General features: G+C 46.4%; 1 protein-coding gene across 3 annotated transcripts; it reads left to right on the top strand.

The window, feature by feature from the left end:
* Positions 1–8,640: 8,640 nt before the first annotated feature.
* On the top strand, positions 8,641–118,398 carry PTPN3 (protein tyrosine phosphatase non-receptor type 3). Of its 3 annotated transcripts, none has more exons than XM_060014356.1 (28): positions 8,641–8,752; positions 9,227–9,248; positions 43,436–43,590; positions 48,668–48,775; positions 48,862–48,904; positions 50,557–50,635; positions 55,210–55,254; positions 58,326–58,378; positions 63,727–63,847; positions 65,014–65,101; positions 67,960–68,048; positions 69,204–69,267; positions 70,631–70,803; positions 73,840–73,974; positions 76,605–76,781; positions 82,434–82,529; positions 85,076–85,262; positions 85,429–85,503; positions 86,761–86,817; positions 88,083–88,239; positions 90,870–91,030; positions 102,259–102,349; positions 102,631–102,692; positions 104,773–104,919; positions 111,016–111,144; positions 112,042–112,187; positions 112,663–112,798; positions 114,454–118,398. In XM_060014356.1, the coding sequence occupies exons 1-28, from the start codon at positions 8,744–8,746 to the stop codon at positions 114,529–114,531; spliced, it is 2,883 nt and encodes a 960-aa protein (XP_059870339.1). In that variant the 5' UTR covers positions 8,641–8,743; the 3' UTR covers positions 114,532–118,398. The 3 variants fall into 3 exon arrangements, with proteins under 3 accessions (XP_059870339.1, XP_059870341.1, XP_059870340.1); XM_060014358.1 differs by lacking the exon at positions 9,227–9,248 and adding an exon at positions 16,493–16,706; XM_060014357.1 differs by lacking the exon at positions 9,227–9,248 and having other exon boundaries at positions 8,642–8,752.
* The last annotated feature ends 25,368 nt before the right edge of the window (positions 118,399–143,766 follow it).

Raw genomic sequence — 143,766 nt, forward strand, 5'->3', positions numbered from 1 at the left:
AGGCATCGCTGGATAGTCTGTTTGGACTGTGATGCAGTGACTATGTGTACCATGGAAAAAATGAGAAAGACATCCTAGCAGGACGCCAGGGCGCAGTTGAGGAAATCCTGTGATGTGTCATCCATGCAACGCTAGAAGGTCACCAGAGCACGGGGCAGGCTGAACAGCGTCCCCCGTTCTTGAAATGTCACCAGGGGGTGGGAGCACGGTTTTCTGCCGGGCCCAGGTCAGGTTTCCAGCGTCTCAGGGATGAAATGGTCAGCCAAGCTAGGAGAGGTTTCAGATGACCGCCTTTTCCTGAATGCAACTCAGTCGAGGCCTGGGTTGTTGCAGTTCCCCATCTTCTTTCTCTGGCCGTTTTGTGACCAGCTGTGTCAGGAAAGCATGACTCTTGATCTGAAGGTCACTGAAAGGACTTTCACTTCTCGTTCATCCTCACCCAAAGCTCTTCTTTTCTCTTCCATTCCTCAGCCACATGCGTTTCCAAAACAGGAGTGAGAGTTCTTGACTTACAGCTGTTTCTTTGGAGCAAGCTATACATTGTCAGGCCCTGGTCATACTTACAGCCGTGACTTGTCAAGTAACCTATGCTCTGTGCTTCGTTAGCAAAATTGAGAGGGAATCAAAAATGTAAAACAATTTTTAAAATATATTGTACACACATCATTTTTTTTCCAGAGAGAACTGGTTTACTTTGAAATAAGTTATATGTCCCACAGTAGATAATTCAGAAGGTACACAAATGTTTCTAGCAAAAAGTAAACACCCGTCCCTCTCTTGCCCCACTTGTCCAATTCCTCTTCGGGAGGTAACGACCTTCCTTGTTTCAGTTTTGTGTGTACTCTACATACTTCAATGTGTTTGTTTTAAGGTCCACTCCTCTAAGCAAACATGACCACCACTATGACTGCCACCGTTACTGCCTCCTTCCAGTCCCATGGTTAGCTTGTTCTTAGCCCCAGGAGAGCATGGTTAGATGCATGCAGTCAGAGATCCAAGGTCAAGAGCAGAGAGCCTGAGAGCTCTCTATTAGGGGGTCCATATTTGCCTGAAGGGAATGCTCTCTCTCCACATCTCTTTCCCTCCCCTCTGCTCCTCTAGATACGCACCTCCTTTAAGAAGCTGCTCTTGTCCGTAGTCCCATTCATCAAAGCATCAGTGATACCTACAAGATCATCTCTTAGTAAAATTTCCCATCCTTTTCGTTTATTACTCAGACTATGTTCTTGGTGTGCACACATTGGAGGCTGTAGGATAGAAGCTATAAAACTTCAGTGTACATAAGATTCTTATAGTTAATTACAAAATGCAGGTCCCTGGATTCCACAATCAGAGATTCAGGTCTGGCCTGAAGCCAGGAGTCTGCTTTTTCACAAGGACCCCTTCTCCCAAGATGAACTTGATATATGGTTCCTGGATCAAACTTTTAAAATGCTGCCTTCATTATTGTTCCTGACTCCTTTCCCTTGAATCATCTGTGAAGGAAACCCTGAGTGTTTCCTTTATCATTGCCGATTTTTTTTAAAGCCATGACCTGTGTGTGGCCTCTTCTACATTGCCTGGGTGTTTTTCTCTTTCTCCTTTTGTTCTCGGGCACTTGAACCTTCAAGGTGTGGTTGGGAGACTTGACAAACCCATTCTCCCTGGGTTTTGTAAGATGACACCACTCCTTTCAAGGAAGGCCACTGCTTAAATACTATCAGCCACAGCTCAGGATGCCAACTTTCACTCTCTGCATTTCTCTTCACTTCAGAGTCAGATCTCAAAAGTCCCTAGACTAACATTTCCATTTTACATGCGGCAGCAAATCTATGTGGTGGTCCATGGGCTATTATGGTCCTTTTGGTCTTCTGGCATATCTATACCACGTGCACAAGAAGAGTGTTTTTAAAACTCAGGTCTGGGTATCCCTGAGGGTTCGCTCATGTATTCTTGAAGGTCTGAAAACCCTCTGAGATAATTGTTGAATGTTACCTTTCCATTTTGATGATAATATTAAAAATATATGCATAATCTGGATTCTGTGGCTGACCCCCTTACAATGGGGGGCTGCTGCATGAATTCAGTTCCCATATTCAAAGGGACAGTTTAAAGGGACAGCATTTAACTTTTGGTATGTGGACAAGTGCGGCGAGCCGTTTCTGACCGGCAGAATAACGAGCCGCCACACGCAAGATTCTTCTCGTATCACACTTTATTGGAGCACAGCTTGGTTGAAGAAAGATGGAAGGAAGACCCCGCAATCCTAGAGCAGTCTGCTTATATAGGGATTAAGAACATGTGTCGCTCTGTGATTGGCTTTCGCCGGTGGTGCGACTTGTGAGCCAGCATCGGATAGGTCGCTGCTTTAAAATACTTAGCGCAAGCGCAGTGGCCACAGGAAGGATGACTCAGCTTATTTCAGCTTCCTGCCGCGTAGCAGTTAGCTGACCGCGCCCTACATCTCCCCCTTTTTTATTTACTAGAACACCAAGCAGAATGTAGCCCGTACAAGTGTTCACCTCATGATGTGCTCACTGTTCGAGGGCAGTTTTCCGCTGGCATGTTTGAGACACCTTCCTGCATGCAATGCCAACAAGGGCTGCAGGGTGCAAAGGCTGACTCAGAATAATGGCTGATTCCCTATAGAGGTGCAATGGCAACAAGGCCTCTCTGTGCAAGGGCAATCAGGACAATGAATGACTCCCTATAGAGGTGCAATGGCAACAAGGCCTCTCTGTGCAAGGGCAATCAGGACAATGGATGACTCCCTATAGAGGTGCAATGGCAACAAGGCCTCTCTGTGTAAGGGCAATCATTTCGAATTATTCAGGGCGGAGAGCCAGGCTGCGGGAGAATCTCCTTCCTTAATAGCCAGAAGTGCCTGAGTGAGCAGGACCCTATCTCGATGTGCCCTGATGCGCACACGACAGACCAACCAGAGACACAGCATAATCCCAAATACACAGCAGACTCCAAAGATTCCTACCCCCACCCACTCCCCAAAGGAGGAAAAGGCAGAAGAGAGCCAAGAGGCAAAATCTCCAAAGGCAACGGGCTCCAGCCCGGCAGCACTCAGTTGCACAATCTGAATAATCCTTTGTGGAATTCCAACTAATACAAAGACTTCGATTAAGAATCATCAGGAACATCCAGCTCAGCATCTTCTCTGAAGTTTTCTTCAACAATTCTCGTCAGTCTTGATGGCACCCAGATCGGATCTTGATCCTGACTGGACTACTCACCGACGGTTACCACTCCGTGTGTCGAGTTCTGAATCGGTCCTCCATGCAGGGCGCGAAGTTCCCGGGTTTCGGCACCACTTGCGGCGAGCCGTTTCTGACCGGCAGAATAACGAGCCGCCACACGCAAGATTCTTCTCGTATCACACTTTATTGGAGCACAGCTTGGTTGAAGAAAGATGGAAGGAAGACCCCGCAATCCTAGAGCAGTCTGCTTATATAGGGATTAAGAACATGTGTCGCTCTGTGATTGGCTTTCGCCGGTGGTGCGACTTGTGAGCCAGCATCGGATAGGTCGCTGCTTTAAAATACTTAGCGCAAGCGCAGTGGCCACAGGAAGGATGACTCAGCTTATTTCAGCTTCCTGCCGCGTAGCAGTTAGCTGACCGCGCCCTACAGACAAGCACATTTGGCTTCCGTCTGGCTCAGACTGAAAGACTGAGTCCTTCCTGGGGGTGACAAGGGGAGGGCCCTCGGGTCCTGGCCCCTGGTGCCTCTTTGGCTTCATCTCTTGCAGCCTGCCCCTTGCCCCACCAGCCTCCTTACTACAGACGTGCTCCCTTAAGGGCATTTCTACTGTTATTCTCTCTGCCCAGAAGGTTCTTCCCCCAGATATCTGCATGAATAATTCCCTCATCTCCTTCAGGTCCTTGCTTGAGTGATTCACTTGCTCAGTCCTATTTCAAATTGCAACTCCCCACTCACCCCACCTCCATCCCTGTGCCTATCACCCTTGCCCCTGGTCTCTTCACATACAACAACATTCACTTATTCATAATGTGTGTTGTTCATTGTCTGGCTTGCCCTGTTAGCATGCATGCCCACAAGAGCAGAAATGGTTGTTTTGTTCACTGATGTCTCCCAGGCACCTAGAGCAGTGCCTGACACACAGTAGGTGTTTAATAAATATTTGATGAAGGAATGAATGAATTAACAACAGTCACCTCATCTCTGTTCTTGTATTTATGTTCAATTTGTTCATCGGTTTTCCAGACAAAACTCCTCTTTTGGCAGTGATGATTTGCAATGGAAAGACATTTTTTAATGGCTAAAACTTTACACTTAAAAATTCGTGTTTCTCAAAGTGAGATCTATGTGGTCCAAGATTCCAAGAATGCAAGCTGAGGGGATGAGGGGTCCCAAGTCAGACTAACACGTCTCTACAGGCTCCTGACTTGACCACTTCCTCTCCCTCCCTCCTGGGCCAGGGACAGACAGCCTGTCGCGATCTGCCACCTCCGGACAAGCACAGACAGGTCTCTGTGAAAGGAACCTCTCACGTTTTCGCCCAGTTTGAGTGTCATTTTCCCTCTCTCTGCCTCGCTTTCTTTGGCTTGCCAACTTTCAAGTTTGTTTCATTTTTCCTGATAATAAAAGAAACACACTTACCGTAAAACAAGAGTTAGGGACCTCTAAAAACGTACAGAGAAATAGATGCCCAAAGACTTGAAACTCCCCTGATTTGTAAAAGATACCTTCTGTACTTTGTTTCTCTGCTTATAAACGCAATACTCAGACACAGCCGCCCCCATTAATATTTTGGTGCATTTCTTCCTAGCCCTTTTTCTATGTGTATGTATTAAGAGGAAATATCAGAAGTTGCCAATATTCAACCATTGTTGACCTAGGAAATGGCGATTTTATATGGTATATCCTAGTCATTCACACGGTTGAAGCCATACTATGCGTATAATTTTACATCCTATTCTTTTCACTTGTCATTATAACAGCACCACTTGCCCATGTATCCGTGAGCTTGCGTTAACAGCACAAATAATTGATGAGCATTAGCATCTCAGCTGGGAGCCCAGCCTCATAAATCATTGAAAACAGTCCACGTGGTGCCCAGGCTTCCTGAGTCTTGATATGAATGACAATCGCAGTGATTCTTCCAGGAAACTCGTCCTAGAAATGCCCTCAGCCAATTGCCTGGGTGCAGTACCTGGCACCAGATTTTCTGCCCAAATGGCAGCTTCTGGGAATGCTGCTAGTAACTGTGTCCGGTCGTTAATCTTGTCCCTCTTAAATGAATTTGTGCCTTACCAGTGATGCATATTGGGTTTGTGGTATGTCTTCCTCTCCAATGAAATGACTCTCTTTGGCTTTTTGTGTTTACTGTGGTTTGTTTAGTGGTTTCTGGGCCAGGTACAGTCTACCAGCATGATTGAAAGAGAGACCTGACTTTTTTTAGCTTACCAGCAGTAGGAGGGCTGCTTTTAGGGCCCTGGCTTTCTCTCTGCAAACATCATCACACTATCAAGTCTGTACTTTTTCATCACAGCAGAGTCCTGAGGAGTCCATGGACCATGTGGTGCCTTTATGTTGTGATTCTGCCTCCAAAATGATTGCCCAGGGACAGTAATCTAGGTGGGTCCTCGTTATCTGAGACTTGGGACAGCCCTGTTCCTCATTGGGTCTCTATTTGCTCTAGATCTGGCTGGCTTCAACCACATAGACTAAGAAGATTATATGTCCATCCAAAAGTCTCATTTGCATAAGGTTTGGGAGCTTATAAAATCAACTGACATTGCTGATAATAACATCGTGTACTCCAGGTGCAACAGTTTAAAAGGATGAACTTTAACATTTTGACCCCAAGAATAAAACAGTAGCAGGAGACCAGAACATTTAAAGGTAATCTACAGCGTATAAACATATCAAAAGGGTAGAGAAAATAAGGCAAAAAGACACAAAAAATGAAATATGCGGTCTCTCTTATGATCGATACATGGCAAGCAGAGAGGCAATATTATAAATATTGACCCTGGCTTTGAGGTCAGTCCAACTTGCATTCAAATCCTGACCCTGTCCCTTACTAGTTGTGAAAGGCTCCTAGACCGCTTCCTTTTCTGTAAAACTGACCTAAAAACACCCACTCTGCAGAATGACTGTGTGCAGTAAAGACAGAATATGTGTAAAATACTGATCACACGTGAGCTTGATAATAGTAGTTATTACTGTTATTTATAGACACACAAAACTTGAAGAATTTTTGATTTGATCTTTTAAATGTTTATCATTGCAAACACAACACTGGGACAGTAACAGATAAACTTAAAAAGAAAAACCAACCTCACTACCCACCAAAATCAGACTATTTACATTTTCCCATATTTCCATTACACAGGGTATTTGTATTTTCAGCCTTTTTTCACCTAACATTGTGCTGTAAGTTTCCTCCTGTTGCAACACGGTTTAGTTTAGTGTAAAATAGTTATTATTTCAACAAATATAGCATAATCGAATTAATCATTCCTCTGTTTGTGAACATTTATTTGCTTGGGGAATATTCTTTCCTTTTGTTCCTGTTTCTGCTATGGTGAGTTGAAATGCACGGTTTAAAAAATATTTAGGTCTTTTTCCGTAGGTGTATAGATATTTTTTAGCTCGAATTTGAGCACTGTATAAGCTACTGACTGTTTACTGTGGATAAAGAAGAGGTAGCTTCAGCCTAGTTTCTAGCGTAAGGCAAATTGGGACAACGCCAAGAATCCTCATGCTTATTAACCTCAGTTTCCTCATCTCAGCACTTGACAAACTGGTATGAGGATGACCGATAATTGAGGTAGGCACCCAAAAAATGGACCTTTAAAGTGGACTAAACCTGCTCACGTTCTTGATTTCATTCATTCCCCACACAGGGCCCAGACCGAAACGGTAGGTATTCATATTATTTGAAGCACAGGGTTAGGTATTCATATCATTTGGGGTAAGGTTCTTACCCCAGGTCACACAGCGGCTGGGAGAGGACGAAGAACGTCTTTCGCGGATTATGAATTCCCAGCTTTCCCACTGGGCTTTGAAAACAAAAAATGCCCCCAGACCCCACCCTAACTGAGGGCGGGAACTGAGGGGCTGAGGGGCCAGCTGAGCTCCGCGGGAGGTGTCGCGCGCCCCGCCAGGAGGCTCCGCCTCCCGGGCTCTCGGGCCCCGCCCGGCTCCGAGCATGCCCAGTGCACTCCCCGCCGTCCCAACGGTGCCGGGAGAGCGCTGCAACTCCAGGTTTTGCTGGCGACCGGAGGTCCGGGGGCGGGTCCGGGCGGGTCCTGTTCCGGGGACTCCTTGGCTCGGTTGAAATTCCACGGACAAGACGCTCGGGCGGCGCCCTGTGCAGGGGCGCAACTCGGGGGCAGGGACCGAACTGAAGCACCAGGTGCTGCCAGCTGCCGCCGAATGGTCCTAGGCCCACAGGGCCCTTGGACCCTCAGGCATCTGGTCCGGACAGGATGATTACAGCCGTCACTCCATCCTTTCATTCACATATTCATTCAACAAACTGTTTTTGAGCACCTACTGTGCCTGGTGCTGTCGTAGGGGCTGGGACAATGTCGTGAAGACGGGCAGGGCTACAGCCCCAGAGCTAAAATTCCAGAGGTGAATACACAATAAGTAAGCAAATCAGGGGAAAAGCAGTTACCGACTTCATCTCCTGCTACTTTGCCCTGCTTGCTATTTCCTAAGCAGTCCTGCGCCTTAGTGTCTGCACTGGCTGATCCCTCTGCCAGAAATGCTCTCCCCAATTTATCTGCGTGGCTGAAATGTCTGACCACGTCATTGAAAACTGCACTCCCTCCACCCCAAGTTTCTTTTCCCCTCGTAAAGCGTATCACCTTCTACTACGCAGTTTGCTTTTTTGCATGTTTATTGTGTATCGCCTGCCTCTCTTCCGCCAAACTCCGGCAAGGGACAAGATTTCTGTCTATTCACCACACGTGAAGAATCAGAGTAAGTGATCAATAATTATTTGTTGAATGAATTAATAGATAGTGATAAATGTGAAGAAAATAAAGTGAGGACATGGAACAGAGGGCTATCTTAGTAAGGTGGTCAGGGAAGGCCTCGGAGAAGGAGGACCTACGTACAATGAGAAGGTTCCAGCCACGGCAATAGCTGGGCAAAGACGTCCCACACAGAGGAGGAAAGGCATGTGTAAATGTCCTGAGGCTAGACAAGTTCTGAGTGTTTGATGGACAGAAAGGTGCTCACGGGGCTGCAGGAATGCAGGAGCCAGATCAGGTAAAGGGCCCATAAGTCTTGGGAAGAAAGTTCAAGCCAGGAAGTTTCTAGTGGAACGGGATGGGCACTGCACTGGGAGTCAGCAGGACCCCAGCTGGGCAAGACTTCTCCTTAAGTCAAAAATTTGTTTATCGCCGGCTGCTCGACATTCCTAGTAAAATCACTTAGGGCTGGGCACACAGTAGGTGCCCAATAAATGGTAATGGAACGAATGCCTGCGTGCATGCGCGAGGGGACACCGGGCTGCACGGAACTCGGCAAGAGAGCCCTGGTGGCCCTGGGAGACGCGTCCGAGCACACCGGCCTCGGGTGGGGGCGGGGGCGTCCCGCAGGGCGTTCCGGGAGCCCGCCCCCCGCCCGGCGCGCGGGCCCGTCGCGGCCAGCCGGGCCGGCGGGAGCCGCCCGCGGGCGGCACTGGGCATGCTCAGACGGCGGCCAGGTCGCGCCGCGAGCGAGCTTCTGCGCCGCCCGCACGCGCGACCTACCTGGGCGCCCCGCGCCCCCAGATGCTGCAGGTACGGGCCGACGCGACCCCAGCGGGCTGGGGGCAGGGCATGGGGCCACCGGGGGCCGGGGTCGCGCTGGGCGCCGCCCCGCCCCCACCCTTCCCCAGGCGCGCGGCGAACGCGCGGGCGGGCTGGCGGACGCGGCGGCCCCGGGTTCCCGGCGCCTCGTCGGGGCGGGGAGGGGCGCCCTGGCCGCGCTCACCTGGTGGGGCGCGGGTAGGAGGGAGCAGGCCGGGCCGGGTGGGGCTGGGTCCCGGCGATCCGGGAGGGCCCAGCGGCCGGCGATCCGGGAGGGCCCAGCGCCGCCGCGACCGCGGCCCCTGCCCCGGCCGCCGAGGGGTCGCACAGCCCGCGTGGAGCCAGCCAAGCGCGGCGGCCAAACCTTCTCGGCTCCCAGGGCGAATTCGCCTCTCGGCTTTCAAAGATGGCATTTCCTGGGCCTGGCACGAACTCCAGCGCCAATAAATCCTCCCCATTCCACAGATGATATGGAATAATTTATCAGGTACCTGCGATGAGACAGCTGCAGTGGGGGAGTGTATGTGAGAGCGCCCAGTCCCCCGGAAATTCCCGTTTTCAGCAACCTGAACTTACTGAGAAGTTGAGGTTGCCTTAAAAATTCATGGGAAGTTGAGAAGACTTGACACCTGGGTTTTCCGAGGTGGTGGAAAGAGCTTGTGACTTGGAAACTGGAGACCTCCATTCAGGTTGGGCTCCCTCTTGGCCAGCTGGTGACCTTGGGACGAGTTGTCTAACCTCTCTGATCTTCATTTTCCTCCCCTGCAAACAGCCGGTAATAATGCCCACCTCACTGGGTTGTTGGGTGGATTAAGTGGGATAAATTATGTGGAGGTGTTTGGCACCGTGCCTGGCCAAAGCAAACAAGCAGTTGGCATGATGGGAATTTAACTCGTTTAGAGACCCTCGTGGCTCCCATTTCACCAGGAAATTGGAATTACGAAAGCATCTTCAGGGCCTAGTGCCAGATTGACAGACCCTGTCTTTGTGCCCTGGAGAACCTCTACTGAAATCTTTGGAAAAACAATTTAGCTGAATTGTAATCGGAGAGCACCTTCTTTAAAAGCAGTTTTATACATTCAGAAACTCCAGAAGTTGGCAGTTCAGCTTGACTTACAAAAGAGCTGTTTTGCAAGATGATCCATCTTGCAAGTGTTTAAGCAGATGATGCTTTGAAAGTAAAGCCTAGTTAGGAAGATTTCTGTTCTAAAAAGCTCCCAAACCCAGCTTTCAGTGATTATTGAAATTAGGGTTTCTTTCACAATGTTAACATTTGGGGTTCAGTAATTCTTTGTTGTGGGGCCTTTTCTATGCGTTGTAGGATGTTTAGCAGCGTCTTTGGTCTCCACCCAGTAGATTCCGGTAGCAATCCCTTTCCCTCAGTTGTGCCAACCAAAAGTGCTTCCCGACGTCCCTCCCTGTGCGGGGGCAGGGTGCAAATTTTCCCTTTCTCCCCGCTTTAGAACCACCATGCTTTCTGTCATCAGCCTATCTGAGTTGTTTGAGAAGTTCATCTTATGTTTTTGCTCTAATAACCAACCTTTGTATAGACTTGTAGAACTGCACAGAGTACATCCATGTGCATCAACTGATTTAACTTTTACAACTCCCCTGTGAGGCTGGTGTTATTCCCATTTTACAGGTGAGGAAACTGAGGCTTTGAGCAGTCAATTACACAGTACGTGGTGTAGCTGGGATATAACTCATGTCATCTGGTTCCGCGGACAGGTCTTTTCCTTCTGCATCAGGCTGCTCTTTATTGTATTGAGACTTTCAAATAGGTGGCATTTCTGATGATTAAATCAAGATGTAAAGTAGATTGGAAGCTGGAAACCTTTCTGGCTAGTTGAAAATTAACAACAGTAAGCTATTGTCTGACAGAGAGTAGGTCATTCTAGTTAAATATTCTAGTTTATAGTAAGCTCCCATAAATCCTGCATACAGTTGATGGAATACCAATGTGCAGAGAATTAGAGTAGAATAAAACGTGCCTAATACTCTGTATTGATCCTGCCTTGTCCCTGGTGATTTGCTGTCTCCTAAAACCAACTCGTATATGCAAATTAGACATTAGCTGGAATGTAAAAGGTCAGGTTACTGAAGGCATCTCAGAGTGGCTGGAGTGGCTGAGGCATTCCGTTCAGCAAGTATTTATTGAGCTGCTTCTACATGGCAGATGCAGTGCTGGGTGGGGATGCAGAGTGGGCCAGTGGACTCCAGTGAACCCGGGGTGCCTGGAGAACTTCTCAAGGAGAGGGCAGGTCTTGGCCAGGCCAGACACACAGGAGGCCAAGGTCAGGGACAGCTTGGGGTGGGAGAAAGAACCTAAGTTAACACAGAGTCCAATTTAGGATCCCACACTGCTTCACCATCCTTTTTTGAGCCCTCCATTTCCACATTTTATCATAGAGAAGGTATTCTGGTGGCTTTTAACATTCCCATTCAAGTGTCAGGAACCTGGTCAGAGATGAATCTTATCTCTGAAAGAAGTTTGGCTTCCAAGCTGGTAATTGGTCTCAGGGGATTGAGACCAGCTCCTTGATTGTTGACTGTGATCTGGGAGGTTCTGCATGCATTGTTTAATTTCAATGTGCTCCCTCTCTCCTCTTACAGTTGAGGAAACTCAGCTAGCAAAGGTAGTGTGGGACCAGGAGCTAGAGGGACGAACTGGGACCTTCTGAACTTCGGGTCCAGGCACACGAGGAATTCCATTTTCTAGGATGGACATAATCTACCAGAGGACTTTGGGGACTGGAGGGAACAGGAAGACAAGGCACCCTACCCACCCCCCACCAACCTCGGGGTTTGTGGCATGTTGGGGGATGGGGGGAACCTGCGATTTGTGGTCCTTCCCTCTCTCCGTTGGTAAGTGCCTGTTGACCGTAGTCCCAGGACTCACCTTCCTTCCTTCAGACAACGGTCCTGGGAAGCAGGGCCACCCTCTTCATCTCTTCGCAGGGGCTGGAATGCCGAGGGCAATCCCCTGGCGTTGACAGGCTGGGAGTGTGGGGCAGCCAGCTGGTGTAGCTTCCCAAGCCTGGGCTCTTCTGACCAACTCTGATAGAGACAAGATCGGACCAGGTCAGTGTCCACTCTGCCCAGGTCTGGGTCCTGGCAACTGCAGACTGTGATCTCACAGGCATCTCCTTTCATCCGCCTGAGGGGGAACTAAAAGGGAGTGCTTGGTGGGTCCCTGGCTGAAATCTGATCTGGTCATGGGTTCCGAGACCCAGAGATCTTGCATCTCCATAGCTTCTGGTCATGCATGATGCACCTGTAATAGCCTTCCGCCTCCAGGGGAAGATCAGCTGTGAGCACGGATGTAACAGCAGATTCAGACCTTTACTGAGCCTATACTATGTGTCAGGCCCTAGGGTTACAGAGATGAAAGCTGAACCCGTCTTGGAAGGATTCATGGTGGAGTTGGGAAGACAGTGACATGGTGACATTTCTGTGTGAGTGTGTACACGCATGTGGGCATGCATGTGCTGTCTATCTGTGTGTCTGACAACTGCTTTAAAAGAGGATAAAGCTAGATGCAGGAGACCCCAATGGAGAGAGCCATTCATTCTGACGGGCATCAGGGTAGTTGGAGTAGTTGGCATTTGAATTCAGCCTTGAGGGCAGAAAAAGATGGTATTCAGGGGGCAGACAGAATGGCAGATGCAAAGACTCAGAGGCATGAAGAGACCTCGCGTATTTCGGGAATGGTGACTCTTCCCAGGCCCAGCCTCCTGATCTTGGCTAATGCAGGACCCACCTCCTATAGTGAGGGTACCCCCCCATCTCTGTACAGGGGCCTGGCCTCAGTCATCCCGGGGTATGTGTCCATTCCCCTTGTTTGTCCTGCATAGGAGTGATGCCTCTGTGCTGTCTCCGAGGCATGAGCACCTTCTGCCAGGGATGCCTCTGGTTTTAGTTATTACACACTGATATGACACTTACTAGCTTCCAGGCAATGTTCTGAGTGCTTTCCAAATATTAATCTTTTCATCTTTGTAGCAACCCTCTGGCCGTGCTGCTTCCCTGAGTACTGGCCACTGGGTGGGTAGGTAGGTGGGGGCAGAGCTCACGTCCCCGGTCTGTGTCCCTCTGTGGACGATGCTCTCATCATGATACAGCTTCTCCTGGCTGCGGTTTACATCGATGTGCCAGGAAGCAGCCAAGTCTGAGAGTCCTGATGGAGTGCTGACTGCCTCGGATTTTTCTCCCTGACCCCGTTTCCTTCAGGGGGCCAGCAGGGCTCCACTGGCTACATTTTCTGAACCAAAGACTGGGCTCTGTAGTCTGAGAAAGAATGTTTGTGCTGCGTCTTTGTGCAAGAGGAGGCCTGGGAGGTGTTGTTTGGATACTGAGAGTGGAATTTTTGAGACATTTCGATGGTTTATGTGGAAAGTTAGAACAGAACATTTGAAATTGGGATAGTCCTGGAAAATTCAGGTCCCGTGATTTACTGTCAGGATACACAAGCTTTTAGTAAATAGTTAAGCGATGTGTAGTTTGAATTTTCTGTACTGAGCCTCTTGGAGCCTCAAAATGGAATAAATAGTACCTTCTAGCCCCAGAATCTTGCTAATACTTACCAGCCCCAGTTTACAGATGGGATGAGAAAACTGAGGCTCAGAGAGATGAAATGACTCCTGGAAGGGCACACTGCTCTACGAGGACAGCCAAGGTTTGAACTCAAGTCTGTCCCCAGGCGAATACTTGACTGTAAAATGAGGATAATAATAGAACCTGTTTCCGTTAAAGGAGCTAATGACCGAAAACCCACTCAGGTAGAACTTGGCACAGAAAAGGGTCCCCTCCCTTTGTGTTTGCGCCGCTGACCCGCCGACAAGCGCCTTGTTTAGCCTTCGATGCTGAGAGTGGCTGTCGCGAGTGATGGCCTGCTCCCAGGGCAGGGCTGAGGGCCCGGCTCACAGGGCTAGAGGGACGTTCCAAGGGGCAGGGTCCAGGACCAGAAAGGGGCTGTGGCCAGCTGGGTGCTGTGTTGACGAAAGGCACTGGTCTGACTTAGAGAGAGGAGTGTGAAGACCTGGTCCCTGCACGCTACTTCCCTCAGGTGAGTCAGCCTCGATCTAGACATGAGGGTCTTGGTGGGAGAGGCAGCAACCAGCTCTGTCAACCATCCATTGACCCAAACCACTGGTGGGCCTAGAGTGGAGATAATGACAGCGTGAGCTCAGGTCTTGCTCGCTTTGCTCCCCCCACCATTCCCTCCCCAGGTCTGGTTATCAAATTCATACATGGTTGCTGTAGAAAATTAAGGTGTCAAGGAGCAATGGAAAAATCCTGCATGGTGTTCTTCCTGGAAGCAGCTCTCCCCACCGCCATCACCACCATGGAGGACTCCACATGCCAGCCTGTTCTCTGCTGTAGCCAAGGGGGTCTTTCAAAGCTGCTTCCTTTTGCTTTTAGAATAAAAGACAAAACTAATGTTGGCATCTCCTGCAGGCCCTGGTGTACATGCTTTGGTCCCCATGCTGTCTCTGCTCACAGGGCCAGTGAGAACCTGGAACCTTCCTCCCCTCCTCCCCAGTTAACTCATTCTTTGGGCCTTGGCTGCGTGATTGTAGATGCCTCCCTTCGCCTTCCTGCTGTGGGTAAAACTGCCTGCTGTAAACGCTCACATTCTGGCCCCCAGGTCTCTCTCCTTTCACAGCACTTTTCACAGTTGCAATTTTGTGCTTAATTAGTGTAATTATTTGTATTAGTACCCGTCTCCTCAGCTACACTGCGAGCTCTGTGAAATCAGGGTCTCTCTTCCTTTGAACACACATGCACACACCACACACACACTTTCTTTGAGACTTCTTTTTTTTCTTTTAACTTTTTATTTTGACCTAATTCAGACTTACAGAGAAGTTCCAAGAATAGAACAGAGAACTCCCATATACCCTTCACCCAGATTTGTCAAATGTTACCGTTTTATCACATTTATTTTATTCTTCTCTCTGGGTATACATTTTTTTCCTAAACCATTTGAGGACCATTTATAGAGTCTTCCTTTCCCCCTAAATACTTCAGTGTATTTCCTAAAACCAATGACATTCTCCTATATAACCATGGTACACTTTTTAAACAAGAAATCAGTATTGATACAGTACTGTTATCTAATCTACAGACCTACAGGCTTTGCCAGTTGTCTTGGTAGTGTCCTTTGTAGCAAAGAAAACCCCAGATCGTGCGTTGCATGTGCTTATGTCTCTTCAGTCTCCTTTAAATTAGAGCAGTTCCTCAGGCTTTCTTTGTCTTTTGTGACCTTGACATTTTTGGAGAATACAGGCCAGTTATTTGGTAGAATTCTCCTCAGTTTGAGTCTGTTTTAACCCACCATGTGTCTTCAATGCCACTGAAACATCAAATGCACTCAGTTAACATTTGCTGAATGAAAAAAGTCAGCAGGTTGTCTAGTCTCCCCCACTCCCACTCCTTTCAGCAGAAGGATGTTTTGGGTTTTTTTGTTTTTTTTAATTTATTTTTGGCTGCGTTGGGTCTTTGTTGCTGCGCGCGGGCTTTCTCTAGTTGCGGCGAGTGGGGGCTACTCTTCGTTGCCGTGCGCGGGCTTCTCATTGCAGTGGCTTCTCTTGTTGGGGAGCACGGGCTCTAGGCACGCGGGCTTCAGTAGTTGTGGCACGCGGGCTCAGTAGTTGTGGCTCACAGGCTTAGTTGCTCCACAGCACGTGGGATCTTCCTGGTCCAGGCCTCGAACCTGTGTCCCCTTGCATTGGCAGGCGGATTTTTAACCCCTGTGCCACCAGGGAAGCCCAGAATGTTGTTATTTAGTTGCCATCTTGCTGTATATAGATTTGAATCTTGCTACTTTAACTTTTATGCATTTATTTTTTTACTGGAAGTGTAGTTGACATACAATATTATGTCAGTTTCAGGTGAACAACATAGTGATTTGACATTTGCCTACATTATGAAATGATCACCACGATAAGTCTAGTAACCATCTGTCCCCATACAAAGTTATTACATAGTGTGGTCTACATTCCTTAAGCTGTATATTACATCCCTGTGGCTTATGTATTTTATAACTGGAAGTTTGTACTTCTTAATCCCTTCACCTAGTTTGCCCAACCTGTCCCCCCACCCCCTGCAACCATCTGTTTGTCCTCTGTATCTATGAGTCTATTTCTGTTTTGTTTCATTTGTTCTTCTGTTTTTCAGATTTCACATGTAAGTGAAGTCATACAGTATTTGTCTTTGTCTGGCTTACCTCACTTAGCATAATACCCTCTAGTTCAGTGGTCCCCAACCTTTTTGGCACCAGGGACGGGTTTCATGGAAGACAGTTTTTCCATGGATGGCAGTGGGAATGGTTCAGGCGGTAATGCGAGGAATGAGGAGGGATGGGGAGCAATGCGGAGGGGTGGGGAGCGAAGGGGAGCAGTGGGGAGCGATGGGGAGGGATGGGGAGCGATGGGGAGTGAAGGGGAGCGATGGGGAGGGATGGGGAGCGAAGGGGAGCAGTGGGGAGCGGCAGATGAAGCTTTCCTCGCTCACCCACTGCTCACCTCCTTCTGTGCTGCCTGGTTCCTAACAGGCCGCGGCCCAGTATCGGTCTGCAACCCGGGGGTTGCGGACCCCTCCTCTAGATCCGTGTTCCCACAAATGGCAAGGTTTTATTCTTTTTTATGGCTGAGTAATGTTCCATTGTATATATACACCACATCTTCTTTGTTCGTTCATCTACCCTGACATTCTTTTTTAATAACACAGCTTTCCCCACAAAAGAGAGGCTTCCTCCAGGGATAGTGAGCTGCTGTCTCTGCAGGAATACAAGCGGACGCCGGGCCATGGCTTGGCAGGGACGCTAGAGTGGAGAACAGAACATTTGGTGAGGGGCAAGACTCAGCCTGCACGTTCCTCCTGACACTGAGTGCCTTCTCCAAATGCAACTCTGACTTCCCAGGCCGAGGGGCCCAAGAATAAGGTAACTAGAATTTCTAATCCAAACCAGAACGTTTTGAGAATAAATGAGGAGCTGTTAATAATTGCATCTAGTCAAGTAACTTCAACTTGGGCTATCCTGGATAAATCAGGATATGTGGTCACTCTACCCAAAGGTGACTTTGAAGTTGGAGATCAGTGCCTGGGGATCAGCCTAGAAAACCCTCTAGCAGTAGGAATTTTCTGCCTGGACAAAGCGAAACTCATCTCCCTGGCATTGCCTGCCAGGCCCATATTAGTGGCTTTGGTCCTCTCTGTGGTTGCACCTCCCTTGGTGTGCCCCTCCCAGCCTTTCTCCTGCTACATCCACTTTGTTTCAGCCCTCCCCTCACCTGTTCCTTCCTGCCACAGGGACTGAGAGAGCCTGGAACATCACTTCCAAACCCAGGCTGGATGGAGGAGGGGGGATGGGGTTTGTGATACATGCACAGGGGGGAAAACAGGCCAGCTGTGCTTCCTACTGACCCAATTTTAATGGAATTTAAGAGCCAGGGTGTGTAAGTGAGGTATGGCTGGAGACCAGAGTTTCCCTAGACCTAATCTTTCCCACCCGGCCCCCGCCACGCTCACACTTCACCTGTCTTTCGTGCGCAGACACCCAGGTTCCTCTTCCAGCCCTAGTTCTGAGATCAGAACCGAGTTGCTGGTCTTTGGCAGAGGCACGGAAGCAGCTGGCATTGGGGACCCAGGCACAAGAGGATGGGCATTGAATGACTAGAAGGTGCAGAGAAGGACTTGGATGCAGAGAGACCAGGCAGGAAACCAGCATCTAGGGAGTCTGGTAACAAGGCCAATACAGGGTCATTTATCAGGAAGCCTAGAGTTGCAGTATTGAATGCCTGACACTTGGTCACAGGGGCAGGCACTGGTGTCTGATTAGTCCAGTTCCTTAACTCATTTTCTGCCTAGCAAAAAACACGAACTCTGCCTTCCTGGATTAAAAAGTGTAGGCATACCTCATTGTATTGGGCTTCGCAGATACTGTGTTTTTTACATTGAAGGTTTATGGCAACCCTGCATCAGTCAGGTCTCTCGGTGCCATTTTTCCAACAGCATTTGCTCACTTCGGGTCTCTGTGTCACCTTTTGGTAATTCTCGCAATATTTCAAACACTCTACTGGCAAAAGGTAATGAGTCACTGAAGGCTCAAATGATGGTTAGCATTTTTTTTAGCAATAAAATATGTTTAATTAAGGTATGTATATTGTTTTTTAGACATAATGCTGTTATACACTTAATAAACTACAGTATAGTGCAAACATAATTTTTATATGCACTGGGAAACCAAAAAAATGTGCGTGACTCTTTTTATTGCGGTATTTGCTTTATTGCGGTGTTCTGGAACGGAACCCACAGTATCTCTGAGGTATGCCTGTTTTATAGGGTGAAAATGTGAAGGTATAGAGATTTTCTGGGGCATCCTAGTCCTGTGGACTTCAAGAACATGGTCCAGTGCAGTATAGTGTTTTTATAACTCCAGGCATTGGTGGCTTTAAGGGAAAAGCCAGTTAGAGTTTCTAGTTATTAGAATGCAAGATACTAGCACTTACTGAACTTTGGAAATTTCTCTGGTTAACTGTGATACTATGTTTACTGGTTAAAAATGTTCTCCCCCACCCCACCCAGGCATAGCTATGTAAAAGCATTGAGTTTGAGGTCACCTTTTACAGGACAGAGAGGGTCACACAGTGTCTGAACTGGAAAGGACCTCAGAAGAATCTTTTCCAGCTCCCTCTCTTTACAGGTGGGGAAACTGAGGCATGCTCAGGGCACACAGTCACAGAGCAGGGACTGGTACCTGAATCATATAGTTTCCAGCCCCCAGACCTTGGGTGTGTTTTCTAGATATCATCTAAGGAAGTTTATTAAATAGACTGTATATTTCTATCATTTTGTTAACATCTTTTGGCATTTGTCTAACTGTAGAAATAAGCTGTATTGGCATCAAAGTATTAATAGTTGTGCATTTCTTGCTCTTTTATGTAGAAGTTGCTAGGCTGATTTTTTTTTTGATTAATTTATTTTTGGCTGCATTGAGTGTTCGTTGCTGTGCTCGGGCTTCTCATTGCGGTGGCTTCTCTTGTTGTGGATCTCGGGCTCTAGGCATGCGGACTTCAGTAGTTGTGGCATGCGGGCTCAGTAGCTGTGGCTCGTGGGCTCTAGAGCACAGGCTCAGTAGTTGTGGTGCACAGGCTTAGTTGTTCCGCGGCATGTGGGATCTTCCTGGACCAGGGCTCAAACCCATGTCCCATGCACTGGCAGGTGGATTCTTAACCACTGCACCACCAGGGAAGCCCTGCTAGGCTGATTGTTTTTTTTTCGTTTTTATGTAAGAAGATGATATATACCTTCCATTGAGTTTCTGTATTCTGTACTACTGTTTCTCAAACTTTAGCACATCAGAATCGCCTTTTAACACACAAGCTGCTATGCCCCACCCGCAGAGTTTCTGAGTAGGTGGGTCTGAATCAGACTCAGGTGAGGCCTCAGAATTTGCATTTCTTTTTTTTTTAGCACTTTTTTTAAACTTTTTGGCCAGGCCACACGGCCTGCGGGATTTTAGCTCCCCGACCAGGGATCAAACCTGTGGCCCCTGCAGTGGAAGCCCGGAGTCTTAACCACTGGACTGCCAGGGAAGTCCCATAATTTGCATTTCTAACAAGCTCCTCAGTGATGCTGCTGGTCCAGAGACCGGGGACCATCCTTTGAGGATCGCTGCCCCAGGCTTCGTGATAGTTCCAGATGGTGTGCTCTGTGCTTTACAGCCAGCTGGGCCCTCCTTGCTGCCCAACCAGCCCTCTGTCCTCCCTGTTGCTCCCATGCCAGCCAGCCTAGCTTCTCCACTCTCTCTGGGTCTCCTACCTGTTGCCCTCCCCTCTCCAGATGACCCCACCACCTGTGGCCCTGGGATGCTCAGGGCCGTCTGGAGGGAGCTTCCTCACCTTTCCTCCTCCCTCCTTCATTTTCTCTTTCTTCCTTTCTTCCAGTTTGAGAAATGAGTGTCTCTGGCTCTGGCTTACCTCTCCACTTCCAGTTGAAAACTGTCCTCCCATCACCAAAAAAAAAAAAAAAGCCTTCTCCCAGCCCGGCCTTACCATTAGGTCACCGCCCCATCACTCCCTTCCTTTCACTGCCAAGCCTGCTGGCAGAATAGTTTACAGTCGCAGAAAAAGATTGGCTCTCACCTCTCTTGACATAGACATGCTATTCAATTCCAGAAGTTCAGGTTTTCTATACCTATGCTGAAAGAAAGACAGTTTTTTTAAGGGTTTTTTTTGTTTGTTTTTTTTTGGCTGCATTGGGTCTTTGCTACCGGGCGCGGGCTTTCTCTAGTTGCGGCAAGCGGGGGCTACTCTTCATTGCAGTGGGCAAGCTTCTCATGTGGTGGCTTCTCTTGTTGTGGAGCACGGGCTCTAGGCGTGCAGGCTTCAGTAGTTGTGGCATGTGTGCTCAGTAGTTGTGGCACGCAGGCTCAGTAGTTGTGGCACGCAGGCTCTAGGGCATGTGGGCTTCAGTAGTTGTGGCTCAAGGGCTTAGTTGCTCTGCAGCATGTGGGATCTTCCCGAACCAGGGCTCGAACCCATGTCCCCTGCATTGGCAGGTGGATTCTTAACCACTGCGCCACCAGGGAAGTCCCAGAGAGACATATTTTTTTTATTTGTGGTAAAATACACATAACATAAAACTTACCATTTTAACCATTTTTAAGTGTATATACAGTTCCGTGGCATTAAGCACAGTCACACTTGTGTGCTACCATCACCACCATGCATCCACAGAACTCTCTTCATCTTACAAAACTGAAACTCTACCCACTGAATACTAACTCCCCATTCCCTCCCCGACCCCCCACCCCATCCCTGGCAGCCACCCTCTACTTTCTGTCTCTATAATTTTGTCTACTCTAGGTACGTCATATAACTGGAATCATGCAGTACTTGCCGTTTTGTGATTGGCTTATTTCACTTAGCATAATGTCCTCCAGGTTCATCCATGTTGTCACATGTGTCAGAATTTTCTTCCTTTTTAAGGCTGAGTAATGCTCCATTGAACGTACATACAACATTTTGTTATTCAGTCATCTGTCAATGGATGCCTAGGTTGCTTCCACCTTTTGGCTATTGCAAGTAGTGCTTCTATGAACATGCGTGTACCGAAGGACACAATTCTGATTAAAGGGGGCTTGCAACCTCAGGTGAGATGTTTAGGCATTTATTTATCTAGCAGTCTCAGCTTTATCTATCACCTGCATCCCCCAGCCCATTGTCCCCAGGCTTCCCCACCTGCCCCTTGAGCAACACTGCCCTTGCTGTGATGGCCAGGAACCGCTCACTTGTCAAGGTCAGTGGCATTTCATCACTCAGACCATTTGCTCTTTGTGCCGATGCCCCCCTGCTGGGGCTTCTGTGATGCAGCTCCCCTCCTGCCTCCCCACCCACCCTGGCTCATCCTCTGCTCTCTGGCTCCTTTTCCCTCTGTTCTGTCGTCTTGCAGGCCTTCCTGGGTGAGCACACCTTATCCCATCATCAGGGGCTCACAGGTCTGCTCCAGCCTGGTCATGTCTGTGTGTGTATCACATCTGAACATCTCCCCCTGAGTGTCCCCACGTCCCTCTTCTGCATGTGCATGTCCAAAGCAGAGCTCTGCACCTTCCTCCTTAAAAATGTTCTCTCTGTAAGTGACGTGTTTTCCAGCATAGAAACCCCAGGGTCTCCCTTCACTCCTACAGCTGCACCGGACAAAGCCCTCTCATCACACCTCAGCCCCTCCTCCAACCTGCCCCTCCTTCCCCCCACTAAAACTGGGTGGGTTCACACACTTCTCCCATTTGCCTCTCTCCCCAGTGGGTCCCTAACATTTATACGTGCTTCATGTTGTTGCCAGAAAGTGTTCCCTGCAGAAGCACTAAGGTCACCTCTTCTCTGCGGGTCCCATGTCGCCTGGCTCCCTCCGGCGTTGCTTTCCCCCGTCTCTCCCCCTAACCCTGCTGGTGATATGCTCTAAGCTAGGGCTTCCCAAGCGTTAGTGCTAACATGCAGATTCTGATTCGAGGGGCCTGGGGGGTGGGCCCTGCCTTCTGCATCCCTACCAGGCCCCCCAGGTGGTGTTGAGACTGTGGCCAGAGACCACATGTTGAGTAGCTGGACTCCAGAATAGATCTGTGTATGACAAAGTGTGTATCACAAATAAAGTGTTTTTGGTCTATAAATAATGCAGGAATTTAAAATTTTTGTGTTGTAATTTTAACGTTTTCTGTTTTATACAAAGTTAATCTTAAATTTTTTCGATCATAAGGCAGATTCCCTTGTTGCAGTGACTATTTGCTACTAAAAGACATTTTCAAAGACTAAGAAAGGCTTTAGTTTCTTAAGAGTTACCATATAGGTCCAGGTGAATGAATATATGGGGGGTTGAGAACGTTTCCCCATTAAAGGGGTACATGTTCGGGGTCGGGCCCCCCCTTGTGAGCATCCCCAGGGCAGAGACCTTCTCTTCCTCAGCTCCATCCCCAGGGCCCTGCTGGGCCTCCTCAGGATGTGGGCTGAAGGGTAAGGAGGCAAGTCGCAGCCTCCTCTTGGAGATGACGGTGGAAACTGGTGATTTGATGTGGGAAGACTGGGCTTGGAAGGGAGCCCCGTCAAAGGAGGGGAGGGAAAGGGTTCTTGGCAGCTGGCCTTGTTGAGGCCTGTTTTGTGACTTTTAATAGGGTTTTGCTGTGGAGGAGCCGCTTGGGAGAAAACTGCTGGTGGAGGTGTCCCCTGGTGCTGGGCTTCCTCCTGGAGAGGGCAGGGGAAGGGAGGGGAGGGGAAGGGAGGGGAGGGGAGGGGAAAGGAGTGGGGGGGAGGGGAGGGGAGGAGAAGGGAGGGGGAGGGGAGAGGAGGGGAGGGGAGGAGAAGGGAGGGGGAGGGGAGAGGAGGGGAGGGGAGGAGAAGGGAGGGGGAGGGGAGAGGAGGGGAAGGGGAGGGGAGGGGAGGGGGAGGGGACAGGGAGGGAGGGGAGTGGGAGGGGAGTGGAGGGGAGGGGAGGGCAGGCAATGGAGCCGAGCAAACTTGGGGGGCTCTGACTGCATTGGCTGGTTCAGGAGGGTCGGAGAAGCATGTCTCAAGTGGTGAAGGATCAGGTTCATGAGTGAGGGGAGGGGGTGGATGTCAGGGAAGGGGGTAGGCGTTGGGGGCCAGCCTGCCCCAAAAGCTTCACTGCTCCTGCTGTCCCATTAGTCTCAGCAATTTAGTCCATCGTTGAAGGGCTTCCTGATCTGGCCCCTGCTTGCCTCTCCCACTGTTCTGTGACTTTCCCCCTCGTTTCTAGGTCTGGCCAAAGGACTGTTCCCCGTTAAAATAGGTGTACCACCTCCTCCTGAGCCCTGTGGTGTGCACTGTTATCTCTTGGTGCAGGTTGTAAGCTGGGGCTGTCTCCGGACCCCCTCTCACTAACTCCGTGACCCCAGCGAGCCTCCTGGCGTTTTGATGTCCTCGTTTCCACAGTGGGGCTGACAGGCGTCCCCGCCTCACGAGGCTGGGTGAGATTCCAGGATGACAGGGGCTTCTCCCAGTGGCACGTGGTGATTACTCAGGAAGTACTGGTGGTGCGTCACTGCCTGCCATCTGTCCCTCTCAGCTTGTCAGAAGGACCGTAGCGTGGCACTTGTCCCCAGGTGGAGCCCCGGTCTCAGATGGAGAGGGCTGTGACCCATGCATGCTGCCCTGGGCAGGGTGGGGCCAGAGTGATGCCGTTGTGGGGTGGACCCCCTGGGGGTGGTGTGTCAGCTCACTGCGTGGATGTTGAAGACACCAAGAGTTGGCAGCTGGCAACAGGGTGAAAGGAGGAAAGCTGAAGGCCTGGGGGAGTTGAAATGGGTCGGCGAGCAGGACCTCTCAGACTTCAATGTGCAGGCGAACAGGATACCGTAGGCCTGGGGCCGGGCGTAAGATTGCGCATTCCTAACGGGCACCTGGGTTGATAACAGTGCTGCCAGTCTGGACACCGCCGTGAGTGGCATTGGTCAGGAATATGACACATGGTGGCGAGGCTCGTAGAGAAGAGCATATGGAGGAAGTGAAGTAAGCTCAGCTGCATGGCCGTCTCCCCAGCCCCGTGGAGCACATGCACCCAGGCGTCTGGGGTGTGGAGGGTTAGACGGGAATCAGACTGTGGGTGATGGACAAGGGGCAGCAGGAGCCCCTGCAGGTTTGGGGATAAACGTTGGGTGATTTGATTTTGCCGTTTGATACTCCATCCTTCAAGGTGTAGTTTTGCCATTAGAATCCCCTTAAAAGCTGTTTGCATGGGCTCGAGGATGAGCTGTGGTCACACCCTAGACAAAGCCCCAGCAGCCAGTGGCACACACCTGACTTAACAGAAGCACTCCCCACACTGGAAGGTGATGATTTGATTATTCCTGCATCTCTCTCTGAGACAGCCTCTTCCTCACCGCTGAACCCCAGCACCTGCCGTGGAGCCTGGCCACAGCTGGGGCTCATTAAATGTCCGTGGCGTCATAGGGGGTGAGCTCAGAGTGTTCACGCAGGAAGAACACATAAAGCCCTGTGGCTGAAAGAGCGGGGGAACCAAGCACTGAGTCAGGTGCCTGGGAGAGTGGTGGTGTGGATGGGAGAAGGTGGTGTAAGCCGTCAGCAGCACCTCAACTAAACATGCCAGGACCATCTTCGGAAGATGGAACAGGGACTCGGAAAGGATGAGTGCTGGGGATCTGGATTGGGGCGTCCGTTGTGAGAGATGGGCTGTGGGTTTTCTGGAGTGGTGGAGGCTTCAACGGGAGGATGGGAATTTCAGCCAAGAAACCACTGGTTTGATCCAGGAACCCGGAGCAAACCTGATTTTCCGCTTCCTTCAGGAGAGGGCAGGTGTCCAGATTTATGCAAATGGAGGATTAAGAAATCTCTCCCTGTGCATCGGCGTGCCATAAGCAGCGCTTCCCAAGGCTGGGTGGAGCCAGCAGGTTGAGGCCCATCGTGTGGCAGGGGCTGGAGACACAGCTGTTGGCATGTTGAACCTCAGCCATGGAAGGAAGGGCCCCCTGAGGCGGGGGTCTAACTCCCTGAACCTCAGACCCCTGTGAGTTGGGGTCAACCTTATTTTGCTGAGAAGGAAATGGAGTCTCAGAGAGGTTCAGCAACTTGCCCACAGTCACACAGCTGGGAGGCAGAGGAGTCAGGCTACAACGTGGGTCCGTGGGCCAGGGGAGTGTCAGGTGGGGCAGCCCAGCCTGGGAGCGGGGTTTCTGGGGGAGGAGTGACAGGTATGGCAGCGGGGCCAGGGCTGGGGCAGGGTGGGGAGGGCTGCGGGTACCAGGCGCTGGGGGCAAGCGGGAGGAAGAGGAAGAAGCAGGGTCAGGTGAAGGCAGAAAGGGGCGAGGAGGTGACCAGGTGTCACGGGAGGGAGGTTTAAGCAGTTACACACCCTCGGCTCGAATGAGGTATCAGGTGACAGCATTTTAAGTTCTATCAGTTTGATTTTTGAACTCTTTCTTGCTCATGGAAAACTTAGGCACTACAGAAAATTTGAAAGAAGAGACGGACTAACAGTTTTCACGGTCTTGTGAGTTCCTTCATACTTTATACAATGACTTATAGTTGTGGCCACACTGTAGGTACACTTTTGTAACCAGCCTTTTTTACTTAATATTCTAACGTTTTCCATGTCATTATGAAGTCTTCATGGATATTCGTGGCTGTTTTATGATTTACTTAACTGGCCTTCTAAGCTTGGAAATTGGCTTTTTCGGTGTAATTTTCAATGTTATGTCTCTGGGAGGAAGATCTTTGCAAATAAAACTTTCATGTATGGATGTATCCTGACAGTAGGTTCCTAGAAATGGAATTACTGGTCAAACCACCTCCCAGCATTGTTGGAATGATATGCTGTTAGGAGTGCTGACACGGGCCTTCTAGGAGTGCAGGTGTCAGCCTTGTGCACACTAGCTGTTCACGCAGTGCATGTGTGTGTATCTCACAAGCATTTATTAAGTGCCTGTGAGGAGAGACTCCATTTTCTGTGGCCAGGCCAGCACCGTAGCGGCTGCCGGCATCTTGGGCTTGGCTGGGACGTGTGGGAAGTTTGATGGCACGTGATGTCCCAGCTCTGCCTGCCCAGGAGCCCGGGACAGGCAACACTCTGTGGCCGCGGGGTTCAGGCAGTGCTCACGCGCGGGTCTGGAGCTGCCTGCCTTCCCCACTGTCACGCTTAGGGACATGGAATTACTGAGTGTGATGCTCCCATTTTGTCCTTTTATCCATGTCATTCGCAGATACTCAGGCTTGCTAGGCACTGCTCCGGGTGCTAGGGGCACAGCAGTTAACAACAAAGTCCCTGCCTTTAAGGAACTTCCATTCTAGTGGGAGGTAGGAACGTGGGAATTGGGAGGAAACAGTCAGTGAACATACTTGATATGTCTAGCGGTGATAAACGCTAAGGAGAAGGGTGCAGTGAGAGGTCTGGATGGCCTCACTGATAAGACACCTGGCTCGCTCTAAGACACTTAGAGCGAGCCAGGTGGAGGATGTCTGAGAGAAGGGAGTCCCAAGCAGAGGGAACAGCAACTGCGAACACCGGAGGTGGGAACGAGCTTGTAACAACTGGGTACAGGGCAGGGGCAATGTGGCTGGAGCAGAGAGTGAGCAGGTGACGTGCTACGGGAGGCAGACAGTGAGGGGGCCCTCGTGTAGCAGAATGAGATCCAGGACCCGGAGTTCATTTTTCCATTGGCAGGTTTTGGAGCCAGAGGACCATCTGGAACAGTTGAGGCTAACCTGGTGCCTTTCTTGGATTTCCAGTGGGTGACCACGCAGGCCTGTGTTTGGTGGGAAAGCTCTGGGAGTGGAAGCCCAGGCTTTGGGAAGTCACTGGCTCCGTCAGCCCTTTGGTTTCCTCCTCTGTGCGATGAAGGACTTGAACTAGGAAACTGGTAAGGGTGTATTGAGCTTTTCAGGGCTGAGACCCTCTGTCCTGTTCTCAGTTAAGTGCTGGTTAGATCTTGGATTGTTTTAGTTGAACTAATAAGAGTATGTAAGTGCAATTGTTGATACATATTTACTTCTTAGTATGGTTGGCCGATCAGGTTTACTTTGTTACAGATAAGTCTTTCAGCCAGCTGTGGGTGGTCTTATAGTAGTGACGAGAAGCAGGTGGGGGATGGAGGGTACTCCCCCCCCACCAAGTGGTTTATCCACTCAACTGTCCATTTATCCCACAGTTAATTATCGAGCACCTGCTGGGTACCAGGCACCGGGACGTGGTCTTTAAAAGACCCAGACCCTGCCTTCATGAAGTTCACAGTCTAGTGCAGCAATGCCAGCTCTGCCAGAGGTTCATGGTGGGGAGGGACCCTGGTCAGAAAGACCAGGGTTCCTCCTACCTCTTGCCATAAACAAAAATTAAGTCAAAATGGATCAGTGCCCTAAATATAAGAGCTAAAGCCATGGAACTCTTGAGAAAAAACAGGGATAAATCTTCATGACCTTGGAGTTAGCAGTAGATTCTTGGATATGACACCAAAGCACAAGCAACAAAAGAAAAATAGATAAATTGGACTTCATCAAAATTAAAAACCTTTGTATCTCTAAAGACATCAAAAAAGTGACAAGACAGCCTACAGAATGGGAGAAAATATTTGCAAATCCTATCTGATAAAGGTTTAACATTAAGAATATATAATGAACTCCTATAACTAATCCAAATTAAGATAAACAACCCAATTTCCAAATGGGCAGAAGACTTGCATAGACATTTCTCTGAAGATCTACAAATGGCCAATAAGCACATGAAAAGTTGCTTAACATCAGTAGTCATTAGGAAAATGCAGATTAAAACCACAGTGAGATATCACTTGACATCTATTAGGATGGCTATTATCAAAAGTATAGGTAAGGATGTGGAGAAATTGGAACCCTCTTATATGGCTAGTAGGAATGTAAAATGGTGCAGCCTCTGTAGAAAGCAGTTTGGTGGCCCTTCAAAAGGCCAAACATAGAATTCCTGTATGACCCGGCAATTCCACTCCTAGGTATATACCCAAAAGTAGATGTTTGGACAGAAATGTCATTGCAGCACTATTTACAACAGCCAAATGGTGGAACCAGCTCAAGTGTCCACAGATGAATGGATAAACAAAATGTGGTCTCTCCATACAATGGAATATTATTCAGCCTTGAACAGGAATGCAGTTCTTATACATGCTACAGCATGGATGAACCTTAAACATTATGCTAAGCCCACTTATGAAATACCTAGAATAGGCAAATTCATAGAAAGTAGATTAGAGGTTGCCAGAGGTTGGGGGAGGGAGTAGGGAATTATTGCTTCATGGGTGCAGAGTTCCTGTTTGGAGTAATGGAAGAGTTCGGGGAATAGATCGTGGTGTTGGTTGCACAACATCGTGAATGTCATTAATGCCACTGAACTGTACACTTAAAAATGGTTGAAGCGGCAAATTTTATGTTCTGTTTAAACCACAGTTTAAAAAAAAGACCAGAGCAGGTAGTGCTGTGTCTGGGGGGAGTACAACTTTGTCAGGAGCCACTGGGTCTGGGTTCCGCTCTGTGCCGGGTCACCTCGGGCATGGTCCTTGCTGTCTTTAGCCTGAATCCCTCTTCTGATGTGGGAGCTGGACGAGATGACACGTGTAGTCTCTGGTGGGTCATGGGTGGTCAGGAGATGCCTTCCCATCCCCTTTCATTCCATCCTTCCCAGTGTAAAAGGATTGTTCTACCTGGTAGAAAAGACAACAGTAAATCTGTTGGTTTTGCCCAAATTATCATTAATTATCTGCTCATCTGTTCTGCCTTTTTTTGTCAGGTTGGTGGTCTAGCCACTTCCTGTCACCCTGTGGCCATGCATCTTTGGTGGCTGGGGTTTTTTTCCTCCCTAAAGCAGGGCTCATCTGGGCCCAACTTCCTGACATTCGTGCCTGCCCTTGATCACTTGCTCCTTCTTCCCTACTCTCGTTTACTGTGGGTCCTTTTTGGAAGTCTGAGCCCTCCTAATTAGAAGTCATCTGAGCACCTAGCCATGGTTATGGTTCCACTTGTTGGAATACTATAAAACTGTAACAAAAAATGCCAGTGAAGTGTTTGAAATACCTGGACAAATGTTTCATTGCGCAATGATGGGAAAGAGTAGGCTGTATGATTATATAGACATGAGGAGTACAGCGTAAAAAGCAAACTAAAACCCTCCCGAAACAAGACAGCGCTGTTGGTGTTATGTGACATGAGTGTGTCGTAGCAGCTGGTCTGCTGAGCCGCCCGCTTCTCCTTCCCTCCAGGGTTAGCTGCCTTCCGGTGCTCAGAGCCAACTTGTTTTTTTCACAGCCATGGAGGTAGGTAGGTAGGTTCTGCGCTGCCCAAGCACCTCCCTTCGCCGTATGAAAGAACTTCAAGGTTTGGATGTTGTGAGGTGGTCCTGGATCCTCCTGGAGACCCACTCTCCTGCCACACTCAGGATCTAGCTGCCCCCCCACCCCCATTTATCACTTCCCCCCACCGCGTGGCTGCCCCCATGAGATCTGTTGCTTGGAGCCAACATGTGTGCCCCAAAAGTGAGCGGGCAAGGATCTGGTTGAGCTCAAGTTCATTGAGAAACCCAGTCTCCTGGGGGCTGCAGTGCGCCTGGGCCTGCATCAGGAGTCTTCCAAGTTCTGAGATCCTTGGAGGCAGGTGCCGTGGAAGGGGGCTGGCCGGCCACTCTCGGGATCTCCCTGGAAGGAGAGCTGTTAGTCACGGGGTAGGAGAGGCCCAGGCCAAACCCAGGGCCTGGCCTCAGGAAATGAGGTGGCCCACCCTGCTCTCCCGCGGTTAATAATTAACTCAGGGTGGCTGCCTGTCGAGCTGGAAGGGCCTTTAGACGTTCCGTGCACTCACTCCAGCCTACGCCTTTTGTAGAAGTGAGAGGAAGTCACTTACTATGTTTCCACAATTCTGAAAGATTCGTGTTCCATGTTTTAACTTCTCTGAAATCACGATCTTCACAGTCAAAGGGTACTTTGGATGTACAGTTCCTTTAAAATAACTCTTCTGAAACACCTGTTGTCATTTTAGAACAGAGGGAAGATGGTAATAAATACCCGGTCATTACTCAGGTTTCTGATGTTGCAGAGTTAAAGGCAAAAAGGGTTTTTCTGGACCATTTCCTCCCTAAGAGGAAATTTACCAAAATGTGAGCTGTGGGGAGGGTTGAAGAAGATTATCTCAAAGGGTAAGAACATACCTGGAGTCAGTAAATTGCAGAAACAATAGTGATTAAGTGGAGCCTTTTCCCTCCAGTGAATCACCTGTAGTTCACCTTCCTCCGGTCATGCAGGACGGGGAGCTCAGTGGGGAGGTGTGTGATGCCCTGAACTGAGCTTGGGACCCTCACCCCGTTTGGCGGCTGACTGTGTGACTTGGGCAGGGTTCTCTGAGTCTCATCTACCTTCTGTGAAATGCGGACAGCTGTAGGAACCTTGGTTGCACCCCAGGATAGGAAGCCTGGGAATGGGAACGGCCCAGGGACTAAGACGGAGGGGGGTGGGAGGGGCCGTCATGCAGGGGCAGTCCTCAGAGTAGCTGGTATTACGTGTCTGCCGTGGGCCAGGGCCTCCACGGGGTTAGAGACGAGATTGCCGCTCCTCAGAATTACTTACAGATGATGAAACAGACTTTGAAAGTTAATTTGTCCAGGGTCCTATCAGCTTGGGAGAGGCAGAGCAGAGACTGGAACCCAAGTCTGGTTTATTCCTTCAGACCTCCAGTCGGCCCTGGCCTGCTGAGACCCCTGGCCACCCAGGGCCCCCAGGCAGTGGTGTCCCTGGTCAAGTGGCTTGAGGACTTCTTGAGATTAAAGAATGGGTTGTATGTCTGTATTCCCAGCTCCCAGCATGTGGAAGGTCTCAGTACAAATAAATAAAGGCAGCAATAAGATATATTATTTTCATTTCATTATTCCTAAATACTATTCTGATTAGCATTTTGGCACGCCTTTATAAGTCTTTTCTTTCTTTCTTTTTTTTTGGAGTTAATGTGGTTTCTTTTAATTAATTTTCTGACCCCATTCCCACCCCCGCCCACCTCCAAGTCAAAGCCCTGGAAATCAGACTAGGCTACGTAAAAATACGTTTTTATCTTGGTCTCTAGACCTGCCGGCAACCAGTAGGGTCACTGTACCTAATATAACCTGAGATGGCCCCTCGGATTAAAACTTTACAGGCAGAGGATTTTAAAGCTGGAAGGCGACTTAGAGGGCTCTAAGCTGGGAAACCGAGCTAAAAAGAAATGGAGTAGTAACTTCCCAGGTCACTTCGCTGATTACAGGCAAATAGGGCGGTGCTGGCGCGGGGGTGGGGGGGGAGTATTTTTCTGTGCTTCCTTGAGATAAAATTATGGTGAGGGCTGCTGGTGGTGAGGATTGGGTTTCTCTGGCCAGGCTGCTGCTGGCTTCAGACTCCTTGGCAAGAGCAGAGCTGGCAGGAAGGTCCAGTTGTGAGATTCCAGCTTCTTGGCTGGGATGTGCTGCGATTAGCACATCTCAAACCTTTCAAAGTGACTTTGGCTGTTTTCTTTTCTGAAGGCTTCTGCTGCTTTTGGCTGTAAAGGGGTGGGGGCTGGAGCCTAAGATAGAAATATTATGGACTGACACCCAAATGGGTGTGTCTGTGCCCCAAAGGCAAATATTAGCACAGTATTTTTGTAAAGTTGATGCAACTGGATTCATGTCCCTGTAAGAGTAAATTTATTCTATCCTGTTTTCCAGTCTGTTTGGGGCCCAGTGGAACTATTCAAAGGGAGAATGAGAAGAGACGGGTTGCTTAATTTTAGGTAGAAACTGCTCAATATTTTAGCTTTACATACTGCTTTTTGTCTTCATATTGTTTTACCCTCTACTTCATAGTTTGATGGGCCATTTTAGTTTTTTTCCCAAGATGGAGGTATCCATTTAGAATTATTTCCCATGAGAAATCCATTTAAGAAATCCAGTTTTGGACAGTGCCACTTTGAGTGGGTTTTGGCACTGTCGAAACAGAAGTCATAATAGAATCTTGGTCCTGGAAGCTGGAAGCTCATCTCTCCTACCCCTTCCAGTGCCAGCCTGCCCTCTGCAACTTACTCACCAAGGGCCATATCCACCTCCTCTGCTTGATCACCTCTAGTGACGGGGAGCTCCCTCTCTCCCAAGGCAGTCCCTTTCGTATTTGTGCAGCCCTGAGTGTTCAAAAGGTCTTCCTTCTGGTTTTTTTGTTTTGTTTTGTTTTTTCCTTCCATCTTCCACCTATTGAACCCTTGGGGTCTGAAACAGTCAGTCTAATCTTGGTGGTAGTAATAAGTACCGTTGATCGGGCCCTGCTAGTGCCAGTTAGTATGCACATATGTTACCTTCAGTGCTTAAAACAACCTTGGAAAACAGAATTTCCACCTTTCTATAGATAAGGACACTGAGTCTCGGGGAGGGTGAGTGATCTCTGTTAAGTTCACACAGCTGGTAAGTGTAAGCTGGGGTTCCAGTCCACATTTCTGCTTGATTCCACTGAGGCTGACCTTCCCACAGCCTCACACCATATCCTAATTCCCCTTCTGTGTGACATCCTGGATATTTGAAGAACCTAGTCTCCTCCCTCAGATTTCTCTAGGATTTCAGTTATTCCTCAGACACTCTGACTAATAAATCTGTTTCTGTGGGGTTCCTAAAACGTGCGTGTATTTCCCCTCCTGGCCTTTGCACATGTAGTGTGCAGTTTCTGGACTGCCACTGCTTCTACCCGGCTAGTTTCCCTTTATCCTGCAGGCTTCCCCATGGAGCCTTTGTGTGCTGGTCCCGCCACCCACCCCAGCCTGCCTGGCTTGGGTCGGGAGCCTTCCTGCTGTTCCCCTGGCACCCTGGGCTTTCATCCCCCTTAGAACTCGAAACTCCAGGCATCTGTGCCTTCCCTCACCCTACTCCCTCGGCCTGGCCCAGAGCAGGTGCCCAGTAAGTAAATACTGAGTGAGTAAAAGGTACGGAACTCCTGCCAAAGTAATAACAAAAGCTGGAAGGAATCATAAACAAGATGGATGGGTCTGTGAAACTGTGGTCCTAGTCCCATGCAGGGATTTGGCTTGGAGGCTGTTGACAGCTTGTCTGGTGGTAGGTCCCACAAGTCTTCTCCCCCAGCGTGGTTTGGTTCAGCCCCTCAACAGCTGGCAGATGTCCCCTCTCTTCTTCCAGCAAGAGGCGGGCTTGCTGGCCTCTGAAGTTTCTGGGTTCACTGATGTGGTACGTAACGGGGGAGTTGACCAGTCACTGTTCAGACATGCTCGGGGTGGGGAGACTGGGACACAGCCCTTCTCATTTCTCCCCAGTGAAGCGTCCACGTGCGTGGAGAGGCGGCTGCAGAAGGCTTGGGTCCTGTGAGATACGTGGTTTAACACTACACTATGGTAACCTTTCCCTAAACATTTTCTTTAAACTTCTAAAAATCTCATTTAAAAAATCTCATGAAAATGGTGTTAACATTTGGGAGACTGGTCCCCGGGAGGGGCATCATGTTTGGAAGGGGTGTGAGGCAGCTGCTCCAGCCTTCTTGAGAGCAGCACTCTCACACTTGGGATTTGTGCATTTTTCCTCGGTGGTACTTCAAGAAAGAGGAAAGGAAAGAATGTGATGACGTCATTTAACGTCCTCACAGGTCGAACGTATTCTCTGGTCGCCTAGGAGCAAACCCTGTGTTTTGAGGTGCTAGGCGGCTTCTCATCACAGCCCTGGACACTCAGCTCGCGGGTCGTCGTCAGAGGTTCGTTTCTCTTTATAGCAACATCACCTCTGTCCCGAAATGCCTGCAGCTCCCACAGCATTCTTAGTCTTGCCCTTCAGGGAGCTTAAAACTACTTCTTGTTATCCTCCCGGTATCAAGTATAACTTTTCTTTGGTTAGTTTTGCAAGTGTCATGGTGTCGAGCCTATAAATAAACCCAACTCCATAATAAGAAAACTATTTGACATTTTGAAGTTGTACGAGAACAAGGGCGCTAATTACAGGTCTCATTGGAACACAACTGATCCTACAGATTACCCCACCCTGCTTCTCAGGGGCTACCGGTTGGAGGTCCACTCCCTGGGCAAGTTACCGGCTCTATGGAGTAAAGGATTTGATCCCAACATGGTACTTCTGGAGTATTAGGATTAATAATTGCAGGGGTGGGGGAGGGCTAAATTAGGAGGTTGGGATTAACATATATACACTGCTATATATAAAATAAACAACAAGGACCTACTGTATATATAGCACAGGTAACTCTACTCAATTTTTGTAATAACCTATATGAGAAAAGAACCTGAAAAAGAATGTGTGTGTGTGTGTGTGTGTGTGTATGTGTGTGTGTGTGTGTATATATATATGTATTACTGAATCACTGTGCTGTACACCTGAAACTAGCACAACATTGTAAATCAACTATACTTCAATTAAAAAATAAAACTGAACTAGAAAAAGAAGGATTAATAATTGCAGGATAATTTGGGTATTAAGCTGTGGGGTTAAGGAGACTTGTGTGAGCATTTTCTCCCATGCGGTGAATAATGTGAAGTCAGAGTTAAAAACTCATGAATGCATTCATGGAAGCATTTTTTCTAAATAAAAGGCATTAAATACTTTTATATATGCATACCCAAATTAAAAATAAGTCTTGTGCACCAGTACTTCCATTGTCAGATGTGATTATTGTATTAATTAGCAGGCTTAAAGCTTTAAAGATGTTATTTAAAATTTCTTCGGTGTATAGGCCCAGGACAAATTAGTTTATTGGCTTTACCATTGAATTAGCAACATGAAAATGCCTCCCTTAATGAATAGATTTTTCTAATTTAGTAAGTATTCAGTAGTGATTATGTTTACATTCTAAACTAGTTTTTAAAATAAGTTAGTATATTTATCTTTGTATTATTATGCAGTGTTGTACTTTGGAAATTAAAGCCAAGTAAGCGAGGAAAAAAATGGCAGAAGGTAGTGTTGATAAATTTACAAAAATTATAGTCATGGTGAATATTAAATTCCATGTACCAGTTGTATGGTAATATGATTATCAACTGCACATAATGTAAAATTAATAAAGTGAAATCGTTTTTTTAAGATATGGGCATGTCACAGATGAACTAAAATCACCGGTTTTTAATTAGTTGGAGTGAGTTTTATTAACATTTGCAAAGCTAATCATACAAAATGCATGTATACCTTTTTCTCTTCTTCCTTAAGACAGTGGTAGTTGACTGTCACCCACTTATGAGAGTGTGCATAACAGAAGGCAGTCTGGTCTTTTTTTATAACTTGGATATTATGAATTGTTAAGAATTGCTGTCTGTGAGAGACGTGAACTAATTTGAACAAAGGGAGACGTCTGGTTAGAAAATATCACATGATAGAATCCTTTCTGAACTGAATTTATTTTCATGTTGCTTTCTTCCTCTGTTATGACCACAGCACTAATTCCAGCACCAGCATATAGACTGGAGTCTGTTATTTCAACATTGCCTTAAGGAAGTGCTTCCCCAGACTGAGTGATGGGGCAGCTAAGCTATAGACAACCCTCTTTGGCTCTGGGAAGCGACTTGTAATATAGACGGGAAAACTGACATGGGGTGCTGACCTAACCAAGCCCCTGACTCTAAGCACAGATGGTCAAAACTGAAAGGAAGTATCTGATTAAGAGTTTTCCACTGCCTTGGTGCTCAGACACCCTGCATCAGTGTCCCCTTGGGATGCTTATTACAGATGCAGTTTCTACCTGACAACTAAAGCAAGGCAAGGTCCTGGTTGGGATCTTGGATCAAGAGGAAAGAAATAAAGGGACATCATCAGAACAATTTTCAAAATTTTAGCATGGACTATAAGTGCTTTATTGATGTTAAATTTCCTCAATTTGATAATTGTACTGTGGTTATAAAATGTCCTTGTTCCTGGGAGATACCTGCTAAAATATTTAGAGGTAAAGGGGCATGATATCTACAACTTTCAAGTGTTCATTAGAAAGCTTTGGGGGTGTGGTGTGTGTATGTGCAGGGGAGAGAGAGAAAGCATATGTGACAAAATGTTAAGTTGAATCCAGGCCAGTGGGGATGTACAGGAGTTTCATTTTTCTTGCAGCTTTTCTCTAAGCTCAAAAAATTTTGCAAGTTTTAAAATGCAGTCTCCTGGGTTCTTACTAAACCAGAATCTCTGTGGGTGGTACCCAAGAATCTGTATTTTTTTTTTTTTTTTTTTTGCGGTACGACGGCCTCTCACTGTTGTGGCCTCTCCTGTTGCGGAGCACAGGCTCCAGACGCGCAGGCTCAGCAGCCATGGCTCATGGGCCCAACCGCCCCGCGGCATGTCGGATCTTCCCGGACCGGGGCACGAACTCAGGTTCCCTGCATTGGCAGGCGGATTCTCAACCACTGCGCCACCAGGGAAGCCCAAGAATCTGTATTTTAACAAGCTCCCCAGATGATTCTTAAGTACACTAAAGTTTAATTTAAGTCTCTGGTTAAAAAGAGTCTCCTTTTAATCACTGTTTCTGTTTCAGCAACTTAAATATTAAGTATACATTCTTGCAGTTTGATCTAATCTTGATCTAGTGCTTGATAAATGATAAATCCCCATCCAGGTGTTTGTAAGTTTTATCTTTAGGAGGGAATACGCCCTAATTACTTACTTCAGCAGGGTGTAAGGAACACTTAGGCCCAGGTTAAGAACAGATTGGAACTTAGAAGCTGGCCTCGTGGGAGGTGCGGCCAAGCACCGGAAAGTGGTGGTTTTCCTGTCGGTATGCGGCGTGGTCGGGAGTGATGCGAGTGATTATTAAGGCCCCTGCTGGCCCCACCCCAGCCCAGACTCGGTTAGCCCGTGATGCAGCCCAGCTGCTGTGTTTACAGCGAAAAGGAGGAGGAAGCAATATTGGTATTAGCAGCTAAACAAATAAAACATTTATCTTAAATACGTTACATACTGGTATTTGAGAAGCTCATAATCTGAGTCCGCCGCCTAGCATGGCTGATGGTATATGAATGTTTATTACTTTTCCATCTAGAGATCCGTCTTCTGCTGATCAGACATCCGTTGGGGCTCATAAATAGCCAGAAAAGGGGAAGCACGCTCTCCTGAGTTCACTACGGAAAGGGAGGGAATTGGGAGACAGAGAAGGCCTTATATATTCTGGGAGACTTTTAAAATGAGCTGACACGCGGATGATAAACGAGAAAGCATAACTATCCGTGTTTCCCTTGAGGAAGAGGGAGGAAAGCAGAAAGTCATGCTAGGAGGTGAAGTGTGTTCCTCTGGTGGTCACTAGGTGGTAGCATTGGCCTAGGTCAGCTTGAGGATGGTTCAGGTTGATTCCCGTAGGGAGCCAGCTGTGGCTCATTTGTGTGGTCTGCTCACACATCAGGTGTTTTAAAATCAGGACTGCTTTCTTCTTTTTGTTGTCTTTTCTTTTTTTCCTAACTGAAACTTTTGCACTCTTGAGTTAGAGATCTAGCTCTTATTCTTAAAAACAAGGGTATGAAATAACGTTAACACTTCTTTTTGAAATGATCAAAATGGAGTTGGGTTGCTTTCTGACTTTCTTCTCTAGTGGAGAAGACTACTACTCTCCCTTCTTCCTGCCTGTGGTTCATTGGCTTGTGAAAAAAACAAAGGTCCCCGGGTCAGCCTGTAGACCCTCAGGATACAAAGCATCACTTCCTCCCTGTCTTGGGCTCCAGGGCAAGTGATAGAAGCCTTGTGAGCCAACCCTGACCAGGAGGGCACCCATGCCCCGGGCAATGGGCTCCTGCTTCAGGGTCCATTGAGTTGGTAAAGTAGCTGACAGGTGTAGCACATCTACAACAACTGCGGGAAACACTAGTACAGTATATCTGTAAGTATTTGAAATCAGGATTGCGCTACAAAATCCAGAATCTACAGTCAGCACCTGATGGCACTGGAAGCTTAGCATTGTTTTTGTTTGTTTGTTAGTTTGGGCAAATTATGCTCAGAGACTGAGGCTGTCTTTATGGATAATTTATTTATCATGTGTTCACTGTGGGAATTATAATTTTTAATAGGTCACAAGCCAATAGCATACAGGATGTTGACTGAAAAAAATATGCACAACCTAAAAGTTGAGCATTATGTTTTATTTGGCAGACTTTCTGAGGACTTCGAGCCCAGCAGGCAGCCTCTCAGATAGCCCTGAGGGACTGTTCTGAAGAGGTAAGGGAGGAGCAGGATATATAGGGAGTTTTTTCAGCAGTGACCAAGTATTCGGAACTTCAAACTGTTCATTAAAGAAAACCAGATATCTCAAATTAAGGAATTTAGCGCTTTTCTATGTATGGGAAGATGCAACAGTCTGGGCTCATTGAAATCATTCCTTTGATGTGCACCTTAGCTCTTTAGGGCCAGTATCCAGTTCTTTCCCATCCAGAGTTCCCTAACCTTTGGGTGCACCGTTGAGGGTGGCTGCTGTGGCTGAGGGCCTGGCAGTGGGCAGCCCCGTTTGTCTCCATCCTGAGTTCCCTCAGGGCTCACCTTCAGGGGCAGCTGTAGTGGCTTGATGGCTGCAACATCCTTTGTTCACTGATAGGGCAGGCAACGTTTTTTCATTCATACGGATGATGTCTCTTAATAAGCCAAGAAAGAAAGAACATACTGCAAACCAACGGCACAGTGATTACACTGTTGTTCCAGGCAATGGGGAGATGAAAGAAAAATCCCAAGTTTAGTTGAGATGTCCCTTTCTAGGAGGTGGTTCTCGTAGAGTTCATCCTTCCAACCAAAAGCTGCTGGTTTAGGTCCCTCACCTCTGGGGCATGTAGCTTATGGGCGATTGCACCAGTGTTGCCAGGCAGGGTGGACTGGTCCGAAGGTTATTATTCCAGGAACCGTTACGTGGCTGGCACCACTGCCTATGAGGAGTAGCCTCGCCAAGGCAGGAACAGATGTCCCTTTTCTTCCTGAGACTGCTGCACTGTTTAACATCGCTGTTGACCAAAAGTAGCCTGGGCCTGGCAGGAGCAGGTGTCTCAAGACCTTTGGAGAGCTATTTAGATCAGCGAAGAGTAGCTTTGCCCAGGCCGAACACTCTTGAGTTGCTGGTCAACCTCTTCGTGTTTAGTCCACCATGTGATGGCCACCAAGCTGTTACTGTAGTGTCAGTGACATGATGGTCCTGTCCACTACAGGTCCGAGAGTTGGATAAGAAAGTCCTAATAGCCAACTTCAAAGCCAATTCATCAAAACAGGCTATTCCAAACAAGTTCAAACCACACTTTGTCTGAAACAAGCTTTCACAGCATGGATTTGAAATCATAAGTCAGTACGCAGCAGATTGTTTAAAAATGCTTTCTGTTGAGTGGTATGTGTCACATTGTGTAGGTATTTACACATGGTGATCCTGTGGCTCGTGGCATGTAGTGGTCTCCCACCATCCCATTGCACTGAGATATTGCCTAGGTCTGTAATGTTTTGCAAGTATAATCTTTGTTAAAAACTACAGTCACAGTAGAGCCTCTATTGTTATTGTGCACAACAGATTCTAAAGCTGTAACTGCCGTGTTTGTTTGTTTGTTTGTTTGTTTGTTTCTTAACGCAAAGAACCAGCTGGGCTTCCACGTTGTAAAGTGCATCAGCTGCAGATGAAATCATCTGTGGTTGGAGAGGCCAGTGTGTTCCTGGTTGGGTTGTAGCTTTGTTTAGAATTAAGAGGCTTATAAAGGAAGCCATAGAAACCTCAAGTTCCCTAATTGCCACGGTACAGGAAACAGGGCTTGTTAGTCATCATCCATTGTCCTGACAGGATTGTTTAAGATAAAATTTCAAGACAATCGGAAAACACCACATGACTCAATTATGTGGTTATGCAGCGTCAGGCTCGCTCTCATTCAGGTTTGCTTTGGGAATAATTGTGGGGAGAACGTTTCTGCAACTTTCATGAAATAACCAAATTATGATGTGAAATAACCAAATTATGATGTTGTTGGGTCCCAAGCCCTTTATGTAACAAGCAGAGATCATGTGAGGAGGAAAAAGTAGGTCTCTTCTGGGTTGCTGGTCTACTTGAGTTTGTCAGCAGATGGCTACAGGATCTCACTGGGAACACCATTAACCCTGGTTAAGTTAGTAAGTTCCCACGGGTACACATGCTGGCACTGGACACAGAGCTGCTCAGGTGAGAGCAGTGTGAAAATCAGCCCTGCCTTGGCCGTGTCAGCCCACGTGACTTTCATTTGGAGGCTCCTGTTTGAAATCACCCTTGGTTTTTTTTCTGTCCAGGTTGTGATGTGATTTGCTCTCAGTTTTAGCTGCTCTGAGCAACTGCCCAAGTCTTGCACGTATACCCTCTGAATGGCTCAGATTTTGCGGAACCTATACAGTTGTCCCTCAGTTATCTGAAGGGGCTTGGTTCCAGGCCCCGCCCCCCTGCCAACCTTGGACACGAAAACCTAAGGATGCTTAAGTCCCTTATATATAGTGGCATAGTATTTGCATATAACCTATGCACATACTTTAAATCATCTCTAGATTAATTATAATGCAGTGTAAATGCTAAGTAAATAGTTGTAAGTATGACATAAATGCTATGTAAGTAGTTGTAGGCTCATGGCAAATTCAAGTTTTGCTTTTTCCAACTTTCTGGGATTTTTTTTTCCTTAATAGTTTTGATCCGTGGTTGGTTGAGTCCAAGGACGTGGACCCCTTGGATATGGAGGGTTGACTGTGTTCTAAGTCCCACCAGCTGAAACACCACCCTGAGGTTCCCTGAAAACCCGCTCCACTTCTCTGGCCCTTCCTTAGAGGGCTTCCCAAAAGGAGTGTCATTCTACACCACACCCCAGAATGCTGAATCACCATCTGTGGGTGGGGCAGGGACAGGCATATTTTCTGAAAGCTCTCCAGGTAATTCTGATGTGCACCTCCCACTAAGAACCACACTTGAAATTGTCCTATTATATCTTTTAAAAAAATTTTATAACCCACCCGAAATTCTTTAGACAAGGACTAAAGAATAAATGTGACATTTCAAATTCAGTGTAGTTAAAGCATTATGAACACATTTGTTGTCTTTGGATAACTTTTGGTCTTACTCAGAAAATGCATCCCTATTCTGATGACATTTTCCTTGGAAAGGGCAAGGTGGGGGTGGTGGCGTGGGTGGAATTTTGTAAGTGACAACAAGTTCCCTTCCACTGCCAGTCCCAGGAATCTTTTTTATTAATGTTTGAGGTTTCCTCTCCCCATCTGCAGAAGCAGGGAGGTTTTCTTGGAGCTTCTGAAATAGGGTTAGGGACCAAGGGTGCTCTTCTGTCCTGGGTGTACCTTCTACATAGCTTTCATCCCCTCTGTGTTTTCACTGCCTGCAGCTAAGCTGTGCTTCTGTGGTTCCCTGAGGCTCGTCTCTCCTCGGACCTCTAGGCAGCTTTGTCCTCATCCCTTCCTTGCTTCTGATTTCTGGATCTTGATCTCTGGCCCTGCCCTGACGTATTGGTGCTGCTTTTCTGGCTGTGTGTGACTGCCCTTCACAGTGTGGACCCTGGGTCAGCAGCTTCGGCATCACCCAGGGGTCTGAGAAATGCAGGTTCTCAGGCCCCACCCAGACCTGCTTGCGTTCAAGGTTGCATCTTAACAAGATCCCCAAGTGATCTGTGTGCACGTTACAGTGTGAGGGGCATTGGTCTATGGGACACCACCACTCTGTGTTCTAATTGAAGCCTCCACTCTCATCCCATCCTTTTGTCCTGCCTGTTCCCACCAACCCAAGTTTGTCTATCAGGTTGTACTATTTTTTTCCAGACTATCAGTCTTGGCTTCATATTTCATCTTATTCATTGACTCATTCAGATATTTATTGACTGCCTACCAGAGCTAGGTATCGGAGATGCAGTGAGCAAACCCAGACCCAGTTCCTGCCCTCGTGAAGCTCAGCTTCCAGCGGCAGAAGCAGATATTAAATACATCATCAGTTATAAATGTGAAATTATGATGAGCACTGTAGAGAGCCTGTAACAAATGTATGAGTCGTTAGGGACACCAGGGAAGGCTTCTCTGAGGAGGTGATCCTTGTGCCAAGCACTGAGGCCTGAGTAGGAGTTCTCTGGTGAAGAAAAGCAGAAAGAGCTTCCCAGGCAGAAGGAACAGCATGTGCAAAGGCCCGGCTCATCATAGAAGGTTGACAGAGAATTAATGTTTAAAAGAACATTAAATTGCTCTTAAGTCCTTCATCTTTATCTGCTCGTCCACCCAATCTTGTCAGACTGACACCTCCATTCCTAAGCTGAGGAGCTGGCCTGGACCCTTGTCCCTCCCGCCGGCACGAAGTGACCATGTGCTCGGTTGCATACCGCTTTAGTCTGTTAGTCTAACACTTCACAATTGCGTTCATTGATAAAACCGCTTTCATTACTGTTCCCTAATATACCACGCTCAGATTTTTAAACTGCTCTCTAATTCCCTCTCCGTTCATGTATTTTTAAAGTAAACTTTGTTGAAATATACATACAAAAGAAGAGCACAAATCATAAGGGTAGAGCTTGGTGGATTTTCACAAAGTGAGTACACCAGTGTTATTAGCACCCCAATTAAGAGATGGAATTATAAGCATCCCAGAAGACCCCTGGACACCCCCCAGTCACTACATGCGGAGGTAACTGCTGTCCTGTCTTCTGTTGATTAGTCTTGCCTATTCTGAACTTTATGTAGATGGAATCACACTATACAGGTCATCTGTTGAGTCTTGGACTCTTTTGCTCAACACAACGCTAGAGGGATTCGTGTTGTGTGTCACAGTAGTTCATTTATATCCTTTGCTGTGTAGTCATGCATGGTGGGACTCCAACACAGTTTATTCGTTCTGTTGGGTCTTTTACAATTTGGAGCTGTTATGAAAATTCTTATGCATGTCTTCTAATGGATAAATGTATACTTTTCTGTTGGGAATATGCCTAAGAGTGGAATTATTTCACAGAATGTGCATATGTTCAGCTCTCGTAGATACTGCCAAACAGTTTTCCAAAGTAGCTGCACTAATTTACATCCTCACTAGCAGTGCCTGAGAGTTCCAGTTACTCCACACCATGGCCAACCCTCGGTTTTGTTGGATTTCATCACAGCCATTCTGGTGGGGGTGTGGTTCTGTTGCTTTGAGGTTTCAGTTTGCATTCCTTTGACAGCTAATGTTACCGTTTTCTACCTAGTTGTTTGTTTTTTCTCTTTTTGATTTGTAGTAGCTCTTTATATATTCTTTGTAGTTATAGATTACAAACATCTCTGTGGGTCTTTTTTTTTTTTTAAATAGTCTTTTAATGAATAGATGTTCTTAATGTAGTCTAATTGATCAATAAATATCTTCATATTTTAAATCATTTTTGCATCACATTTAGTTCTGTAAAACCTTAGAGGTGTAATACACAAATATATAAAGTTGTAAAACATTAACAAATTTAAAACCTGGGAAATATAAATTTAGAAGATTTAGACCAGGGAGATAATCAGACAAAAATAAGCCATATAATTCTCTGAACGTGTTATAATTGAGCAATAAATATTGTTTAAAGCTGCTTAGAAGTCGAAACTCAGATGGAAACATGGTCCGTCATCTGGCTCTCATTTATCTGAGCTCTTCAGACAGTTTTGTGAGGGTCAAGGCAGACAGGTGAGAGATGGATGGAATGGGAGGTATGTTCACATGGAACTGGTAATTTGCACATCAGAGCTAACCAGGTGTGTCTTCTGTTACAGGTTATTCAACGATAGTTATGACCTCCCGGTTACGTGCGTTCGGTGGAAGAATTAATAACATACGCACCTCAGAATTACCCAAAGAGAAAACTCGAGCCGAAGTCATCTGCAGCGTCTGCTTTCTAGATGGCTTGGTACAGACCTTTAAAGTTAATGTGAGTTCTCCAAATTTAATTTTTTCTGAATTAATGCCCCTAAGAAATACTTTTCATCTGTTGGTTTATAAAATGAAGAGAAAGAATTTTAAATTAAAAGCTTGAGGTCTCAGATCTTGTCTGTTGAGATTGAACTAGAAATATCCTTAAAAACTTTGTCCATATTCTTACCTCTACCAGGCGTGTCTTCCCCCCTCTTCTTTGTGAACTGTGTGAGTCTTAGATGTTACTGCTTCTGTGACGTCTTTGACTTCCTGGGCTGATTCTCCAATAATGGTGCCCTGTGTGTGCTTTATTAGGGCCCCTGTCACATTGCATGAATAGTAGTTGTAATTATCAGGTTATATGTCACTCTTTAAACCGTGAGCTCCTGGAGAATGGCAATAGTGTCGTTTCCCCTGTACCTGCCTCACAGCAGGTACTCATTCAATGTGCAAATGGTAAATGGTGGGTCCTTTCTGGAGGGTAGTGAGATGGTTAGCCTCCCAGATGGCAGGGCTCAGGGAGGGCCTGGCTTGTCCCACCTCAAGCAGAGGCAGGGCTAGAAACGGGGTCTCCGGTCCTACGTCAGCAGTAAGATGCCTAACCAGTAGCCGTCCCTGCTGCCTCGCCCCTCCCCAATCACCACTGGGCGTTCGTGACCTTTGCCTGTCTCTCCCATCCTCTGACCGGTTCTAAGGGGGTCACCTCCGACCCCAGATTGGCTGCCAGCATCTGCCCCAGCCTGGAAAATTCAGTGTGCAATGGAAGGCGTCAGAAAGAGAAGAGAGGGTACCGGAGAACAACTCGGGGATGTTAGAAGGCCACAAGAATTTGAAGGGTGACAAAAAGTGGTCCCTGCTGGGGTCTTCCCCCACCCATGAGTTTGCCTCCTGCTGACCCCAGGTCACTGTGGACGTTGATGGCTGAGCAGGCAAGAGAAGAGGGCATGTGCATGAAGTCGCTGCACAGGGGCTGCTCGGTAGGGGCCCCGAAGGTCTCTTCCAGTTGCTGTAAACTGACAGCTTAGTTCAGACATGGCTCCTTTGTTAAAATTTATGTTGTCTGTCTTGGAGCTATTCCTCAGTCATATATCTTCTTCCTGACAAGAACATGAATGTTTATTCAGCACATGTTTACTGAGCACCTACTACATGCCAGGCTTTGTTCTGGGTACAGAGAATACAGCAGTGAACAAAACAGAGCAAAATCCCTGCCCTTTTAAAGCTTACATCCTAGAGGGAGGAAACAGACCATAAACAAATGTGTACTATGTCAGGCGGTATCATGTACTTAGAAGAAAAATCGGGATAAGGAAGGTGGAAAGTTAAGGACAGGGCAAGGGGTGGGGTTGTCATTTGTCATTTTATAGAAGCAATTCAGGAGGACCTCACTCATACAGTGACATATCAGAGGTGACCTAAAGGAAGTAAGGGGAGGAACTGTGTGGTTCTCAGGAGGAAGCACGTTCCAGGTAGAAGAAACAGCAGAGCAAAGGCCCTGAGGTGGGGTCCCCTTCCCTTAGTGTGGTTGCAGAACAGGCTAGAAGCCAGTGCATCTGGAGTGTAATGAGGAAGGAGGAGGGGAGGAGGCGATGAGGTCAGAGAGTTAACAGGTGATGGGTTGTTTTGTTTTGTTTTCCTAACAGCCGTTTCAAGAGATTTTCTTTAATATTGTAAAATATTGTGAAGGACAAGTGAGCTAGCAGACACACATGCACCAATGTGCCTTTCGACAAGATTATCCCCTACTCCCACATCAAGGTGGACGTGAGTTTGGAGAAATGAACACAGCAGATGGTACAGACAGAAAAAACACCGATAAAAAGGATGGAATATAACACTGTACCTGGTCATTTTCCTATGTCACAGCAGAACAGTTTGGTGCAACTAGTTAATTTTTTCCTCTTTTCCACTTAAGTCTGGAGAAAAAACCCAACTTTTTTGGTAATAAAATAGGTGTTTTTTTTGTTCGTTTGTTTGTTTGTTTTTTGCGGTACGCGGGCCTCTCACTGCTGTGGCCTCTCCCGTTGCGGAGCACAGGCTCCGGACGCGCAGGCCCAGCGGCCATGGCTCACGGGCCCAGCCGCTCCGCGGCACGTGGGATCTTCCCGGACCGGGGCATGAACCCGCGTCCCCACCTGCATCGGCGGCAGGCGGACTCTCAACCACTGCGCCACCAGGGAAGCCCTGTTTTGTTACTTTTTTACCGTACCTTTCTCCTCTTGAGGGGGATAGGGGGATTGTGTAGAGCCTTGCAGGTCATTCTGAGCACTGGCTCTGTTCTGCATTGGTGAGTTTAGGCAGAGACCTGACGTGATCTGACTCAAGTATCACTCTGGATGCTCAGTCGACATTAAACTGGGGGAGGGGGTGGGGCAAGGGCTGAGACTGTTAGTCTGGGGGAGAGACCATGACGATTGGACAGGGCAGTTAATGCGGCTAAGAGCAAACCAAGTCTGGAAATACTTTAAAGGTGGAACCAGTGGGATTTGGGATGTGAAAGAGGCCTCAAGGTGACTCCCAAGGTTTTTGGCCTGAGCAGTGGGCAAGATGGAGCTGCAATTTATAGAAATGGGAAAGCCTGCAAGACAAGCAGGTTTGGGGGCAGAAATAACTGGTTCTGTTTCGGACGTGGTGAGTTTGAGGTGCCTGTTACTCGTCTGCGTAGAAATGGCACTAGGTATACAAAAGAGGAGTTTAAGGGAAGGGTTTAGGCTGGGATACATATGTGGGTCTTACCAGGGTAGATGTGGTACTTCCGGATCACTTGAGAGGTGAATAGAGAGAAGATACGCATGAGGTTCGGTGTTCAGCGGTTGGGGGGATGAGGAGCAAGCAGGACTGTCCAGGGCGATAAGGGGAGGCCAAGAGGGAATGAGAATCCCAGGTAAGAATGTATTCTAAAGAGGAGGAGCGATGAGCCCTGTAGAGGAGAATGCGGACGGCATCCGCCCAGAGTGATAATCACGTGCCTGGCGTTCAGTGGGCACCCAGTCATCTTCAGTTACGAATGCCGTTGTTATTGTCACTGCTGCCTGTGCTGCCCCCCAAGCTTCCAGCAGCCTGGTCAAGGCTGACTCACACTGAACTTCAATTTGAGGGCCTGGTTGCAACTTCGAATCTCCGTCACTTTATATGTTTCTGCTCCTGGGGGTCATTTGCGCTGTCGCATTCAGATCCTTCAGCCCAGGTCGTCTTATGACCAGGAGCGGCCATCCTCGGGGAAGCTGACCTGGACGTTGGCTGTTCTTGGCTCCGCCCAGAGCGAGGCTGTCACGGACAGTGACCTGATGTAGCCGAGATGACCTCTTGTGGGGCAGGCGCCAGGCCGGGAGGGCTGTTCTTATCAAAAATGTATCTTGTTTCAATTCCTTTTGAGAACTCGGTGAGTTGTGCAGATACTGGAATGGGTGAATTATGCACTCCAGAGGGGAGAGTGGCAGTGTGCTGGTGACGTGCAGACTCTGGCGTCAGACCCTCCTGAGTCAGGCAGTCAGACCATCCGTCGGCTGACAGCACAGGGCACGGAGCCTCTGAGGCCTCTGTTTGCTCATCAGCAGAGGGGACGGTGTTGACAGCTATGTGACATGGTTGCGAAGACTGAAGATTATATATAAAAAGTGCAGAATACCGTGGCAGGCTCCTTGTAGATGCCCAATAGATTCAAGTTATTAATAATATATATTAAACATAATATAAAATCATACAAATAATCATTTCAACAAGGGGAGCAGATAGCTCTTTGCATCAAGAGTATCTCGTAATTCGGAGGGAGAATATCTCATGATTTAGAGTATGTGGACCAGGTCATCTTTTCCACACTGTCCTGATTCCCCTGGGATGGGAGGTGACCTGGGAAGTGGAGGAAGCAGCGGGAACCAGGGCCCTGGGGCAGGAAGGGGGATGTGTTCAGGATACAGGCGGTGCCTTGTGTTCCCACACTGTGGGCCAGATAAGTGAGACTGTCCCAGAGAAGCGGCTGCAGGAGGGAGTGACAGTTATCTAATTCTCCTCATCCTGGTCATGGTGACCTGTTTTCAGGTACATCATCTGCTATCAGGTGCTCAAAAAAGCTGCCTTTGCTGGTTCTATACATGGTCTCTTTCTGACTCACATTGCCCTTAAGTTAAATGGTTTGGTTCAAAGGATTCCCAAGAAGTCTGCCTGTTAGAGGAGAATTCGCGATTCCCCACCCCTGTGCCTCTGTGCTGCGCCGGCCGCTTTGATGCCTTTTCTTAGCTCCTGCGCCTGGAGGGAGGGCGTGGCACTCAGCCCCGTCAGCCTCCCAGAACCAGGTCAGGGACTGCTTTCCCTTGTCCCCAGGTTGAGTCACCCATTTGTGTTGTCCTGTGTGTGTTCACTGTGCCCCGAGTGTTCTTTGGCACTTGACACACCGGGTTATGGTCGCTGCTTGCACGGCTGGCCTCTCCAGGAGGGCAGGAAAGGGACACGTGTTATGGCTCTGTCCCCACGCCCAGCACTGTGCCCGGTCTGAAAACACTGAGTGGCGAAGGTGTCCGAGTCCTGCTCTGGACGTGAAGTGTGGTTGAAAGTCTCCGCTGGCTTCTCACCTCGGATGCCGGGGAGTAGGGAAGCAGATAATCCTGCAGTGTCCCTTGCCAGGTCACTTGGAGGGTATTTCCAATGGCATTTGCGTATTCTTAGCTGTCTTCCTTCATGCTGTTATAGAGTTTTCCTCCCTATGTATACTTGCATGGCGCCTGAGGATTAACATTTTGCTGTGGATAATCCGTGGGTAGGTCACGGAGAGTTTACTGTCATTGGGATACCTGAGTTTTCCAATTTAGACATGTTCACTTGGGAATCTCAGCTAAGAGGAAGGAAGAAATCTTAGAAAATTAAATTTATCTCATTCTCTTAAATCATATTTATCTTAGCCCTACTTTCCATATGTTCCGTGGGGCTTCTTAATTTGGAATTTATTAAATTCTTATTAATATTTCTTATTGTAGGGTACCTGTGTGCATGAAATCTCTCTGCGTGTTTTAACACCTTCTGGCCTGCAATAAAGACTTTTAAACACCAGTTCTTAATTTGTTTTAAAATTTTGCCCACTGGACATTTTTTCCCCCTAGAAACAAGATACTGGTCAGGTCCTCCTGGACATGGCTTACAACTACTTGGGCGTGACGGAAAAGGAGTATTTTGGTTTGCAGCACGGTGATGACTCAGTGGACCCTCCTGTGAGTACCCTCCCTTGAAGATGTGCTGCCCGCCCCCCGCCACCGGCTGCGTTTGGTTTTATATCTTATGTTTTCTTACCCAACAGAGATGGCTTGAAGCAAGCAAACCCATCAGGAAGCAGTTAAAAGGTGGGTGTGACCTTCCCATGTCAGTTGAACACTAGGTATTAGTGTATCGTGGCCCATTTCTCTCCTCCAATCCTCAGCGTACCTGTAACATCTGGTACCTGGATTCCAGGTGGTCCAAGAGACGTGAGTAAGCTGACTTCTCCCTGTCTGACTTCTGAGTTAGCAGAGATGCTTCCAGGTCAGCCCCCAAGGGTCCTCACCAAATATGGGCAAGAAAGGGAAAGGTGAAAGAAGACAGCTAAGAGCAAAGGAATTCCACATTTCATTTTATAGGAAAGAAAGGGGAAGAAGGATGGCCTTTTTCAGCCCAGTGTGAGAGCCAGGATGGGAAAGACACACACACACACAACACACACACACACACACACAGAGTCCTTTTCAACAGCACAGTTCCATTCACAGGAAACAAAGGCATGGGTAAATAGTGTCACAGACATAACACGTGAGTGTATCCCAGTGCTGTAGGTTAATTCCCAGTTAGGTGGGTTTTTGAACCACACCTCACTGCACCCTTCACCTGGTTTTCCAACATCACGCTCTCTGTTCCCCTTTATGCACCTTATGCCCCAAACCTGGCCGACATGCAGGGCCTCACATGCACCCAGAGTTACAGAACCACCCACAGGTACCCAGGTACCGGTACACAGGTACGTTCATAGGTGCACACACGCCATTAGAGTCTTTGATACAATCCAGAGATAAAGACAGAGGGTACTACTGAGAAGGGAGGGTGGAGCCCATAATGAACTAATGTAGAGGAGATCAGTGAGGGAGGCAGGGTGGGAAAAGCTTGAGTTTCACAGAGCCAGAAAGTGCTGGAAAGGGCCCGTGAATATATACTGAGTGATGGAGAGGCGAGAAATTGATGTGAAGAAGAGCATGGGATCTTAGCAACACAATCCGATCTTCTCCTGTTGCCACATCCCGCAAAAGAAATGGGCTAATTTTATCCTTGCAAGCAAATGGACTCTTGGCGTTGTTGCAGAAAGCCATATTTGAGGGTATTAGCTGTGTAATATTTGCTACTGTATTAATCATTTTTAGAATTCACTTTGCATTAAAAGCATGAAATATTTTGCAGTATAAAAATGATTTTAAAATGCAGAATCAAAAGACTCAGTGCTATAAGTCTGGTGTTATCATTGGCTGTGTGACCCAAGGCAGGTCACATCTCCAAGCCTGGTGGCTAACCTGTTACACAGTGCAGTCGACAGCAGCCTAGCTTACTTATAGTCATGGCGGTATTCAAATTCAAGAGTGTACGTGAAAACATTTGAAAAGTATGAAATCATTATATATGTGGGAGATAACTTCTTTGTGAGTTTTGTATAATCTGTTGATTTAAGGATTTTTAAAGTTCCTTATACAGATAATGGAGTGCATTGTTTGAACACATCCCTAAGTTAAACATGTAATAGGAATTAGATGATTCCTCATTTTATGATAATGTTGCAAAAATATTTTACTTCTTGTAGACTGGGAGATTTCTGAACACTTAACTAACGTATGCACTCCTTTTTTGAAATTAGTCCTTTTATTGATGGAAAAAGCTGTGGTCTAGTGAAAAATGCATCACTTATGGGAGAGTAGCCGCTTACATGCATTGACTTTTTTAAAGGGAAAATTTAATTTGTTTTTGAAAAATGTTGTAGGAGGTATCCCCTGTACCCTGCATTTTCGAGTAAGATTTTTTATACCTGATCCCAACACACTGCAGCAAGAACAAACCAGGTAATAACATTTTTTTTTAAGTTTTCTATTTAGTATATAAAAATGAGTAACGACTGAAAATGTGCTCTTTAATTTATCACTGTGGCCAGATACTTCACTTGGGTATAACTGCACCAACAGTTACGATCCCAGTAAAAATTGGGGGGTACATGTATTGAAATTTTAATCGGCGAATTCATTTTCATCTTGAGCCTCCTGATTTGGTGCCGTTCCCAGCACGCTCCCATCCACCACCTCCTACCTTCCCCTTCCGTCCAGCTGCCCCTGCATGTTGAGCACCTGTGTTCAGAGAACGCAGTTATTTTCTGCTACTGCGACCAGGAAGTTTGTAGAACAGTCATCTACCTGTCAAACAGCGCAGTGTCTCTGAGGGGCTAGGATTGAGCTCTTTAGGAGAACGAGAGGTCTCTGAACTGAGAACTTTCTATCAGATCCCCTGTTGGTAGGAGCTGCAAAGGAGAGGAGGCCGGGTCAGTGTCTTTCCTCCGCCTCCGTGAATCTGTGGCTCAGGCAATCCGTGAAACAGATAAGGGCCAGAGGGCTGTGAGCCTTGTTTACCCCTCCAGGCTTGGCGCAGGTCCTGGCCCTGGTGCTGAGCTGGCACGTGGGCTTTCTGGATGGGGACCTGTGTTTGCAATGGAGGGGCAGGCACAGGAAAGTTGTTGCTGTTTGAACATGGACTCTGCAAGCTCCCCTGGGCCTCTCCTTCCCCTCCCCCCAGGGCAACAGCCAGCCCTTCTATTATTGAAACGTTTGTTTTTCTTAGGGAGGGAAACTCTTCCACCAGAAAAAAAAGCAATGAATGTTCAGGATTATTGAATCCTATCCTGTGCCCATTGTGGCCATGAGACCGTCACCAAGGAGGAGACATTAACTTGGACATAAAGTGCTCTTTCGTTTTTTCCTTTTTTTTTTAAAAAAAAATGGTAATCACATGATCACATTTTAACTTTTAATGTGTTTAAAGGCCAAATATTAGCCTATTACTATTTTGTCTTCTTTGTACACCTCTTCCCTCTACAATAGAAGACGTTGGAGATTTGACTTGTGTTTACTATTAGGTTAAATTTTAAGCGGGTATAAGATGTCCTGCATGACTCATTGGGTAACCACAGGACATACACGTGATGCCTTGAGTTTTCCTCATAACAGCTTTTCATGCTGGTGGACTAAGGGGGAGTGTAGGACACTCAAGTCAACAGGTCAACTCATAAGCCGGTGGATGCAAAGTGGTGACATGATCTATGAGAATATGTTTGAAATGATCCCATCAAGGGATGCTTTAAAAAATGTCATGATGGATTTTATGTGTGTGTGTGTGTGTGTGTGTGTGTGTGTGTGTCTCTCTCTCTCTCTCTCTATATATATATATATATAAAAATTTGTGTGTGTGTTTTTAACCAGTGGTGTTCTTTTTGTAATCATAACCCCACAATAAAAAATATATTTTGCTTTGTAGTGCATTACACAGATATATGTAAATTACTGAAGCAGACATTTCATGAAACAATAGTAACTGCAAAGCACTCTTAAATTTTCTATTTTCTTCTTTTAAAATGTCACTTGAGGCTCATTAAATTGATTTTATTACCCACTGAAGGGTTCCCACCCCAAGTGTGACCTGCACTGCCTAAACCAGTGGTCGTCCCTCATTGCCCTGTGTCCTCCCTGAGATGCTGCCGCCCTAGGGTTGCGGCTGCCAGAGTCCCTTAGTGAAGGGATCACTCACACCAGCCTAACCCGGGAGCCCTTCTCCAGGGCCCCTCTCGGTCATTGGACGCTACTTCCATACCCCACAGGAAAGCTTCTTTCTGCTGAGCCCCCCTGTCATTTGAGGGACATCTGAGGAAAGGTAGGGAGCTCAGGATGGAGAGAAGGCTCGGAGAAATGAGGGCTGCTTTCAGATCTTCCAAGGGCTGTCATGGGAAAGGGGGAATTAGATGTGCTCCGTGGTAGCATTACGGCCAGTGGATGGAGACTACAGAGAGGCAGATTTTGTCTGAAGACAAATAATAGACTAAATTTTGTTCTTACCTAAGTTCCAGATAAAATTCGGTTTGTCCGTGTCCCTCCTAAAAGTCACTAGTTCCAGACTGACACTCAACCCCACTGCTCAACCTCCCATGGTAAGATGGGTGGTCCCCGCAGTGTGGAGTAGAGTGTAGCTGTCACCTTCTGGGATGTGGGTAACAGATTTCTCTTAACACAGCAGGAGTCATGACAGCAGCCACCCCTGTGGCTCCTACAGAGCTGGGGGATAGCCAGGACCGCCAGATCTTCTTCTTAGGCTGGGCCAGGCTTCCACCATTAATTCAAAAAAGTTTTGTTTTGTTTTTACTTTAATGAAGAGTTTTGCCTATATTCCTGGCACTTAGTGTCTTTTTGTTTTTTTTGAGGTATAGTTGATGTACAGTATTATACATAGTATCTTTTTAAAGCCCCAGCTCTGTAGCCTATGCAAAAATAAGTTCCCCTTTAAAGAAATTTCGCTCTCAAGGGTCAAAGGAGGAGTATAGAGGTGGTGTTTGTTCTTTGCTGTTTGTTTACTAAGGATCTAGGCAGGGAGGCGTTTATTGCTTTTTTCTGAAGTTGAGGTCATGGATTGGGGTGCACTCCAGAAATGAGCGTTAACATTCCTGAAGTCAGGCACACAAGCATCTCTTTTAAATGACTTCCTCTATTCTAATTGCTAACCGTCTCCTTGATTATGAGCCTCCACAGTGGCTGTTTCTGATAAATTTAGACCGTTCTAAACAGACTTTCATATACGGGCAGTCTCAGAATCAGGCTCTCTCAGGATTCCTAGGAGGTCTCCTAAGTTTGGGCATCAGTCCACTATTCTGATCTCTTTGTGTATGATGTCCTGGGGTTGACTCAGAAACGTTGCTGAATATATGACAAAGTAGCATTTGATGACCAGGGGTCTCCAGGTTCCCGTTCTCCTTTACATCCCGAGGAAGACCTTCCGCTTAGCTGCGCTCGTCAGTGAAAGTCCAGATTTACCACTGGATTATCTGTAATTCTGTTCCTTCTCTTCTTTCTCTCAGTAGCATTATAGGAGGAGAGAACACTTAATTCCAGTTGAATTTCAGCTTGGATAAATATAGGAACAAACTAGAAAGGACCAATTGTGTTCTCCTAGGTGGAAAAGATAGAGATTCCAAATTGGAGTAAGAGAGAATCAGCAAATGTATGTCACACCATCTCTCGATGCTCTGGCATTCAACACGGTAGGAGTAGTTGGTGATAATTACAAAGTAATATCAGAGTTAGGAGATGGAGCCTAAGCTTTTTAGTCATTAGACGCAGAAGAAATTTGTAGCATAATCAGATTGTTTTCATAGCATGCGTGTCCAGCTTGAAATAAGACGTAACTGACCCCACATAACCCGTACGGCATCCGTATCCTCATCAGTAAAAAATGGAGGTAGCGGTACCCACCGCAGAGTTCTTACGAGGTTGAAATGAGGCGATAAGTTATGAAGTACCACACACAGCCCAGAACTGTGCAAATACAGGGTTGTAATACCATGTGACGCATTCACATCTCAAAACACTGGCACCCTTAACCTTTAAACATAGAAATTAGAAGGAATATTGAGACTGGTTTGTTTAAATTGCCGAAATTCTCTCTCCTGGCCCTGAACACTTCTGCTGCATCTGTATTGGATTTCAAGAATTTTCCCTTTTGTCATCTTGGCTAGATGCTGGGATGTCTATCTCGTGTGAATCCAGGCTTTTAACAGAGAGTGGGAGCCAGAGGTCAAGTGTCACATGTATGCCGTGTCCCTAAATATAACGGTCTCCAGGGCCCTTCCCGGCCTGCACAGCACTGCTGATGCCTTGTGATTCCTGCTCCCTGGGTGGAGGGTCCTGTGACTAGCCAAGAACTTACCAAGTTCTGCCCACAAATCAAGTCCCGGGTTTTGAAGCGACATTGCTGGCAACTCACAGACAAGTGTAGGATTCACCCGGGAGGCCTGGCAGCCTGTAGATGACTGATGTCTGTTCTTTTGCTCGGGCATCCACACTTCCTGGGACACAGGAAAAAGCCCAGCTGGGTGTTTGCAGCCCAGCCAAGGAGGTGTCTTCCTAGATGCTCCACCTCTCAGTAAGTTCACACAGAGGGAACATAGGTGTGCAGATGTTCAGAACAGCAGCCCCTCGGTGTGCGGGGGGCTGCCCGTGGGTCCTGGTGCTCTCAGCTACCCCGAGTTTGACTGGGAAGGTCCAGGCCGGGGGCGCTCATTGGCAGCAGCAGCAGCTGGTTGTTTGGGCTGCTCTCACCCCGTCCATCCTTGCTCAGCCATCCCAAGACAGCATGTGCGGGCGGGAGGCCGGCTGGAAATGCCCCCCGCCACTACCCACTGAGACTAAAGCAGCCTCACGAGCCATTGTTACAGAAGGGGCGTAGCTTTGCAGTGTACTAAACAGCGCCTGATGCTTGAGACAAAAATATGTCTGTGTGTGTTTTGTTTTTCACATGTGCAGGTCTTGTCCTTGACTCATCAGTTTTTTTTTTTTTTTTGGCTTATTTTGAGTATTGTGAATTAATGAAAACAATTATTTCATAGGCATTTGTATTTCTTACAACTGAAGATGGATATTTGTGAAGGAAGGTAATGAGACTTTCGCATTCTTCTTTTCCTGTCAGTCGCCCCAGACTACTGAAATTCCTGGGTTTAATCTAATGAGCGTACATTTCTGGTAACAAATGAAATGTAAACAAAGAATGGATGTTGAAAGCAGCATCCTGCTTGGGAGATCCGTTTCTAGCTTGGTCTGGATCGGGAGAAGTTGAGGATTGACAAACCTCATTTCATGTTGTTTCAATTTTACTACAAAAGGTACAGTTATCTTTCTGGTAAAGACCTGAGACACTTTAAAGGGAGGGAAGGAGCGATCCCAAATGTAAAATGGGCTTCATCCGGGAAAGCAGATCAAGCCCAATTTAGGTCCCGTCTGAGCCCCTTAGTACCCGGAGGTGACTCGTTTTCTCTCTGGGGAACTTGGCTGGAAGACAGGAGCACCGTCCGTGCTTCAGCACTTCTTGTGCATCAGGACCACCTCTGTGGCTGCAAAGTATCTGAGAGGCTCAGGAAGGGAGGAGAAATTCCAAGTCAGTGGTCCCTGAGCCACCTTCTCCAGATCCAGAGTCTTTTCTTGACTTACAGGAGACACTGCAGCAGGTAAACGGGTGGGAACAGCCACGTCTTACTCTCATCCCCCCCACCCCCTCTTTCCTTTTACTGAGGAGGGTCTTCAGAAGCCTCCACTGTGCTTCCATGAGGGACCTGGCAGTCTGGTTGGGGAAATGAGACAGAAGCTCGTGAAGCAATTGGGACCAATATGGGCGGTGGAGACCACAGCCATCATAGGTTTTAGGAGAAGGAGATGCCGGTGTGAGCTTTGTGAAGAGTGTGGATTGCTGTGATGAGTTGGGGTTGGTGGAGAAGTGAGGAGTTAAATCTCACTGGGCAGAGAGGACATCGCCTCCCCCCGCACAGTCCCAATTGGAGACCACATGCTGGGGGCCTACAGCAGAACAGAGAGAGAGAGGGCTCTTCCTGTCAAACAGAGACCTGCGTCTTGGATCCACCAGGCAGAGGAGCGCTGTTGAGGGTTTTAAGCAGGAGGGATTTGGCAGGAACAGAAGCTATAAAAAAGGCTAGAAGAGGATGAGGGGCTTTCCTGAGGCAGCCTTCTTATATTTCAGGGTAACTCTAGGTTGAAATTACCCACCCTTGTCCTGGGTCCAGGCTGCCTTCTGTGGTGATAGAACTAGTTGTGTCTTTCTTTTCTACACACTGACTTGTTTTCCCCACACGTATTTTGCAAATAGCACGTGTTACGAGATGGGCACTGACTGTGCTGGTCCAGTGAGGCTGGGCCCACTACCCCTACCTCGGGAGCTTCCAGTCTAGCTCTCCAAGTATTAGAAATTGGTCGTCTTCATTTGTTCTTATGCCCCTTGTTTTGTGTGAATCAGTAGAGACCTGTTGAGGGCCACGTCCTGGCTTAGATCCCTGACATCCTTGTCAGGCCTGCAGGTGGCCCTCATCTCTCTGGGGGTGGTGGGCTGTCAGGGTGGCATCCAGCCCTTAGTAGCCGTGGATCTCTTGACAGATTCAGTGGATCTAGTTAGCGCTTCTCCCGGGTTTGAAAGGTCTTGTTCATCCCCTCCTCCCTGAAGAGATAGGTGATCTTGTCTGACAGATGGAGACCCTAAAGCCTGGAGAGTAAGGAAGAAATCTGTCAAAGAACAGGGTGTTCTTTAGTTTTTTATTTACACCATTCTTTGGAAATGTTGTTCTTCCTGACTTACTCATAGGATTGTTTCTTCCATCTAGACTGAACCCCCTTAGCCACTCTCCTAAGCTTTTCCCTGAATCCCATTCACCTGCTCTTCCTGTAGCAAGGACACCAGCTTAGATTTCATTGAAGCCCATCTTGGTAGGAAAGTGAATGCTGATGTTTGCTCTTCCTTTGGGCCCTCTGGGTCTCCAGATGATCGAATATATAGCAAGCATCCCTAGACATATCTGCATTTAGAAGTTCTAGCAAGAACACATGGTTACTTGGAAGATGGGGCCCCTCAGATAGGGAAGGCTACCTTCATATTTATATGCAGCTTCAGGACCAGCACACAGCACAGCTGACCAGAAGGGAAACGCTGGTGAGCCAACCAGATTAGTCAGAGAGCTGGGGGTGACTCATATCTTGGGAACTTCATGGGCTGCCATGGAAACTGCATGTTTTCTCCACTTTCCACAAGGTTGCTGGGAAGAATGCTTTTAAAATCTGGGTCCCCCCCCCAACCCTGCAAGCCCTCACTCCTGCTTCTGTTCATGTGTTCCTCCACCTGGCAGTGATTCCTGCCCCAGATCTGCTGGCTGAGCTCCTAGGCAGACCGTGAAATCTGTAGCTGAATGGAGAGAAGGGAGCAACCAGGATGATTTGGACTATGACAGAGATGGCGTCATTGGCTGAAACAGGGTGTTTGGGAGGGCAGTGAGCTTAAGAGGAAAGAAGGAAAACAAGTCCAACCTTGGGTTCATGGATTTCTAGTGGATGGCAGGAAAACTGAGGGGTAGCAGACCATTCCCTCTAGATGGGAAGTTTCAGGAGGGTGAATAGATTTAGGAATCTTAAGTCATTGTAACTAATTAAGTAATTCAAAGCTCACAGGAGTTTTAAAATTCAGAATACTTTTCTGTTTTTCCCTTCTAAGAGGATGTCATCCTTCTAGAAAGCAGGTAATCAGGAATCAGAGTCAGCAGAACTCAGGAATTCAGTTAGCCCTACGAGAAGTCTCACGTCTTTACCAGAAAGAGACAAAGGCTGGCTGCCCATTGATCTAAGAGTACACTTTTCTCACTTTTTCTCTTAGTGATATGAGCCTGACCTTTCTTGACCAGCCAAACCCTGGCCAACATTAAACCTTTAGCCTCATGGTATTTGTATTAATATATATTATTTTAAACATGGAAAAATTCTCTTTTAATTTCAAAGACTCTTTAGTGTGTTGCTTTTATCTTTTTGAGATTGAGTATCCTAAAATTCTTTGTTATTATTCATGATTTTTTTTAATGGTTAATCCAAGAAAAAGACATGTATTACCCATAATCGATAAGTGTTTTGGGCTGTTGTGGGTTCTGGTGACTTTCCTAATATGTTTTTCTTCTGACAGGTTAACCTGCCCTCTTAACTCAGCGGTGGTTCTAGCATCCTATGCAGTACAGTGTAAGTCACAAAGGAGCATTTCGCAGATGGACAGCTTGTTCTGACTGGTATATTAAGAAACTCACTGGCCTATCCTGTTTGACCGAGTCCCTTCCCCAGGAATCCTGTTGGGCAGCATACCTCTGGCTGTCCAGATATTTCCGCTTTCAACCTGACTTAGGCTCTCCTCCAGCTCAGGGATGTTGGATTGGGGAAAGTGGGGTTTCCTCCCAGAGGAGCCCAGAAAACAGAAGATACCTATCGCACGTTACATTTTCCAAAGCCTTCACTCACAATTGGATTTGACTCTATAACAAAATCCCGGTGGGGCAGATACTTCTACCAGTCACTTCTTGTAGATGTGGAAACTAAGACCCGGACAGGTTCAGGAATTTGCTGGAGGTCACTCCTGCTACTGGCTTGGTGCTCCTCTGAAACACTGCTGGGATCCTAGAAGTTTATTTTTAGTTTCAGTAGAGCGACGGCTTATATATTGGCCTGGAGCAGCAGTGCCCAATAGAAATACAATGGGAGCTTCATGTGTAACTTTAAGCTTTCTGGTAGCCATGTTAAAGTAAAATGAAATACATTGTATTAATATATCTAAAATATTATTTTAGTATGTAAAAATTTTGATATTTTACATTTTTTTCATACTGCGTCTTTGAAAACCAGTCCAGATTTTACACTTCAGCACATCTCCACTTGGACTAGCCACATTTCAAGTGATCAGTAGCTCTGTGTGGCTAGTGGCTGCCATGTGGGATGGAAAGTCCAGATGGAATTTTCCATCAAGGCCTGTTTATGCTGAAGTAAGAATCCACTTCTTCAGTCACCAAAATATTATTAGAATATGTTCCACGTGAGGCCCTGTGGTAGGTGCCGGATGTGTCCGAGGACAGGGTGCATAGCCAGATGGAAGGTAAAATATCAATTTATAGTTAACTGGCTGTGTGAGGCCAGTGCAGTAACCAACTAGAACTCGTGCAGAGCTGCTCGAGACTTCCTGTGAGCCCCACGCCACCTGGGCTCGTTCCCCTCTTGGCCGACTGCATGGTGGGGAGTTAAGAGAGCTGGGTGGACTGGTCTTGGCAGGCACTGGCTGAACTCCTCCCTCTGCTTTGGTCTCAGAAGAGGCAAAATAGCAAGAGAATGCTGACAGGGATTCCTGATGTGGCCTTAAGCCTGCCTGTTCCCCAGGAGCAAAGAACAGACATGGGAGGGGTGAAGGGCAAGGTGGCTGCATGATACTGGGAAGTAGAAGAGAGACCTTTAGCAGTGGCCCTGCTCACTAGTAAGACAAGACCCAGTGTTCATCTCCCTGTATAACCTACATTTCCTTCTCCCCAATGGGAGACTCAGAAGAGATGGCACAGTGACGAGCTTGGGTGGATCTGAAAGTTCCCCTCTCCCTATAATACATCTGGAACAGACCCGGCCATGTCGCATCCATGTAGGAAATGGCACGGTCACCAGTCAACTGTATTCTTAGTAGCCACTAGACCCAGTGGACTCCATCTCTGCCGGGCTGATCAGCTGAGGAGAGTGAGTTTTCCTACATCTCAGAGCAAGTTTGGTGCTCACATCTAAAGCTTCAGGTTTGAAGGCCAGGAACACTAGAAAGGACATAGCTTTGGATGCAAACTCCATTTAAATCTGGCTCTCCATCTGCTTCTAACATGGTGTTACCTCTCTGAATCTCAGTTTTTTCACATGTAAGATGGAGGTGATGATGGCGATTATGACAACTTGGAATATGACTGCTTGGTTCAAGTATCACGTCTGAAGGTGATAGGTAGAAACTCTTTAGTGGACCATCGCTGTTAACTGAGTCAGTGAGAGCACAGGCTGAAGCCATAGTACCTGGGTCTTGTCTCTTCCACTTACACCTACCTGACCTTGAGCCTCTTCAGGCCTCAGCTTCATCGGTCAAGTGGAGGTGATAATAATATCTAATCATAGGTTTGAGTGAAGATGAAATATACTTAAAGCTCTTAGAATATGCCTGGCTCGTGGCAAGTGTTGTTTAACTCGTGCTATATTTTGTGCCCAGAAGAAAGCTGTCTAAAGAACGGCCTGTTGTAAACAAACTATTCAGAGTACCAAATAAAATTCCTAAGCTTCAATAGTCAGGTTTCCCTCTGCAAAGGACTGATAGAATGGGGGCTAAAGGAAGTTATGAGCACCTAAAAAGTCCAGACTAGCTGCAGTAGAAACATTAGTGTGACTATCACGCTAATAATATCATAGATTGTCAGGCGAGCAGTTTTAAGTAGAAGTTTCTTATTCCTCCACCCTCAAACATATACCTACACACACTTTTCCATACTTCTGTGCATATATTTCTATAAGATTAATTCTTGGATATGAAATAGCTGGATCAAAGATTAAGCCTAGGGACTTACCTGGCGGTCCAGTGGTTAAGACGCCGTGCTTCCAATGCAGGGGGCGGTGGTTTGATCCATGGTTAGGGAACTAAGAGCCCACATGCCACAGGGCGTGGCCAAAAGGTAAAAAAAAAAAGAAAAATAAGAGTAAGCCTAAATTTTATCTGATACGGTTTGCCACATTGTCCCAGAGGGACATCTGATATGAAGACAAGCCTACCAGTAGCCAGTGAAGCCAAAACAAAGCACATTTTCTTACCAGATAAAAAGTAAAGTGATCTGTGAGTAAAGAACCTGAAAGCGCTTGATGGTGGAAGATTGCTGGTGACCTGTCAAGGTCTATGAGGGTCAAAGAATGAAGGGTTTTTTTAAAAATAAATTTATTTATTTATTAGTTATTTTTGGCTGTGTTGAGTCTTCATTGCTGCGTGTGGGCTTTCTCTAGTTGCGGCGAGCGGGGGCTACTCTTCGTTGCGGTGTGCAGGCTTCTCATTGCGGTGGCTTCTCTTGGTTGCGGAGCACGGGCTCTAGGCACGCGGGCTTCAGTAGTTGTGGCGCGCAGGCTTAGTTGCTCCGCGGCATGTGGGATCTTCCCAGACCAGGAATCGAACCCGTGTCCCCTGCATTGGCAGGCGGATTCTTAACCACTGCGCCATCAGGGAAGTCCCAAGAGTGAAGTTGTTTTTATTTTTTTTTGGCTGCAATGGGTCTTTTGTTGCTGCACGTGGGCTTTCTCCAGTTGTGGCGAGTGGGGGCTACTCTTCGTTGAGGTGCGCGGGCTTTTTATCGAGGTGGCTTCTCTTTGTCGCGGAGCACGGGCTCTAGGCGTGTGGGCTTCAGTAGTTGTGGCGCAGGCTCAGTAGTTGTGGCGCACGGACTTAGTTGCTCCGCAGCATGTGGGATCTTCCCAGACGAGGGATCAAACCCGTGTCCCCTGCATTTGCAGGCAGATTCTTAATCACTGCGCCACCAGGGAAGTCCCCAGGAATGAAGTTTTTGAAAATACATATTTGTTCTATAATGGCCTCTGAGCGTCTGCCACGTGTGGATTCTGCAGTAGCCTCAGGTTGCACAGATAGAGCACAGCTGCTCTCTGCAAAGGGTCTGCAGCCTGGTGGGCAGGCAGATATGGACCAACTGATGCTGGCAGTGAGGATGAGCACAGAGGATGCACTTTGTTCTCCTTGGAGGGGGAAGGAGGGTGCAGGGGGAGGTAGTGTAGAAAAGCTTCCCAGTGATGACCCCTTAAGAAGAGCCTCCAAGATCACGTTGGAGTTAGATGAATAGCAAATAAGGGCTTTCCCAACAGAACAGCTTGATATGCCGTACATTTGAGTACCTGAGACATACACTCTGTCCTGCAAAATATAAAATATTAGCCAGAAGAATGTATGGGACTTAAAAGACAAGGTATTTCCCACATAAGTGTTTATTTCCTTTTCTTTCTGCTATAATTAGCTTTCTCATGTGTTGCTTCCCCACAAACAGAAAAGCGTGTTACTCTGGAGTTCAGGGCATGTTGTATGGTAAGTAGATAAAGAAGATGAACTGTGATCAGGGTCTAGGCTCCAAGTTACCAGCCTGAGGAGCAGTGGGCAGGTTCCTTCCTTGAGTCTCCATTTCCTTATCTGTTTAATGGGGATAAAAGTAAGGCCTGTCGCTAGGTTATCAAGAGCATCTAGTGGGATAATGTCATTGTTCATTGAATACAACGTGGAAACCACCCTGTGCTTTGCAGATGGTTTCCAAAGACTGTTTAACTTTGTTTCCCCCTAGTGGTTAACACAGCTCATTGCAGAGTAGCCGACTTAAGATTTCCAAGGACAACCACACTACAGGGAGGTTCACTTGGTGGTCTTGTGTTAAGTTCAGACATTTGTCAGTGACTTGACTAAAAAGAGAACCTTGCTGTTCATGTTTGCAGAAAGGCACAGGGGTTAGGACTGTTCGTTAATATGATGGATGACCAAGTCAAAATCCAAGAAGATCTCCATGAGCTGATGCAACCAACAGTGTAAAATTTAACAGGACTCTGCCTTGAGGCTCAAGAAAGTCATTTGCAGCATTTGGTTGTCGTCTGGGGACATGACCACTGTCATCCGCAAATGGCCAGCAGTAGCCCGCAGGCGTGGCAGGCAGGCTGGTAGAATGGTGGGAGCGCTAGCCAGGTTCTGGTCTTGACTGCTGAAAAATAGCTCTGTGATAGGGGTAGGTCCCTTCTCATCTCTGGACCTCACGTTCTCCTTCAACATGCAGAGTTTGGATGAGGCGATTCCAAGGCTTTCTTGGGCTTTCTTCATCGGGGACCCAGCGTCGGGGCATCTAAATTACTTCCTGTAAATTACTTCACCATGCACAGACTCACCTGTACGCCACACTTGTGCTTACCTCATACGGCCTCGACACTCCTGTTCACAGCTTAGCCACATTTGGCTGGCCTTCATGGCCTGTGGTCCACCCATGACCGAGTCTGTATGTATAGGTCACTTGGCTTTCTGCCCTTTTCCCCTTCCAAAACTGAACTTTGCAGTAGCCTCTCTGCAGGTGAGTTCCAAACACCCGAGCAGCTACTATGTGCCGTGCCTGGGCACAAGGCCCGAAAGATGAGTCTGACCCACTCCCAGCCCTCAAGGAACAGTGTAAGGAGGACACAGATCCCTTCATTACAGCGCAGATCTCAAAGAGCAGCCCTTGTGTGTTGTGGCAGTTGAGGAGGGTGAGCCCCAGGCTGAGTAGATGTAAAGAAAGATACCCTTGCATCTGACTTTTCAACTTTGGGATGAAATTCACCTAAGCAACTACCTCACTCCTCTCCTTCCCTCCTGAGACTGACTATGAAGCATGACCAAAGATTTCCCCAACCCCTGCCCTTGAGACAGAGAAGGAGTCATTTGATTGAGAAATCTTCTCTGTTGATGCTACAGGTGCTTGTAAATACAGACCACATTGAAAAGGTGCTTTCCCCTCGTTCTGTCTTGATAGCTCATTTTGGAGACCATGATTCTTCCATTCATCCTCCGGGCTATCTTTCTGATAGTCAGTTCATACCGGATCAGAATGAGGACTTTTTAGCGAAGGTGGAGGCGCTCCATGAGCAGCACAGGTGAGAGGAGGGGCGGGTGACCTACTTTGGGAGCTCAGGTTGGGCACTGTCAGACCTCGTGTCCCCTTTTGGGTTTGATGTTGTCTTCTCTTGCTTTTGCTTATGAATCCTTTCAAGATGTCGGGGGTTTGTGAACCTTTGAGCTCTTACGATGGCAAATATATCTGGCATTACTAGCATTTCTGTAAAGTGTGAAATCCTATGAGAGTTCAGGATAATTTGCTGCGTTCTTTTTCAGGATGTCATTGAAATCCGTTAGTTCCTGGAGGAAATGCCCATTTTGAATCTGACTGCCCCACAGATTGACCCTACCAGGCAAACCTTTTAACAGGTTCCCATATTTAATGACATGAGCCGTTCCTTCAGGTGGTTTTGAATAGACAGGCAGACAGACATAGGTGCTGACAGGCTGGGTGAATCCCCGTCCTCTCTGGGTTCAGTTGGGAAAACCACCTTCCTTCCAGAAGGGAGCACCTTCCTTCCAGAAGGGAGCACCACCCTTCCGCAGCTGCCTCGGGCCAAGCCTCCACTCCAGCAGATTCGCCCGATTCTGGCCTCCTCTTCCCTTGCCTCCTTTCACTTAAAGCTGCAGTGGCTCCATTCAGTCCAGGTCAAATAAGGGCCACCCTGACCGAGAAGGCCAGGTCTCAAGGGACCTTACATTCTCAGGAAGGCCATAGAAACAAAGGCCTAAGCAACCAGTGTCCCTTCAAAAAGGCACTGCCAATCCTCTCCCAGAATTGCTGTCCAGGCAGGAGCCAGCATCCTAAAATAGTACAGTGACGTTTGGAAGTTTGAGGCTGCTGCTAAAAGGATAGATAAAGGCAGAAAGACCTAAAGAGCACGTACTACTTTAGGGACCTGGAAAAGGTAGGGTGGGAATTCCAGAAGGTGACAGTCTTTATCTCTGAATATTGAGAACCTACTAAATGTGAGGTAGTTTTTAATAGAGGAACGAGAGGGCTAGATGAAGTCATATTCAGTGGACAAGAAGAAAAACGTGGTTTGCTAGCATTTGGGGTTTGATTGTTTAAGATGAATAACATAAGGCATTTAATAACCTTATAGCAATGGTATCAATATTTTTAGATTTTTACTAATTTTAAAAATCGGGGTTAAGATTCTGTGTACTGGGTGAACTCTGCATCTTCTGTCTGCCTTTGCAGTGGGCTGAAGCAGTCAGAAGCGGAATCTTGCTTTATCAACATAGCCCGGACCCTCGACTTCTATGGAGTGGAGCTGCACAGTGGTAGGGTAGGTACCCTCAGCATGGCGTAGTTCCAAAGTGATTTTTATTTTAATTTCTGAACATCTGAAAGCTTCTTTGAAAGTATCTCTTTTCCAGTATAATAAAAAGACCTTTTTTTTTTTTTTTTTTAATGATACCTGAAAGGTTTATAAAGTAATACTGAGTTTTGCTGGTTCTTTATCCACTTGGATTTTTTCGTGTTTGCTGTCCTACTTGAAGACTTTTTACTTTTGCGGGGGTCACGGGGGTTAGAAACAAGTAATTTTTGTAAGACCATCTCATGGTTAAAGAGGTGAAAAATGTATAGAGTTCTGTTTTCCAAGTGGCTCTTTAATGAGCCAGGGTTTCTACTAGTTAATCTCAGTGCTGCTCAAATTAGAGCTAATTATGTGCTCAGATATGATAGTTTTCTGTTATGATGGCATGTTTATGAAAATCAAGTATTTTGAATTGGTTGTGACTTTTTAAATAAAACTGATGAATATCTATCATCTGCTGAGCCGTTTCTAACTGCCAGACACAGTCCCTATTTATTTCCCACTGTAATGCCATGAGGTAAGTGTTGTCATTTCCTCCATTTTACAGATGGAGAAACTGATACTCAGGGACTTATCAAAGGTCAGGTAGCACATAAGTAATGGCTTCAGTGTGTGACCCCAGCACTGTCTAATTGGCATCTGACCTTTACATTTTCTACCTGTAATTGGGCCACATCATATCCAGAGGAAGCAAATATTGGTTGAACACGTAGTCCATACTAGCCATTGTTCCAGATGCTTTCATATGTGACCATAAGGTCTCATTTAAAGATTATAGCAGCCTTGGGAAATGTGTTCTAATCACCCTATTTTACAGGTGAGAAAACTGAGGCTCAGGGAAGTTGAGTAAATTACCAAAGTTTACATTTAAATAATATTTTTGCAATTCATAGAAACACTTTCATTTCTTTTCTCTTACTTCAATCCCCTAATTGTGCAGTGTACAGGATATAACATAGGTAATAAAGTAGGAAAAAGACACGGATCTTACAAAATATCAACTTTGGGACTTGACTTAATTTTTATTCCACTTGCAAATACTGTTTTGTCTGGTAGAACGTTGTGGAGCCCTTTCTTCAGTGGTGAAGTGGGTTTTACATCTGCCTGAGTTGATCTGTGCTCCCCCCACCCCCAGGGTCTCATGAAGGTCCTGACGCCAGTTGATTACCTGTCTGCCTGACACCCCCGTGGTATCAGAGGGGGTTGGGTTACCCTTGGCTGTGCTGCATCAACCAAAGCCCCCTGAAAATCAGTAACTTGATATCGCAGAGCTTATTTCTCAGTAGTTCAAAGGCTGTATGGGTCCCGGTGGCTCTCCAGGGCAGCACTCCTCCGTGCAGTGATTCAGCAGCCTAGGCTGCTTCCGTCTGGTGGCTTCACCATCTTCACATGTGGCCTCATGCTTGTCCCAAGGGAAGGGGAAGTTGGAGGGCTGCACACCAGCTCTTAAATGATTCGGCCCGGAGGGGACTCATCACTTCTGCTCATTGTTCATCAGCCAATGAACTGTTGAGCAAAGCTGTTCATCAGCTAATCATACAGTCCTGCTCCGCAAGCTGGGAGGTTTGGAGATGGGCACGGGAACTGAGCGAACAGTGACTGTCCATGCTGCCGTGGTGACCACAGAACCAGGAGATTTGAGACCCACGTCACTGGCCCACACAAAGCATTCACTTATTTCCTCATTCTGCACTTGATTTTTATTTTGTTTGCTAATTTTCTGTCCCACCTGCTTAATATTTCCCTATATTCTGATCCCAAGTATCACGTTTAATGCAACCCTGGTTTTCAACTTGCCAGTTTGGTTTTGCTTTAAGCGTGTGATTTCAGTTGGGTGCCCAACAGTGATTACTCTCTGGACTTTCCACAACAGGTAAGCAGTGTTTGCTTTGGCCAGTTTCTCCAACCCCCCGTGTTCACATCACTGTTCATAAATGATTTGTCCCACTATCTCTTGAGAGGTGAAGGGGATGAACGTTTTTTATACCTACTGCATACCAATACGTTCTTATATTCTCTTAAGTTCAGCTTGATAAAACTCTTTGAGGTGGGTTCGACAATCCTTATTGTACAAAAGGAAAAACTGAGGCCAGTAGCCCAGACCAACACAGCTAGTAAGTGGCAAACCTAAGGTTCACATCCAATGGTAACTCTGCCCCTTCTTTAAAATTACGAGTATCTGATTGGGTAAGTAGGGATATAGATGACTCAAGGGAAGGCACTGTTTATTTTAAAATTTTCATTCTCAAATGGATTTAATGGACTACGTCTTGTAGTCGCTGTATCTTCCTTTTATTACCTTCATTATCTATGGCAATGCCTAGCACATGGGCTCTTAATAAATGTTGACTATATTGGACTTATAAGCCATATTTTATTTTTCATTGGGTTTAGAATCAGCAGTTCTGCACTTCATATTAATAGCTAAAGCCTTCTCAGTGATGGGAGTTGAGATTTGTTTAAAGCTGTGCGGGGGACGAGGCTTTTCTGATTTCAATATGGTGTCTGATACTAATCGTTGAAGATGTAAAGGCAAATGTTCATTTCTGTGATTCTGTGGAATGAGTGAGCTTGCCTGGTGGTAACTTTGTAAACTGGCAGAACCCAGGTGTTGCTGTCAGGCAATGTATTTTCACCTTAGAAGAATTTGGTGCTAAGTACTTGGATCTTAAGTATCTGTTAAGAGGAGATTTTTGCCTGTTTTCTGTAATTTTCCTTTTGGAGCTCACATGTAGTGCTATTTATAAAAGCGTGGGTGCTTAAGTTACCGGAGGGCATAAGCATGACAGTAACACGCTGTGGATCTGAGATCTTCCTTTTTACAGGATCTGCACAGTTTAGATCTAATGATTGGAATTGCTTCTGTGGGCATCGCTGTGTACCGAAAATATATTTGCACAAGTTTCTATCCTTGGTAAGTGCAAACCGGTTCTAATTATTTTCTGAATCGTGCTTTAAAAATATGCTGAACAAAAGTAATGGTGCCTCTAATTTTAAACTTTTCTTTCTAAAGAAGGGACAGAGACTTTCTCCCAAGCTTTTACCTCTGACCTGTACAATTAATCCAGATTCAGTACTTGGGAAAATTAGTTTGGTTTTTATCAGCATCCCCTTCTTCCCCAGTCACCCTATGGTTTGGGATACCGTGTGAAACCTGGATAAAACAACACAAAGCAGGTTTTGGAGTTAAGGAATCCTTCCTGGGCGGCACATTAGCCAGGATTCGGAGAACTTCCTCTGGGCAGGAGCTGTATTTTCAGGGCAGTTCCTTAGTTACTAATTGAAGTTTTACCAAGTGCCCAGTTCTGGTCTAAAAACTCAGGGGATCCAGCAGACTTGAATCCTGACAAATCTGAGAAAGGCAGTGCTGTCCCCACTGTTCAGAAGGGCTCCATGGTGGAGGACTTGCGAGCACAAGCTCAGATCCTGGCTCCAAGCATTCCTGGCTTGAATGATCTTGAGCACTTACGCGCTGTCCCCCAGCCTCAGTTTCCTCATCTGAAAGCTGGGTATAATGATATGTACTTTTCAGGAGTATTGCAAGTCTTAGTAGAGGGGCTGCTTGTAAGGCTTTTAAGTATAAAGAAGGCTGTTAATGGTGACTATCATTGTGTTACTGTGCAAACAATAGAGGGGCTACTTGACACACGGCTATTAAGTGGCTGTTAAGTTTGCGAAGCAGCTGGGATGCGGACGCAGGTCTGTCTGTCCTCCTCCTGCTGCTCCACACTGCCCTCAGCTGTCTTCCCCAGGTACACACCAGCCCTAGCAGAGCTGCAGTATCACAAAAGCAGCTGACAGCAGAGAGCGCATTGCCCATGGTCCTTGTTATTTAAGAGCTACATCATAAACCAGGGGCCCTGATGTGCCGCTCAGCTTCAGTCAGCTACTTAGTGTTTGGCCGAGGTGATGGGGCCGCCATCCTTTCTGCGCTGAAGCAAAGTCTAGGGAGCCGAGAGCCCCCAGCCATCACGATCGTGGACTAGAGAACACACGCCGAGAGGCTCCAGCTGCAACCTGGCTGCTCCCTGATGTGCTTCTTTTGTGTTGTGTTTTACTTTTTTTGCAGGGTGAACATTCTAAAAATTTCTTTCAAAAGGAAGAAATTCTTTATACATCAGCGACAAAAACAGGTGAGTTGTACCTATGCTTGTTTTGGTCCTTGTGCTTTTAGCCAGTTCAGCCCTTAGTCCTTCAGCAGGTGAAGGAATTTGTCGTACGTGTAACAGGGAAGAAAGAGCATTGCAAACGGTGGAAAGAAAGTGGGCATCAGGGTCCGGTGGGCCCCGCAGTCTTCTGTGTAATTCACTCTGCTTATCTGGCTGAGGAAGTCACTTGCTTTGCAGTCAGAGACGTTGGGTTCAGGTCCTAGCTCTTCCACTCACCAGTTGGGCGGGTTACTTAACCTCCTGTAGTCTGAGTTACAGGAATGCAGCAATGCCCAGTCCTCAGGGAATCATCACATTTAGATAGAAGCACCATTGATCACAGCACCTGGCCGAGCCCACTGCAGAGTAGCAACAAAAGTCAGCAAGGTCAGTTCCTTCCCTTGATGTGTTTAAAATGCACGGCGGCCTTGCGTATATGTCTCATAGGAGGAGTCTGCAGCTCTCCAGATAACTCAGTTTGGTTTTCCACACGGAGAAGAGCAACTTAGAGGTGAGAGAACCCACAGCTAGTGAAGTGGAGGAGCTGGAATTTGAACCGGTCGTTACGCATCTGAGATGCCCGCTCTTCCCACGACACCGCACTCTGTCTTGTCAGGCTGCATATTTTTCACTTACTGTCACTACGTCATTTCCCAATTTTCCAAAGATAACATGTACCTAAAATGGCTCCACATCACAATAAACTCTTAGGACTGAGAGCACGAAAGCTCAGAGAAAACTAGGACTAGAATCTGGGTCTCCCGAGCCCCAGATGCAAAATTCAAGGTGCCGTAAAAAGGCACAGGATGGTAATTTAACATGAGAACAGAAAACCTGAACTCAGGTAGAATGGAGGTAGAGCAAATGATCAAAATGATTATTATAAGCGAGCACTAGATCTGACTCTCTTTGTGGAAAGCAAATAGAGAAACCCAAAGCATTATAAGATTCCTGTCATTTGATAGGTGAAAGATGATTTCTTCAGGGGAGAGATTTTTCCCAGAGCTAAATTTTGAAAGGAATGTATCAGACAGCCCTTATCTGGTTGCTCCAAATATATCCGACCTAGAAATGTAGGCAGGTGTGAAATGAAAGCGTTCATGAAAGACCACAGATGATGATGAAGAGTAGACTCTGGTCGTCTTTATTACCACGTTCATAAAGATGGTTAACAAATCCTGCTGCTGAATATTCTTAGAACCCTGTTTCTGTGGCCTAAGGAATTTTGAAACCAGTTTTCTGCTGTCCATTGTCTCTTACTTGATAACCACCGATGTGGGCATGAAATGCTTGAGACCCTGCTCCTACATCTGTGTACATGAAATCTCTACTGTGTTTTTCCTCCCAGACTGAATCCAGGGAACACATAGTGGCCTTCAACATGTTAAATTACCGATCTTGCAAAAACTTATGGAAATCCTGTGTCGAGCACCATACATTCTTTCAGGCAAAGAAGCTACTACCTCAGGAAAAGAATGTTCTGTCTCAGTACTGGACTCTGGGCTCTAGGAACCCCAAAAAGTGAGTATATGCTTTAGGGACAGTCTCCACGCTAGGCTGAGAAATGAACATGTCCTGGTCACCCCTGGGGAGTAAACATCCTCAGGGGGAGGGACGTCTTTGCCCAGGGGCGCCGGCCCTGAGGCCAGAGCTGCTGGTGGGTCTAGAACCATGGGTGAAAGTCTGCTGGGGCCGCAGTGTGTCTTTCCACACACGCAGGCGCTTCTCCTGTTCCTGTCACTTGCTTCTGCCTGCTCAACTCTGTAACACTCAGAGCCCCCAAGCAGCCAGCATTGGAACAGCTCCGTCATGTCACGCCAAGGGAAGCACAAGGCTGTGACTAAGGGTCATCTTGGTGCCATTAAGACAGCCTCTCCCACTGAACAGTAATTCCATAAGGCGCTCTATAATAACGAATGAGCAGAAATAAAGATTTCCAGAGTCAGGTGACTTTTTGGCATATACTACATCCAGCAATCACAAGATAGTAACAGTAATAATTACAGTTGACGACTACTGAGTGCTTACCTTGTTCCATGCACATACTTCATTATGCTTCATTCTTTTTTTTTATATGTTTAATCCTTACAGCAATTCCATGTGTGCTATTATCCGTAGGAATGATATTTAAAATACTTAATGACTAGTAAATAAATCTATACATTTTAAACTTTTAGACTACAGTGTGTTCTCATGCAGTTTATATTTTTGTATATGTTTTTATTCTAAGATGTAGGATACAAGATGTATTATAAATACTTGCCTTCTAAATATAAGATGTAGCAGAAATTCCATATCAAATTATTTTCTAAATTGGTTGGGAAAGTTATTTTTGTGATTTTTATTTTAATTGATGTGGCTGTTACTAAAAATGGTGCCCCTGTCTGAGCCATTATCTGATATGTGGGACTGTACCAGACCATTCCAGTGGTTTCCTATTGCATGGTAATCAGTTGATAGCTTTCTCAATTGAATAAGTAGTAAATGTCTGTTAGTATCAGTGATAGTATTGATATTTATGGTGCTAAATGCTCTGAGCTTCTGATGAACCAAGAGCAAATATATTTTCCAAGATTTTGTGTTCTAATACCGTCCAGTATTTTTACACATTCGGTAGCTCTATTTGTGAACGTGCCGTAAACATAACTTGCTGGAATGTAGCATTTACTTTAGTTGGACTTAATCCTCTCGGTGAGCTGAGAAGTGGCATTGAGAGCAACTAAAAGCTTGGACTATCTTACAGAAGGCTGGGTTAAAATCTGACCTACATCAGTTTTAATTTAATTTGCTTCTTCAATTTCTTCATCTGTAAAATGCAACCAACACGGAGGATTTTTTTTTTTTTGGTTCTCCGTCGTGGCAGGAAAAACTACCCCTGTTTTTGTGGCTTAAGGCAGTAACCATTATATTATATCTCAAGATCTTGTGGGTCAGGCGTTCGGGAAGGGTGTGGCCAGATGATCCTTCCTCTCCGTGCAGTATGTAGACTAGGGTTTCTCAGTGAGATGCAGCTGGTGGCCGGGCCGGGCTGAGGGTCCGGGACCACTTCTCTCCCACACCGGGTGCCTTTGATGGAATGATCAGAAGGCTGGACCCGTCTGGACCCCCACCCTCTCTGTGTGTTCTCAGGGCCTCTCACAGGGTAGTTGGATTTCTTACACAGAGGCTTGGGACTGCAAGAGCCGAAGGCAGAGGTGGCCGGTCATCTTAAAGGCTAGGCCCATACCTGGCACAGCTACTCTTGGTCAAAGCAGTCCCAGGCCAGCCTGGGTTCAAGAGTCAGAGAACTTGCAGCCGTTTTTAATCTGCCACTAGGGGTCACTTGGGACACGGTGGGTGGCTCAGTGGCCACAGGTCAGCAGTTCTTGACCACCAATACCAGCTTCAGCATACTGGCAAATCTCATCCCTCATTCTCTCCATTTCATAGATGGAGAAACTGAGGCTTAGGTTACGTGATTTGCCCAACCCCTAGAGATGCCGCTATACATTTGCATATTGGGCCCTCTGAAACTTATTCGGTATTTTCCAAGCTTATGGGACAGTGGAACACTTCTTTTTCCAAAGAGTACCTGTTAATAACCTGTGACGCATACTTTGGGGAGCTGCTACATTAAACCTTTGAATCAACCAGCTTGCTCCCCTCATTCCGATGATGTGCTCTCAATCAACGGTAATTTGGTTTCTGATGTAGATTCTCGTGGTGATGCTTCTGTGAGCATTTTGATTAGGGTGACAACCGTACTTCCCATTGAAAATTAGTACATTGATATTCTAGAGGGTGTGCTTCGTGTTACCTATGTTCTTGTGGTTTTTCTGTCCTGTGTTTTGTTGGGGTGATGGTTTAGGCTGCAAGGAATAGCGTGGAATGTTTTAATGAGACATTAAAACATTGTTTAAAATTTAGAAATGCCAGAACTGAGTTTCCCCGAAACTGGCTTCAAACTCCATCCTCTCAAATAATTCATTCTCTGAAGGGTCTAGAGAGCTGAGATTTAAATTCTCTAGGTATAAATAAAATTTGAAAGTAACCTTCAGGGTGGCACATTCAGAGAACATGGCCTGAAACTCTGCTGTCTAAGCATATTTTCTCAGGTCTGCTCTTAAAGAGTTCTGAGTGATTTACAGTGACGGTCTCCGCCAGCTAGGATGACAAAGAACACTGGGAAGCATGGTTAATGTTTGTACTCATGCCAGTGTGCGTAAAGTGAGCATTCCTTGAAGTTACTTGAACTGTATTTCAGTGTTAATCCTGAAATTCCTTCTATCTGGTAAGGCTTGGTTATATTCTGAAAGCAGTTTTGTTGCTTGAAATAGTAAGGGCAAGAAAATATTTTTTCACCCGAAGAGAAGACATCACATAAGGAAAAGCTAGGACAGAAAGGAATCCCTTCTGACCCGTGTACCTCCACTCCTGGTAACCTCTGCTGGGGTCATCAAGGTGTTAATCAGTCATCCGTCAGGGAGGGAGCGTGTGTAGACATGTTTCGCTTACGCTGTCACTTCTTTCTCGTCGAATATGTCAGTGTAGAAAGTGAACCTACATCTGGTTTTTCAGGTCTGTAAATAACCAGTATTGCAAAAAAGTGATCGGAGGGATGGTCTGGAACCCGGCCATGCAGAGATCTTTATCCGTGGAACATTTAGAAACCAAGAGTCTACCGTCTCGGTCTCCTCCTATTACTCCCAACTGGTATGTCTTCCTTTTTTGGTATTACCTACCGGTAAACACTTTACTTCTTTTAAAAACTCAATACAAATAAAAACATAACTACAGGTGGCCTATGGTCAGAGTTTACATTTGCATGTTTGTTGCAGAAGTAACTATTTTTGTGAAATGCACAAGTCTAGCTAAACATTTTCTTTAGTGTATGACGCTGGGATGTTCTTTTTTAAAATGTTATTTGGTCTAAATAAATTTGAGCACTGCAGCTTACTGAAATGCTGCTCTTGAAATTAGCATATTCAGGTTTTGAGAAGTCCTGTGATAAAGAAGCATGTTTAACTTTATTTAATCTCACATTTCCCATTAATGTCAAACAAAATAAACTTTGAGAAAACATAGTAAAGGCATGTAATACAACTGATGTAAGGACGTGTGACCCTCAGCAATAGTAGCAAATGCACATAGGAAAGTAGCCTGCCAACTTTTAAGATGATGGACTCAGCTTAAAAAGAAGGAAGTGGCAGGGCTTCCCCGGTGGTGCAGTGGTTGAGAGTCCGCCTGCCGATGCAGGAGACACGGGTTCATGCCCCGGTCCGGGAGGATCCCACATGCTGCGGAGCGGCTGGACCCGTGAGCCATGGCCACTGAGCCTGCGCATCCAGAGCCTGTGCTCCTCAACGGGAGAGGCCACAACAGTGAGAGGCCCGCGTACCGCAAAAAAAAAAAAAAAAAAAAGAAGGAAGTGGCAGTTTGGCAAAGTGGGAAGGGCACTGGGTTTGTAACTGGAAGACCCGGACTCAGATTTTGACTCTCCTGTTCGTTAACAAGTTTGTTTACCTCTCTGGTCTCAGTCTTTCCATCTGTAAAGGGATTGAATGACATAATGTACAAGTGCTTTGTAAACTATACAAAAAGGATCAGGTAGAATTATTATTGTTGTTTTTGTTATTGTTGTTATTGTTATTTTATTATAATGTTCCTCAAAGACATCAGGCCATTTTGTGAATGCCTTCAAAAGAGCCAGGCATCATCAGAAGGCGAAACCAAGCCAGGAACATTGCCCCAGCCCCACCTTGAAATAAGGGTATGGCTTTCTGTTCATTGCATGATAGGGTGCACCTGTAAATTCTCAAAGAGTGAGCTACCAGGACTAAGGGGCATTCTAACATGCAGGCCAAAAAAGGAGCTGTTGTGCCGGGCCGCTGGGTAAGGGCCCTTCACTGGGGCCTAATGCTCTGGGCAGGGATGGTGATGGTGTTTAGTGTCGGAAATCATAACATGACTGAATAGGTTGGTTCTTGGTTTCCTAGATTTAGGCACTCATCCTACAGTAGTAAATTTATGCTATAACGTGGCAGCTTAATTTGTCTGAAAGTCTCTTAGGCAGCAGTGCCAGGGCCCCAGAACAGAGGCCAGGACAGCGTCCAGGAGAGCAGCTGGAGTGGACGTTGCCACGCCAGTGGACTGTAGCTCTTACTGCTATTTATAGGTCCTCTTCTGAGGAATCACAGACCTTTCCACTCTGCTTTGGACACAGTGTTATTGATTATCGGGGCCCAAGGGGATTGCAAATAGTGGAGGCTCTGACAGTCCCAAGGAGAAATGGCTAACAAAGGAGCAGAAGATGCAAAAACAGGGAAAATGAAATTTAGAAAGCTCAGCAGCCTGGGATCACCCACTGCAGGAGCCGATGCCCAGGTGCTGCCCCAGGTGTCACCCCAGGCATCCTGGGGACATTGCTTCATTTGATTCATTTTCAGGAGCCAGGTAGGTACAACTGAGGCTCAGAGAGGTGGTGTGACTTGCCTCATGTCACACAGCTACTGCTGCTATTGGAGGGACAGGGCGGTGCTGGGGCTATGCCCATCTAATACCACATAAGATATAGATGTATATATATACATATATATATATATATATATATATACACATATATATATATATATATATATTTTTTTTTTTTTTTTTTTTGCGGTACACGGGCCCCTCACTGTTGTGGCCTCTCCCGTTCCGGAGCACAGGCTCTGGACGCGCAGGCTCAGCAGCCGTGGCTCACGGGCCCAGCCGCTCCGCGGCATGTGGGATCTTCCCAGACCGGGGCACGAACCCGTGTCCCCTGCATCGGCAGGCGGACTCTCAACCACTGCGCCACCAGGGAAGCCCCATAAGAGATACATTTTAAAAAGCAAACATTTCTTCTTGGATCAAGTGAGATTCGCATGAAGGGATGTAGTTGAAATAAGTCTGCCGAAAAACTTACTTTAGCTTCTAAACCCTTACTTATACCATACAAATGAATCAGAAAAATTGTCTGATGAGCAGTCAATAAAGCCTGTTTACACATTGCGAGCTTGAGTCCTCCTGGAAGAATAACTCCCCCTAAATCAACACTCAATAACTTCCCAGAGAGCAAAAACCAGTCTCATCTGCCCTGTTTATAAAGCTGAGGAACTGAACCGCTGGGCTAAGAATATCTGGGACCACGTGGCCCTTGGTAGATTCTAGTGTAGTAATGGGTTAACTGGCTCTTAAGTTCCAACAGCATCAGCAAAGGCATCCTTCGAAAGGTCAGAGCACAAAGTTAGGTCACTGGTGTCTGATAAAATTCCTAAGTAGAATCTGCTTTCAGCGCTTCACACTGAACCTTTCCCCACCAGGCGAAGTCCTCGACTCCGGCACGAAATCCGAAAGCCACGACACTCTTCCGCAGACAACCTTGTGAATGAAATGACGTACATCACTGAAACGGAAGACGTGTTTTACACCTACAAGGGCTCCATGTCCCCTAAAGACAGCGATTCTGAGATTTCTCAGAACCGAAGCCCACACCGAGAGTAAGAAACTTGTGTTCCTCTCTTTCTTTGTGTCTGCTTGTTTGAGCTGTTGAGGAATTTGCTCAGGCCCAATGGCCGTTTAAGAGGAGGCAAGGGCTGGAGCCTGCAGCCAGCTCCCCAGGGTGCTGTCTGCCAGGCCAAGAACATCATCACGCTCTCCCTTCCCCGGCAGGAAGACAGGCTGTGTGCCTGGGGTCAAGAGCTTGCCCTGCTTTTTGTCAACAACAGTGACATACTGTCCACACGCTTGTTAGCTCTCCTGAATAGTGTTCTCGCCAGTTCACGAGCAAAGCCCAGTTTAAGCCATTTCATGCTCCAGAGGTTGTAGACATGTTAACTATAGTAGTATTTCTCTCGATTGTCAGAGTTTGACCACTGCAGGATTCCCTGTCGCTGGAGATGTGCTTATTTTCTAGCTGTCCACAGAAAGCCTTCTCAGAACCACATTATGTCCTCGGGTTTTTGTTCTTTTTGTTTTTAATGGTCAGTATAAAGAAAAAACATTCGGAGAACATCTCTGATTTTCTTTGTTAAATTTTTGTCAAGGACAGTGTGCATCAAATTCTTTTATGTCCCCACTTTCCTTTTTTAACGCCCTTCACATTTCAAGGTCAGGAGAAAATATGTCTCTCCTAAAATACTGGCTTGAGTCCTTTTATTATTCAGTAAGATAATATCTAATTCAGTAGTTCCCTGTTTGACTTGATTACCAGGGAGCTCAGAGCTGCATGTCAGGCTCAATTGCATTAGCTTCCCATAGCTCAGCTTCCTGATCTAGTCCCTACTCTTCCTTCCTTGCTTTATTAATGGGTCTGATTTTTTCTCTTGTTTTAATGAATTCACTGTTCTACCATATCTGCACATTTTAGAGTAAGCGATCTCAAATCATTTTTTTGAAGTGGACAAGACATAGATCGTAAATTAAATGACATAAAGTATTATAGGAATGGATCATCTATTAGGAAGTCAACCATGATCCTTGAGTATCCATTCAGTTAAGTCCCATGCTGTGCCCAAAATATAGAAACATATAATGCTTCCCCTAATAGCAAAGGATTAGCAAGAAGGCACTTCAGTTAATCTGTAAATTTTTACCACTCTAGCTACTAGGATTAAAGCATTAAACGCATCCCGATTGTACTGTAGGCATCACAGGTGAATAACAGATCTCACTTCGCACTTAAGTGCGAAGTTGCTACTTCTCTGCTGTCCCTGACCACAGCAAACATAGTTTCCAGCTTTTGTGTTCTTAACACCTCTGATTAAATAATCCTCTGGTCATTATTTCCTTGTGACCTGAGCTTGGATGATGCTTTTGTTGAAACGATCACTATCTCTTGCTCCAACTTGCAGCCTCGCTGAGGTTAGAGTGGAAGGGTGTAAGTTCCTTTGCGTGACACTGGTTTTGCAGTTCTAGGTCTACAAGGGCAGGAGTGCAGGCACGCATGACTTGAGCCAGTTTGAGTCTGTCAGGGGCTGTGTTGCTTTCGTAAAAGGAGAAGGAGGGTTTAGGGAACTGACCGAGGGCTCTGGGATGCCCAGTCACACCCTTCCTGTCAGATCCTCCTGCTGTGGTTTGCAAATCCATCATGGAATTGTGGAGCTTCTGGACCTTCCCTGTCCAGTACAGTAGCCACTAGTCATGTGTGGCTATTCAGATGGAAATTATTTAAAATAAAATAAAATTTAAGTTCAGTTCCTCAGTCACACAAGCCTCATCTCAAGTGCTGAAGAACCACATAAGCAGTGGCTACCATATTGGACAGCACAGATGCAGTACATGTCCAGGTGCTGGCTGGAGGAGAGATGAATTCTGTCCAGTGGTATATGGACGTCTTAAAGGGCTACACTCATTGCCGAGTCCTGCAGCACACTTTGTACACCCTTTGCTGCTCATTGACGGAATGTGAAGGTGAATTAGACAAGCCTTTGCTTTCAGGGACCTCCAGGCCAGCTGGGCAAATAGCACATTATCAGCCTTCATCGTCACACTGTGGGGCTCTGTCACTTTGGTGAAAGGAGAACAGAGTTTGGGCAAATGCGAGTTCTGAGAAGCCTGATTACAGGTCCTAGGTCCGATCTTCCTTCTGTGGTCTATAATTCCATCTTCCTTCCCCACCATGGAATTAGAGCATCTAGAGCTTCACAGGCCAATACAGCCACACACAGATGGCTATTTAAGTTTATTAAAACTCAGCTGAGAATTCACTTCCTCAGGCCCGGTTCAATTTAAGTAATTTCTAGCCCTACTCACCCCTAGGCGTTGCACATCGGTTCTTCCTGAAACTCCTCCATGAGACATAAAAAGATGTATGATCCTGGGGCACTTTTTATTTTGCAGTGAAATGTTAAAAGTAGCAAATAATGGTGATGCAAACGCAGCCTTCCTTGCCATGTCTTTGCCAGGTGAGCCAACAGTAGATGGCTCACAGAATCGAGTTAGCGGCTGTGCTTTGCAAGTGGGGCGAACAGTTGAAAGAGTTCAGCCCCTAGCACCTCACTTAAGTAGGGGACCCCTTCCTGCTGGCAGGAAGCCACCTTCTGCTGGGTTTTCAGAGGCAGCTGGCCTCCCTGAGAGTCTGGTGGCCCTCCATTGACCAAGGCAAGAAGGGAAGGTTAGTCCGTACTTGGAGAAAAAACTGCGGTGGTGTCTTCAGTGAGTACAGTCATCCCTCGGTACCCAAGGGGGATTGGTTCTAGGACCCTCACAGATACCAGAATCCATGTAAAATGGCTAAGTGTGGTTGGCCCTTCGTATCCCCGGATTTAATTCGATCTGTGCTTGGTTGTATCCACAGATACCCAGGGTGGGCTACAGTATTTTCAAAATGTTTAAAAAACATCGCACATGCTTTATACAACACATTAGTGTGTTAAGAGGCAAAAGGAAGTATCCTGTCAGAAATCAGATGAATAACATCACAGACAGCAAGGAGAGTTCCTTTTAGAAAGAAGAATGAAGTGTAATGTTCTGTACCCATGTAAACAAGAGGAAGAAAGAGAGAAAGGAAGAAACAGAGCGGTTCGACTTTGGCTCTAAACCTTAGTGGTGCAGTTCAGACTCTGGACATCATCCTAGTGGATAAGTCACCTTGGTTTGTTCCGTATTTATAGCAGCGCAGCAGAGTTTATGGTTAGTTACGAGTCCTTGGCAGTTTGCTTTATGCCCGAGTAGGCTGTCCTCTTGTTACTCTCGCAGACATTCTATGTTCCTTTCCTTGTTTCAGAGCCAAGGCCAAGATCTGCAGAGAAGGAAGTTTCCAAAAACAAAAACAACCCACCACCCAGGAAAATGGGAGGGGGTGTTTCCCAAGGGAAAAAAATGACTTTGCAGAGCAGAAGCTGGAGGAAAACAAATTTGAGGGCGGATGAGGGTTGTGTTTGAAGAACTTCTCCTCAGTGAATGGGGCTTGGTGCCTTTGCTATTTGCCTACTTCCTTCTTTAGAGCCTGCCTTGTTCCAAGGACAGGGGACAGCTGTCGGCTTTTATTTCCAAACTTCTGTACCCACAACAATGTGAATATACTTAAATGCTACTGAACTGTAAACTTGAAAACGGTTAAGATGGTAAATTTTATATTATGTGTATTTCACCACTATTTAAAAAAATGTTTTTAAATAGCTTCTCTGCATTGGAATGAACTTTGGGAATCCCCTTCTTCAGCTGCATCACCAGTGTAGGAATTCCCTCTGCCCTGTCACCTGGTCACCCTGCCGGTGATGGGCAGCTCTCCTGCCGTGTGGCAGCCTGTTCTCTAGTTGGACAACCCAGTGGTCCAAGCTGTGTCTCCCCACAGGAGACCAGCCAGCGACAGGGTTTCATTAGGAGTTTTGTGTCCACTTGCCCTGCACCTTGCCTGCACTTCACTTGGTCTTGGGCCACTTACATGTGGACAGCTGACGAATACCTTAAACCCAGCCTGGCCTGATCTCAGCTCATCATCTTCTGTCCAGCCTGTGGCTCCTCCTGTCTTGGTGAGTGGGGCCACGTTTCAGAACCACCCAGTGGGCCCCGATGGGAACTTCAGGCATCCTCGACAACTCCTTCTCTTCCGCCTGCGTCATCTAGTTTCTCACCTGTTGATTCTCCCTCATGAACATCCCTTGACCTGGACCCCTCCGCCGTCCACCCCGCACTGCCCCTGTGTAGCCGCCATCGTCTCTCGAAGGGACAGTTGCAATAGTGCCCCAAGTGTCCTCCTGTCTCTAGTCTCTCCTCCTTCCAGAACATCCTTAACAAGGGTAACAGGCTCATTTTCCTGAAATTTATGCCCAAGCATGTCACTCCCCCGCTTAAATGCCTTTTCTGTGCTTTTTCAAAATTTCATGCCTCTGCAAATACCACTGAAGTTTTTTTATTATGAGAGTTTTGCCTAAAATGTAGGGCTGGCCAAAAAGTTTGTTCGGGCTCTTCCATAAGATCTTATGGAAAATCCCAAAGGAACTTTTTGGCCCACCCAACACTTTCTTCTTCCCTCTTGACTACCTGTTTAAACTTCTACTGGTTTATCTTTCAGACTCAAGCGCCCCCTCCTCTGTGAAGCCTCTCCTGGCCTCCCACTGTATGCTAGACATCTGAGCATCTCCATTACAGCATGATGATAATATTTGATTCCTTTTCTATCTTAAACTAGACAGCGAGCTCTTTGAGGGCAGGGATAGAGCCCTGTTCACCTCTCCTTCCCCCAGACCTGGCGTGGTGCCTGACACTTCATGATATTCCGTGACTACTCTGATGGATGGACAGGTGAATGGGGAGACGGTCACATGAAGCAGGATGTGGCCCTTGGCTAAAGTACAAACAAGCTCCCAAGTTTTTACAGTGGGTACCCCCTCTGCCACTTCCACGGCAGGCCCCCGTATCACACAGCGTCTAATCTGCACGCCAAGGACTCAGATTTCCTGTAACGAGTCTGGGTTACCTGTCTTCTGTGAGCAGGTCCCCATGGTAGGTGCTGCTGCAGGCTCTGTGTCAATGAGAAATTCTCATCAAAGAGTTCAAGCATGAATTGACGGAAATTCAACAAGTGCTTTCTTGCCCTTAAGTTATCGCAACGTCTGAGTGGGCAGCCTGGGGACAGGTGCATGACCCTTGATTCCATGCGTGATGAGACGTAGAGCTCAGACAGCGGCATCTCTGACCCACATTCCCTCAGCCACCTCCGCAGCTTCTTGAGTGAAGTTTCCATCTCGGGCCCTTGGCATGTATCGCAGAGATAAAAGAGTATCACCTGAAGAACGTCTCCATGTCGTAACACCCCTACCACGAAGACATGCTTTCTATTACTCGGTGATCCTTATGTCGGGATCCATGTGAGATATCTGGCTTTGTGTTAAGTACACCAGGAGAGGACTAGGCAGAGGACTAGGGTCTCTCCTGACCTCGAGAAGCTCATAGACTCGAGAGAGAAATGCCACGTGGAATGGCCCCTATTCTATCACCACCATAGCCAGTGCCTCCTTGCGGGCGCCCAGTGAGAGCTGTGAAACCCTCAGTGGGAGCACAGCTTTGCTTGGCTAACAGGTTTGTGCGGGGGTGGGGGGGGACGCGGGGGCCTTTGTCATTCTCTAGGGTGTAGAAAAGAATGGTATGAAAAGCATCACCCAGGAAGTCCTGCCATTTTAACTGTCTCTAACCTTGCTTCCCCTCAGAGAAATGAACTCTGTCCTGGCTTTTGTTTCCGATGACTACCGCATTTACAGTTCTGAAGCGTCGGCTTCTGAGGGCGAGCACCCGTTTGTCTGCCGGTCAGTCTGTCTGTCTGTCTGTCTCTGCCCCTTTCACCCCAGGGAGCTGGGGTGGCCAGTGTCTCCCTGGCCACTCTGGCTCTCCGACGGCAGTGACGGTCTCCCTTCCGGCCTCAGGAGCAAATCAGTTGCTTCAGCTCCCTCCTGCTACCCCTTTCTTTGCCCCTTTCACAGCTACCCACTGAAACCCCAGGGGTTCCCCTCTTCTCTCCATCCTCACCCACTGGGCTCTCCCCTCGGTTGCACCTCACGTCCTGCCCTGGTAGGGAGGAAGGCCACTTGGTGTGGCGTCTTCACTCCTGGCATCCCTGTGCTGCGTCCAGCTGCCACCTTCTTGTTGCTTCCTGTCATCACATGTCCTCCTCGCCATCTGTCTGTCCATCCTCCACACTGAGCGGAGCATTACTGCAGCCTACAGGGAACGTCTGTACATGGTTGATCAGCCAAAAAAATATTGTCATGTTTAATAAATTACCGTCTGAGAGTAAGCTCTCCACCCCTACTTAGAAAATGGGATTGGACACATAATGACATTGAATATGTTATTTTTAGTACTATGGGCTGTTTGGGATAGACCATTACATTTTCTACTGAAAAAGAAAAATACTTTAAAACCTTATAAGATGTCATCTAAATTCTATATAATGTAATTCGAAATTCAGAATTTAGAAATTAAATATAATGAATACAGAAATACAGTTTACTGAAAAGTCTGTTGTCTTCTGCTTTGTCACCTTGCTCTTCTGTTTAAATGTCATCACCCTTTCCATCGCTCTCATCTCCAGATTCTTCCAAATGTTTGAAGTATGAATGCTATTTGCGGCTTCACAGTAAAGGTTCAGGTCCACCCCTAGAGCTGGAAATGGCTTTTCCTAAACCTCTTTGGCTTTATCTTAGCAACTTCCAAGTTTCCCTTTCTGCCACTAGGAGGTGCTCTTATAAACATCAAAACTTAGAAAAGTTGCCCAACTTCGGGAGAATTTTTTTTTTTAGCTTCCTTTTAAGTAAATTAAAGTCTCATTTATTTTCAGTCTGAAAACATACCACTAGTACATAACAAAATGTCCTCTCTCTGAAATGCCTTCCCATCCAACTTGAAAACCTTAAGGCCAAACTCTTCTCTTGCAAATAGCTCTACTTCTGTACTACTCTGTCACTGAATTTTTTTATTCAAATGAATTGAGATTGTGAATCATTTTGTGTGACTATGATACAGATTTTATATTTAAAGTAAGCTAATTTGAACTTGCTAGGAAACAGAAGCACTACATTAATGAAAACTTCACGGATAAGGACCTGAAATAAAGAGGCAGCAGCAGCTGTCTTTTGTCTGTTTGTTTCACTGAATGTCTGTCTTTGCTCACCTTTCCCGTCACTAACCTGGAATGAGATTAGAATATGGAGGAGTCTGTGGAACATGAGGACAACCCCATATTCTGTTGGCTTTTAAAGGCATCTTCTGCTAGGACTGTGGCTCTGGAAGGGGTCTAGTGTGGGTGTGCATGATGCAGAGAAGTTGCGTGTCCTACACCGTGTTCATCCCTGTGGCCCTGAGAGGTTAGAGAGGAGGGTCTTAGGAGCAGACCTGGTGTGAGGAGAGGAGAGGGGAGAGGTGCTGGGGGAGTCATGTTCATCAGACTTCTGTCTGTCAGTTGAGGGGAAAGCTGTGTGACCTTGGGCAAGTCACTCAGCGCCTCTTGACCTGTTTCTTCATCTGTGAAATGGGAGTTGAACCAGATGACCACAGAGGTCTGTTCAGTTGTAATAGTCTGTAATTCTCGAAGATAACGCCATCCAGTAGAATTTCCTGCGATGATGGAAATGTCCTGTAACTGCGCTGTCTAGTGCAGGAGCCTCTAGCCATGTGTGGCTGTTGAGCATTTTTGAAATGTGACTGGTACAACTGAGGCACTTTCTAATCTTAATTTACTTAAATTTAAATAGCCACACGTGACTAGTGACTGCCATATTGGGCCGCGCAGCTCCAAGATACAAAAGGACTTATATTAGAGAAAAATAAAATGTATAATCTCAGTGGAGGCATTAATGGATGTCACAGGTGAATAATGTAAACTAGGATTCATATAAATTGTCCTGAATATGCCACGTTAGTCCCATTTCCTTTGGGTAGCGAACTGTCCTGTGAAGCAGAGCTATGAGTGGGAGTGAGACGGAAGGGAAAAGCTTTCAAAAGGGATGGAGACGCATGCATCTGGGTGAGGTTCAGTAATTAAGCACCAGAGTAGCTGGGCATATTTCCCTATCACCCTTCCAAAGCAGCTGAGTTTTCAGCAGTTCCTGGTACTACCCTGCCCTCCTTCCCCTTTTCCCCAAAACTAAAGGCGATGACCTTTAGGCCAGTTGGGGACATGGGCAGCCAGTGGACTCTGGATGTGCCTGAGCCCTGGGCTTGACCTTTGGAGCTCTTCTAAGGTTCCAAGGATTGGTGACAGCCACGAGATGCCAGGCCCCAACAGTCAGTAATGTTTGCTCTGATAAAATATTAATCCAGTTATTAAAATATCTCCTCCTTCCCCACGATGAAGGAGTATATCCGAGAACAACCCAGCACAAAGCTGCCTGACCCAGAAGTCATCCAGTTCTGTGTCTCCATCTTCAAATGCTCCAGGCTCCTGTTCCCCAGATGGCGTCGATCAGCAGTTCTTAGAGGACTTCCACAGGGTGACCAAAGGGGGCTCCACCGAGGACTCCAGCCAGTACTACTGTGACAAGGTGCGTGACCCCAGGTGCTGCGGCTGCAGTGGCAGCCGACCCAGCCAGGCCTCCCGTGCAGGGCTGCCTTACGGGCGATTAGGTGGTTACGACTCAAAGAAAATAGCATATCACCGACCACTGGAGAAAGAAGTGAGATAACTGATGATTTTCTGACGTTCTCCAGAATGATGGTGACGGCTACTTAGTCTTGATCCGCATCACACCAGATGAAGATGGAAAATTTGGATTTAATCTAAAGGTATGTTGTGTGTAATTTATAAGGACATTTGATGCTCCGAAGCAGTCTTTAGATGACTTTTTAACTTCCATTAGAAATGTGCCACGTACCCAAGGCTGCATAGGGAAATTGGCTCGGCCTTCAGAATTGGGAGCTTTTCTTTGTGGCCATAGTAGCTGCCTCACACCGAGTGCCTGCTCTGTGTACTTACTTATATCACCTTATTGGGTTCTTCTATTAAGTGGTGAAATTGGAATTTTAAACCCCCTTTTTTTTTTCTTGCGGTACGCGGGCCTCTCACTGTTGTGGCCTCTCCCGTCGCGGAGCACAGGCTCCGGACGCGCAGGCTCAGCGGCCATGGCTCACGGGCCCAGCCGCTCCGCGGCATGTGGGATCCTCCTGGACCGGGGCACGAACCTGTGTCCCCTGCATCGGCAGGCAGACTCTCAACTACTGCGCCACCAGGGAAGCCCTTAAAACCCATTTTATAGATGCACACTAAGGCTCAGAGAGATGGGAACCCCTCAGCATTGCTAAGAGAGAACAGTGGTTCAAGTGCAGGGCCATCACCCTCCTCTGCCTCCCTCTAGGCAGGCTCTGCAAGCTATGACCTGCAGGCCAAATCCCATCTGTTTTTATAAATAAAGTTTTATTGGAACGCAGACACCTCATTCATTTACAAATGGTTTGTGGCTCCTTTGGCACTACGGTGGCAGAGTGGAGAAGTTACAACAGAGCCCTCTGTCCCACAAAGCCAAGATAGGTGATATCTGGCCCTGTACAGAAAAGGTTTACTCTAGAGCAAAGTGAGGGCAGGTGGTCTTTGCTGCCCACCCCGCAGCTGCCATCACGCACTCCTTTCCAATACCCGCAGCCCTGCTGACAGCCTGTTCTCAGAGGTCAAAAGCCCTCACGACATGGGGCCTTTCTACAGCTCCTCTCCTCCACTGAAAACCCCCTGTCCATCAGCAGTTAGGGGCTGTGCTTCTTGAGTCCTTCTCCAGGGGGTGTTTGCATTTTTTGAAAGGAGGCTGCTTCCTCTAAGTGCATCTTTGGTCTGTGGAAGGTGGAGATGGCAGTGGGAGGCTTCTGAACAGCCTTCTTTCTGGTTGGCCCACTAGACCCAGGGACCCAGGAACCTTGTCGTTCCGAAAGGTGCCAACGCCTGCAATTAGAATAAGTTCAAGGGAAGTTTGAGCCCTCCCTTGTGTCAGAGATATCTGCATGTCTTTGTTGCTGTGAACGACTCAAGTGGTTTTTTAATCTACATGTTTACAGGGAGGAGTGGATCAAAAGATGCCTCTTGTGGTATCAAGGATAAACCCAGAGTCACCTGTAAGTAAACATATTCTGTTATTTCCCAAGTTTGCTTTCCCCTACATGTAACAGATTTCTGTTTCTGTGTCCTGTTTCTTTGTTACTGGCAGCAGAGAGTGTGTGTAAATGCATATGCACATAGATAGAAGGAAAGAATGGAGGCCGTTTTCCAGAGCCTTGTTGCTCGTTGTGGTCCCCAAAGCTGCAGCACCAGCATCACCTGGGAGCTCATTGGAAATGCAGACTCTTGGGCCCCACCCAGACCTCCTGGACCAGAATCTGCATTTTAACCAGATCCCCGATGACTGGTGTGCACGTTGAAATGTAGAAGCCCTGCCCGAAAGAAGGAAACTGGGGCTTAGAGTTTGCTGTTCTGCTCGCTCCGAGTGGGCTCACGGCCCCTGTGTCCCTCCCCCTCCCCACCCTCAGCCCTCTGTCTGGGGCTCTAGGCATCTAGAAGGTGATTTGCTTTTGTGTAACAGTGAGCACCAAAGGGTCCCTGTGCCTCCTAAGAAGGTGCCTGTTTGGGAGTTTTACTCTTAAGCTTGTGGTTTACCTTTTCTTACTGCTTGTGGCCTCTGTGAGTTAAGAAGCCTTTCATTCCCACACTGTTCAATGCATGGCTTCTCTCCATAATGGCTTCTGCCTTTGGGGTTATGTTTGCAAAGGCTTTCTCCATCACAAGATAGATAAATACTCGCTTTTAGCTGACGAATCATTTTCTTTTTCTTTTTCTTTTTTTTTTTTTTTTACCGGTATACGAGCCTCTCACTGCTGTGGCCTCTCCCGTTGCGGAGCACAGGCTCAGCGGCCATAGCTCACGGGCCCAGCCACTCCGCGGCATGTGGGATCTTCCCGGACCGGGGCACGAACCCGTGTCCCCTGCATCGGCAGGTGGACTCTCAACCACTGCGCCACCAGGGAAGCCCTGACGAATCATTTTCTAACCACACATCTAGACAACAAAAGATAGAGGCATTGAAGTCATTATGACATTACAGTAATAAGTGAAGCCTGGCTACCATAGAGAAATAGCCTCAGTAGTTTTCTTAGCTTTACTCCAAAATGTTTCATAACGTAGGTTCTGAGCAGGACTCCTTTAAAATCCCACTGCCAGCTACCATGTCAACATTGCAGTGGAGGCAAAAATAAAGACAGTAATGCCTGAGGGAGAAGAAGAGAACTTGGTCATGGTCTCAAGTGTCGGGGCTCAGAAAACATCAGGTTCTTCCCTTGAGGACTGTGTTATGATAACAGAAGAAACTCGCTCTTCCCCCATGCAGGCGGACACCTGCATTCCTAAGCTGAACGAAGGGGATCAAATTGTGCTAATCAACGGCCGGGACATCTCAGAACACACCCATGACCAAGTGGTGATGTTCATCAAAGCCAGCCGGGAGTCGCACACACGGGAGCTGGCCCTGGTGATCAGGAGGAAAGGTAACAGCCACCCGCGGGGGAGGAGCCTTAGCAAAGAGGGCCTTCCACAGCCTGTTCCATGGTTTTGCGATGTTGCACTTGTAGCCAACATGGGAAAATCAAGGGCTTTCCCGTGACCACCTGATGGCCGACTTCTCCCTTGAAAAATATGGAGATCTGCCTCCACAGGGCCCCATCCCTCATGGCCAGTCCTCTGCAGGTAGGCAGCACCCTCCACCCCTTTTTATACTAGGTGTGACCCTCCCCTCCCCCATTCCTCCCAGGCCCAGCTCAGCCTACTTCACACACCCCTCTTAGCTGCCTGGCCCTGTCTGCATTTGCATATTCAACCCTTCCTCAAAGGACCAGGTTATATTTTATTCATGTGCATTTGGTTTTTGTTGCAGAGGCGGTAAGCAGAGTGGGGCAGGAGCCTGGCTGCCTTGGGGCTCTTCGAACTCTGCCTCCTACTGGGTTCAGGGACCTTGAGCAAGTTTCTCACCCAATCTGTGTTTCAGTTTCCTCTAATGTAAAATGAGGATGACATAGTCGCTACCTGCAAGGGTCCCTCGGAAGAGTAAATGATACTCATACTGGAAGGCATCGAAGATGCTGCCCAGTACTTGGTGGCCATTTGAAAGGCGACCTCTGTTGAATATAGCTACTATTATCGTTGTTGTCGTTGTTGTCATAAAGCAACAAGCCGAGTCCTCGCGTCCTCCTTCCCAGCTCTCAAATACTGCAGGTGGATGAAGTACGCGACTCAAGCCCTGGCCCCGCGTCTCTGTTCTGCCCTCACAGTTGTTGGCACAGCCCACGCCCCCTCATGCCTGCCTTCTCTGTTCCCACCGAAACTCCCAGTGCCAGCTCTCATCCCACCTCCTCCGTGAGGCCCTGCCAGATCTCTCCAGACCCCTACCCACCTCCTCCCACCACCCATCCCCACCAAACCCAGCTCCGTGCTCGGCACACAGTAGGGGTCACTAGTGACAGTAGCTGATGTCTCTGCAGCACCAGCGAAGTGCCTGCACTGTGTTAATCGCTTTGCATAATTATCCTCTTCAACTCTTACAATGTTCTCGTGAGGTTGGTATTCCTACCCCCAAATGAGGAAGCACAGAGAGGTTAAGTAAGTTGCCGTGTGTCTGGTAAGGCCACGTGATAATAGAGAAGGAAGGAATCCAGCGATCGGGAGCAGGCCTCTCCACATGCAGTGCCGTGTGACGTGCTGGCCAGTACGAGGGGCTGGAACGAGAGCATTCTGGCTGGGCCGGGGGGGAGGGGGTCCTCTACCAGCCCATGGCAAAGGGCTGGCGCCTGTGTGAGGTGAGGGAAACAGATGTCTGTAGACGATTAGAGCTTAAAGAGCAGTGCCACTGATTTTCTATCACTGTAATGGTAAGTTCATTTTTCAAAGAAACATTCAAGTAAAAAATGAGTTGATTAAAAGAAAAATAGTAACATAGGGGATAGCAGATAGGACAGAAATCATGAAAATAAGCAGAAGATCTGAGCTTCTGTGGTCAGTGGAGAGAATGTGGTCTTTAGCGTCAGACATGTGGACTGAATTCCCGTGTCCCACCCTGACAGGCTGGGTCACTTTGGACAGCTCTTTTGCCCTGTGAATCAGTGTCCTCATCTGTAAAATGGGAATAAAGACCGCTGGTTCAGAGTTGTGAGGATTCAGTTCAACTATGTGGAAAACACAAGAGTGGTTCCTTTCTTTCTCCTTTCCTGTTATCTTGAAGGCAGTGGGGAGTCATTGAAGGCTCTTGGGTAAGGGAAGTGACTTCTCTTTCTGGGTAGAAAGGGAACATTCAGAGATGATCCCAAAGTTTGAAGTGACTAGACAGAAAGAGGCACATGAGGCTGGGAAGTATTGTGCATGGTTGGGGAGAGGGGGTCCTCTGTTTGTTTTTACCCGTATTGAGTCTGATGTGAAGGGAGATTTCCAAAGAGGAAGCACAGAGGAGACTAGAGATGTTTACTTGGGAGCCTCCCACCTAACAATGGCCTCGAGTTACAGACTAACTGACTGAGCTCTGCGGGGCGGTGGTGGTGTGGAGAGAGGGTCAGACCCCGCACCAGTTTCCTGCGAAAATGCCTGTTTTAAGGGAGCAAATGAAAGGGACCAGAGAAGGAAGGAAGAGCAGGGGTAGAAGAATAACCAGGTCACAGAGAGCAAAGGGAGAAAATCTGTTTTCTTTAAAAACGTCCTTTCCCTTTCTCTTATCCTTGGCAAAAGCCTCTTGCGTACTAAACACAGTCATTTAAAACTAACCAGCGGGCTTCCCTGGTGGCGCAGTGGTGGAGAGCCCGCCTGCCAATGCAGGGGACACAGGTTCGTGCCCCGGTCTGGGAAGATACCACATGCCGCGGAGCAACTGGGCCCGTGAGCCATGGCCGCTGAGCCTGCGCGTCCGGAGTCTGTGCTCCGCGACGGGAGAGACATTTTGTATAATTAGTACATATTGAATCATTCAACGAGAAGTTGTATCTTTGGTGAAAATGATTACCATGTGCTTAATCATTTAATAAGATGTTTTAAACCATCTGCATTCAGGTTTCATAAGTCTAATTTGGGGGGGAGGAATCCCATCACCCAGCACGTGGCTGCAGAAGCCAGACAAGCTCTTTCTCGTCCGCTACAGCTGTCCACTCGTTTGCTGATATCAAATCTGAAGATGAACTGAACCAGCTTTTCCCAGAGGCCATTTTCCCCGTGTGTCCGGAGGGTGGAGGCACGCTGGAGGGATCCATGGAACAGCTAAAGAAGGGCCTCGAAAGCGGGACGGTGCTGATCCAGTTTGAGGTAAGAGACCCCCAGTGCCTCGGTGGGCTGCTCAGCTGCTGCCAGGTCATCTAAGTCACCAGGCAGCTGTGCTCATGGAGGGACCACAGAAGGACTCATGACCTCAGGGAGAAAGCGGGCTGGGGACCATGGCCCATCGCTTGCCCCCCATTCTAGTAACGATCAGGAGTCATGGAGAAACGTCAGAAATCGAGGAGGTGGGACTCTGAGCATGTTTAGCTGCCAACACAAAAGCTCAGAACACTCGGCAGTCGAAGGTAGTGGAGAGGCGGCGTGGATGGGTGCAGGGGGATGACGGGGGAGCTGGGCCCCGTGAGGGCACAGGGGCTGGGCTTCCCAAGTCCCCCAGAACCGTGTGGACACGAAACCAAAGTCAGACCACGTCTTCCCTCCCCAGGAGCGACCTCTGCTCATGGGATTGAGCCTGTTGACAAAGGCACATGCAGAGACTTCACAAAACAAAGTAGGACCCAAGGAGACTTGTGTTCAAGTCAGCTTTACTGATCACTAACAGAATGAAAACACAGTATGTTTGTCTTCCACATTTTTAAAAAGTTGTAGAAAACAGAGTAGTTTGTGCAGTAAAAAGGCAACAGAAGAGCACAGAGAAGCATAAAGTAGGCCAGTGAAAGAAAACTGATCATGATTAATGACAACATACACAGTCTGGATCCCTAAATTAGGAGAGAGTCTCAGGTCAGATTCAAAAGCGGAAATCTGCACTGCAGAGTTTATTGGAAAGTTGTATAAAGGAAAAAGTCACAGAAGCGAAACTAGGAACTTTATCAAATATATGTGACTGCATATTGATTCAGGAAGGCATGAGTAATGTGAGTATCAAACAAGAAGGAAGCAAGGCAGAGAGTCGAGTGAGAGAAAGGTTTATTCTATAATGGTGTGAGGAATAGAATGTAAATAAAATACATTATTAAAGCAATGTGTATTGAACAATAGTAAGAAGTAAAACCCACAAGGGAAAGGTGAATTGGCCCCACCAAAAACAATCAATAGGGGATTTTGAACTTGACAGCCTTGACAGATAATATAGACAAAAAATAAGCTGAAATCAGGATAAGAGGGTAGGAATAATATAGTTACTTGGATAGAATTGCTAGACATATACTGAACATCTACAAAGAGAGAGAGCTCTTCTTTCCAGTTGCCTGCAGGAGGCCAGGTAGGCTTAAGATTTTAAAAGAAGAAAATGTAGAAGTTGTATTCTCTGGCTTTTCATTGCAAAAAAGCTCAAAATTGAGACATACTTCTTTAAAAATTTTATTTTATTTTATTTATTTTTGGCTGCATTGGGTCTTCATTGCTGCGCACGGGTTTTCTCTAGTTGCAGTGAGTGGGAACTACTCTTCGTTGCGGTGCGTGGGCCTCTCATTGCGGTGGCTTCTCTTGCTGCGGAGCATGGGCTCTAGGTGCAAGGGCTTCAGTAGTTGTGGCTCACGGGCTCTAGAGCGCAGGCTTAGTAGGTGTGGCACACAGGCTTAGTTGCTTCGCAGCATGTGGGATCTTCCTGGACCAAGGCTCGAACCCGTGTTCCTTGCATTGGCAAGCGGATTCTTAACCACTGCGCCACCAGGGAAGCCCCGAGACAAACATTTTAAACACTAAAACTCAATTATATTTAAACACTCTCCAAAATAATTGAAACAAGGAGCACTTCAAAGCCAGAATATATCAGTTTTATTCTTTTTGGAGGGAGTTGAAAAGGAAAGTCAGAGGGGAACGGCACTGTGGAGTCATTTGTTCTTTCATTCAACGAGTATTAGGTATTCACCACGTGCCAAATGCTACATCAGGAGCACAGTGAGGGAAGGAGAAGCTGGATTTCTGACCCCAAGGAGCTTACGGTCTAATTTTGGTATATTTGTGGGAATGTATCACGAGTCCCAGAAACAGCTAAAGACCAAAATAGGGTGAGATTTCATTCCACAGACTGTATGTTCTGTAGGGACTGGAGGTGAGAGGATTCCAGGAGGTCCTCTGGGGTGACATGTAATGTTAATAGAGGGTGGATGGGATTAAGTGTGGAGGGGAGGGTATTCCAGGAGGGTCACAGCCTCCTGGACCCTAATGCAGACTAAGCTCAGAGGGTGTCAGGTAGGAAACAGGCCTCCCGGGGGTGAGCAGCGCTCAAGGAGTCCTGGGAGATGTCGCCAGGTGATGGAAGCCCTTCACCCAAGACGAACCGGGTCTCTTTGATAAGATTGTCCACAAGGAGGCGCTGTGGGCTCTTGGTGAGGAAAAAGACGGTGCCTGGTCTTGACCGATGCTGCAGAAAATGCCCTGCACTTTCCTGTTTTACATACAAGAATCCCCTATCAGGTTTTCCTTGAACAGTGTTCATTGAAATTCATTAGGAAGATAAAAAATGCTTTAGAAAGAAGTACCCACTTGTCCCCCTGTGTTTTTAAGTAGTATTTCTCAAAGGGTGACACCCTGACCATCTGTACGGATATCACCTGAGGAGCTTGTTTAAACGGGCCCAGCCCTTAACTACTGAATCAGCCACACTGGGAGGGGGCCTGGCTATTGCTTCTTAACAAGATCACCAGGAGGTTTTAATGGACAAGCTGATCCTGCGGATGGGAGAGTCAAGATCGTACCAGAGCCATTGTCCCGCTGCTGCCCATCCTAAGTCCTGCCTTTAGAGCTTATGGTTGAACTAGAGAAGAAATAAGATATGGAGAACATAGAATTTTTAGGGTTAAATTTTAGTATGTACACATTTCCTTCATTTAGTTTAAACATTTCCTAGAAATTAAGTCGAAAAACCTTCTTTTTAAATAAGTAAATTTGAATTCCAAAATACAGAACATAACAGCAGATCTGCTCTGTGATGGAGCCGGTGGGATCCATCATCCTGCCTGTCCGTCTCCACACTGCCCCCCAAGGACCCCTAGACTGTGGAACACAATTTAACAACCACTGCTAGAGGTGGGAGAAGTTGTCTCACACAGCTGCTAGAGGAGGGGAATCCTAAAGGAAGACAAAGGGAAACCTTTAATGCGCCCTGATTGTGTGCCAAGGGCTTTACAGGCGTGTCTCACAGCATTCTCACAGCAGCCTGCTGTAGGGCTGGATCAGGGTCTCGGAGAGGTTATCTCACAGTAAACGGCACAGCCTGACTGGAAACCAGGCAGGCTTCACTCATGGAGCTTGTTCTCTTAACAGCTGTAGACCCTTTGTGTAATTATATAGGTAACAACAACGTGCTGTTTCTACGTGAGAGTTGTTAGAATAGCATGACGTCAGAGCTAGAAAAGATCTGAGATGCTGTCTAGCCACGTGGAGCCAAGCAGGCTTCAAATCCTGACTCTACCACTCATTTCCTGGGTGACCTCAGGCACATCCCTTAACCTCTGTAGCCTCTACTTCCCCATCTGTAAATTGGGTATTTTGTGAGCTGGTTGTAAGAGTTAGATGAGATAAATACTTCATGCGTTGTCTGACGCACAGTCAGGGTGCAAAAAGCAACAACTATTATCATTCATAAATAGAGGAGTGTAAAGAACCTGCCCAGTCCACACAAGAGGTGGAACCCAGCACCGTCTGACTCCCACCTATTCTGGTGCCCCACCTGCTTCTCCTCCAGTGCTGTCAGCAGGTGGGCGGCTTGGCTGTCGGAGGCTGTGCTCTGAACGGGAGCAGGAAGTGGGCGCTGGTTCCTAGCAGGTGCCCATGCCACCCACTCCACAGCACAAAGGGCCTGTCCTGGGGTAGCTGGGCAGCGGATGGAATCCCTTTTGCAATGACAAGCTGGTTTTCAGCAAAGCTTGCTTTGAAGCATTTTCTTCATTAATGGAATTCCCCTGCCCCTCCCATGGCTTTCAGAAACAATTACAAATGTGTTCCAGAAAGCGTTGGGTCCCAGCTATAATAAAATCATGCTTAATAATTAGCATTTCTATAGCACTTCGGAGTCTACCGAGTGTGTCTCACATATGTTGTCTCAGTTGACTCTCACAGCAATTCCGTGAGACAGATATGGCCAGAATTATTTGGATCACTCCTTTGTAAGTGGAGAGAACAAGGCTCAGAGGCTATGGAACTTGCCCAGTGTCACCCAGCTGGTCAGAGACAGAACTGGGATTAGAATCTATGTTGAAAAGTCCATTGTCAGAACTCACCCGGTATGACCCAGTTCTTCACTCAATCTCTGATACGAGCCCTTCCCTCCAGGAGCTACACAGTGTGAGCTACTCAAAGTGGGCAGTTTGCCAGCATTTGTGACCAGCCTCGAACTGCCTAAATACTGTGTTCAGGCAAGGTAGGGCGTCCCTCTGTCTCTCGTGTAAAGGCGCCCAGACTTGGGGTTCACAGGGCTCCAAGTCCATTACCACCGCCAGGATGCTCTCCTCCTCTAAAGAACTCGTTGCCTCAGCCCCAGGGTCCTTCCTTCCTGAGAGTAATTTGTGGCTCATTTCATGCTTTTTCCGAGTTGAGCCTTCCGTTTAGGCAAGGGAAAGGGTGTGCATTTGGTATAGACAGTGCTAGATAAAAGCTAAGTGATGATGTTAACTGTCCTTTGAGAACTGGTTTCCCAGCAAGCAAAGGCCCCTTGTGCTCAGCCTCATCCAATGGCCTTGCAAGCTCTTTGGAGACTTGTGGAATGCCGTTGATAGAAAATGAGAAACATTTATCCTCCCACCTCTCAGGACTGACGAGTTAGAGCAGTGGCTACAAGGCTCCACCAGAGGTCAAGTCAAACTCGGATACCCCGCCCCTCCCACCTCAGCATCTTCCCTCTTTGCCAAAACCAGAAGCCATCTTTTTCTCTCTTCTGACCACTGTTTCTCCCGAACCCACTCCTACATCATCCACTGTAAGAAACATCCATTCCTGTCAAAACAGGTGACTTACTGGTCGCTGTGATCATTATAAAAGTTGATTTGGAAGGACAAAGGCAGCTGAAGACTTACACACGTAGGTGTACCTTCAAGATCAGAGCTCATACTAAAAGTTTTTTTTTAATTTTTCAAATTTTTTTTTTCTTTTAAGAAAGGCAGACATTATCAAGTATAACACTTGGAATACAGGGAGCAAACTGCGGGCTTTGGAATGACCACCTGAGTGGCCTTTACATTTCAAGTGCCGGGGACCAATATAAAGGAATTGCCACCCCACCTCATTGTCAAGTATTTATCTGTGAAAGGGACGCTGCAAGAATACTTGAGTATGCCAGCACTGGGATCTGCATTTGGTACTGTGATTTAAAGTAGCACTGTTAAAAATAATAATAAAGTAGCACTATTGAAAGTCCCCAGATTGCCAGCAACAATGTCAGTTCATTTCAGCAAACCTTTACAGGAAGGTAGAGAGAAACTCTGAGTACCCCGTCAGCAGTGTCCTTGCTCCCTGACTGGGTCTGTCAGGTACAAGGGAAAGTGGAAGTCCCCAGTGTGGACGAGCTGTCCGTGAGCAGTAAGTTGTTCTTATGTCTGCAAAGTGGAGGACAACCTCTCGAGGCCTTCATGAAAAACGGGCTACCCTTAGCTTAGTTACATGCCTCCATGCCACCTCTCGTCCTGCTTTACTCAAGTGCTTTGTCCCCTTTGTCCACAGCAGCAGATCCCGTTATTCCTCGACGCTAAACATTTTATTTAGCACCTACTATGTACCAGGCACAATGCTGGCCTAGGGTTTATGGTGGTGAACAGAACAAACAAGACACCTGCCTTCATGGAGACCACAGTTTAGTGCTTGATACAGAAAGCACAGTAAATAGCTGTTTTGAAAGTCGTTGCCCTGCGCTACACTCTGGGTTATTGCCAAGGGCATGAGAGGGAGTCCGTTTCTACTATTTGCTCTCCTTACTCATTGTCCCTTCCAGTCCTTCCATTTTCTTTTTCTTTTTTTTTTTTTTTTTGTCTTTTCCTTTTTTCTTCCCCCTTCTTGGGTTCTCAGTCTTCAAGAACTCCAGTGAGAATTCCCCCTTCATCTGGTTGTGCAGTTGATGGGGTACTTGCTTCCACTGTGCCAGCCCTTGCCAGCATCCACTGGATGGAGCCAACTGGGTGTCCAAAGCCTTTATCTGAGCGATGTGAGCAGGGTTCACATCTTTGGTTGGGCCAAAAGTCTGAGGAGATCAGAGTCATCTCCTGATGCCCTCTCTCTACTTTTAGATGATTTTTTCAAAGGAGGAAAGTTTAAACTGGAAAACTGTATGTCTTTTCCATCCCCGAACTGTGCTGGTCAACTCCAGCTCCCACCGTTCAGTTTTTGTCTTTGGAGGCCAGAGCCGGTGATATCGATGCTGCAATTTAAATACAGTTGTTCCATTGCAAACCCTCTCAGCTGATCTTCTTATAATTCACCCTTACGCTCACAGCTGCTTAGAACTACACTCTGATATGATGAGAACAAAGCATATGAGGACATAAAAATTAAGATTTTAATAAAACTAAGTGATCTTATAACCCTCTGTCCCTGTGACCTTCTCCAGCCTCCGGATTGCTCTCATTCTAGGGCAGAATTTAAGGGACCTTAAAGACTAGGAGCTCTTGCCTGCGTCACATACCTTTAGCCCAAGAATGAACAAAGCAAACTGTGTCATTCCAATGAGCAGTTCTTGAAAGAGCCTCTTCTCAATTTCTGGCTAATATAATAGTCTTCATAATAGCTCATTACTTCCCATCCCTGATCCTTCCAGAAAGATATACCTGTGTTTCCAGCACATCACTGTCTACTCCGGACCACCCTTCTCTGGGCAGTGTTTTCACACCCAGCCTGCCATGCAGCTCACAAGGTCTGGAGAAGAGTCCATAAATTGAAAGAACTTGAAAACCAACTGCTAACACCTTCAGAAACTAAGTGTGTGAATAGCACTGAAGCAATTCAGTGGGAATAGGGTTCAGTGTTAGCCTTGACAAGGCAGGCATAAAAATGAGTGTGTTGTCAACCCTTCTAAAGGCAAAAAAAAAAAAATCTTAGCTTTATTCACCCAACTTTTTGTAAAAAATTTTTAATTTTATATATATATTTCTTTTGTTGTAGTTCTTTTTTTTTTTTTATTTTTGCGGTACGCGGGCCTCTTACCGTTGCGGCCTCTCCCATTGCGGAGCGCAGGCTCAGCGGCCATGGCTCACGGGCCTAGCCATTCCGCGGCATGTGGGATCTTCCCGGACCAGGGCACAAACCCGTGTCCCCTGCATTGGCAGGCGGACTCTGTAGTTCTTTTTCTCACTTCAGTCATTTGAATTTTTTATATAAATTTATTTATTTGTTTATTTATTTATTTTTGGCTGCGTTCAGTCTTCATTGCTGTTGTTGTGGTGCATGGGCTTCACATTGCGGTGGCTTCTCTTGTTGCAGAGCACAGACTCTAGGCACACGGGCTTCAGTAGTTGCAGCATGCAGGCTCGGTAGTTGTGGCACACGGGCTTAGTTGCTCTGCGGCATGTGGGATCTTCCCAGACCAGGGCTGGAACCCGTGTCCCCTGCATTGGCAGGTAGATTCTTAACCACTGTGCCACCAGGGAAGTCCCCAGTCATTTGAATTTTTAAAAATTCATGTTGTAATAATTCAAGTAATTCAGAAATAGCCAAAGTAAAATTAATTGTTTTCTGACCCCCGTCTCCTTTAGCTTCTCTCTCTGTTGTAATTTACAGATAATAATTTGGTGTGTATCCTTGCATACTTGTTCCAGTGATCTTGCAAATATATTTTATACACACACATACATAAGTGCACACACATATGTTATATACACATTGTGCGTATGCTGTTATGTGTAGAAATGGGATCACCACTGTATTATTCTGTGACTTGCATTTTTCACTTAAATAGATGAGTGGAATCTGTACTTTTAGTCTATCTTATTCTATTACTTGCACATAATTGTGTGGTATAACTATATCAGAATTTAAGTCAACACTTTTCCCTGTTGGGAAATATTCAGGCTGTTTCCAGTTTTCTGCCAAAGAAAATATTTTGCCACCAATAAATTTCTTTGATATGTATCTTTGTGCATTTCTGTCAGATAAAGCCCAGGGTGTGCATATTTAAAAATTTGAGGACAGTGCTATAGTACTTTATTTTGTATTTTATTTTTAATACTTTACAATCCTATCAACAGATCATTACTGCTGAGATACATTCATATCCTTGTTGTGATTAAAGCCTTTTGCTAGATCTATGCTCTTCCGCTAGACCATCTCAAGTTGATTACATTTACACTTTTGGTGTTTTTTTTTTTTTTTTTTTGGTGCGTTGGGTCTTTGTTGCGGTGTGCAGGCTCTCATTGCGGTGGCTTCTCTTGTTGCGGAGCTCAGGCTCTAGGCGTTCGGGCTTCAATAGTTGCAGCACATGGGCTCAGTAGTTGTGGCTCCTGGGCTCTAGAGTGCAGGCTCAGTTGTTGTGGCTCGAGGGCCTAGTTGCTCTGCGGCATGTGGGATCTTCCGAGACCAGGGCTCGAACTTGTGGCCCCTACATTGGCAGGCAGATTCTCAACTACTGCAGCACCAGGGAGGCCCTACGCTTTTGTTATTTGGAAAAGAAAAACTTTTTACCTCCAGGTTAGCTTTACTGGTTATATTCACTCAATTGAATTTCACTTCTATGCAGTTAGTCAGTTAGAACCAAATTTTCATTTAGGGAATTTGACTCAGATAGTCTCCTCCTCCCAGAATCAAACCAAAACTTCTAATAAATCATGAATTTATTTTAAGAAGGAGCCCAGAGAGTTCATTAAAGCTCCCAGACCTTTAAGAAGTTGCTTAGTGGCTACTTGATTGTTATGAACTGAAATTGTAAAGATGATTAATAGTTGAGCCTAGGGAAAGATTGGAAATTCTGAACATTTGGAAAATGCATGAGACATAACATAATTATCATTACCAAAAATGTCTATGCTAATTCTCTCCTGGTGATTTCTGTGCAATTTGTTTAATAAAAAAACTAATAAGAGAAAAAACAGACCAACAGAGGCTGGTTTATAAAGCAAGAAATACAATTTGCAAAAATATACAGGGAAAGACATTGTTCCACCTCCCTATTCAAATTGTAAACACATTTTAGTTGATGATACTGGCTGCAATTTGGTGGACTAACCATTCTCATACACCCCTGGAGGGCAACTCCATTTTGTGTGTGTGTGTGTGTGTGTGTGTGTGTGTGTGTGTGTGTGTATCAAAGTCCTCAAAAATATGCTTTAATGCAGTAATTCTGTTCCTGGGAGTTTATAGTAGCAAAAAATTGAAAACAGTCTAATCAAGAAGTAGAATAAAAGTTAAACTATGAAAACCTTATAGATTATTGAGCCAGTAAAAATCATGTGTATAGAGAATACTTCCAAGTATTTAAATGACACAGGGAACTAGACACTATATAATAAGTGGGGAAAACAGCCTTCAAAATTATAGTGGTATTTCCCAGGACATGTCTTGTGAGACGTGAGATCCTCCATGGCCAAATTAGCTTGAGAAATGCTTAGCTAATCAGAATTTAATAAGGTTATGCACTACAGGACTTGTCGTCTTAGAGATTCATAGAACATAAGGTGACTTGTAGTATTTCCCAAATTTCCTTGACCTTGAAACTTTTTCTAAGCAATACCTAGTAGCTTCTTTCAGAATACTTGGGTTCTATAGAACATAATATGGAAAGTGCTAATAAATGTCAGTCTCATTTTTTGTTTTTAAAAACATAGTGATATCTGTATATTTATGTGTTTACATATATAATTACATATGTTTGTATACATGTGTGTGTGAAAAAAAAAGCTGGAGAAGATAGATGAAGAAGGTCATCTCAGGACTTCCCTGGTGGCGCAGTGGTTAAGAATCCGCCTGCCAATGCAGGGGACACAGCTTTTAGCCCTGGTCTTGAAAGATCTGACATGCCGTGGAACAACTAAGCCCATGCACCACAACTGCTGAGCCCACGTGCCGCAACTACTGAAGCCCGTGCGCCTAGGGCCCATGCTCCGCAACAAGAGAAGCCACAGCAATAAGAAGCCCGCTCACTGCAACGAAGAGTAGCCCCCGCTCGCCGCAACTAGAGAAAGCCCGCCCGCAGCAACGAAGACCCAATGCAGTCAAAATAAATAAATAAAATTTTTTAAAAAACAGGTCATCTCAGGGTTGTGAAATTACCGGTAACTTTTTTCTTTATATTAGTCTGAATTTCTTAAATTTTCTGCAAAAAAAAAAAAATCACTTCCAACACTGAAAAAAAAGTTGTTTTTAAATTCCCATAAAGTTAACTAAAATCCACTGGTGAATAGTGTTTCACACTCTAGTTTGAAGTGGAGGGACACAGTTGTATAGAAAAGAAAACTCAAAAGGGCGAGGGGAAACCTTGAGAGGGGATGGATGTATCTTACGCCTTTATGGTGGTGATGGTTTTATGGGCGTATACTTATCCCCAAACTCATCGAGTTGTACGTTAACTATATACCACTTTTTACATGTCAGTCATACCTCAATAAAATGTCACTTCAAAGAAAAAAACTCAAGCATTGGTGTCAGATCTGGGTTCAGCCTCTGGTTTTAATCTTGAGCAAAGCATTTAATCTCTGCCTCTCACTTAAAAAATAAGAATACTATTAATACCTCTCACAGAGCTGTTGTCAGCAGCACATCAGGTACAGTACGAATGTGTCTAACACGTGCTTGTAAATATGCAAAGATGGTTTTAACTGAATTATTCACTAATGATTGCATGTATAGGGAAATACCTCTTTAAATGAATGTTTAAATGAAGTTTACTATGTATTGGAATAAATGTTTTTACTGTGGGAGTATACTTCTGAAATGAATGAAATGAAATGCTCTTGTTCTTAGCAAAGAGTATGGTTCACTCTATTAAATTGGAGGGAAGTGTTTTTAGACTAATGTAAATGATTTCCATTTAATTTTTAGTCAGAATTCTTTCTTTTTCTCTACTTGCTTTTAGCTCTTGTCAAATAATTGTCATAAAGATGAGGTTTTACTTACTGTGATCCATTATCTGTGACTCACACCCCTTCTTATGACTTTTCCTCAAAGATCATCATGTTAAAAAAAACATTATTGAAGAATTTAGTCAGTTTCTCAGGGGATTGTAGAATCTCTTATTGGGAAGATTTTTCTCTTAATATATAAAATCACTGTTAAATGTTAAGATTTTGGTGCTGTGACTGGTAAACTTTACTGATGAAGTATATTTTCACACTCTCTCCATAGCTGTTTTTTGCAATTTTTTTTTCTTTTTTTTTACTTCTCTATTTGTCATTTAGCAACTCTACAGAAAGAAGCCCGGTTTGGCCATCACATTTGCAAAGCTGCCTCAAAATTTGGACAAAAACCGATATAAAGATGTATTGCCTTGTGAGTATCCGGCGTGAATACCTCCTCCCCGCTACCACACACACACTGAGATGATGTTTCCCTTTTTAAAACAGATTGTCTGGTATTCTGGAACGATTTTCAGTGTGTCTGTAAACACCACCGTCTTTACTGCAGCCATTTCAAACTCTGAACAGTTGGGGAATAGTGTTTATGCTAATGAGGCGAGAGCTGCAGATGGGGCTGGGAACTGAACTCTTGTTTACTCGGTGCGATAAAAATAACACTAGGAATAATCAGTAAGTGTCTTGCTCTCCCCACAGATGACACCACCCGGGTATTATTGCAGAGAAACGAAGATTATATTAATGCGAGTTACGTGAACGTAAGTTAAAAATCTGGATCGTGAGAAAAAGCACATTAATCACTGCAACAAGCGTGACAGTGGTGTGTGAGGTGCTTTGCAGTTGGCGAAGTGCTCTCCCGTTCACTCCCTCATTTCATCACCACAGCAGCCGTTGAGGGAAGGCAAAATAGTCTTATTTTACAGAGGATGAAACTAAGGTTCAGAGACATTTAATAATTTGAAAAGTCACAAAGCTAACGGAAGGTGAGACCAAAACTCAGATTCTGTGTCTCTGACTCCATCATCCACATGCCTTCTGTCCTCAACTGCAGACATTTAGGTGTTCTGTTGTTTTGGCCATTGGTATGTTTGTAACTTTCTGTGTTTTTCCCCCATGTCGTTACATCCTGCCTAAAAATAAGAAAAATAAGACCACCTCTGGGCATATAACCCAAAAACAAAAGGTAAAAGATTTCACATGTTGTGGGGAAAACATTCATTTCACTCTGAAAATGCATGTTGGGCAACTTAGCCTCTCTGAACCTCAGTTTCTTTATCTAAACCAGGGGTCAGCACACTTCTTCTGTAGAGGGCCAGATAATAAATATTTTGGTCTCTGCAAGCCAAGAGACAAAATTGAGGATATTAATTAGGTACTTATATAGCCATTTAAAATGCAACCATGTGAAGGCTTCCCTGGTGACGCAGTGGTTAGGAGTCAGCCTGCTGATGCCGGGACACGGGTTCGTGCCCCGGTCCGGAAGAGGCCACAACAGTGAGAGGCCCGCGTACCGCAAAAAAAAAAAGAAAAAAATGCAACCATGTGAAAACACAAAAAAACACCTTAGGCTTGCAAAGTGGCAGTTAAATTTGGCCTTCAGCCCATAACTTACCAACCTCTGATCTAAATGAACAGATGACTTTTCAAGTTCTCAGGTTATAGCATGATATCAAGAACAACCAGCAAGAATGGATCTGATCAGTGATTCTACTTATTCAAAAGCATCTGTGGGATTCATTGACCCTCACTTCAATATTCCTGGTGTCCTGCAAGCAGAGCATCAGAAATGGTGGGGCTGCTAAGACCATGCAGTCCTGGGGTGGGGACTGGCTGAGACCAGGGCTGAGGAAGCCCTTAACCCAAGCACCAACCAAACCATGAGTTGGGCACCTCCATTTACCTTTCCCATCTAAGAATGAGTGAATCACAGTGCCGCTCCAAAGCTCAGCCAGTTCTGAGTGTTCTTTCATAGAAAAGACTTAGTTTAGAAGCAAAAGGAGAGCAGAGTGGGAGAGGGACACTGAGGACAGTTGAAAACATTTTGACATCTAGCATTAATCAACTCAGATGGTAACCTTGTGAGGTGATGTGTTCATGAACTCTACTCTAGGAATCATTTCACAGTGTATACATATATCAAACCATCATGTTGTACACCTTAAATATATACAGTTTTTATTTGTCAGTTATACCTCAGTAAAGCTGGGGCTGGGAGGGAGACTGATCGACTCAGTGGCACAAACATTGGCAGCCGTGCAGAAAGCAAAGTGGAACAGCAGTTGGTGGGATAAGCCTGTATGGCTTATGCTTCAAAGAAAATAAATATTTTGATAGAAAACCCTGCATAGGGAAAGATGTAAGCATGAGGATTGGCATGTGTTGCTGAAAATGCAGTTACCCAATATTGACTATATTTAGGATACAGCGGTGAAGGTCATTTAAACTCTTTTCCATCTCGTAGGTCCACTTCTGATTATCGCCTATTGACTATCATATAGTTTTATCTTAAATATCTAATGCTAGTATTACTGTTAAATACTAGCATTTGAAGCTTTTTTTTTTTGGCCGCATGGCTTGTGGGATCTTAGTTCCCAGACCAGGGATTGCACCTGCGCCCCCTGCAGTGGTAGCGTGAAGTCTTAACCACTGGACCGCCAGGGAAGTCCCTTTGAAGCATTTCTGAGAGTAGCTTTTTCTTTGATTATTCTTATTGGCCAAAAATTGATAGAGATGTTATTCTGGTGTGATGACAGTCACTAAGTGAAAGAATGTAAGATCCAGTTCCCTGTCCACCTTGTGGCAGTAACGGATTCTAATGCCTTAACAATCTCTTGCCAGATGGAAATTCCTGCTGCTAACCTTGTGAACAAGTACATTGCCGCTCAGGGACCCCTGCCACATACCTGTGCACAATTTTGGCAGGTAGTCTGGGATCAGAAGTTGTCACTCATCGTCATGTTGACCACTCTCACAGAGCGAGGGCGGGTAAGTGGCTTGATCTCCAATTCAGAAGTGTGCATGTCACACTGTGCTCTGCAGAACGTGAATTTCAGAGCTGGAAAAGGTCTTAATGAAATGTCACCCGGTCCAGCCCCTATGTGACCCATAAATCTCCTGTACAGAGCTACTGATGGATACCTCCAGTGACTGGAAGCTCAGCACTTTTCCTGCCCACTCCCTGGCCTTTCCAAGCTAAGGAGTGATCAGACAGCCCCTTCCATTCCTGCCTCCGATCCATTATAACAAGCAGGAAGGTTCTTCACCTTGCCTTACCTGTCCAAGAACCCCTGTTTTAGCCGTGGCCTTACCCACCCAGGACAAGTGCTGGTCCTGAGAAGAGCAGTGTGAGTGCCAGGTTCACAATGGCCATAAAAAGTAGAAGAAATGACCTCTGTCAACCTCTGCTTGTGTTGCAGCAAAACCTGATACAAAAAAGAGGTGAGAAGGGCTTAATTAGGAGAGTGATGGGCACCCTGCTGTGCTCAGCCTGACGTGCATTTTCCATAGGAACAGATCGCTGATGATATAACAGAAGTCAGTGTGCAAGGGATACTGTGCAGCATGAGTTCTCTAACTTCTGCCTGCATCTGGGTATCTTCATTATGAAATGTTTATCCAGAAACACATTCCAAAATCAAAGATAAAGCAATTTTGAACCACCTATTTTGAATGATCTTTGTGCCACTTCCTCCCAGGCCTCTCTTTGGTAAGTAGCTCAGAATTGAGCTGTGCTGAAAGTCAGAATACAGGATTGGAATGGATAGTATGTTTGAGGAGATCAGGCTACCCTCTCACCCAAAACAGCAAAATAAGTATTCCTACTAGTTCTAGAGAGACCCGTGGATTGCAGAGGGCTTTCACACAGGTTGTCCCAGGCAGATGGCTCCCCGCCTTGGCTAAAACACTTCCAGGGTCCATCCATGAGTACTCGGCTCTGATTTTTTTAAAAATCCCTCTTTACGACACACTGAAATCCACGTCACTTTGAACCACCACCCCACCTGCTTCTCTTACCTGGAAGACTCAGTAATAAGTTACCCTTCTCTTCTATGCAATGCCCTTTCAGATATGTGAAAATAACCCTCGACTTCCATTAAGGTGGCGGTCAGCAAAAATTGTCTGGTCTTTGTCTCAGTGGTGCTGTTAGCCAGTTTCCCCATTTTGTACTCAAGCATTTGACTCCGGAAACCTACATGCAGCACGCTGGTGGGGCTCTGGAGCCAGACGATCTGGGTTCAGAACACGTTCTTCTCGAGCAAGTTATTTAACCTCTCTGACCCTCAGCTTCCCTGAATATAAACTGCAGATACTAGTGCCGCCTTGGAGGGTTTGTGAAGACTAAGACGATATATGTGAAAAGCCTAGAGAGCTGCCTGTCGCAGGTGTCCAGCAGACATTAGCTACTGTGTGTCTGTGTGGCCATGATTATCATCCCTGGGAGGATGAGCCGTCAGATCTGGCCTTCCGCGTGCGCTTGGGCTCCTCGGGCTTTCCATCTGTCATTCTCTGTGTTGGCTCTCACCCTTAGCTTCTTGTCACTCACGGTCTCGATCAGAATCTCTTCTCTTCACATAAGTCACCATTTAAAAAATGTAAAGGCCCTCAAGAAGCAGTAGAAATCTCCTTCTAGAATACTGTGAGTCAGAGGCGTTGAGGGCACTCTTCGGGGAGCAGGTGCTCGTTCTCTTAGCTCTGCTTCCAGCCCTGGCCGTCTCTCCATCTTGTCTGCCTGGTTACCGTGAGAACTCTCAGAAGCTTTGCTGAAACCACCAGGCAGCAGGTCTATGGCATCACCTCATCTCCTTGTCTGGAAATCTTGTTTTTGCCTATTTTTAATTTTTGTTTCTATTCCGGTTTTGTATGCATGTGTGATTTTCTAATCTTGTTTTGGAAAGGCAGTGAAACTACTGGGACCTATTTTGAACTTAGGGAACTCCAGCTGGCTCACAGTCCTATCCTGTCCTCTCTCTTTTTCTGGAGCGCCTGCACCCATCTTGTTCCGTGGTGTCCTGGGTAAGAGGGCAGATGCTAGGGCCATGCTTCCTGAATTCGAATCCCTGCTCGGTCCCTTCCTACCTGTGTGGCTTAGGAAACCTGCAGAACCTCTACGTAAAATGGAATAATAATGACACCGATCGTCGATTTGTGGAGTAACTGAATGAGTTAATACAGGCAGCTTTCTTGGAACAGTGCTTGGCACACAGTAAATATTATACAGATGCTAGCTAGCAGTAATAGTAGTTTGAGTACACCTTAGTTGTTGCCGGGGCTGTACTATTATTGTAGTATTATTTATTATGATTCTTCAAATTGGCTCACCTTTTTTTGCTTTAAAAAATTTCCTTTGGGGCTTCCCTGGTGGCGCAGTGGTTGAGAGTCCGCCTGCCGATGCAGGGGACATGGGTTTGTGCCCTGGTCTGGGAAGATCCCACGTGCCGCGGAGCGGCTGGGCCCGTGAGCCATGGCCGCTGGGCCTGCGCGTCCGGAGCCTGTGCTCCGCAACGGGAGAGGCCACAACAGTGAGAGGCCCACGTATCACAAAAAAAAAAAAATTTCCTTTGAAATATATATCTGAAATGGAAGCCCAGTATCACTTGCCATAAAAAGAAGGTATGTGTAAAAATGCAAAAACCACAAGACAATGTTTTTAAAGTCTAAATAAATATTCTTGCCTTCCAGGCTGTGAACCCAAGGCGTGCTTGCCCACACACTCATGTGCTGTCTCCTAAAAAGAGAGTTAAAGTACTAGGAAGATAATGTTAAAGCTATCCTGGACCCCAACTGAGAAACTCTCTATGGCATACGTGGAAAAACCCACTTTCCCACCGTGTGGTTCTATGCCGTTTAGTACAGAGCCCCATCTCCTCCTAGCCTCCTACCAAATCCCACACTTTGCAGGCCTTGATCTGGGCCATTGTGGTATGTTATAGATGACAAGACATCGGCCTTGTTGTCTGCAGAATCTCCCCATATGAAACTGTGCCACGTTTGCCTGCCTGTTCTGTGACTCTGGGGAACGTGGATACTCCAGGTTTTCTCAGAAACTGCCCATGGAGGTGCTACTCTCAGAGCTCATGAGGTCTTTCAGTGGTGCTGCAACTCCTGCGAGCCAACACCTGAACCCATGGGGCAGCCAGGAGCTCTCCTCACCTGTGTTGGGCTGCTCCTTCCCCTTCAATGTTGGCTCGGCCCTTCCCAGCTGCAAGATCATTGTTCTCCTTGGAGAAAAGAGAGCGCCAGTGGGCGTGGTTAGTGACAGACACCTGCCCCGATGGCAGTCCCTTCTTCCCCTCATTCTGCCTGTTCCAGCTCAGGAGAAAAGGCCCTTTCTTCCATCCAGGAGGCCTCACTTCCACCGGCTGCCCTTGTAGGTCCTGGCCCTCCTGTTTTGTCCTGATCGGAGTCCGCTCTGAACCTGAGCTCCTCCAAGGTCTCCATGTAACCTGGTGGGTTGGTTGGTTTCCCAGCCCTTTCTTCCTAATGGAACCCCTTCCGGCTGGTTCCATCGGGTTAGAGATTCCCATCTCCCGCGAGTCAGGGCATTCCCTTCGTAAGCTCTGGCCCTGGGAACTTACCTCTGTTTATCAATGGTTGGAAACCTGTTCTCAAATCCAGGCGACGCGTTTCCTCCCTCTCCTGTTACAAACGCTCAGGTGACCTGAGCCCTTTATCCTGAGGTCCCTTATCTGGTCCTCACCACCCCCCTGAGTTCCTCCTGATTAGGAGTCAGTCACTCCAGGCCAGCAGCTCTGTCCCCTACTTCTTCCGGGAGATGAAGTTCTTGGCATGTCCCGGTTGCTTTCTCCCATATTCTGCATTTTGCGGGGTGAGCCTCCCCACAGGCGAATAGCTGGCGGGGTCCCCGTCGCCGCTCTGTGCTGCGCTCACGTCTGTAGGTGCTGGAAGCCCTGCCCAGGGGCCAGTGGTCAGTGAGGCGCTCCTGCCACAGAATAGCTTTCATTTCTCCCTCTTTTCATTCCGACCTAAAACGTTTTCCATTGTGTTCTCCCTTCAGGTCCATGGGTTTCCTCTAAGAGGAAACAGAGGTATAGAGGTATATAGTCTTTCCATTGAAAGGGTCTTCTCCTTCCCCTCCCATCAAGGATGTTTCTTCTGGGGGAAAAATTATTTTTTACATCTATATATGCTCCATTTCCTATATGTAGGGTCTGACACAAGTGGATTCACTCTCTGAGCCTCAGTTTACTCTTATGCAAAACAGAGACAATGATGGTATCTACCTCATAAGATTGTTTGGAGACCCAGATAAAATAATGTCCATAAAAAGCACCATTTAGTGCTTAGCATATACTGATCAAGATAGTAGGCATTAGGGAATCCCCTGGCAGTCCAGTGGTTAGGACTCCGAGCTTCCACCGCAGGGGGCCTGGGTTCGATCCCTGGTCGGGGAACTAAGATCCTGCCAGCCGCACAGTATGGCCAAAACTGAGGTTCAGAGAAGCGAAGTACCTTGCCCAGGATTGCAAATTAGTGGAACTTATCAACCAGGAGGGAAACTCAGGATGTGCAGAAACTTCTTGTTCTTTCCGCTACACCCCCGGTGCTTAGAGGTCCAAATAGACCTAAAATCTAAATTTGATCAAGGAGTAAAGAGAGTCCAGTTCTGGTCAGATTCACTGGGAGTCTCTGGAAATAGAGGTATTTGTGGCTCAGCCCTGCACGGGCTCGTCGCTTCAGAGCGAAGCTTGCCATCAGCTGTCCTGGGGGCAGGACCCTTGGGAGCCTGCAGCAGACAGCTACACCCCCACAGATAAGGAAGCAGATGCAGGCCTGCTGGGTGTTGGCTCTGCCTCGGGTTCTGTGGACAGCAGTCCTCCGTGTCTTGGAGAAGCTGGGAAGTGGCCACTAACCAAAATACCCAGGTGTACGGTTTACAAGTAAACTCTTAACGCCGCCTTTTCAGCAGCATGCTTTAATTTCACATATTCACTGTGACGTTTGAAAATAAGAATAGAAAAGCTCTTTTAAATTACGTGCCTCTGTTGGTTTATACCCCCTCTCAGCTGTACGTAAATGTAATTTTTACCCAAGTTGATGCAGCTGTAGGCTTGGAGAGAACATTTGTTTTGAATGCGTCAGAATTTGACTTGATGGATCTATGATGGGATAGGCAGCTTGGCCCTGAGCTTTGCTTCGAGGCCAGAGGCAGGAGTGAGGCTGCTAGGGAACACGTTTCAGGATTTGGAAGGGGGAAGAGAAAACGGGAGAGGCCGTGGGGAGCCACAGCAGCCCTGGACCTGGGGCAGCCCACTTAATCCTGCTGAGCCCGGGTTTCCCCCTCTGCTGTCTGGCACGCGTCAGCTCCGTAGGAGTCGTATACGAAAGCACTGGTGGGGCCTGCGGCAGCAGTGATGATAATGGCCACCGTCACCGCTGACCTGCCCCCACCCCGCAGTGAGCCTGGCACTGCACACCACTCTCTCCAGCCTCTGTCACCATCTGGGAAGCAGGTGCTGGCCTGTCTCTCAGGTGAAGAATGTGAAAGTCAGAGAGCTTAAGTAGTAGCAGGTTCAAGGTCACAGGGCTCACCGTGGAGGAGAAAATGATCGTAGCAGACGTCGGTCTGGCTCCCAGAGGTGTGCTCTTAGCGGCTGTGCCGTGAGGAGTGGACGCCGAAGGAGGGATGAGGTAGAAAGGGGTGTTGAGAGCAGAGAAGGGGCCGAGGGACGGGGGTGTCGGGTAGAGATCGCTCCTAAGTCGAGGCCCCACGTTGGAGGCTCTCCTGTTTCTCCAGCCGTTGGACCCTGGTGATGAAGGAGGAAAGTCTGTGTGCTCAAATTCCAGCTCCAGCTGGAGTGAGAGCTGTGGCCTGGCCCCTGGCGGGTTGACCTCCCCCCCACCCCCCAGCTGCCCAGGGGAGGAAGGGAGATTCCCCGCCCACCCTCACAAAACAGACGCAGCCCAAAAGTGGCCTCGCCTGCGTCTCTCTTCTCCCAGCAGCTCTGAGTACCTGGTGCAAGTGAGAGGGCTCTGGCCAAACATCCAACCCGTCTGCCCAGTAACCGCCACGAGGACCGCCGCACAGCCGAGCCTAACCCCTCCCCGCTGGTTCCCTTGCAGACCAAATGCCACCAGTACTGGCCCTATCCTCCCGAGGTCATGGAACACGGCAGCTTTCACATCCGCTGTCAGTCGGAGGACTGCACCATCGCTTACGTGTTCCGTGAAATGCTGGTCACGAACACCGAGGTGAGCACTGCATGGCGGCGAGTGGTCCAGGGGAGGGCACAGGTTAGAGGCAAGCGCTGAATCAGCATCCACCGTGGGCCCGGGTAGCGCTCTACTTCTAGGTCAGTCTGTGTTTTCACCTGGTGGGCATTTCAGTAGATGTACAGACGGCCTGGAAAAGAGCCAGCACCCGTGTCCACAGCAGCATAGTTCACAATAGCTGACAGGTGGAAACAGCCCAAGTGTCCACTGACAGAGAAATGGATAAACAGAATGTGGTGTATTCATACAATGGAATCCTAGGCCCCCTTTACAGAGAAGGAAGTTCTGACACATGCTACTGCATGGTTGAACCTCGAAGACATTATGCTGCGTGGAAGGAGCCAGACCCCAAAGGTCAAATACTGTGAGGTACCTGGAGTAGTCAGTTCACAGAGATGGAAAGGAGGACGGTGGTTGCCAGGGCTGCGTGGCTGGGGAATGAAGTTAGTGTTTAATGGGCACAGTGTTTCAGTTTGGGAAGATGGAAAGGCTCTGGAAGGAATTGTACATAATGTTTAACATGGTAAACTTCTTGTTATGTGTCTTTTGACCATAAAAAAAAAAAGAGCCAATGTGGGTGGCCCTAATCGTAAGTACCATAGGAGCAAACGGGAAGAGACCACTGTGGGCAGAAGTGGTGGAGGAGACATCGGGCAGGAGGTGGTCCCATCGGAACCCTCGAGAGTGGGTGTTTGGGAGCGTATGGAAGGCGGGTGGGCAGGAGTTGGCAGTGACCGTGGCAGGATGGTACCCAGTGGCTAGAAGAGTGTCCGGAGACAGGAGCTCCCTGGCTGGAGGCCGGAGTGGAGCCAGGGTCCTCCTGTCCACCTGCCCACCGTCCAGGTAACTCAGCGAAGCCACTCTGTCTCTTCGCAGACCGGAGAGGAGCACACCGTGACGCATCTCCAGTACGTGGCATGGCCAGACCACGGCGTTCCCGATGACTCCTCAGACTTTCTGGAATTTGTAAACTATGTGAGGTCCCTGAGAGTGGAAGGTGAACCCGTCCTAGTTCACTGCAGGTACTGTGGCTTGTTGGCTCTATTTTTTTAATACTCATACTCCTTGGGAAAGGCCTGGAGAAAGTTGGCAGGCATCAAGCCCACCTAAATCCCACAAGACTAGATATGCTTTTTACAAAGCTCTCTTTGCTTTCTTTCTTCACAATGTCAAAAGATCCGGACAGACTTGTGATTGCAGCGCAGAACTGGAGAACAAACTCCCTCCCTCATCTGTCCCTCTGTTCCCAGCTGACTGACCTCACAGCAGATGCGCATAAGATGGGGGGTGGAGTTTGCACGGAAGGGTGGGTTTCTTCCCGTTGATTTTTAAGCCCCCGGTCTGTTCAAGAGCACACCTTGAGCGCGTGTTTTGTGTTCTTTGAAGGTCAGAGGAGGAAAGCTCCCTCTGAGTAAGCGTGGGAACTGGCGAGGAGCTGAGCTGGGCTGTGCAGAAATGCTGTCTGAGCAAATCCCGTCTCTGCTCCTTTCCCCCCAGTGCTGGGATAGGTCGAACCGGTGTGTTGGTCACCATGGAAACATCCATGTGCCTGATCGAGAGGAACCTGCCCGTTTACCCACTGGATATTGTTCGGAAAATGCGAGACCAGCGTGCCATGATGGTGCAGACATCAGTGAGTAGAAATCCAGTAATAAAAATACTAACGATGGCCAGGCCTGCACGAAGGGCTTTTGCAGGTCGAGAGACCAAGGCCCCAAGGGACTGAGTCACTTGCCCACGGTCACAGAGCTTGTCAGGGGCTGAGCAGATCCAACACCCACCCCATCCAAGTTCTGCCTCTCGCTACCCACCACTTCTGCTGCCTCACAGTTTGTTTCCTGCCAGCCGCTTGGCCAGGGAGCAGCCCCGGTTGCCCTCTGCATTGTCAAGCCACTGACCCGTCATGTGTCTGTCCATCGGAAGTAAGCAAGGTCACCTGAGGGTTTCACCCCACCCGCCTGCTCCTGGGTGAGCCTTTTGACTCAGCAGATGTCTCACACGGCCCTACTCTCTCCTCTTCTGGGCTCTCTCCCACGTACGTCACGCCTGGGTACCTGGCACTGCAAGTGTCCACAAGAGGAAATATTGTGGCTTCCCCCCAGAGCTACAGCAGGGGCAGTGGGGTGGCACGGAAAGTTCACGATTCACACTCCCCCACATACTGGGCAACCTCTGAAGAGTGCCTTAACCTCTCTCTAAGCCTCAGTTTCCCCATCTGCAAAATAAGGACTACCCCGTATTCATTCATTCATCCGTTCAACAGATAATTGCACGAGCAGGAGAGACCTGAGCTTATATCTAGTAGAACTGGATCAGTTGACTATAGATCTCGGCAGCAGTGGGAGGAGTCCAAAGGGAGTCTAAGCTCGGGAAGAGTATCGAAAGCTGACTTCGGAAAGTCAGGGCTTTCTGGAGGAACGGCCTCCGAGGCCATACCCCCCGATGGATGAGGAGAAGTTAGCAAAGAAGGGACTGACTGGGACTTGCCCTGAGCTCTGTGTCCTCACGGACTCATGGACCAAGCTCATAAGATTTCTCTAACGATGGTGAGCTCATGTTTTAAATTCACGTGCACCCAGGAAACCTGGTTAAGAAAAAAAAAAAAAATCAGGTTCTCTGCCCTGTTTTGTGGTATGGAAGACCTCATTGCTAGTTAAAGAATGTTTAAAGTGCATCTTCTGGGCACATTTTCTAGCTGGTGCAGCTCAGTCTGAATGCTTTCTTGTCATCCAGGACACATCAGTCAAACAAGTCTCTTAGGTGTTTGTTAATATAAAGAACCTTACCCTGTAGAGTGGCTTTCAGTGGCTTTCCTTTGGAAGACAAAATCCAGACTCTCTATCTCAGTGCAAGGCCTTCTGCAGCCAGGTCCCAGCCCACCCGTGCCACCCTCCTACCAGACCCGCTACCGACAGCTGTCCTGGGCCAGGCCCGTGAGCCCTGGCTGTGTTCCTCTGAACGGGCCGCCCTTTCATTTCCACGTACACTGGTGTGTACACTGGAACAGCCACCCTGCAGCAACCTGTGTCCCTCCCTGACTCCCTGAGACTGCCGGTGCCTCCCTCTGCCGTGTTTCCATGCCACGGTTGCCCAGCCCTCATCACATAGTGAGCTCACAGGTAGGTGTGTCTTCTCCACACCGGGTCCCTGATGTAGCCCAGGGCCTGGCTCGGCCGGAGCTGGAGCTCAGGGTGTTTATGAGTGAGGTGAAAGAATACCTGTGTCTGTGGTCTGATGCAGCATTTGTGGAACTGCTGGCCAGCTTGACGGCTTTCTGTTCCTTTCCAGAGCCAGTACAAGTTTGTGTGTGAAGCGATCCTTCGTGTTTATGAAGAAGGCTTAGTCCAAATGCTGGATCCCAGTTAAGATGACTGTGAAGACGTTCATTCCTCTTTCCCAAGGGCGTCCTCCTTCTCTCTGGAAACAGCAGGAGGAATTTGTAGGCTGTGGGAAAGGAATGAGCATATTTGAACCCAAGCACTTTAAATTTCTATTAAAAGAAAAAGGTATCGTGTACATAGGAACTGTGTAGATAACGCATGCGGTTATAGCATCATTTAGGCCCGCACCTCCTCCGGAGAGGTAAGCAGAAGGGGATCTCAGTTTGGGGCCTGTCCTAATGCCTCCCTCCTTCTCCGTCTCCATATTCCTGTAAACCATCCTTGGGCAATTGAGAGGGGACGCCAGCAACCCTGTTGACCTCCCAGAAACGAGATGGTGTGGCTGTTCAGAGTTGCTTGGATGAGTTGTGTGTATATGTGTATAGGACTAAGGGCTGAGCTTTCCGTGTGTCTGGGCGGAGCTGGAACAGTCAGCATTCACCTGCCCTGATGCTAACGAGAAACCCCATGAATGTACTGAACGGCAGGGGGTGGGGTGTCAGGCCTAGGGGCAAGCGGTGCCTTTTCTGCCCTCCCTTCCTTGGTCCCATCTCCCTGCCACTTCCAATATTCACGTTTCTGAGACTCGTGTCCAAATGCCCTGCCTTCTCCCTGCATTAGCGACCCTCCTCAGGTTCACACCAGCGCCTGAACCGGGCAGTGCAGGCTTCGGGTGAGTTTTCAGTTGAGACTCTGAGAACAAGGACTCCCAGTGTTGTCCCACGTGTTCGTTTTTGGAGCAGGTGCCTGTTGCCTCTGCTTTCCTCTTGCTGTACCCTCAGCACCCAGGACTGGAACCATCCATTACTGAATCTAAGACATGGATTGCTGCTACTTCGAGCTATTACACTTGAAACGTTACAATTTTCCTGAGGGGAGATGGGATGTCACCTAAATATTCAGAATCTTTGGCCCTTCTGAGAAAAGATCTAGTCGTTGAGCCATGGGAAACCCAGCTTCTAGAGGGTTGCCTGTGGAGGTGTGTGTGTGTCTGTGTGTTGTGTGTGCTCCCACGGGTGAGTGTTTCTTGGGATTCCTAACTTGATTCAAATTACAGTTGAGTTTATATAAAGAATGAGTCTCTGTATAGAAGAACAAATGTGTGCATTCACTCTTAGTTACAATGGTCTTCGTTTCATTTCAAAGGAGAGGATCAGACTATCTGAATATAAACACAATTTGATGTTAATTTATTCTAAGTACACCATGATTTTGATTGTCCTAAAGAATTCTGCCTTTGTTAATACTATGTTAATTTTTTTTTAAATTTGTGACAGGATTGTAGCAAATTATTATTTAAGGAAAATAAATTACGTAAACATTCTAAAGTGGTATTTTGAAATAGTGGTTTTATGTATCCAGAAGAAACAGCTAAGTATCCAATTTCTTAACGGGATTTATAGAAAAAGGATGGTTTCATGTTATAGTGCACTGAAATGAGGCCGTTTTGATGTTTAGCAAACTGGGCTAGTTGAGTAGTTTCCTGGTCACAAACTGGGTAAAAGACCTTTACTGTAGGGGCCAGGTTTCTAAAGGTTGTCTCCAGACCGAGCATATTTACCGCATTCTTTACATCTTTTCCCCACCGATGTTCTACTGTTACATGGCCAGGGTGGAGGAAGATGTTGTGCCGTGTCATGAGCCATACTGTGCGACAGGAGACACCGAAGCCCCATCCTTGTCAGCATAATGCCAGGCTAGCAGAGTGTAGCAGCAGAGTCTGGAGCTAAGGGGTACGGGATTTGGTTTCTGATTCCACTCAACAGCTAGCCCTAGGCCTAGTCACTTATGCACTTTACCTCCATCTTCTCATCTGTAAAATAGGAGAAATAGATAATACTGAGGACTTTGGGTCGGATATGAGGATTGAATAAGATGATGCTATAAAAATTTTCATCAGCTGGAATCTGACACTGCTCTGGATGAATTACTTTGAAAAGTTAACTTATCAGTGACTAGCCTCCAAATCCATGAAACAGAAGTAGAAGCAGCTGGGTTTTTGTAAGAGAAAATCGCTTTTCTTCTCAAGAGCACCAAGGGCACAAAGGAGTATCATACAAGTACTTCTGGACTCAGAAAATTTGATCAGCCAGGCACCAAAAGAGAGGGAAAGCTGAAGTGAATTTAAATGCCGTCAGGATACTGAGCAAATCATGGCCATTTGATAAAAAGGCATCCTCACCCTGTGTGTAAAAGGCTTGTGAAGTCTAAATGAGTTTGGAGATTTATGTTTTATTCTTTTTTTAAGAAACAAATTTTTTCATATGGTTGAGGAAGTGCTGCCGTTCTTTTACATACATCAATTTCCAAAAAGTTTACCGAAGGTTGCAACCAGCCTTTTTCTGCCACTGTGCGGGCCAGTAGTTCAGACTCAGCAGATGTTACCAGGAACAAAGTCCATGAAATCCTGGGGAAGAACAAGACAAGAGAGTTACCGAAAGGAGTAAAATATGCAGGTTGATACTACGGATGCTACCAATTAATTTATGGAGTTCAAGATTCCTGCTTCATCACCTTACACACTTAAGCAATTATACCTGAGAAGCCCGTTTTAGCCCAAAGTGAAGAATGTCATCAAAATCAGGAAAAACATTTTGCCTGGGAAATTGGGGTATGAACGGAGAAGACATTTACATCCTGTGTTCTGGCACTCTCGGAAGATCTAATTAGACTCGTCGATGTGCAGACATAAAATGGGAAATCCCTCCTGGTGTCACTCCATAGAACCTGCACTAGGTGTTTTGATTTTCCAGAACGAGAGATCCAACTCAGTTTGGTTGGGGGAGAAGCGGGGAGGGTTGGATCACAAACTTGGGCTGGTCTTTAGTTCCTACCACAGTAACTTATACTTCAGTTTGCTTTGAGATTAGCATAGATGCTGTTGCTGCCAAGTTGCTGGTTGATGTTTCTTGTTCCTCGTAGAAGTTATCGTAGAACCGGAGGCAACGAAGAGGCAGCATCAATGGGAAAGGGTGGGCAGAGGCAGGATGTGGGTCTAGGTTAGACTTAGACAAGATGTGTCGCCCTCAGCCCTCACTTTCCTTCTAAGTAAAAGGGGGAGTTTGGGCTCGAGGGGATGAGCTCTGGTCTTTTTCAACATCTGCCGTTCTGGGAGTCTATTCCAGAGAGTCAAGGTTAATCCTAAACCAAAACCTCCAGTAAGCTACTGGAGAGAGATGTATCACGTTTCTGGAACTTGTCTCCAAGAGCTGGTCCCTCAGACCTTGGCAAAGACTCTGACCTCAGCCTGGGAAGCCAAGCAGGGAGGGAGTCCAATGGCCGGGCTGTCCGGCATCTCTATAACTCACGTTCCCTCTAGAGCAACCAAGGGATTTGTGTTGTCATGTAGTTTTGAAAAGTATCTTAATTGATTAGCAATATTTTGTCTGTAAAGTTGGAGTGTTTTTCATTCTGACCTGTTCTTTCAGTGACTCTACTGAAAAACAATTTGATCAATATAAAAACATTCAAGCTATGCAACACTGTTACTGTGTGTTGACATTTTTATTCTGATGTCTTGATTTCTGGAAATGTTTTCTCATTTTGTTTGCTTTTTTTTTTTTTTTAAGTAAGTGTTAACTCTCTTGGAGGAGAGTCCTCTCTGCCATCTCCACCTTCCCTTGGTGAAGGATGACCATGGACAGCCTTGACCTTGTGTGGCAAGTTCTAGATCAGAAATAGATTCAGCTGTCATGACAACAGTAGCTTACACAAAGTAGAAGTTTCTTTACCCTCTCCCATGCAGGGCTGCCAGGTGGCTGCATGATCCCTAGGGTCTCGGGTTCCTTCTGACTTGTTACTTGGCCATTCCCAGTATGCAGCTTGTACATTGAGGTCCGCGATGGCAGCTCCAGTCGTGTTCACATTCTAGCAGGCAGAATGGAGGAGGGAGGAGGAGAAAAGCAAGACCCTTCCCTCAGGGCGTGTCATGTAAATGTGTGCGTCTCATCAATCCGAACTTACAGGACCATACCTACCACAAGGGAACCTGGGAAAGATAGTTTTTATTCCAAGAAGCCATGTGCCTAACTAAAAGTCAGGAGTTCTGGGAATCCCCTGGTGGTCCAGTGCTTAGAACTCAACGCTTTCACTGCCGAGGGCCTGGATTTGATCCCTGGTTGGGGAACTAAGATCCCACAAGCTGCATGGTGTGGTCAAAAAAAAAAAAAAGAGCTCTAAAAAAATAAAATAAAAATTCAGGAGTTCTGTTTCTGAGAAACAAGGAAAGAATGGGTTTGAGGGACAATTAGTGGTCGCTGCCATGGCTCAACCCTTTGGTGTCACCTTTCTTGTCTCACGTTGTCCCTGAGGTAGACAGCTCAAACCCCAGCCAGGTATGGCATGGATCTAAAGCCAGAATCACATTTGAGTGACCTGTGGTCCTCTCTGTCAGCTCTGGGTGGCTTCTTGTGGTCTAATGACCTATAAACTCACTCAAGTTATTTTCTCCCAACATAGCCCATAAACAGTCGTGAAGTAGAAACAGGAAAACGGCCACTGAAAACTCATTCATAAGAGGAGAGAACAGGAAACACTGCTGCAAGGGGTTGCCCAAGCCCACTGCAGGAATAATGAAGACGCCTCTGGCCGGCCATCGAGTCCCTTGGATGGTCACCTGACAGCCCAGTCCCACTCTGGGAGGGACTCCTTGTCCACTGACCTCCCTGGCCACATCCAAGGTGGGGCTACAGAGCTTTTGTAGCCCTGCTTACTCCTAGGGCAGTTTGGGAGGTGCCCAGGGTTGTGATTTCTCTGCCAATAGAATTCCACCAAGTACCTACAGCCGGAGATCTGGTCTAGACCGGTGTTCTGTGCTCTGCCTGTGTTTCTTCTCAACTTGAAGGTAGCGACTTTGGGGCCACCTGACCAAGAAGTTTGGGTGGGAAGGCAACACCCACAGTCTGATTTTTGGAGCTACTGGTTTGCATTTTCCGGCAGAGAAGTCTTGAAAATGGCTTGCTGCCCCAGCCTGTCTCCTGCTAAGGCTGCCACTTCAAGGCCACTGCTCTTAATAGCTGCAGTTTGGAGAACAGAGGCTGTTGGCATTTTCTATGCTTCAAGATTTTAATCAATTTTGATTACAGGCTAGAGACCGTGCGTCCCTTGGTAAAGCAGGATTGCCTTCCATCTCTGCTGCAGGCTGTCTGGCTCTAGCCCCAGTTCATCTCACTTTTATATGACTTTGTGAAAAGCAACAAGGAGCAGCATTCACACTTTAATCACTCTCCCACCATTTCCTCTATTGCCGTGACCTCTGTCAGCATGTGGTCCATCCAGTTTCATCAAATGTTTAGCCATTATATAAAAGACAATATTCTTGACATCCACTGCCTACCAATTCCACTAAGCCAGTGCTACGTTTTAGATGTTACTTGCAGCATCCCATTATCAGTTATCAAATTCTGAATCCAAAAGCCAAAGTAAAGGTGGTTGGAGCAAAGTACAAGTTTTATTTCTCACATAAACACAGGAGTCCAGAGCTGGTACAGTGGCTCCATGATCATTGGGACCTACACCCCTCCAATCTTCAACGTACACCTTCACCTCATAGTCCAGAATGGCTGATCCAGCTCCAGCCATCACATCCATGTTTCAGCCAGAAGAAAAGAGGAAAAGGGACAAAAAAAAGAATGCCCCTTCCCTTTAAAGATAATTCCTGAAAGATCCATAGACTACTTGATTAACACATAGTTAACGAGAACTTGATCATAGGGGTGCATCTAGCTGCAAAGGGGTGAAGAAATGCAGTCTTTACTCTGGATGGCACTCTACCCAACCAAAATTCAGGAGTTTTGTTATTGAAGAAAGGGAAATGATTATTAGGGCACAATTAGCAGCCTCCCCTACAGATCCCTTGACTTCAGATCTACTGAAGGGCTGACATATGAGGAGTTAACACTGCTCAAGACCCAGCACACAAGAACAAGTGCAATTATGTCACTTAAGCAAAACACCCACCATCCTGAAGAACAGCACTGACAGCTCCTAACATCATCAGCGCTCATCCATTACATACACGAATCATTTGAATAAGAATAGACTGATGGGCTTCCCTGGTGGCGCAGTGGTTGAGAGTCCGCCTGCCGATGCAGGGGACGTGGGTTCGTGCCCCAGTCCGGGAGGATCCCACATGCCGCGGAGCGGCTCGGCCCGTGAGCCATGGCTGCTGAGCCTGCGCGTCCGGAGCCTGTGATCCACAACGGGAGAGGCCACAGCAGTGAGAGGCCCGCGTACAGCAAAAAAAAAAAAAAGAATACAGGTCATTCTTCTTCTATGGCCACCCTTGTATCCTTTGCTAGTTAATCCCTATGCCTCTAGATTCCTCTCGTGGTTGAGGAAGCCACCAGAATTTCTCCTTAGGCTACCCCAGAGCTTCCAACATCATTGTCCGAAACAGAGGAAGAGCCAGAAAAGAAGACTTGTTGGGACGCAGCGGCAGAGGTCCGGGGAGGAATGGTGGCAGTGAAGACAAGGTAGGTGGTCGTAGTCCAGACATATTTAAGAGGAAGGGGTATGGCTTGATAACTGGTGGGTGTACCAAGGGAGGAGCCAAGGATGGGGCCAGTTTCAAGGTTGGGCAACTGGGTGGGTGTGGGAGCTGCAAACAAGGAGAACTAGGTGTGGGGAAGATGAAGAGGTTGTTCTCTGAGTCTGAGGTCTGACATTAGGGACACATGTAAACCAGTCAGAGGAGTCTCACACAGCTATATCTGAACGTGAAAGTTTACTCTTAAAAATGGTGTAGGCATTTCTGGGTCCTGAGCACTGCAAACAGCCACAGTAGATGTCTTCTGTGCCACTCTTGTTTGAATGTTAGTCCATTCAATTGACTTCTGTAATCAAATCCAGTTATTAAAATAGCCCATCTGGGGTGAATATGCAATTGTCATAGTCTCCTCAGGCTGCAGTAACAAAATACCATCAACTGGGTGGCTTAAACAGCAGACATTTATTTCTCACAATTCTGGATCCCAGGAAGTCCAAGATCAAGGTGCCCGCAGATTCGGTTCCTGGTGAGAGTTCTCTTCTTCCTGGCTTGCAAACAGCCGCCTTCTTGCGGTGTCCTCACGTGATAGAGCAATCCCTGATGTCTCTTCTTTTTATAAGGGCACTAATCCCATCATGGGGGCCCCTCATGACCTCATCTAAACCTAAATATCTTCCAAAGGTCCCATCTCCTGATACCATCACACTGGGGGTTAGAGCTTCAACATAGGAATTTGGGGGAGGACAAAATCCAGTCCATAGCAGCGAATTCATATATTTGATCATAATTGTAACCAGAGGTCCAAATTCTGAACTTCCCCACCCCTCCTCTGCCTGCCTGAACTCTCAGAGACCTCACTCTCCCCTAGAGCCCCACAAGCAAGACAGACCAAGAGGGCAGCACACTGGGGCTAAGGAGAGATCCCCAACCTTGGTCTGGACGTCAGCCTCTGCTGGTCGGTGGTCTCAGCACAGGTGTTATGCATAATTTTCTTTAGTAGTGTTCAGCGTTACCCTGGCCCCCTCCAGCCTGAGGGAACAACACTTCTCCTTCCTGAGAGGGTGGGGTAGTGGGATGGGGCAGGAGCAAGGGAATACCCTCTTTCAGCCCCCATCAGCAGTACCCACCCCAATGCATTTCCAGAGTTATGCATCCCACCCCTCAGCCAGGTGGCTCCTGGGCAACCTCACATTTTTGGCATCTCTGTTCCTCCATTGATGACGATATGAATCAAATTGTGCCCAGCAGCAGCTGCAACCATGCTTCCTCACACTGACCAAGGGAACCATTCGGTCATCTGTCCTGCCCTGGAGCCCCAAAGAAAACCCCTCAGAGCTTGATGGGTTTCTGGCCTAGGCTGAAACACTCTACCCCACCTGGAACTCCATCCACGTCTCACTTGCACTTTGAGAAATGGGTCCATCGTTCCTGTTGTCTTTCAGAACTGCTCATTTACCACCCAGTGCCAAGCCTGAGGTTCCAATTGAACATTTTCTGAAAATAAGCCTCATGCCTCAGAGGCTTTAACTTCCATCCCATCATTTAATGCCAAGCAGACAATTGTGAATAAAGGGAGGAAAGGTCTCTCCCCTGCCCTCTTCCTGCTACGCGCGCGCGCACGCACACACACACACACACGGAATACCCCAGGCAGGAAGGGGAAGGGTGGTAAGTGGTGCTCTAAAGTCGTATGGCCAGTATCAATGTCAAGATCAGATCTCGGAACTGGTCCCTGTGGACTCCACTGCGTGAACTGCTGACACCACAACACCACTGAACCCCATCCTGCTTTGGACACTGGATGAGCTGCCCCTGCAGCTGCCACCCTCAGAGAATGAACCCACACAGTCCCTGCCGCCTGTCGTCTCTGAGTCCTGGGACAGATGCTTCTCACTGGCAGAACCTAGCATATGAGCCCAGACCTAGCTGCAAGGGAGGCTGGAATGCAAACATGTGGCCTTTTCAGGGTCTGTAATGGGAGATGCAGAAGGGGATCTCTGCCTTATGTGGTAGAAGTGTTTCCAAATTTAGAAGCTGGATGACCAAAACCAAATGTCCACTATAATCCACTCCTACTGCCTTCTAATACCCTTCCCATACTTCTAAAACGTAACAGTGTGCCTGCCTGACATGGAACGACCATCCCTTATACAACTGAAAATCTGCTCACCCTTCCCCAAGAGGGGTCAACCAGGACGCTTATCAATTACAGCAGCAGCAATTCCTTTTCTCCTAGGTCATGATCTATCTCAATTTCCTATACTATATGGACTAAATTGTATATGACAGCTATCAGCATACCCTATAAAAAGTACAGGAAAAAGAAAAGGGGAGAAGAAAAATTAGATTAAATATTTTAAAATATACACGACACAGCCAGGAAAAAATACAACAGAACTACATGATGTGTAAAGGCATTGCCCACAGAGGAGACCTGTCTGGACTCTGTCCAGAGTGTGAGGTCAGAGTGACCTTCAGGGCCCTGGCCAGGAACTTAGCTCTTAGATTTCACCTTAGACACCAGGTGCATGGTTTTGGTTGCAGTGAGAGACCTACCTGGCAAAGGCAGAGGTGTGTAAATGAGAACAGGCTTGATAGTAATCAAGGCCAGTAAGTCAAGTTTCTAAACAAAAGGTATGCATGCTATTTATAAACTAACCATAAAAACTCAGAAACCTGAAACAAAAACAACTGAGAGATGCCTAGAAAAATACATTCTAAAATAAAAAATGTTAGAGTCCTTCAGCAGTTCCTTGTTTCTCGTATTAAATCTGGGTCGTCCTCAATAACAAAGAGCTTGTAGGAATTCTAATTTTGGCTTATGTAGGCATTGTCCAAAAGCACAGGGAGAGCTGATCCCTTCCCCACAGATGCCTCCACCTCCAAACGCCTTTATTTCTATATTTTACTACTTAAATAAATTGGTGAGCCCTCCCCCACAAATTCTTCTATCATCTTCTTTCTGCCTCATCTCAGGAAAAGCTCTCCTCTCTCTTTTCTTCATAACATCGAGAACTAAATAAAGAAATTCATAACAGGATTCTTCATAAAGGATTAAAGGTGGAAACCACCCAAATGTCCATCAGCTGTTAGATGGATACACAAAATGTGGTCTAGCCATACAGTGGAACATTATTTGGCCATAAAAAGGAAAAAAGTTCTGATACATGCTACAACATGGATGAACCTTGAGAACACACTAAGTGAACAAAACCAGACCCAAAAGGTCACATATTGTATGGTTGCATTAATTTGTGTTGTTCAGAAAAGGCAAATTCATAGAGACAGAAAGTAGATCAGAAGTTGCCGGGGGCTGGGAAGAAGGGGGATGAGGAATAACCGCTAATGAGTATCGAGTTTCTTTGGGGGGATGATGAAAATGTTCTGAAATCAGAGAATGGTGTTGGTTGTACAATGTGAATAAATTAAAAACCATTAAATTGCCCACTTTGAAATGGTGACTTTTATGTTAAGTGAATTTCATCTCAATTTTTTAATTGTTAAAAAAAACAAGCTAAACTAAAAAACAGTGTCATCAGTCCCCTAAGTTGTTCTGAGAAGTAGGTGGTTGCAGATGTCAAAACGATAAAACCATTTGCAAACCCACCAACCCAGTAACTCCACTTCTGGGAACCTGACCTAAGGGAATAATTTAAAGGTTTTGCTTATGACGTCAAGACAGTTTTTAAATGTGTCCTTGCAGTGAGATGTTTCTATAATAGTGAAAACTTGGAAACAATCTCAATGCTCATCAGTCTGAGTCTGGTTCAATAAAGTTTGGTGCATTTTTGTTATGGGATACTGGGTAGCTCTGAAAGTCGATACAGATATCCACACACAGAAAGAATCTTGTGATATCTTGATAACTAAGTAACTCGGGATGCAGAATAGTATTACTGTGTGATTCTAACTATAGATAAAGTCGGTATATTGTGGTGGCCAAAAATATAGATTGGGGAGCAAAACAACCTAGATTCAAATCCCAGGTCCTCACCATTTGCCAGTTTTAAGTCCTGGGGTTAGATAGCTAAGCCTGTGTTTTCTAACCTTTCTGTGTTTCACCTGTGTTTTCTAACCTCTGTGAGCCTGTGTTTTCTAACCTTTCTGTGCTTTTCTAAGCTTCAGTTTTCTCATCTATAAACTGGGGGTAATAATATCTATGTCATAGGGTTGTTGTGAAGAGTGAGTTATTATGTGGAAAATTAGACCATTCGTGGTGCATAAAATACAGATCAAAGATAAATAGATACGTACATAGATAAATGGATACACAGATGATAGCAAAAAGTCAGAGAGGGGGTGGGGAATCCCAATATGTTAAGAGTGGCTGTCTCTAGGGATAGGGTAGTGGCTGGATTTCCTTTTCTTTTTGCTTATCGGTATAGTCTAAGTCTCTGCAATGGACATGCATTACTCTAAAAGTTACTATATAATTTTTAAAAAGCTGGAATATTGCTACTGATGCACATATACTAAAAAATGAAAAACGTTGAACTTTGCAGTGAAATTAAATGTAAGAATCAGACTTTAACTCTTCCTTGTGTCAGACAGGATTCTTCTGATTGAAAGTGACAGGAAGCCAACTCAAATTAGCTTAAACCAAAAAGGAGGACTCCTAGGCAGGACACTAGGGCAGTGTCAGAAGGGAAGGAAGACTTCAGGAAGTAGGACAGCTCAGTGGAGGGATTGGATTCTTAAATCCTTTTGTTTCTGCTTCTCTCAGTCTTCATTATCTTGATGCCTTCAAACGGCCTGGCTGATGGCTGATCCCCATAGCTCCAAAACCAGAAAGGAACGAGCGTTCTCTCCACGCCCATTCAGGGCTTCTCAGGGGAGCATTCTGATTCAGGTTAAGGGCTCTCCCCTTGGACCAATCACTGCGACCCCGGGGTTGGTTAGTGAGTCACAGCCCCATCCCCACACAACTCGACTGGACTCAAGAGTGGGAACAGCTCCCCAGAAAAAGAAAGAGTTATTCTGAGTAAAGGCGAAAGGGCCCTGACAATTAGGTCAGGCCCTGTAATGAACCTGTCACTGGCCAAAGCATTTGATATGCTGGCCTCATTGCATAAATGCCTGGAGAGTGTCCAGAGGCCTCCTCCAGAGTCCCAAAAGTTACAAATTCCTGCCTCATCTTATTCCAGTTTAAACTGTATTACGTCAAGGACACGTCTTCAAGAAAGATCTTTCAATCTCTTTCTACTTTGATTGACATCACTCTCGAACAGTATTCTACTGGTTAATGTTGCAAATATGATGTGGGTTAAATGGATAGGTCAATTTGGAATTCCAAACCTTCATCAGAAGATGACCTGTTTTTTTTTTCTTTTTTAAGGTGTTTTTTGATGTGGACCATTTTTTAAAGTCTTTTTTGAATCTGCTACAATATTGCTGCTGTTTATGTGTTTTGGTTATTTGGCCATGAGGTGTGTGGGATCTTAGCTCCCCGACTGGGGATCGAACCTGCACCTCCTGCATTGGAAGGCAAAGCCTTAACCACTGGACCACCAGGGAAGTCCCAGGTGATGACCTGTTTTAACACACCTCTTCCTTGGCGAGCTCGAGACGGCCTGTATTTGTCCACTACTCTAAGGAGGAGGGTCTGTTTGCCTAGGACCCCCAACACTGTCTTCTTGCCCCCACCCCTCACCAACCCGGCAGGAATGTGACAACTTCTACCCTTAGCAATTCCCGCAGTTAGTTCTATCTTTTCTTTTCCTCATATCCACATGCCACACGCCTTCCCAGTCGTCCAGGTCCACCTCAAATGCCCTCTCCTCCAGGAAGCCTTCCTTGCCTGCCCCTTCCTGAACTAGAGCCATGTTTCCTCCTCTGTGATGGCTTGGAATATGATGCCTCTCGAGTCACTGGTCATGCTCATCTTATCTCCCTACTGGAGAGAGAATCATGCTTGGTTCATCTCTGTGCCCCTAAGGACACACACATAGTGATAAGCAGTTACCAGTAATGCCTGTTGAATGGATGCAGGCCAATACTCTTTACATGGCTGACCTCAACTAGGATCCTGTGCTCCCTAACACTGTTCCTCTTCTATGTTACTTTACACCCTGTCACCCTTATCCCCATGGCAACAAGTTTTTAGAGGGGATAGGGGAGATGGAAGAAAAAGATTTCTAGATCTGATCACATAAAAATTCAGAATATCATAAACACAATAAAAAGGCAGTCATGAAACTGCAAGGGCTTCTCTGGTGGCACAGTGGTTAAGAACCCACCTGCCATGCAGGGGACATGGGTTGGAGCTCTGGTCTGGAAAGATCCCACATGCTGTGGAGCAACTAAGCCAGTGAGCCACAACTACTGAGCCCACATGCCACAACTACTGAAGCCCGCACGCCTAGAGCCCATGCTCCGCAACAAGAGAAGTCACCGCAATGAGAAGCCCCTGCACCACAACGAAGAGTATCCCCTGCTTGCCGCAACTAGTGAAAGCCTGCGCGCATCAACGAAGGCCCAACGCAGTCAAAAATAAAATAAATTAAAAAAAAAAGAAACTGAGAAAAATATTTGCAACAAATTCAAATAAGAGATGCCATTTTTAGCTTAAACTTGGCAAAAATAAAAGTTGTGGTTTTGAAGCATATTTAATGACAATTTTATCGAAAATATTTGAACAGAGAAAAACCTAGAAAGTCAACACCATTTTAATAGTGATTAGATCAAATTTTTGTGATTATGGGTTGTTCTAAGTTTTTCTCTTTTCCAATTGTTTATAATAATTAATAAGCATTACATATATAATCATAAGAACAAAGAAACAGATGCCACCTTTTGCTGAATTCCCTATAAGATAAAACTCCATGTTGCCAAGGAAGTGGTGAGATGAGGATGTTGGAGTATAAATGGGTACAACCAGGAGGACAGGATATATTAAGTACATACTAACAGTATATGTTAAGAACTTTAAAAATGTTGACATTCTTTAGCTTAACTTCTATATCTAACTACTGACTTAATGACTGGAATAAAACATGACTAGGAAAAACTACTTTTAGTCATTGATTCTAATGATTAGAATAGCAAGTGACCAGGAAATCAGACAGACGGAAACAATGATTTACATACAGCAATATTCATTGCAGAGCTTCCTAAAATATGAAAAAATTGGAAACAACTAAATGTCCAATATCAAGGATATGGGTTAAGTAAATTATGGTCCTATAATGGAATAGTATGCAATCATGAAATGCCAGTTGTAAAGAATATTTAAATAAGATAAAAAATAGTTATGATATAATGTTCAGTGTAAAAACTCAAAAAAAACTAGATAAATAGTGCGATCTCCAAGGTATGTACATGTGTATGTGCATACACATGAAAAGGGACTCAAGATTGTACCAACATGTTAACAGTGAATATCTCTGGATTTATGAATTATGGGTGATTTAAGTTTTCTTCATAATTACCATGTATTTTTTATAATCAGAAAAAAATAATTTTTATAAGGTCCCCATGATTTTTAACTAGTCACAGGTTTAACTAGTCACAACCTAGCTTCACAAATGCACATTACTTTGACCTAGCAACTCAAACTTTAGGAACAGATTCCTCATGTATATTCAGTTATTCACAACAGCACGGTAATGGCCAAAGATTGGAGACAACTTGAATGCCCAGCATAGAGGTCTAGTGAAGTTAATTATAATACAGAGTTACAATGGAGTCTTCTGCAGTCATAAACAAGAATGAGGAAGACTTCCCTGGTGGCGCACTGGTTAAGAATCTGCCTGCCAATGCAGGGGACACAGGTACGAGCTCTGATCCAGGAAGACCCCACCTGCCGCGGAGCAACTAAGCCCGTGTGCCACAACTACTGAGCCTGTGCTCTAGAGCCCACAAGCTGCAACTACTGAAGCCCGTGCGCTTGGAGCCCGTGCTCCGCCGCAAAGACAAGCCACCGCAGTGTGAAGCTTGCGCACCAAAACTAGAGGAAGCCCGCGTGCAGCAACGAAGGCCCAACACAGCCAAAATTAAATAAATAAATTTATTTTAAAAAAAGAATGAGGACGCCCCTTATTGCTTTGTCATTATTATTATTCTATACTTGTATATTGTTCTATAATATTAATCATGGTAAATATTCTATACTATTATTGTATTGTTATTATTATATACTAATACAGAATGCACTCCAAAATAAAGTGTTAAATGAAAACAGCAAGACAACAACAAGGTATAGAGGAAACTTCCAATTGTGTAGAAAGGGAGAAACGAATATGCATGTATACAGATAGATAGGCTTGTCTATAACTATATCTATAGACAGTTGCTCCTAAAGGCACAAAGTAAGTCTGGAAGGTACACAAGAAACTGGGAACACTGGATGCCTCTGAGGGGGGCACAGAGGTAGGAGAGAGATGTTTTACTATAGACCCTTTGGTACATTTTGAATCAGGAACTGTATTGCCTAGTCAACATTAAGTAATGCATAAAACTAGAATCGAAATGAACAACCACTGTTTCCTTAGCATCATTGTTAAGAGCTTGGATGGTGGATTCAAATTGCCTCAATTTAAATCCCAACTGCATTGCTTGATAACTGTGTAAACATTAGGGAAATTTCTTAATGGCTGTAAGCTCGTCTCCTAAACCACATAATAGAGGGTGATAATAACTCCTGCCTAGAGGGATTGCTGTGAGGATTAATGAGATTATTAAATGAGGGCTAAATGAGATAATCCATGTAAAGTGATTTATTTTATACATAACATTTTATTTTTATTCCTTGACTGCCTTGGGGATGGCCCATCCACAGGTCAATCAGAATATTCCCTGCCTCCCCAGAATGGGACCTACTGCATGAGCTTGTGCAGATCGAATGAGTTAATATAGTTGAAACCCCTGAAACAGTGCCTAGTTCATAGGGAAGTTTAACAACTGTTTTTCACAGAAACATCCTTTAAAAGGACAGTCCCATTTCCCCCTGACATCTCTGAATTCACGGGCTCCCTTTACTTCAATAATTTTATTATATCTTTCCTAGAATTTCTATGTAGACACTTTTTAAGCCCATGTATTCTTTTCTCATACTATTCTGTTCTGGCTTTAGGCTTAAAGTATCTGTTCCTTCCTTTCTTTATCTCTTCAAACATTTTAAACCCGCTTGTTTTAAACTTTCTTTCAGGTTGTTTTATTATCTTTAATTCTTGGGGTGCAAAGTCTTGTGCTAGTTGCAGCTGCTGACTGCTTGGGGCTCTCGCGTGGGTTATACATGGATCACAAGCCCATCTTCATGGGGTTTCTGTGAGCACCCCGGACTCCTAACTGTGGAAGTGTCCCTATCCTGGAACTTCATGGAACCTGAGGTCCCCTGAGTTTTACCAGTTCTGGACAAGTTTTAACTTGTTCACTTGGAATCCACTTGGAAACCTCATACCATACAAGTGATGGGAACTCAGACTCCATGTCGGCATGTTGCCCAGAGGCAGGAGGTAAGGTTTTCTCGTTCTGCTCCCATGGTGAGGCAGCCTTGGTGACTCCTCGCTTCTTTAAGTCAGGTAACTCATTTTCATCTCCCTGAGAGCACAGAGCCAGTGGCTGGACTCCCCTCACAGGCAGGTATGAAATCTCCAGCCCCGAGCCCTCAGCTTTAATATACTATTAGCGCCTGACTTGAGCTCTGCCTGATCAAGGTTGTGGCATGCTTGCTTCGTGGAGGGGAATATATCTATGAATCCATGATTTTGCCGATACCCAAAGAGAGAAGTGGGGCCTAGAAGCTTCAAGATGAGGCTGGGAGAAAGAAGCAGAAAGCTTCTGGCCTAAGTACCTTCCTGGAAAATCAATTTTCAAAAACAAAAGAGACAACCCTGTGGAAAACCTCAAACACCTCTGTATTGAAAAGGGATTGGGAGGAAACATCCCCAAATGTTACCTGACCTGGTTTTAGTGTTAGAAAAATGAATAAATTTTCTTTCTACTCTTCTATATTTTATCCCTTTTCTGTTCCCCCTTACCTTAGAGAACAGAAATCATAAGCCATTTTTTAAAATAGTTTATTTATTTTTGGCTGCATTGGGTCTTCGTTGCTGTGCGCGGGCTTTCTCTAGTTGTGGCAAGCGGGGGCTACTCTTCGTTGTGGTGCACGGGCTTCTCATGGCGGTGGCCTCTCTTGTTGCGGAGCATGGGCTCTAGGTGCACGGGCTTCAGTAGTTGTGGTACATGGGCTACGGAAGCCCATAAGCCATTTTTTAAAGTGTTTTTTCGTAGTGATCACGTTGTAATGTATAGAAATTTTGAATCACTATGGTGTCCACCTAGAACTAACATAGAATTGTAGGTTAGTTATACTTCAATTTAAAAATAAGAACATATAATCACAGTTTTCTAATAGGTTCTGCAGTGAACAATGCTTATGTTGTTCAAACTAGTGATGCAAACACTAATTATTGATATAATTAAAAGTAGGATCAGGGCTTCCCTGGTGGTGCAATGGTTAAGAATCTGCCTGGCAATGCAGGGGACACAGGTTCGAGCCCTGGTTCGGGAAGATCCCACATGCCACGGCGCAACAAAGCCCGCGAGCCACAACTACTGAGCCTGCGCTCTAGAGCCCGTGAGCTACAACTACTGAGCCCACATGCCACAACTACTGAAGCCCACGCGCCTAGAGCCCGTGCCCCACAACAAGAGAAGCCACCGCAATGAGAAGCCCGTGTACCACGACAAAGAGTAGCCCCTGCTTACTGCAACTAGAGAAAGCCTGCGCACAGCAGTGAAGACCCAACGCAGGCAAAAAATAAATAAAATAAAATAAAATAATTTTTTAAAAGTCTTTAAAAAAAAGTAGGATAAAATTTGGGGGAGGGGATGAGGAAAGAGAGGTGGAGTTATTAAATCTTCATCCCTTGTAACATTTACCGTTTAAAAATTGCTTTTTCTCTTTTCTTATTATTGTATCTATATGAAATGATAGGTGTTAACAAAACCTATTGTGGTAATCGTTGTACAACATATGTAAATCAAACCATCATGCTGTACCCCTTAAACTTATACAGTGATGAATACCAATTATTTCTCAATAAAACTGGAAAAAAATAAGGTGATTTTCCAATCAGCTATAGCAGGTTGCTAAGGTGACAGCATCGAACCACTCCTCCTGTCAGAGGTTGGTGAAAAATCAGGGAGGGGCTGAACAAGGCCTGTGCTTGGAAGTGGAAGGACTACGTTGGAGTCCCAGCTCTGTCACGTATTCTCTGGACCAACCATGAAAGTAACACCTCTTGGAGTCTTCTTCCCTCCTATGCAAGTGGAGGTCTGTTCATCAATTCATTCATTCCACAGCTGCTTATTGAACATGTGATTTGTGCTCAGCGCTGATGCAGGAGCCAGGATGACCGTAAAGAACCAGACGGATGCACACGGGAAGCTCATGTTCTAAGGCAGCACGGTCCCACAGAACTTTCTAGCATGATGGAACTGTTCTCTGTCTCCACTGTCCAGTATGGTAGCCACTAGACACACAGGGCTACTGAGCACAGACATGTGAGCAGTGTGACTGAAGGACAGAATTTTGATATCTTATTTAAGTGTAATTAAATTTAAGAAGACACAGGCCTGCTGTATTTAAAATAGATAACCAACAAAGACCTACTGTATCACACAGGGAATTCTGCTCAATATTCTGTAATAACCTAAGTGGGAAAAGAACTTGAAAAAAGAATAGATACATTTATATGGATAACTGAATCACTTTCCTGTACACCTGAAACTAACAAAACATTGTTAATCAACTATACTCCAATATAAACTAAAAATTAAAAAAAAAAGCCACAGGAGGCTAGGGGCTACCGAACTGGACAGCATCATAAAAGGCAGACAATGCCTCTTGTCCTATCTCCTACAGTTTGTGAAAGGGTCAAAGCAATGGAAAAATGTAGCTGTGGGCATCCTCAGACGTGAAGTTGTACCGTGCCTCCCTCAGATGGAGCCGGAGGAAGCTGAGGTGTGGGGACTTTTGAGACCCAGAGGCTGTTATTAAGGGCACAGGAGATGGAAGAAAACACTCAAAGTGCTGGGCACGTGGTCTGGGAGCACCTGCCCCACGGACAAGCTGAGGTGTCCCCATGGAGCACAGCATGTACTGAGGGAACAAAAGGTAACTAAATCGGTCCCAGGGACACCTGACTGCTTGCCGTCTCCCTTCTCTCTCCTGCTCTTGGCCCCAGGTCCCTGCTTTCTTCCTGTGGTCCGATGTCTGGGGTTCAACTTCCCTTGAAAACGGGCTGAGCCAACCCATGTGGCTTCATTCCACACATACCCACTCTTCCCTCTGCTTCCTTTAACCCTTCTTTCCAAATCAAGCTGGTTTTCTCCTTAGCCAAGAACACGGGGGCAGCAGCCCTGCCTCCTTGCTTGACACAGTGTTCTGATTCTTGCCTTTTCCTTTCACCTGGGTTTTCAGGGCTTCGTTTGCACTGAGACCACCCTTTATAAATATACTGGAGTCCTTACTCACAAAGCCGACCCATCCCCCCACTAGCCCTGCTGAAAGGGAGGCCCTAAAGCCACGAGCCTTCCCCACCCCCTATGCCAACAACCACAGCTGACTGAACTGGAGGTGGGTCCCTGACCCAAAGTCAGCCAATCTCAAGGTTTGTTGGCAGCCTATGAGGTGGCTTGACTTGAAAAGGTGAGCTGGGCCAATCAAACGCTCTCTTGTAGGAACTGGTACAGAAATACCCAGAGAATGAGCGAGTTAGCGGTGGAAGATGAAGTTGTAAAGATGTTTTGAGATGGCATCAGGACCGCCAGAGGTCATGGAAAGCCTGGCTTGTCAGGAAGCAGTCATACAGAGAAGATGCAGGGGAGTGAGGAAAGAGACGAGAACAGCTGTCCTGATGACTCTAGTTCCAGCCTTTGTGACCGAAGACACCTGAGAAATCTCCTGTGCGGTAACTTTTCGTGTATCATAGATTGGCTTTCCTGGAAGTGGGCTCTGAGAAGGAGGGTTGCATGCAGAGGAGTGACTGAGGGATGTTTTCAAGAGATACACCCATAAGAAAGTGAGGAGAGGGGCTTCCCTGGTGGCACAGTGGTTGAGGATCCGCCTGCCGATGCGGGGGACACGGGTTTGTGCCCCGGTCCGGGAAGATCCCACATGCCGTGGAGCGGCTGGGCCCGTGAGCCATGGCCGCTGGACCTGCGCGTCCGGAGCCTGTGCTCCGCAGCGGGAGAGGCCGCGGCAGTGAGAGGCCCGCGTACCGGAAAAAAAAAAAAAAAAAAAAGAAAGTGAGGAGAGAAGGACTGGATTGGGGAAGAAAGGTGAAATGCAGGTGTAACTGAGCCTCAGGTGATCCTCTGGGGACTTCTGGAGCCCTTCAGATTTGCCCCAAAATTGAAGCAAAGGGGCTTGGCTTTTTACCATGCATTAGCCAATCATTGGCCATGGACCACCCCTAGGAGGGAGCAGAACCTGGAGGCAGGCAATTCTCTACAGCTGAAGGCAATTCCCACTGAGGTGTGTGGCTGATAGCCGTCAGTAGCCACTCTTTCTAGCACCTGGGGTACAGGTACGAGGGTACCAAAAAGGGGATCTGGGTGGAGCAGCACAGTACCTGTGTGACACATCTCACCCCCCCCCACACACACACACACTCACACACTCACACACTCACGGTTCCTTGAGGGCAGAGATTATGTCCTGTTTTGTTTCTCACTTCTAGCCTGGCACCTGGTACAGGGTACTGTTAGATTTAGAGTCAACAGGTATACATTGAGCTTCTATACCTTGCCAGGCACTATGCTAGGCATACTATATGGATTATCTCACAGAATTCTCAAAATGGTTTGTAAAATGCAAATCTTTATAAAGTACAAATTTTTAGCAAAAGTAAAATTTGAATCCAGGATTTGATCCAGGGCTCTTGTCAAGACACCATGTATGGCCAAGAGAGCTAATTGCCTACCCAATACCCATTCTCTTCTTTTTCCTTACTGATGGAATCCTGATTTTTATTGGGGGATGACTTGTCCCCAGCTAAAAGACTACATTTCCCCACTCTCCTTGTGCTTAAAGGGTGGCCAGTGAGACATAAATAGACATCATTAGATGAGCCTTCCAGGAAATTCTTGGAGAGGAGGCATTGACTCAACTTGAAGACTCACCCTTTTCCCTTCCCACTTTTTTCCCCCTCCCTGAAAGTGGACATGATGTCTGAAGTTGCAGCAACCATCTTGGTGTGAAGATGGAAGCCACACTCTCGAGATGGCAGAGCAGAAAGATAAAGGGAGCCTGAGGCATCACAGTTTCCCCATCAGTCTTAGAAGGTCCATTTCCATCTGTTTAAGATCCTTGTTAGTTTAAAATCTATAGTTCCTTACGGATATATTAGATTAGAGTTTATTATTCTGTTATCTTGTAGATAGAACCCAACATAGCATTTGGATACCGTGGTCCATGGAATGAAAATACACTGTTGCCACAGTTGGAAATTCTAATAGACAAATAAGTAGGTTTTTAAAAAGTATTGGCATGCTTAGTTCCCATGCTAACATATGACATATTTCAGATTGAAGTAATAATAGTAACATCCTACTTTTATTTAGCTCCTGTGGAATGTGCACCATCTAATTTGGGCTTCATAATTTGGTCCCTGTGTGAAATAGGGAAAGGCTACTTTTGCAATTTATTAATTAAAGAAACAAATTCAGAGAATCTTCAAATCTTGGGCCAATAAAGGATCTTAAACAGTGTGATCATGTCAATCTCATACTCAGTGTCTTTCAGTTTTCTTCTTCCCTACAGAATAGAATCCGAACTTCTTAGATGACATTCAAGGACTTTAAAAACAGGATCCCAGCCTATTTCTTCTAGTTTATCTTCTCCCAACATGAATCTGCATCAGATAGTATTGCTCCCAGCTAAAGGAGAAGAAGGTGGGATTGACAATTGAAACTTAGCCTGAGTTCCCTCCAAAACTGGAGACTGAGACGAGGACTTGAGCGCAGATAGTTTATTTGGGAGTTGACCCCAGACGAGTGAGGTACAAGAGAAAGTGAAACAGGGAAAGAGGAAAAGCCAGTTTAAAGAATATGTTATTATGTTGGTCACCACTGGGGCCATTGGGCCTCAATCCTGCCAGGGCCGCCTGAGGAGCACACAGAACTCTTCTTGGAATTGCGTGCTCTACAGTCAACAAGAAGTATTTCTCCATTGACTCCCATCCCCCACTATTTGATGGTTGCCCCAGAAGGCCTTAACTCTCCCATCTTTCTGGTCCTCACATGTGTGAATGCCAACCGTCCCATGTGGTAGAAAAATGAAAGGCATGTATGTGGCTTGTCCCTGAGGTGAGATGCTGTCAGGCCAAAGTGAATTAAAAACCCACACAGAAGTCTTTTTCCAGTTCTAACTAAATAAGATTCTACTGGACAGATTAACCCTCAGACAACAGCTGTGAACTCTGGGCATGATAAAGGTAGCAGGTCCAGGGCTTACCTGGTGGCGCAGTGGTTGAGGGTCCGCCTGCCTATGCAGGGGACACGGGTTCGTGCCCTGGTCCAGGAAGATCCCACATGCCGCGGAGCGGCTGGGCCCGTGAGCCATGGCCACTGAGCCTGCGCGTCCGGAGCCTGTGCTCCACAACGGGAGAGGCCACAACAGTGAGAGGCCCGCGTACCGCAAAAAAAAAAAAAAGCAGCTCCCTGGAAGCACTAGAAGGGGAACAGAAACAGGTAGGTTCTGGTTCAGGGTACACTTGCAAAGGTGGGAAGTTGTACACAGTGCTTTCCTATTTTCACAACGTCCACTTTACAATGTAAAATAACTCAATGTGTGAAGGACCAGGAAAATGCAACACATTCTCAAGAGAAAAGAAAATCAACTGAAAACAGCTCCAAGATAATCAAGAAGTTAGATGAGAAGGATTTTTTAAATGGCTATTATAGAGCTATTCTCAAAGAAATAAAACAAAATATACTTTCAGTGAATTAACAGATAGAAAATCTCAATAGAGAATGAAAAATCAAAATGATTTTTTAGGTGAAATGGATATTCTAGAAATGAAAAACACAATATTTAAATTTTAAAAAGTGTAATGGATGGATTTAAGAGCCAAATGAAAATAACAGAGGAAAGAGAAGTGAACTTGACCATAGAGCAATAGAAATTATGTAATATGAAGAACACAGAGAAAAAAATGTTCTTTTAAAAAAAGAACAGAAAGTCAGTCTAACATATCAAATGGTCTACCATATACATAATTGGAGTTCCAGAAGAAGAGGAGAGAAAGAGAATGGAGTAGAAAAACATTTGAGGAACGGCTGAAATTTTCCCAAATTTGATTAAAAACATACACTTACAGATTCAAGATGCTCAGCGAACATGAAGCAGAATAAACATGAAGGCGGCCATGCTGAGCCACGTTATAGTCAACTGTTTAAAGCCAAAGATAAGGAATAAATCCTGACAGAGGTAAAAGGATAACAACAGATTGCATATAGGAAAAACTGACTTTCTTTGTAGACATCATGACTGTGTACACAGAAAATCCTAAGGAATATACAAAAAAAGAAAAAAGCTATAGAATTGTACGTGAATCCAGCAAGACTGAAGGATTTAAGGTCAATATACAAAAATCAGTTGCATTTCTATGTACTGAAATGAACAATTAGAAAGTGAAATTTAAAAATCAACTCCAGGGACTTATCTGGTGGTGCAGTGGTTAAGAATCTGCCTGCCAATGCAGGGGACATGGGTTCAAGCCCTGGTCCGGGAAGATCCCAAATGCCGCAGAGCAACTAAGCCCATGCACCACAGCTACTGAGCCTGCGCTCTAGAGCCCGCCAGCCACAACTACTGATGCCCACATGCCTGGAGCCCATGCTCCGCAATAAGAGAGGCCACCACAGTGAGAGTCCTGTGTGCCACAATGAGGAGTAGTCCCTGCTCTCCGCAACTGGAGAGAGTCTGCATGCAGCGGCAAGGACCCAACACAACCAAAAATTAATTAATTAATTAATTTTTAAGAAAATAAAAATAAAAATCAACTCCACTTACAATACACGATAATGCTACTATAATCAAGTCAGCGATGTACTCACGTAAAGGTTAATGGACACAAAAATCAATGGAACAAAAACAATCAATGGAACAAAATAGAGATTTCAGAAATAGATCCATTCTAATGTGGTCAATTGATTTTGACAAAGATGCCAAGATATTCAAAATGGGGGAGGGATGGGCTTGTCAACAATGGTACTGGAACAACTGGATATCGATAAGGATATCTCATCTATCAAACCATACAAAAAAAGTAACTCAAAAGAATTCCTAGGCCTGGGAATTCCCTGGTGATCCAGTGGTTAGGACTCAGCGCTTTCACTGCCATGGCCTGGGTTCAACCGCTGGCTGGGGAACTAAGATCCCGCAAGCCTTACGGTGCAGCCAAAAAAATTGAGGCTCTGTTAACAAGGGAGAAGAAGATGGGAGACTGTATATTGGGTAGTCAACTTACAGTGTCTGTCACTTTACCCTAAACTCTATCCATAAAGAATACTTTTATTTCCAAACACATTCCAAGCTCTGCTATACATCCAGTTCTTAGCTCTAAACATCTGCTGCCTGGAATGATCTTGTACTTTGTCTTCACCTAAGAAACTCCTTCTTCACATTCAAAACTCAGGACAATTTTACCACAATTAAATACACACACACACACACACACACACACACACACACACATATTTAAAAACTCAGGGCAGACATTATCTCCTTTGGAAAGCCCATCCTCCTTCCCTCCCTCTCTCCTTAATGTGGATTAAATATTCCTCATCGTGAATACCTGAACTGCCCGAAAAGCCCACCTAATGGATTGTCTATGAAACTTAAAAGCCAGCTACTTCCTTTTTTTCTCACAGTGGTACCAAGTCAAGAGACATGTCTCAGTGCCTTTGCATTTCCTGATTCTAATCCCTGCTGGACGCTTAGTTTTATTTCTGCCGTTTGATTATTGAAGACACCCCAAAATCCTTTAAATTCTTACGATAAATTTTCTTTTTTGTTTATGCTAACTCAAGCTGGTTTGTTACCTGAACCCAAAGAGTCATAATTAATACATGATCCCTTGTTCGCTGGTATCATAGAATTCCTGTGGGGGCAGAGAAATGTTAGTACTCACCAAGTATCTATGAGCTCCCCAGCATTACTCAGCTTCCATGAAAGTTAGCTTAGGGGTGGCCACGTGGCCAGTTCTGGCCAATGGCCTATGAGTGGAAGTGATGTGTGTTACTTATGGGCCAAGGCAGTTAAGAGCCAATGTACCTCCTCCATCTTCTTTACCCCACTGTGACAATAATGTGTCCCATACGGTGTGACTATAAGAAGGAAGAGGGCGTCCTAACCTACACTGGACTTTGCATGAACAAAAAACAAATTTTTTTTCATGATAAGCTACTGAGATATGGGTGGCAGGGGAAGGGGGGTGTTAGTTGCAGGAGCTACCATGAATTACACCATTATATCCATTCAATTATAGCTCTGTGCTACTGGAGGGGATGATCTCTTTGAGGTCAGTAGCAGGTTTTCATCTTATAACTCCAGCACCAGCCCCTACAGGGCCTGGGACCTAACATGTGCTCATTAAATGTGTGTTGAATGAATTACAAGTGAATGAATCATTCCACCTGATGTTTCAAAGCCTCAAATGAACACTTACTAGTAACCCGAGGAGTCTAGAAACTTCTAGAGCTGGAACTTGAGCCTAGAAACTTCTAACCCCAAGCCGAGAGCTTTTTGTGGATCACCGTCATCGTTGTGGATGGATGATGGGGACTGTGAATTAACTCCCAAAGTGTGGCAGCTCAGCACACAGGCTGTCTGTGTGTAGCTTTCTAGGACAATCGTTCTGGTAAGTCATTTCTGGGAAAGGGCCCAAGAATGTACACACAGCAGAGGAGAAAGACGTCTTTAAACACTGCTTCTGTTGCTCTGGTCGTGACACTCTGAAAACAACACAAGTCAGAAGCCTCCTAGGGGACAGAGGAGCATCTGTCCTTGCCAGAATGTCAACATTCCTGTTAAACAATTTCTCTGGAATTAACAAACGGGAAAGTGAGCAGGGAAATTCTTAAAATCCCACAATTAGAGTCAGTGCAAGTTCAGGGTGGGGAAACAAATTTTGTGACAGTGTGTGTCTAAGTGTCTGAACTAACCACGAACTCAGTAATAATGAAGATAAAATTTGCTTTGCTACTGCCAATGGGATGAGTCTACTGTGTGTCAAGTACTGAACTGGATTTTAGATACACGATTCTTTCTTAGTCCTTACAGTAAAGTGGCGAGGTACCTAATGCCCTTCCCATGTTAAAGGTGAAGAAAATGGGTTCAGAGTAGTTATGAGACTTGCTGAATGTCACAAAGCTAGTAAATGGTTAATATAGGATTCAAATCCAGGCTTTCTGAACTCCAAAGTCCATGCTCTAGATTCTCAGATGTGGTCACTCTGATACTTTTATTTGAAAGTCTCAGAAACCTGTTGTGAATTGGTTTAGACAAGGGGCTTCATCGGTTCACAGAATCCAAGAGGATTAAATGACACTCCACTGGAAGGACAGGGCTAGCCCTGAGCTTCCACATGCCTGAATGCAGCTAGCACCCCTCACCCTCCACCTCTCTGCTCCTCTTGGGTTCCCTTCATTTTCTCTCTTACACAACCTCTTTCTGCCACACGTGGCCCATACCTCCCATCCCTCAGCTCCTACCAGCAGAGAGGATCTGACTTGCCTCAGTTCCAGTTTGAAAAATCCCAGGGCAGGAATCTAACTGGCCACCTTAGGCCAAGGACCTCCTCTGCACCAGTCTGTTCTGACCATGGAGGTGGGTCATCTAAAGAACAGGGCAGCTCCTTGTTTGGAGGAGGATAAAGTGTCTGAAAAACCAAAATGGTCAAAGGAAATAGAAGAGCTTAGCTTGAAGCACTTCGGGAGGTGGGGAGATTCCCGTTACCTTTAAACCTCTGAAGGATGGTCATGAGGAAGATGGAGGAAGTGATCTGGTTACTATGAGACCAATGGATACAAGTTTACAGGAGACAGATTTCAGGTGCAGATTCAGCATCCACTGAGTGCTTCCCACGTGCCAGCTAGTATGTGAAGTTCCTTCCTATATATTAGGTCTTAATCTTCACAACAACTCTGTCAGATAAATTTCATTTCTTGTATTTTACATGTGAGAAAACAGACCAAGCTAAATAAAGTAAATCGTCCCAGGGGCAGGGATTTGAATCCAGGTGTTCTGTCTCTGCTGTTTCCACTGCACCATTCTGCTTTTTCAGAGTTGTCCTCTGTGCTCTGCGTTATATATGTTTTGTTTCTTTTTAATTAATTAATTTATTTATTTATTTTTGGCTGTGTTGGGTCTTCGTTTCTGTGCGAGGGCGTTCTCTAGTTGCAGCGAGCGGGGGCCACTCTTCATCGCGGTGTGCAGGCCTCTCACTGTCGCGGCCTCTCTTGTTGCGGAGCACGGGCTGCAGACGCGCAGGCTCAGTAGTTGTGGCTCACGGGCCTAGTTGCTCCGCGGCATCTTCCCAGACCAGGGCTCGAACCCGTGTCCCCTGCATTGGCAGGCAGACTCCCAACCACTGCGCCACCAGGGAAGCCCTATGTATGTTTTTTACACTGTTTATCTCTCAATGTACGATATATATAATTTTATTAACATGACTGTATCATGAGCATTTCCTCATGTCATTAAAAAGTCTTTCACAAACATCATAATTCTAAGTTATGATACCACAATGTAGCATGATGATTTTTTCCACTTCCCTAATTAGGTTATTTATATTTGTTGATATCATAAATGTCACTGTTATAATTATCATAGTTCTTAAGTCTTAGTCCAAATTTCTCATTATTTCCTTAGGTCCTTCAAAATTTTTGACACTCAAGTGATGCCCAACAAGCCGTACACACTAGAGGGAGCTTGAGAGTTCTCGGAAACAATCGTTTTCTGTGCCCCGGTGAAGAATGAAAATAACCTGCCAAGACTGGCAGAAATATTAAAAGCATTTGAGGGCTTCCCTTCCCCACTGGGAAAGCTATGCCTGATCTCATGATGAAACAATGTGGGCATTTTCTTCCCAGGCTTCGTCCCATCTTGGGTCAGGAGCAGAGCTCGGTATTTTGACCGATGACAAGTGTGGTCATGAGTCTTCAGGACTGTGGGTGACCCGCGGGTGACCGCAAAGGCCACACTCAGTCTGTGAAGCAAGGCGATGCCCGTGGGCTCTGCAAGGAGGCCCACCCCCACCAACCCGGCCCCGGGGAGCCACAGTGCCCAGAGAGCTCCCAGAGCCACAGGCCAGACCTGGCATGGAGCCCACTGTACAGCTTCTCTGCTGCTGTCGTGGCTGCACTTGAGACACTGTGGTGGGTAACTGTCCTTAACCAGGGACCAGGGTCACCAGCAAATGTGTGGGTGACAAGCCGTGTGACCAGGGCTCCTGGACTGACTGGGAGGAGGTGGGGGCAGGGGCCTAGCTCTCCAACCTTTGAGCCTCTTCTGTGGCCCCTCCCACCTTTCTAGATGGTTCTTATAGCAGAAGATTCTGACACAGGGCGAGCCCTCCAGAGGCCCTGCAGCCAACAGCGGCTGGGCAAATGCCGCTGAGAAGAGGAGGAAGAGTGGCCTGAGACTGTGGGGAACTTCTGTGTCAACCCTACATCCCCCAGGGGTTAAGATGGTGACATCTGTTGCCCTGGGACCCTGGGACCTAGGACTTTGCCTATTCTTCGCCCCCAGCTCCATCTTCCCAGGGGTTGGCCCCTCCTGCCTCACCGTACTTGCTCATTTGTGCAGGAGATAAGCTAAGACCTTCTTTCCTTGAAACTATAAACATAGGAAGAATTTTGACTGTATGCCAGGGTGCTCACGGGACCTGGGAAGGCAGGATTTTCATAGCTGGCAGAAGTGGTAAGCTCTGGGAAAGGTGGATCTAGCCAGGTTCAGGGACCTGTACTTTCAAATGCTAAAGGCAACACAGGTAGAGTTAAGATAGGACTTTCCCTTAAAAACCACAGTTCTCAATCTTAACTGCATAAAATCGCCTAGAGAGTTTTACAAAATCCCCACTCCCAGAGCAAGCACATCAAAATCTCTGGGGATGGGACCCATTCATCAGTGGTTCTTAAGCTTCCAGGTGAGTCCAGTGTGTAGCCAAGGTTGAGAACCAATGGCCTTGAAAGGGTAATGAAAGAAGGCCAAGGCTTTAATGAATTGATGGACGTATAAATTTAATGGCCATGTTTCCAGTCTATACTTAGGTGTTTTGTTTCTTTAAGTCTTGCCTTATAATGCATCCTAACCTTCATGGGCAAAGCAAATTAGAGGATCTGTAAACAACCTATCATTTTAATAGTTAAATTTAATGAGGAAAAAATACCTTGTGTCACTGTGCTTGGTGAGTTACCCCTGTCTGAAGAAAGCTTCATTAGCTGGCGCATGCAAGGTCACCTTCTTCCACTGAGCAGGCAGATGGCTTGGAAAAATGGAGGAAAGGTCATCAAAGTGAAAACTTAAAGATAGCAGGTTGCAGGTTGAGAAGCTGGGGGAACCTCAGATAAGCACCCAAGGGGAGGATTCTGCATTTTCAGGGCATTAGTAGAGCCTTTTGGGGCCAGAGGGTGGCACAGGCTTGGGAGCTTACTGGGGTGGCATACCGGCATTCAGGAACCCTTTGGACTGGATTCTGGTTGGCATGACAGGCAGGAAAGCCA

Source organism: Delphinus delphis, chromosome 6 (assembly GCF_949987515.2).
Source record: "Delphinus delphis chromosome 6, mDelDel1.2, whole genome shotgun sequence".
NCBI lineage: Eukaryota > Metazoa > Chordata > Mammalia > Artiodactyla > Delphinidae > Delphinus > Delphinus delphis.

Excerpts from the sequence above, each read along its gene's own strand:
- PTPN3 (XM_060014356.1), top strand. Across the intron at positions 102,693-104,772 it reads TTAATGCGAGTTACGTGAAC|ATGGAAATTCCTGCTGCTAA; the intron begins GTAAGTTAAAAA and ends ATCTCTTGCCAG. Across the intron at positions 112,188-112,662 it reads CCCGTCCTAGTTCACTGCAG|TGCTGGGATAGGTCGAACCG; the intron begins GTACTGTGGCTT and ends CTTTCCCCCCAG.